The 144,179-nt window shown below is 40.8% G+C and overlaps 1 protein-coding gene and 1 non-coding gene across 2 annotated transcripts; one reads left to right on the top strand and one right to left on the bottom strand.

The window, feature by feature from the left end:
* Window positions 1–67,068: 67,068 nt before the first annotated feature.
* On the top strand, window positions 67,069–67,175 carry LOC130018104 (U6 spliceosomal RNA). The gene has a single exon (XR_008791472.1). It is a non-coding gene; the product is annotated as a U6 spliceosomal RNA (small nuclear RNA).
* An 11,830-nt stretch (window positions 67,176–79,005) lies between these two features.
* LOC130018086 (fibrous sheath-interacting protein 2-like) lies at window positions 79,006–141,218 on the bottom strand. The gene is made up of 22 exons (XM_056108940.1): window positions 141,109–141,218; window positions 140,580–140,705; window positions 134,260–134,421; window positions 133,498–133,587; window positions 132,881–133,020; window positions 131,692–131,833; window positions 130,904–131,014; window positions 129,947–130,070; window positions 127,186–127,260; window positions 126,914–126,988; window positions 126,642–126,716; window positions 126,370–126,444; window positions 125,018–125,088; window positions 121,211–121,271; window positions 116,059–116,095; window positions 112,913–112,949; window positions 93,436–93,894; window positions 91,839–91,939; window positions 90,145–90,188; window positions 83,344–83,387; window positions 80,449–80,518; window positions 79,006–79,377 (listed from the first exon to the last, which is right to left on the bottom strand). Exons 1-22 carry the CDS (start codon window positions 141,205–141,207, stop codon window positions 79,310–79,312), a joined length of 2,286 nt encoding a protein of 761 aa, XP_055964915.1. The 5' UTR covers window positions 141,208–141,218; the 3' UTR covers window positions 79,006–79,309.
* Between the last annotated feature and the right edge of the window lie 2,961 nt (window positions 141,219–144,179).

The raw sequence follows: 144,179 nt of genomic DNA, 5'->3' as shown, positions 1-144,179 counted from the left end.
AGATACAATCGAAAGATCAATGAAACCAAGAGCTGGTTCTTCGAGAAAATAAACAAGATAGATAAACCACTAGCATCACTCACAAAGAAACAGAGAGAACCCTAATAAACCGACTCAGAAATGAGAAGGGGGATAGCACAAAAGAAACCAAAGAAATTCCAAAGATCATCAGAGACTACTTTAAAAGTCTGTATGCCATGAAACAAGAGAACCTAGAAGAAATGGATAAATTTCTGGACTCCTATAATCTCCCAAAGCTGAATCAAGAAGATCTAGAGTATCTGAATAGACCTATTCACATCAAGGAAATTGAAACTCTAATCAAAACTCTTCCCAAAAACAAAAGCCCAGGTCCAGATGAATTCACTAGCGAATATTTACAAATATTTAAAGAGGACCTACTGCCAGTCCTTCTCAAGCTTTTCCAGGAAATTGAAAAAACGAAAACTCACCCAAACAGTTTCTATGAATCTTTCTATATCTCTCTTATACTAAAAGGAAACAAAGACACCAGAAGAAAAGAAAACCACAGACCAATATCCCTGATGAACACAGATGCGAAGATTCTCAACAAAATACTAGCAAATAGAATTCAACAACTCATCAAAAATATCATACACCATGACCAAGTGGGATTCATCCCAGGGATACAAGGATGGTTTAACACTCGGAAAACAATCAACATAATCCATCATATCAACAAAAAAAAGGTAAAATCATATGATCATATCAATAGATGCAGAGATAGCATTTGACAAGATTCAGCACCCCTTTATGATGAAAACCCTTGCCAAAATGGGGATAGAGGGAACTTTCCTCAATGTAGTTAAAACCATCTACCACAAGGCTACAGCAAGCATCATCCTAAATGGGGAAAAACTGACAGCCTTCCTTCTAAGATCAGGGACGAGACAAGGATGTCCACTCTCTACACTGCTGTTCAATATAATACTGGAAGTACTTGCAATAGCGATTAGGCAAGATAAAGATATTAAGGGCATTCAGGTAGGAAAGGAAGAAATTAAGCTAAAATTTTAATGATTATCATATAACAATTTGATCTATCTAAAATATTAGAAGCTTTCATCAAGATTTCTCATAAAGTCCATATGTCATCTTTTCCCATATTTAATACCTTTACTACCAAAGTATATACATTTTTTATTCCAAAAGGCAAGGATAATTACACTAAAGTTTTTATCTGTTGTCCCTTAAGTCTTATTTGTATGATATTATTTCATTGGTAAGCTAGTGTGATAAATCAAGAAATAATTGTTTGATATTTGGAGCCTGTAAATAATGGCATAATAGAAAGTAAGAAAATAACATTGTTGCAGGAGAAGACTGCTATAGTATGTGACTTTCCACCACAATGGAATTACAACTATTGCTGAAGTCTTCTGATTAGAATTAGTAATTAATACATTTGTGAGGTCAATAAATGAGTATCATGTATCTGTATCTGTGACCATACTATTATTCCTACCAAATATAAGAAACATGAGTTCACTGTATCACTGTATCACTGTCATCATGTTGTTCATCAATTTCCTCGAGCAGGCACCAGTAAAGTCTCCTTCTTCCTAGCCCTGAGATTTTGAAAAGTGCCACATTCGAGGCTCTTTCAGGGTCAGGAGAAAGAGACCCATCATTGTTACTGGTTTTTGGCATATTGACTATGCCACGGGGTGTTTGCCAGACTCTGCATATAATAAACACATAATTCAGTATATCACTTGGTGGATTCCATTATTGTATATTATCTCTCAAGATCCATGTTATTTTTACAGTTCAAAATTGCAATGTTTATACACATATAATGAGGACTGTCACTTCTATTTACTTAAGAGTGGAACTTTTACAATACTCTTTTTTTTTGCTTTTTGGGACCCACCCGGTGATGCACAGGGGTTACTCCTGGCTCTGCACTCAGGGATTACTCCTGGCAGTGTTCAGGGGGACCATATGGGATGCTGGGAATCAAACCAGGTTTGGCCATGTGCAAGGGAAACGCCCTATCTGCTGTGCTATCTCTCCAGCCCAGTTTTATCATTTTTACAAGTAGCAATATTGCATTAATTGTACTCAAATGGTTTTGTTGAAGTTGTTTTGAACATTTTACTTATTTCTTCCATTATTATAACTCTCAGACCATAGGTAAAGTAATAAATGCAAATATTGTTCTAACTATAATATTTGCTTATTCCAGTGATCTCACTTGTAGTAATAAAAACTCACTACAAAGTGGGTCTAAAAACTCAGCAGGACGATTTTAAGGCATATCTGAACCAGCATTTAATTTATTTCCTGTCTTCACATTTCTATTTTCTAGCAAGCCTAACAATAAAATTCTGTGATCTTGGACTCTGGGCTCAACGGGACCAGGAGCAAAGACCCTCTGCAGACTTTCCCCAGTCTCTGGGCGAGCAAGGGGTCATGACCATAAACCACCTCCTGCTGGCGCCAGATAATCTTGTCATCGGCCACGGCTGCTTCTCCCGAAAGGGAGCATAAAATGAGGCCCCCATAATCATTCCACCAGACTCCGCACCAGGCTGTCTCACACAGGGAGCCCCTGAGGGGGTTGGGTGAGAGCCCTCCCCACCCCAAGGGGCCCAGCTCCAGCAGCCAAAACTTCCACAACCTAACCATGCCACGCTCAAGGCCACACCTCACGCATGAGTGAAGTCCTCCAGACCACCCTGGAATTGCAGAACTCTGTGACCTTAGACTCTGGGCTCAACAAAACCAGAATCTCCACAGATCCTCTGCCTGCTTTCCCCAGTCTGTAAAGGCAGGGGTCACACCCATAAGACACCTTTTGGCGGTGCTAGATAATCTGATCTTCAGCCACCATCCAGATCACATGGCTGCTTCTCCCGAAAGGGAGCATTACATGAGACCCCCATAACCATGCCACCTGATTCACGCCAGGCTGTTTCACATGGGGTGCCCCAGACCGGGTTGGGAGAGAGCCCTCCCCGCCCCAAGGGACCCAGCTCCGGCAGCCAAAAACCTCCACAGCCCAACCTCCCCAACACTCAAGGCCGCTCCCCATGCGCTCTGGCCAAGCCTCACATATGAATGAACATATTCCTGGACACATCATAAAACACTCCCTACTCATTCTCCATAATTACCATACCATATTTGATGGGGTTCATATAGTAGGCAACAAATTATAGAGGGAAATGATGTATATGCATATATACATATTTTTAGATATATATACCAAAGCTTTATATATATATATATATATATATATATATATATATATACCGAAGTTCTATAAAAAAGACCACACATTCTACAAGATCATTGTCGGTGATTTTAATGCCAAGATACAACCATGAAAATTAGTCAATTAACTCCATATTGGGACCCATGGCCTAGAATGTAATGAACACGGTGACAGACTGTCTGAGTTCATCATGTCAACCAAGACCATCCATGGTTACTCACAGTTCAAAAAGGCTGAATCTAAACGTTGGACATGGGAGACTCCTGGTGGACGGTTCCACAATGAAATAGACCATATCATATTCAAGTGGTGGTTTTGCCTAACCGATGTTGCTGTTGTCCCAAAATTCCAAACGGGATCGGACCACCATCTCCTTCATGCAAAATTCTACCTCACAGAACGGGGAGAAAAGAAAGCAAAGTTTAAGAAGAGAACTCCCAGAACGACAACAAACTGGTAGCTCTTTTGCTCTGTTGCAGCAACATGGGAAGATGCCGTCATTGACAACATTGATGAGGAATACGATCAAATGGTTCAACACCTCCATGATTGTGCAAGGAATGCCAAGACAGATTTAACCACAAAAACCGCCTTTCTTCAAACACTCTTGAACTTATTCGCCAACGTGGCTTGGCATGTGCCTCAGTCAACCACAAGCGAACGTCCGAGCTGGCAAAACAGTGCAGAAAAGCGATCAAGGATGACCTCAAAGACAGGAGAGCAGCAGTGCTGGTAGATGCAGCAGAAGCCCGGAAAAGCATTCGTAATGCCCGCCTGTCCTTAACCAACTACAAGACCAAGATGACTGCCCTCCAACACCCTGATGGATCTATCACGTCTTCCAGAAGGGCAATGGCGAAGATTATTCAAGACTTCTACTCAGATCTCTTTAATAGACATGTCCACTTGCCTACATACCAAATTCCACAGAATCAAATGTCGTTCCCAATGTTTTCTCGTCCGAAATCCAACACACCATCTTGTAGGTAAAGAAACAAAGAGCACCTGGCACAGACAAGGTCAAACCTGAACACCTGAAGAACTTACTGTCAGTACTCATCAATACACTGGCTCCGGTCTTCACACTCTACCTGTCTGAATGCAAGGTTCCATCCCAATGGAAGATCAGCAAGACTGTACTACTATACAAGAAGGGAGACATCCATAACATTGGCAACTATCGCCCAGTCTGCCTATTGTCTGTCATCTACAAACTATTCACTCGAGTCATCCTGAATAGGATTGGCAGAACACTAGAAGAAGGAAAACCATGCGAACAAGCCAGGTTCCGAAAAGGATTCAGCACCATCGACCACATCCACATGATACCAAGATCATTGAGGTTTCTCAGGAGTTCAAGATGCCGCTCTGTCTAACGTTCATTGATTTAAAGAATGCTTTTGATTCTGTTGAGATGGAAGCGGTCATCGAAGCCCTAGCCAATCAGGGTGTACAAACTCAATACATCAGGATCCTCCGTGAGCTCTATTACGGATTCACTACCAGGATCTCACCATTCTAAAAAGAAGTAATCATCCATGCCAAGAGAGGGGTTCGGCAGGGTGATACCATTTCACCAAAACTCTTCAGTGTCACCCTCGAGAACATCATGCGATGACTGGAATGGGAAGGAATGGGAGTGAAGATAGATGGTCGGCAACTACTCCACTTCCGCTTTGCTGATGACATCGTTCTAATAACACCAAACATCAGCCAAGTGGCACAAATGCTAACCGACTTCGACTGTGAGTGTGGAAAGGTCAGATTACAACTGAATCTCACAAAGAGAATCTTCATGAGAAACAGTCTTGTTCCTGATGTTCCATTCACTCTCAACGGAACCACCATCTCCTAATGCAACAGTTATATATACCTAGGTCGAGAAATCAACATGATGAATGACCTGGCACCTGAGTTACGCAGGAGGAAGAGAGCAGCTTGGAATGCCTTTAAGAGGGTTGAAGAAATAACTAAGAGGACAAAGAACCTCCAGCACCGAGCACATCTCTTCGATTCCACTCTTCTTACTGCATTAACATATGCCTCAGAGACCTGGGCCCTGCGAAAACAGGATGAGAACGCTATTCGGGTCTCTCAAAGAGGAATAGAAATGCTTGGAGTATCACGCTTCACTCAAATGAGAGATAAAATCTGGAGTTCCAATCTCCGTCAATGCTTAAGAATCAGGGATGCTGTCTCATTTGCCAAAACATCAAAAATCAGATGGGCTGGACACATAATGAGATTTAAAGACGACCGCTGGACTAGAGCCATTACTCACTGGATTCCACAGGACATCAAAAGCTCGTGTGGACGCCCACCTATAAGATGGTCAGACTTCTTCTTCAAGACACTGAATGATCAGTTTGAGGCTCTTCATGTTCCTTGAACAAGAAGATGCCATTCATCTACGCTAACACACAACAGGGATGAATGGAGACGTTACTGGCACCCGCTCGAGTAAATCTATGAGTAACGGGGTATCAAGTGATCAAGTGATACCAAAGCTCATATCACCCAAACTTTAAAACATGTTAGTGATATCCTATAGAATGTCTTAATGGCTCCTGCCAAAATAGAACAATCTTCACACTGTTTCCTATGTGAACACTTTGTTGTAAGCATGTTTGTAGGATAACATTGGTTTTTCCATTCTCCCTTGCAGAGGGAGGTTAGGTTTAACGGATTATATTCGTCACAGTGCTCCCGAGTCACTCCCATTCCTCTGTGTTTATCTGTAAACTCTTCTCTGTGCTCTCCTCCCCAATGGTTAATCACCTTTTCCCCTAATCAGATTCTGTTAACTTGTACAGTCACATCCTTCTAAGGACGCTGAACTTGTAAGTTAAATATTGCTTTTCCCAAACATTGGCATATTTTTATTAGTGAAACACCATGAGGTACAGTTGTAGATTTACAAATTTTTGTGCTTGGGATTCAATTATACAATGATCAAGTACCCATCCCTCCACCAGTGCCCATTTTCCACCACCATGGATCTCAGTATCCCTCCCAAACCCATCCCCCCATCCCACCCTGCAGCTTTGGCATGGTATTCCCTTTTGTTCTCTCTCTCCTTTTGGGTGTTGTGGTCTGCAAAAGAGGCATTGAGTGGCAATCATGTTCAGTCCATAGTCTACTTTCAACATGTATCTCTCCTCCTGGGAGGATCCTCCAAACACCCTTTATTTGGTGCTTCCTTCTATATCTGAGCTGCCCTTCTCCCCTAGAATGACCGGCTGGCCTCTAAGTCATGGAGTAATCCTCCTGGTACTGATCTCGGCTATTCTTGGGTATTAATCTCCTATTTTGTTACTTTTTGTCCCCCAGACGAATGCAATCTTTTTATGTCTATCCCTCTCTTTCTGACTCATTTCACTTAGCATGATACTTTCCATATGGTACCAATTGTATGTAAAATTCATGATGTCGTCTTTTCTAACAGCTACATAGTACTCCATTGTGTAGATGTACCAAACTTTCTTTACCCAGTCATCTGTTCTCGGGCACTCAGATTTTTTCCAGATTCTGGCTATTGTAAAGAGTGCTGAAATGAACAAACAAGTGCAGATGTCACTTCGACTACACATTTTAGCCTCCCTGGAATATATTCCCAGGAGTGGTCTTGATGGGTTAAATGGGAGCTCAGTTTCAAATTTCTTGAGAATGGTCTATACTGTTTTCCAAAACGGCTGAACCAGTCGGCATTCTCACCAACAGTGAAGGAGTGTCCCTTTCTCGCCACATCCGGGGCAGCACCGGTTGCTTTTGTTCTTTTGGATGTGGGCCAGTCTCTGAGGGGTAAGATGGTATCTCATTGTGGTTTTGATCTGCATCTCCCTGATGATTAATGTTGTAGAGCATTTTCTCATGTGCTTTTTTGCCATTTGGATTTCTTCTTTGAGAAAGTTTCTGTTCATTTCATTGCCCCATTTTTTATGGGGTTGGATGTTTTCTTCTTGTGGAGTTCAACCAGTACTTTATATATCCTTGATATCAACCCCTTGTCAGATGTGTATTCGGTGAATATCCTTTCCCATTCTGTAGACTGTCTTTGTACTTTGGTCACTGTTTTTTGGAGGTGCAGAAGCTTCTTAGTTTAAGATAGTCCCATTTATCTATCTCTGTTTTCACTTGTTCCGTCAGTGGTGAGACATCTTTGAAGATACCATTAGCTTCAAAGTCATGGAGGGTTTTGCCAACTTTGTCTTCAATGTAACTTATGGTTTCTGGTCTAATGTTAAAGCCTTTAATCCATTTTGATCTTACTTTTGTACATGGTGTTAGGCAGACTTCTGAGCCCACTTTTTTGCATGTAGCAGTCAAGTTTTGCCAGCACCATTTGTTAAAGAGGCTTTCCTTACTCCACTTCACATTTCTTGCACCTTTAACAGACTAGATAATTATATGATTGAGGGGAAATGTCAGTGAATTCAACCCTGAACCATTGGTCTGCAACTCTGCCTTTGTTCCAGTACCATGCTGTTTTAATTATTACTGCTTTGTAGTTGAGTTTGAAGTTAGTGAGGGTGATTACTCCCATTTTCATTTTCCCAAGAATTGCTTTAGCTACTCGTGGGGGCTTATTGTTCCATATAAATTTCAGGAGTGTTTGCTCCATTTCTTTGAAGAATATCCTGGCTATCCTTATAGGGATTGGATTGAATTTGTACAATGCTTTGGGAAATATTGCCATTTTCACAATGTTAACTCTCCCGACCCATGAGCAGGGGATATCTTTCCATTTTCTCGTGTCCTCTTTTATTTCCTGAAGTAGCGTTTTGTAGTTTTCTTTGTACAGGTCCTTTACTTCTTTAGTTAAGCTGATTCCTAGGTACTTGATTTTCTGGGGCACAATTGTGAAAGGGATTGTTTTTTTCATGTCATTTTCTTCTCTCTCACTGTTTGCGTATAGGAAAGCCATGGAATTTTGGGTATTGATTTTATAGCCAGCAACTTTACAATACAAGTCTGTTGTTTCTGGGAGTTTCTTGTGGAGGTTATAGGGTTCTCTAAGTATAGTATCTTATTATCTGCGAATATTGAGAGCTTGATTTCTTCCTTAACTACCTGAATGCCCTTAATATCTTTTTCTTGCCTAATTGCTATTCCAAGTACTTCCAGTACTATATTGAACAGCGGTTTAGAGAGTGGGCATCCTTGTCTCGTCCCTGATCTTAGTTGGAAGGCTCTCAGTTTTTCCCCATTGAGGATGATGCTTCCTGTAGGCTTGTGGTAGATGGCTTTAACTATGTTGAGGAAAGTCCCCTCTATACCAATTTTGGCTAGGTTTGTCATCATAAAGGGGTGCTGGATCTTGTCAAATGCTTTCTATACATCTATTGATATGATCAGATGCTTTTTATCTTTTCTTTTTTTTGATATGATGGATTATGTTGATTGATTTCCGAGTGTTAAACCATCCTTGCATCCCTGGGATGAATCCTACTTGGTCATGGTGTATGATCTTTTTGAGGAGCAGTTGGATTCTATTTGCTAGTAGTTTGTTAAGGATCGTTGCTTCTGTGTTCATCAGGGATATCGGCCTGTAATTCTCTTTCTTTGTGGTATCTCTGCTTTTGGTATCAATGTGATATCTGCTTCGTAGAAACTGTTCGGAAGTGTTTTTGATATTTCAATTTCGTGGAAAAGCTTAAAGAGGATTGGGAGTAATTCCTCTTTAAAGATTTGGAAGAATTCACTAGTGAATCCATCTGGGCCAGGACTTTTGTGCTTGGGGAGATATTTTTATTGCCATTTCAATTTCCTTGATGGTGATAGGTCTGTTCAGGTATTCCAGGTCTTCTTGGTTCAGCCTTGGGAGTCTGTAGGCATAAAGCTTCTCAAAGTACTCCCTGAGGATCCTTTGAATTTCTGTAGTTTCTGTTGTAATGACCCCCTTTTCATTTCTGATTCTGTTTATGAGGGTTTTCTCTCTCCCTTTCTTTGTGAGTTTTGCTAGAGGCTTATCGATCTTGTTAATTTTCTCGAAGAACCAGCTCTTGGTTTCATTGATCTTTCGGATTGTTGTTGGGTTTCCATCTCGTTAATCTCTGCTCTGAGTTTTATTATTTCCTTCCTCCTTTTCGGGTTGTGCTCATTTTGTTGGTCTTTCTCCATGCTCTTAAGCTGTGAGGTTAGGTTATTTCTGTGTGCTCCCTCCTGCTTCCTGAGGAATTCTTGTAGAGCTATAAACTTTCCTCTTAACACAGCTTTTGCTGTGTCCCATAAGTTTTGGTAACTCGTGTCCTCATTTTCATTTGTTTTTAGAAATCTTTTTATTTCCTCTTTGATTTCCTTTCTAAGCCACTCATTGTTCAATAGTGCACTGTTTAATTTCCAGGTGCTTGATTTAGTTTTCTGTTTTTGTGTGTGAATTACTTAAATTTCAGCGCATTATGATCTGAGAAGATTGTTGATACAATCTCTATCTTCTTAATTTTATGGAGGTATGTTTTGTGGCTCAGCATGTGGTCTATCTTCGAAAATGTTCCATATACAGTTGAGAAGAATGTGTATTCAGCTTTTTGAGGATGAAGAGTCCTGTATATATCTACTAAGTCCCTTTCTTCCATTGTTTCCCTCAGATGAAGTATGACCTTATTAAGCTTGAGTCTGGTTGATCTATCAAGAGGTGATAAAGCGGTGTTGAAGTCTCCCACTAATATTGTGTTGCTATTGATGTCTTTCTCCATATCTATGAGTAGTTGTTTTAAGTACTTTGCTGGTCCCTCATTAGGTGCATATATATTTAGTACTGTAAGTTCTTCCTGTTGTACAGAACCTTTGATCAGTAAGAAATGGCCTTCACTTTCTCTTGTGACCTTCTTCACTCTGAAATCGATGTGGTCTGATATTAGGATGGCTACCCCAGCTTTTTTATGGGAGCTGTTTGCCTGTAGGATTGTTTTCCAGCCTTTGACTCTGAGTCTGTGTTTGCTTTGACTATTTAGATGTGTTTCTTGCAGGCAGCAGAATGTTGGGTTCAATTTTCTAATCCATCCTGCCACTCTGTGTCTTTTAATTGGTGTGTTTAGCCCATTGACATTGAGAGAGATTATTGTCATGGGGTGTTGTCCCATTGTTTTGTTGAAATTTGGTGTATCTGAGGGGCCTGTCTTGCCTTAAAGTAGCCCATTTAGTTTTTCTTGTAACCATGGTTTTGAGTCTATGAAGTTCCTTAGCTGTTGTTTGTCTGTGAAAATGTGTGTTGTTCCTTCTGTTATGAATGAGAGTCTCGCTGGTAAAGTATTTTTGGAGAGGCATTTATTTAATTGAGTTTTTTCACTATATCCCACCACTGTTTTCGGGCCATGAGGGTTTCATCAGAAAAATCAGCTGTGAATTTTAAGGATGCTCCTTTGTAGGAGATTTCTTTCTTCGATCTTGCTGCTTTCAGAATTTTGTCTTTATCTAAGGTTTTGGTCATTTTGATCAGAAGGTGTCTTGGGGTATTTTTATTCAGATTTCTTCTAGCTGGTACCCTTCGGGCCTCCTGGTCACATGTTTTCTTCAGCTCTGGAAACGTTGTAGCAATTATGTCTTTGACAGTTTCTTCTTCATCAAGGTTTTCTTCCTGTCCCGCTGGGACTCCGATAATTCTTATGTTACCCCTCTTGACTTCATCCTGATCTTCTCTTGCCATCTGTTCCCGAATTGTGAGTCTCTTTTCCATTTTCTTCTCTTTTCTGGAGAGTCTCTGAACTTCATCTTCGAGCTCACTGATTCTGTTCTCAGCAGCTCTTACTCTGCTGCTGAGGCCTTCCACTGAGTTTTTCAATTCGCCTACCAGGTTTTTCAGGTCTGACATTTCCGATTGTATTTTCCTCATTTCTGCCTTCAAATCCTCTTGTATTTTATTGGCATTGCTTTCCATTGTTTCTTTTAGTTCCCTAAGCATCCTAAGTAGCTCCCTTCTGAATTCCTTGTCAGAGAGTTTGTCTAACACTACAGTACTGTTTGTGTCTCCTGGGCTAGCCTCTTCAATAAGAAAGTTTGGTTGGCTTTTGCATTGCTTTACCATTGTGACCAGTGTGGTTTAGTCCTTCACGTTCACTGTTATTATTCTGCTTGATATGTAGAGTGAGTTGAGATAGGCTTCACGAGTTATTGGCTAATGTGTTTCTAGTGGTTGAGCTAACCTAGAGAAGGTTCCATCTAAGAGGGTAACTTATGGTTCCTATGGGATATGTAGCGGGAGAATACTTCCCACGCCGCTAACGTGGCTGCGGCTCCGGAAAGGGTCCCTGGCACTGGGCACCGGGCAGTACCTGTTCGAATGAGGAGAGACCACCCAGAGCCCTTCAGCTTTGTTTCCGCGAGATGTGCCTCAGTTCCCCATACGTCCCGTGCAGATCCAGGGGGAAAACCGGCTGCTCTAGGGGATCAAGCTAGCTGCGCATGCCCAGAAAGGGTCCCTGGCGCTGGGCACCGGCAGTACCTGTTTGAATGAGGAGAGAGTGCCCGAAGCCGTTCAGCTTTGTTTCCACGAGATCCTTTGCATATTTTACTTTTAAGCAATGTCCTTTTTGTATGAACACAAGAAGATATTTAATATTATGTTTTTGTAACTTTGGAGTTAATTGGCTCCAAATAATCTTCACTCCTGGACATCTGCTTTCTCGACTTAAGCCTCAGTTGCCCTTAATTCCTAGCACCCTAAAAGCAGGGTCTGGATGAGGGACTGAATGGACCCAGCGCAAGCTGGGAGTTACCCTGCCGTTAGAGGAGAATTTATCATCTTGCCTTTACTGGCTTTAGAAACGCTGTGCAATTCTTGGCTGATAATCATTTCCTTGCATCTCTTCAACCTCTTGCTTCCACAGACACATCGCATCAAACAACCAAACAACCAACTCTAATCTCCTGTTTCTCTTATAATGATCATTGTAATTACAACATCGAGCCCACCTGGAAAGTCCAGGCACCTCTTCCCACCACAAGAATCTTAATCACATCTGCAAAGTTCCTTTTGCCAACTTAATTACAGGTTCCAGGGATTAGAACATGTATACATTTGTTTTATTGTGTTTTTTGTTTGGATCACACCTGACGGTACGCAGCACTTACTTGTGTATCTGTGCTCACTGGTCACTTGCAGGGATCTTAGAGATGATATGGAGTGCTGGAGAACAAAACCCAGTGGCCATAAGTAAGGTAAGTGCATTTCCACCGTACTATGTCTTCAGCTCCTGGGCATGTGTATGTTTGGGATACTTCCTTTCACCTTATCATCGCCAAGCTTCTGCTATGTTGACAGCAAAAAATTCATTGCACAAAAAGTGACAACGAGATTATTTTCAGGAGGGGTGAATTTTGGCTGCACCCGGTGGTGTTCAGTGCATTCTACTGGCTCTACAATCATGGCTCATTCCTGGTGGTACTCAGGGGACCACAAGATCCATGGATCTAACCTGGGTTAGCCACTTGCAAGGAAAGCACCCTACCCTCTGCACTATCCCCAGGACCAAAAATTGAAATAGAAACCTTTGCCATTCCTTCCTAGTTGGTAAACCTTAGATAACTCCTTTCATCTCTTCAAGAATCAGTTTCTTCACATGGAATATATGGATAACAGAAACACCTAGCTCAGACGGTGTGACTTGAACTTCAAATGTTCTTTTTAAGCACAGTAAACATCACAGAGCAGGAGTAAGGTTTTGATAAGTGTATAGGCTTTTATCCCACTACATACACTGAGCACAGCTTATCCCTTTGGCCTACAAAAGGCTATGTGCTTGATGGCATGTTTGGCAGCCTAAGATGGGAATGAATCCTTTGTTTGAGTCAAAACAGTGGAACCTTAGAAACTGAACCCATGACTGTTTGAATGCTTGTAGGGAAAGAAGCTTTGGAATAGAACCAGATTTCTCTTATTTCTCTACAAAAGAGAATTCCCCCAATAACTGAGGGGGCTAATGACACCAGAATTCCAATCAGTCGTCTGGTTCAAATTCGGACTCAGGCATCATAGCACCTAGCTCGAGCAGGGCCCAGTAACATCTCTATCATGAGACTTGTTACAGTGTTTGGCATATTGAATACGTCATGGGTATCTTGCCAGGCTCTGCTGTGCGGGTGAGATACTCTCAGTAGCTTGCCGGGCTCTCCAAGAGGGGCGGAGGAATCAAACTCGGGTCGACCATGTTGGCCGCTTGTAAGGCAAATGTCCTACCGCTGTACTGTCGCTCCAGCCCCTACCACCTAGCACTAAGAATAATTATAATTCATCAGTGCAAGGCCCATACTCACTTGCCTCACACCCAAATATTTGATCTTACACAAGAGATATGAAGATATGATTAACTTAAAAACATCTTAAGATGGGGGATTTCATGGGTTACACAGGAAGTCCCACTGATATCACAGGGATTCTTGAAAGAGGGAAACAAGAATCAGATTAAGATAATGGCGAGTTTTGAGCGTCTGCCCTGCCCTCTTCACTCCTGACCTGACCGCGGCGCCCATCTCATCTTAATTCTAGGTCAGCACAGCTGCCGGCTCGCGACCCTGGGACCTCCATCTTTCCCTGCAGGACCCCAGGTGTCCCCCAAGATGCCTGAAGAGAAGCAGTTTTGAGCGTCTGCCCTGCCCTCTTCACTCCTGACCTGACCGCGGTGCCCATCTCATCTTAATTCTAGGTCAGCACAGCTGCCGGCTCGCGACCCTGGGACCTCCATCTTTCCCTGCAGGACCCCAGGTGTCCCCCAGATGCCTGAAGAGAAGCAGTTTTGAGCGTCTGCCCTGCCCTCTTCACTCCTGACCTGACCGCGGCGCCCATCTCATCTTAATTCTAGGTCAGCACAGCTGCCGGCTCGTGACCCTGGGACCTCCATCTTTCCCTGCAGGACCCCAGGTGTCCCCCAGATGCCTGAAGAGAAGCAGTTTTGAGCATCTGCCCTGCCCTCTTCACTCCTGACCTGACCGCGGCGCCCATCTCATCCCAAACCCAGGGTTCTGTAGAGGTGTGGCCTCCTCAAAAGTGGGCGTGGCCTCAAAAGTGGGCGTGGCTTAATTTCCGGCGGGCCAACGCTTACGCGGCCGCAGGTTGTTTTCCCATACTAAGGAACATAGTCCCCAAGGAATCTAGTAACCCTACCTACTCAGCAATATGAAGAAACAAAGAAAATCTCCAACACAAGGGGAGAACAACGAAAACAATCTAGACCATTCTGTCAATACAGCTCACCTAAGGGACCTCTCTGACATAGAATTCAGATACGAAGTCATCAAGATGTTCAATCAACTCAATGAAACAGTCAGACAGACAGCCAGTAACACCACAGAAAAAATCGACAAATTACGAGAAGAAATGAGGGAAGAAATGTCACGATTAAAAGATTCCATAGATGAAATGAGAAACTCAGTTTCTTCTCTTAAAAATAGAATGACCACAGCTGAAGAGAGAATCAGTGACCTGGAAGATCAGCTGCAAAAAGCCAACACGCAACAACAAACAGTGGCAAGGGACTTCAAAATGGCTCTACAGAGAATCAGAGTCCTAGCAGATGATTCCAAGAGGAACAATATTAGAATCATGGGACTACCTGAAGCTCAGGGAAACAATCCCAACGAAAAAAACACCGTCAAACAAATCATTGCTGAAAACTTCCCAGAGCTGCACAATGCAGCCATTCAGGTTCAAGGAGCCCGAAGGGTGCCAGCTAAAAGAGACCCCAACAAAAACACTCCAAGACATATCATACTTAGAATGATCGATACTGCCGATAGAGACACAATACTGCAAGCAGCAAGAGCAAAGAAGGAAATCACATACAAAGGAGTATCCCTTAGATTCACAGCAGACCTATCAGAGGAAACCCTACAAGCCCGAAGGCAGTGGCGAGATATAGTCAAAAAACTCACAGAAATGAATGCTTCCCCAAGAATACTCTACCCGGCTAAACTCTCCCTCAAAATCGAAGGAACAGTACACTATTTATAGATAAACAGCAGCTCAGGAACTTCATAGACTCAAAACCAAACCTAAAGCAAGGCCTAAAGGGACTACTATAAGAAAAGACAAACCCTACAACGACAACACACCCGCACAGAAAGATGACACAAAACCCCATAACCATTCTCTCTCTCAATGTCAACGGTCTAAATTCACCAGTAAAGAGACGTAGAGTGGCAAAATGGATACAGAGACAGAACCCAACATTCTACTGCCTACAAGAAACTCACCTCAACAGCCAGAGCAAACACAGACTCAAAGTCAAAGGATGGAAAACAATCCTGCAAGCACACAACTCCCTCAAAAAAGCTGGGGTGGCCATACTAGTATCCGACAACATTAATTTCACCTTGAAAAAGATTAGAAGGGACAGTGAAGGCTATTTTCTCTTCATCAAGGGATACGTACAACAGGAAGTAATCACACTCTTAAATGTATATGCACCTAATGAGGGAACAGCTAAATATTTAAAACAACTGCTAACAGATTTTAAGGAGGACATCACTACCAACACAATAGTACTTGGAGACTTCAACATCGCCTTATCACCTCTGGATAGATCAACAAGAACAAAACCCAGCAAGGAATTATTGGCTTTGAAAGAAGTAATAGAAGAGAAAGGGCTTATGGACTTATACAGGGCTTTACACCCCAAAAAGAAAGAATACACATTCTTCTCCAGGGCGCACGGAACATTTTCCAAAATAGACCATGTGCTAGGACACAAAATATACCTCAACAGAATCAAGAAGATAGAAATAGTATCAGCCATCTTTTCAGACCATGATGCACTGAGGATAGAAGTGAATCACACACAGACACGGAGAAACAAATCAAACACCTGGAAATTAAACAACTCGATGCTGAACAATGAGTGGGTCAGGAACGAAGTCAAGGATGAAATCAAAAGATACCTGGAAACAAATGAGAATGAAGACACAAACTACCAGAACTTATGGGATGCAGCAAAAGTCGTAATAAGGGGAAAATTTATAGCTCTGCAATCCTATCTTAAGTCGATAGAAACGATGCACATAAACAATTTGACCTCACAGCTCAAGACCTTAGAAAAGGATCAACAGAAAGAGCCTAAATCAGGCAGAAGGAAAGAGATCATAAAACTTAGAGCAGAAATCAACGACATGGAAAACAAAGAAACAATCCGAAAGATCAATGAAACCAAGAGCTGGTTTTTCGAGAAAATAAATAAGATATATAAACCACTAGCAACACTCACAAAGAAACAGAGAGAGAGAACCCTAATAAATCGAATCAGAAATAAGAATGGGGATATCACAACAGAAACTAAAGAAATTCAAGAGATCATCAGAGACTGCTTTGAAAGTCTCTATGCCACGAAACACGAGAACCTGGAAGAAATGGATAAATTCCTGGATTCCTACCATCTCCCAAAGCTGAATGAAGAAGATATAGAGTACCTGAATAGACCTATTCACATCAAGGAAATTGAAACTGTAATCAAAAGTCTTCCCAAAAACAAAAGCCCAGGCCCAGACGGATTTACTAGCGAATTTTTCCAAACATTTAAAGAGGACCTATTGCCAAATCTTCTCAAGCTTTTCCAGGAAATTGAAAAAACAGAAACTCTCCCAAACAGCTTCTATGAAGCCCATATCTCTCTAATACCAAAAGGAAACAAAGACACCACAAGAAAAGAAAACTACAGGCCAATATCCCTGATGAACACGGATGCGAAGATTCTCAACAAAATACTAGCCAAATAGAATACAACAACTCATCAAAAAGATCATACATCATGATCAAGTGGGATTCATCCCAGGGATGCAAGGATGGTTCAACATTCGGAAATCAATCAACATAATCCATCATATCAACAAAAGAAAAGATAAAATCATATGATCATATCAATAGACGCAGAGAAAGCTTTTGACAAGATCCAGCACCCATTCATGATGAAAACCCTTGCCAAAATGGGGATAGAGGGGACTTTCCTCAATATAGTTAAAGCCATCTACCACAAACCTACAACAAACATCATCCTCAATGGGGAAAAACTGAGACCCTTCCCCCTAAGGTCAGGGACGAGACAAGGATGCCCACTCTCTCCACTACTGTTCAATATAGTACTGGAAGTACTTGCAAGAGCGATTAGGCAAGAAAAAGATATTAAGGGCATCCAGATAGGGAAAGAAGAAATTAAGCTCTCACTATTCGCAGATGACATGATACTATACTTAGAGAACCCTAAAACCTCTACCAAGAAACTCCTAGAAACAGTAGGCTTGTATAGTAAAGTGGCAGGCTATAAAATCAATACCCAAAAATCCATGGCATTCCTATATGCAAATAGTGAAAGAGAAGCAAGTGACATCAAGAAAACAATCCCATTCAAAATTGTGCCCCAGAAAATCAAGTATCTAGGAATCAGCTTAACAACGAAGTAAAGGACCTGTACAAAGAAAACTACCAAACGCTACTTCAGGAAATAAAAGAGGACACGAGGAAATGGAAAAATATCCCCTGTTCATGGATGGGGAGAATCAACATTATCAAAATGGCAATACTTCCCAAAGCACTGTACAAATTCAATGCAATTCCTATAAGGATACCCATGACATTCTTCAAAGAAATGGAGCAAACACTCCTGAAATTTATATGGAACAATAAGCCCACACGAATAGCTAAAGCAATTATTGGGAAAAAGAAAATGGGAGGAATCAACCTCCCTAACTTCAAACTCTACCACAAGGCAATAATAATTAAAACAGCATGGTACTGGAACAAAAGCAGAGCTGCAGACCAATGGAACAGAGTTGAATATACTGACATTTCCTCCCAAACATATAATCATCTAATTTTTGATAAGGGGGCAAGAAAAGTGAAATGGAGCAGGGAAAGCCTCTTCAACAAACTGTGCTGGCATAATTGGACGGCTACATGCAAAAAAGTGGGCTCAGATCTCTGCCTAACACCATGCACAAAAGTAAGATCAAAATGGATTTATGACCTCAACATCAGACCAGAATCCATAATGTTTATTGAAGACAAAGTCGGCAAAACTCTCCATAATATTGAAGCTAATGGTATCTTCAAAGATGTCACGCCACTGGCCGAGCAAGTGAAAACAGAGATAGACAAATGGGACTATCTTAAACTAAGAAGCTTCTGCACCTCAAAAGAAACATTGACCAAAATACAAAGACAGCCTACAGAATGGGAAAGGATATTCACCAAGTACACATCCGACAAGGGGTTGATATCAAGGATATACAAGGTACTGGTTAAACTCCACAAGAAGAAATCAACCAACCCCATCAAAAAATGGGGTGAGGTATTGAACAGAAACTTTCGCAAAGAAGAAATTCGAATGGCAAAAAGGCACATGAGAAAATGCTCTACATCACTAATCATCAAAGAGATGCAGATCAAAACCACAATGAGATATCATTTCACACCACAGAGACTGGCCCACATCCACAAGAACAAAAGCAACCGGTGCTGGCGCGGATGTGGCGAGAAAGGGACCCTCCTTCACTGCTGGTGGGAATGCCGGCTGGTCCAACCCTTTTGGAAAACAGTATGGACGACTCTCAAAAAATTAGAATTTGATCTGCCATTTGACCCAGCTATAGCACTCCTGGGAATATATCCCAGAGAGGCAAAAAGGTATAGTCGAAGTGACATCTGCAATTGTTTGTTCATTGCAGCACTCTTTACAATAGCCAGAATCTGGAAAAAACCTGAGTGTCCAAGAACAGATGACTGGTTAAAGAAACTTTGGTACATTTACACAATGGAGTACTATGTAGCTGTTAGAAAAAATGAAGTTATGAAATTTACATACAAGTGGTACTACATGGAAAGTATCATGTTAAGCTAAATGAGTCAGAAAGAGCGGGATAGACACAGAAAGATTGCATTCATCTGGGGAACATAAAGCAACAAAAAGGGAGAGTAACACCCAGGAATGGCTGAGATTAGTACCAGGAATTTTGCTCCATGAATGGAAGGCCATCCACACGTCCTGGGTGAAAAGGAAGCTCAGATGGAGAAGAGAGTACCAAATGAAGGGTGTTGTGAGGGCCCTCCCAAGGTGGGAGAAGCATGCTAAAAGTAGTCGATAGACCAAACATGATTGCCACTCAAAGCCTCTCTTGCAAAACACAGTACCCAAAAGAAGAGAGAGAGAACAAGGGAGAATACCCTGCCACAGAGGCAGGATGGGACGGAGGGGGGGGTGAGGGGGGGGATGCTGGGACCCATGGTGATGGATGACGGGCACTGGTGGAGGGATGGGCACTTGATCATTGTATAACTGAAACCCAAGCACAAATTTGTAAGCCTATAACTGTACCTCATGGTTTTTCACTAATAAAAAAAGAAAAAAATATAATAAAAAAGATAATGGCATGAAATATGGAAGCAATAGTTATAGCAATGAGCTAAGGAGTGCACACATTATCTAAAATTAAACAAGCGTGAAAGGGGGCAGGACAATAATACAGGGGTAGGGCATTTGCCCAGCATGTGGCCCACCAGATTTCATCACCAGCACCCCAAATGCCCCCCGAAACACCTGAGTGCAGATACAGTTGTACAACCTGTGTATTTCCAGATTAGGCCCCCAAAGAAACAAAAATCAAACAAATTACTTCCCTTTAGGCTCTGGAGGAAACTCTACCCTACCAACAATTTCATTTTGCCCTCTAAGACTCACTTCAGACATCTGAAATGGAGAAGGCTAAGACAATGCATTTTCACTGTTTTAAGCTACTATATCACAGCAGCAAAATTAAATGAATACAGTCAGATATAGGAGAGTGGGAGAGAGGAAAGGAAAGTTTTAATGTACATACATATTACTTAGATATCTTCTTAAAATAAAGACTGCTTTGACTATAAAATAAATACCCAAAAGTCCATGGATTTCCTATATGCAAATAGTGAAAGAGAAGAAAGTGACATGAAGAAAACAATTGTGTTACAATTGTGTCCCAGAAAAATCAAGTACCTAGGATCACCTTAACTAAGGAAGTAAAGCATCTGTACAAAGAAAACTACAAAACGCTACTTCAGGAAATAAAAGAGGATACGAGGAAATGGAAAAATATGCCCTGCTCATGGATCGGGAGAATTAACATTGTCAAAATGGCAATATTTCCCAAAGCACTGTATAAATTCAACTCAATCCCTATTAGGATACCCATGACATTCTTCAAAGAAGTGGAGCAAACACTCCTGAAAGTTATATGGAACAATAAGCCCCCACGAATAGCTAAAGCAATTCTTGGGAAAAAGGAAATGGGAGGAATCAACCTCCCTAACTTCAAAGTATACTACAAGGTAGTAATAATTCAAACAGCATGGTACTGGAACAAAGGCAGAGCTGTAGACCAATGGAACAGGGTTGAATATACTGACATCTTCCCACAAACATACGTGCATCTAATCTTCGATAAGAGGGCAAGAAAAGTGAAGTGGAGCAGGGAAAGCCTCTTTAACAAATTATGCTAACAAAATTGGACGGCTACATGCAAAAAATGGGCTCAGATCTCTGCCTAACTCCATGTACAAAAGTAAGATCTAAGTGGATTAAAGACCTCAACATCAGACCGGAATCTATCAGGTACATTTAGGAAGAAGTTGGCAAAACCCTCCATAGAAGCTAATGGTGTCTTCAAAGATGTCACACCACTTGCCAAGCAAGTGAAAACAGAGATAGACAAATGGGACTATCTTAAACTAAGAAGCTTCTGCACCTCAAAAGAAACAGTGACCAAAATACAAAGACAGTCTACAGAATGGGAAAGGATATTCGCCAACTACACATCTGATAAGGGGTTAATTTCAAGGATATACAAAGTGCTGGTTGAACTCCACAAAAAGAAAACATTCAACCCCATCAAAAAATGGGGAGATGAAATGAATAGAAGCTTTCACAAAGAAGAAATCCGAATGGCTAAAAGGCACATGAGAAAATGCTCCACATCATTAATCATCAGGGAGATGCAGATCAAAACCACAATGAGATATCTCTTCACATCACAGAGACTGGCCCATATCCACAAGAACAAAAGCAACCGGTGCTGGCGCAGATGTGGTGAGAAAGGGACACTCCTGCACTGTTGGTTGGAATGCCGACTGGTTCAGCCCTTTTGGAAAACAGTATGGACTATTCTCAAAAACTTAGAAATTGAGCTCCCATTTGATCCAGCAATACCACTCCTGGGAATATATCCCAGAGAGGCAAAAAATTATAGTCGAAGTGACATCTGCAATTGTCTGCGGCCCAGTAACGTCTCTATTGTGACACTTGTTACTGTGTTTGGCATATTGAATACGTCACAGGGAGCTTGCCAGGCTTTGCCGTGCGGGTGAGGTACTCTTGGTAGCTTGCCGAGCTCTCTGAGAGGGGCGGAGGAATCGAACTCGGGTTGGCCATATGGGCTGCGTGCAAGGCAAACGCCCTACCGCAGTGCTATCGCTCTAGCCCGTTTATAATGTATTCATCAATTTTTCTTTGTTCTTTTTGTTATTTGGCCCTGTCCAGTGATGCCTTGGAACTTTTCCCAGCTGGGTGCTTGGGGATTACTTCTGGTGGTGCCTCAGGGAGCATTTGGTACCAGGGATTGAGCCTACGTGTCCTACCTGCAAAGCATGTACTGAAACCCAGTGAGTTTCTGTTTGCTATTTTCTTTTTGTGACTCTATTAAAAATATTATTTTTTTATTTTTTTGCCTCACCTAGCAATACTCATGGCTTTGCGCTCAGGAATCATTCCTGGTGGTGCTCGGGAGAATGTATGGGATGCCGAGAATTGAACGTGGTTCAGCCGTGTGCAGGGCAAGCACTTTACCAGGTTTACTGTTGTCCTGGTGACACTGAGCTGTACTCAGGAATTATTCCTGGCTCTTTGATCTGGGATCTCTCCTGGGAGTGATTGGATACATTAATGGGGGGCATGGGTGAATTTTTAGTATAATTATTATCACTATTTTAAAACTTTTTATTATTATTTTTAATTGAGTCACTGTGAGCTAGACCCTTACAAAGCTGTTCAAGATTAGGTTTCAGTCAGTGTTCCAACACCCATATCTCCCCAGTGTACATTTCCCAGCACCAGTGTCCCCAGTTTTCCCTCCTATCACCGCACCCCCACCCCCAGCCTGCCTCTATGGCACGCACTTCTCATCTCTTCACTCACTTTTTAAATGGGACATTTCTTATTATATCCTTGAGTAACTTTTTTGTCTTGTTTAGGGGTGCCACACCAGTGGTGCTCAGGTATCACTCCTGGTCGGGCTCAAGAGACCATATGGGGTGCTAGGGATTGAACCCAGGTGACTGCATGCAAGGCAGGAGCTTTACCCACTGTCCTGCTCTCGTTCCTTCCATATACCTTTTTGTAGTTAATCTTCATTCGTCACCTGGTTCTAGCTTTGTCTTTTATACTCAGTAATCCATTCTGAACATTTCCTTTCTAATAGTGTGTCTTTTTTGTAAATAAATAGATACGGTGAGATTGTTAACATAAATCTGGTACAGGATAAGAAGACTGGGAAATCCAAGTGATTCTGCTTCCTTTGCTATGAAGTCCAGTGGAGCACAAGACTGGCGGTTGACAATTTTAATGGCATCAAAGTGAGTATAAGTATTAAGCAGGATTTGGCTGAATGTTTCTGATGTAATGGTTTGGTTTTATTTTTCCCCTGATTCAGAAAAGCCCAAGGTCCGCCAGGATGAGACATAAAGAATTTCAGGCTGTGGGGATATTGTTCTAGGAAGCAATTACACGGACCTCTGCCCCATCAGCACTTTTTTTCTTTCTAAGTATTAGCTATTCCTCCTGCCCAGGAGAGTGACTCTTGGAGAATTTATCAATGATTGCACCAGTAATAAGTAGTTACGAGAACAGCATGGAATGGGTATAGAGGTTTCCTTTTTATGGAGCCTATATTCAAATTGACTGAAAGAAGGGATGGTTTTCTAAGCAATTTTTTTCTTTTTGGGGTCATACGCAGCAATACTCATGGGTTAGTCCTGGCTCTGAACTAAGGAATTAGCCCTGGTCTTGCTAGGGGGACTATACGGGATGCTGGGGATCAAACCTGGGTCAGCCACGTGCAAGGCAAATGCCCTACCCTCTCTGCTGTCACTCCGGCCCCTCAAAAATGTTTTAAAATGGGAAATGGGATAGATGATAAGAGATAGATTAAACTGAAAGTTAAGAGTTAAATCAGACCTTGTATGGGAACAATAAAAGCTAGACTTTGGGAATGTTGAGTGCCTAATGCCTATAGAATTAAGTATGTATCAGGGACTGAAGTGATCCTACAGTGGGTAAGGCTCATACCTTACCTGTGGCTGACCAGGATTATGATCTAGACACACTATATGATTTTGTGAGCACATTCATTAGTGGCTCAACCCGCCCCCCCACCATCAAAAAAGAATTTTTAAGTCTATGTTTGAAAAATGAAATGGTTTTGTATGATGTGAGTGATTAATACTTTGTTGCTTGTCCTAGTTTGTGTTTCACAGCATAAGTATCAGTGTGAGCTATTCACAAAATTTCCAAGACTTTTTTTTTATGTCATGATATCAAAAGAGCACAAAAATATTTGTATGACACACGGGTAAACTGACCAATGATGCAAATGCACTTGCCTCAGGGTCTCAGTAGCCCTGAGGTCCCATTTGATTGCCCTGAGAGCAGAGAAAATTGCTATCTGGGAAAAAGTGCTCAAACACACCAGTTGGGCAAACAGTGTTGGAGATTTCCCCAGAGATAGAATTAGCAGGAAGTTGGTGTGGATCTTTTAGTTTGGAAGGAGGACTGTCTTTGCTCATGCATTGGTATTCTGTCTTAGATCAAAGGACAAACTATTCGAGTGGATCATGTGTCTAACTACTGGGCTTCTAAGGACTCAGATGAATTGGATGATGTGACCAGATTGCTTCAGGAGAAGGGCTGTGGGGCTCACAAGCCTTCCAACAGTTCAACTGAGGACTCTGAAGATGAGAAAACCACAAAAAAACACAAAAAAGGTAAAGTGTTATGACCAAAAAAGATTCTAGGTGGTCTTAATTGTTTTTTATGAATAAACCTGTTTATTTAACCATAGAAATGTAAGTTTCTTTTTTTTTCTTTTTTTATTAGAGAAACACCATGAGGTACAGTTATAGGCTTATAAATTTTGTGCTTGGGTTTCAGTTATACAATGATCAAGTGCCCATCCCTCCACCAGTGCCCGTCATCCATCACCACGGGTCCCAGCATCCCCCCCACCCTCCATCCCCCCCATCCCATCCTGCCTCTGTGGCAGGGTATTCCCCCTTGTTCTCTCTCTCTTCTTTTGGGTACTGTGTTTTGCAAGAGAGACATTGAGTGGCAATCATGTTTGGTCTATAGACTACTTTTAGCATGCCTCTCCCACCCTGGGAGGGTCCTCACAACACCCTTCATTTGGTGCTCTCTTCTCCATCTGAGCTTCCTTTTCACCCAGGACGTGTGGCTGGCCTTCCATTCATGGAGCAAAATTCCTGGTATTAATCTCAGCCATTCCTGGGTGTTAGTCTCCCTTTTTGTTGCTTTATGTTCCCCAGATGAATGCAATCTTTCTGTGTCTATCCCACTCTTTCTGACTCATTTCGCTTAACATGATACTTTCCATGTAGTACCACTTGTATGTAAATTTCATAACTTCATCTTTTCTAACAGCTACATAGTACTCCATTGTGTAAATATACCAAAGTTTCTTTAACCAGTCATCTGTTCTTGGACACTCAGGTTTTTTCCAGATTCTGGCTATTGTAAAGAGTGCTGCAATGAACAAACAATTGCAGATGTCACTTCGACTACACCTTACACCTTTTTGCCTCTCTGGGATATATTCCCAGGAGTGCTATAGCTGGAAAACAGTATGGACGACTCTCAAAAAATTAGAAGTTTATTTTCTAATAGATAGAAAATGTTCATGTTCAAAACCCTTAAGACATAGTGACTTAGTAAACTTGTTTATGACAAGATACAAATATAGATACTCTTTTTTTTCTTTTTTTGGTCATACCCGGCGATACACAGGGGTTACTCCTAGCTCTGCACTCAGCAATTACACCTGGTGTTGCTCGGGGGACTATATGGGATTATTAGAATCAAACCTGGCTTGGCAGTGTGCAAGGCAAATGCCCTACCTACTGCATTATTGCTCCAGCCCCGATACTCATTTTATTTCATCTTGATTACCCTAGAGAAAAGTAAATTTAAAGAATATACTGATGGGCATACACACTTTCTAGAAAATCTTCCAAGACATTTTCAAAGCTTATCATTTTTAAACTGGAGGATGACAATTGGGATATTTTGACTCTTCATCTTACAAACTTTGCTCTTTTTTGCTGTCTTGCCATGAGTATTAATATACTATTAAAATTAAAATTATTAGATTCATGAAAATAGTACAACAAGTGGGTAGGGTGTTTCATTTATACACAAAACCATAGTTTGATCTCTTGCATACCATATGGTTCTCCAAGCACCACCACTCCAAATTCAAATTATATTTTGGGGGGTGGGGGTCACATCTGATGGTGCTTTAGCTTACTCCTGGTTCTGTATTTGACGTAGTGTATTTAGAAAATAAGAACGTTTGTGGAGAGTTGTTTATTTTTTCATTTCCTATTTGTGACTACCATCCATTTTTTTTAACTCCAGACAAAATGGAAAAAAGAAAATGAAGAAAGAAAAGCGGGAGGTACAGCCAGAACCACCAGTTTCCTGTTCGTCACCCAGAAGCAAGATGCTAAAGGAAAACAGTTCCCCCAACTGTAAAAAGTTCAACAGCAAGAACTCTGAAAAGGTTCTTAAGAGTCCAGGAAGGGGATGAAGCAGTACCACAACTCCCCTGAGTTCAGGACAGCCTACCACTCTGGAACAGAGGCCTGAGATAGAGCCAAAGAAGGAGAAGCCCAAACAGGAACACAGGTCCTTAAGTAGGAGGGAGGAAAGGAAAGAAAAGAACAGGGATAGGGACAGAGATCAAAGGTCAGATACCCACTTTGCCTGGCAGGCACAAGGACCTTTCTGAATGGCATGGTCATAGGAGTAGGAGTAGGAGCAGTGATAAATCCCACAGGTATCAAAGATACTGGCACTCCTAGGATTTGGGATCTACCACTTCCAGAGACTACAGGCATCATTGAGACTGTAGCTGATTGAGTTTCTTGGTAGAATTGTGTGTGTGTGTCTGTGTGTTGGGTCCCACCAGGAGGTACTCATGACTTAACTGCTATCTCTGTGCTCAGGGGTCAGTCCTGGTAGGCTCAGGACCATATGAGGTTATGGGGACTGAACTTAGGACAGCTGTCTGGAAGAGAAACACCCTGTCCACCGAACTGTCTCTCTGGCCCCAGATTTGAACTATTATAAAAAGCAGTTTTTAAAAAGCAAAACCAGTTGTTTCTCTATTTTGATATATAAAATCTTTTTAAGCTCAATTATTTTATTCCCTTGTGTATAAATCCTTGAGGTTGTGATACTTTCTAAAGTCTGATGTCCTTATTTTTTCTGGGCAGATGTGGCAGGTAACACATGGTGATGCTTAGTCTCCTGGCTCTGCACTCAGATATTACTCTTGGCAGTGCTTGGGGTACCATATCTGGTGCCAAGGGGATTGAACGCAGGTTAGCTATATGCAGTTCACACGCCTGATATGCTTTTTTATCTCTCCGTTGCCTGATGTTCTTAATTTTTAAGCACAGTTTGTCGTCCTTGGGAATATATTTGCCATTAATCAGATTACATGTGCTAAATTGGTTCATATATAGATCCAAGAACCTATACCCCCCCCCAAGAAGGATGAGAAATATTTAGAAATGGGAAAATATTAGTTCTTAAATTTTTATCTGTGTTTGATAACTTTCCATTTGGCAGATAAAACCATAGAGATGTGTGACTTAATTCAATTTATGTAGTGTGATATAGATACAGTAATGAAGCTGTTAGTCTGTTCTGTTTATATTGAGACGTACCTTTTCCTGAACTATTTTGTTGTTGATACATTTCCACATATTTTCCTTGCAGATTATTTTTTTTCTTTTTTTATTAGTGAAAAACCATGAGGTACAGTTATAGGCTTACAAATTTTGTGCTTGGGTTTCAGTTATACAATGATCAAGTGCCCATCCCTCCACCAGTGCCCGTCATCCATCCCCATGGGTCCCAGCATCCCCCCCACCCTCATCCCCCCCATCCCATCCTGCCTCTGTGGCAGGGTATTCCCCCTTGTTCTCTCTCTCTTCTTTTGGGTACTGTGTTTTGCGAGAGAGGCTTTGAGTGGCAATCATGTTTGGTCTATCGACTACTTTTAGCATGCTTCTCCCACCCTGGGAGGGCCCTCACAACACCCTTCATTTGGTACTCTCTTCTCTATCTGAGCTTCCTTTTCACCTAGAGCCTGTGGCTGGCCTTCCATTCGTGGAGCAAAATTCCTGGTACTAATCTCAGTCATTCCTGGGTGTCACTCTCCCTTTTTATTTTATTTTGAGAGATTCACACAACAAAATTCACCTCGTACAAAAATGTAGTTTTTCAAAATTGCCTTAAAATTGGTTTGGAATTTTGTGAAGGTTCTGCTGTTAGCTTCAGACCTTTATATGTGTATAATTGTCATAATATCCACCACCAAGCTTTGGGTTCTATTCCACCACCAGAAAGACCCCTGCTGGTTCCTTCCACTATCTACTACTTCTCTCTGAGAGTCACCATTGTATTCCTTCAATCTAGCAAGTTTGTTATTTTCTTTCCTTTTTACTCTTTTTGGTTAAGCAAGAGAGTTAAAATAACTTTTTGGGGGTCAGACCCGGTGAAGCTCAGGGGTTGCTGCTAGCTCTACCGTCAGTAATTACTCATAGCTGTACTCAGGGCACCACATAGGATGCTGGGGGTAGAATGCAGGTTGGCCCTGTGCAAGTCAAATGCGCCACTCACTGTACTACTGTCCCGGCCCTGAAGCAATTAAGTTTTCATTAAAACTTGAAAAGCTGTGAGGATAGAGAAAGGAAGAAATGTGTGTTGAGGAGAGAACGCAGGATTCTCCAGAGTAGAAAAAGGCAAGGAAAGAACACAGAAGCAAGTGACATGCATGTTTAAGTGAGTACACGGGCTTAAAGAGCAAGCCAATATTGTTATTTCTTTGGGGTGCAATTTCTTTAATAATGCACACTCAAAATGAGTAAATAGTGATGATTGTCTTTCACTTCCAGACTTAGCTCATGGTCTATTCCATTTTGTCCAGAATGACATTTAAATGACAGAATAGTATTCCAGAGCCAGTATGCTCTTGCTTCTTTAGCCAGTCATGTGTGGATGGGCAATTAGGCGAGTTCCTATGTTTCACCTATGACGAATCTGCTATGATCAAAAAGGGGTGTAAATGTATCTAGATAAGTGTTTTTTATGTCAGAGGAGTGGTTTTGTTGTGTCACAGAATTTCCTTTTCTTGTTTTGTATTTTAGGCCATATCTGGCTCTGCTTAGGGCTTACTTTTGACTTTGCACTCAAGAATCACTCCTGGCAAGTTTAGGGGAACATATCCTCTTCCGAGGACCAAACTCAGGTCCACTGCACGCAAGGCACACACCTTAATTGAATACTCTTTCCAGTCCTTGATAATTAACCATTTTTTTTGCGTCACACCTGGCAATGCACAGGGGGTATTCCTGGTTTTGCACTAGGGAATTCCCCCTGGTGGTGCTCAGGGGATCATATGGGGTGCTGAGAATTGAACCCGGTTTGACTGATTGCAAGGGAAATGCACTACCCGATGTCCTATTGCTCCAGCCCCAAGAATTAACCATTTTAGTGGTAACATTAGTGGCATTTGGTCAATTCAGAGTGTTGTGAATGCACCACTTCTGTCTAGCTCCAAAACATTTTAATCAGCCCTTAATGAATCCCTGTACCCATTAAGCTATTGCTCCTCATGCCTTCCTTGCTCTTCCAAATTCACCGATCTCTTTTCCATTTCTATGAATTTGTCATCCTATAAACCTTAACCTTTTGCGTAATTTTTGATTTCAGTTAGGAAAATATTTTTTGAGGTATGTGGTGTGAAAGAAAGAACTGGTGTCATTTTCTGTTAAGTAGCGCATAGTTTTCCTAGTGCCATTTGTCGAAGAGCCTTTCTTTGGCCTGATTTCATGAATCCCGCTCCTTTGTCATAGACTCAGTTTCTGAGGGTTGATGTCTGGGCTCAGAATTCAGAATTCCATGGGTCTGAAAGTTCCATCATTCATCTATGTTTGGACCTTTATTTAAACACTGATTTGTAAAGTAGCCTATCCCAACACTGAGAAAGCTTGTAGACTTTAGTCACAAAGACCTACACACTGGAAATTTCAGCAGGTTAATTTCTAGGTAAGACTCTGTTCTGAGATAGTGGAATCTGTCCAGATGCATGACTGTGATTTTGCTGTTGGGGAGTGAGCAGCTGCCGGGGCTCAGTTTGAGCAGGCCCTGGGTTGTCCCCTGAGGTCTCAGCCATTCTTTCATGTTGAATTAGATCTGGCTTCCTTGAGAAAATTTTTCTACGTTGTTATTATTTGTGTTTCTCTACTGAGAGACTCTGTTTTGTGTTATCTATCATCCATGGCTCTACTCCTTGTTTTATTTTTATTTTTTCATGGCTCTACTCTTTGCTTCCACTTGTTGACTGCTTCAGGTGTGATAACAGAATGTCCCAATGATTCCAGGTCTGTAGTTTTCCAGCAAAATGTCACTGAACAGGGTCCTCTGCTCATCAGCTAGGAACTTCCATTCTTTCCATGTGAAGTTCAGAGGCTCCCCCTCAAACAGCACCGTCCCCAGTGGTGATTTCATTGGTATCTCTTAGAAATTAGGTGAGATCTTGAAGTCGAGTTGAGGAATATTGGGAAAACTGGCATGGCTGGCTCTTGCATCTTAAGACTCTTATATTTATTGTTTGGACAGAAGTCTGCATAATTTCATGACCATGCCAAGTTAGGATCTTTCCTTCCTGTCTGTGCTCTTCTGCTGCTTTACAACCTGTGTTTGGTACCAAGATCCTCCTTCACATCACAATGAATTTGAGTGAAGCAGCGACTTTGGCCTGTGATGACCATGGAAGCAGTAAGTTCTGGTGGATAGCATCATTGGAATTTTGATGGGCTCTGCCGGAAATCTGAGGATTGGTTTGGACCGGCCAGAAGAATTGTGCCACCCCTTGAACACCAGGGTGTTCTTCCCTGGTGTCCTCTGATAGGGAAAGTGTATCATTGAGCTCTGCCCCTCATTATGCTTATCCCAAATTGATTCTCTCTGGGGAGAAGTAATCTGTTCTTGGTTCGTTTTAATTTTTTTGGGGGGGGGTGGTGATGGCGATGGATAAACCACCAGTGCTCAGGGCTTATTCTTGATCTAAGGTCAGGGATTGAACCTGGGTGAGCTGTGTGCAGGGAAAGTTTATTAGTCCTAAGGTTCTAATGAACATCATTGAAATTGGTATTAGTATGTCAGGCAATCTTAAATTCTTTGTCTAGGATGGTCAGGATTTTCATTTCATTTCATTTCATCATCCTGTTATTCGTCGATTGCCTCAAGCAGGCCCCAGTAACGTCTCTTTCATCCTAGCCCTGAGATTATATTCAAGGCTCTTTAGGAGAATGAGACCCATCATTATTACTGGTATTTGGCATATTTGGTACGCCATGGGGAGTTTGCCAGACTCTTCCCTGTGGGCAGGCTACATTCGATAGCCTGCAATTTTGTCCAAAGTAGGAATGAGATAATAAGATGTCATAAAAAGATGTTCTGATAAGATGTCGCACGGCCGCAAATGCGTCCACCCGGTTCTGGGAGCTGGATTTTATAGTCTCTGAGTCTTGGCCGTTGATGGGATTACACGGCGCCAGGGGGCCAGGTGATGGGTGTGACACCCACCTACTGGAATTTGGAGGATCTGGTTGGAGGATGCTCGGCCCAAATCCGAGTAGGCTTGGAGATCTCGGCCCCGGAACCCGCATGGCTTTGTCCCTCTGCCAGTACCGTCATGTGTGTGGAGAGTGGTTTCAGCATGGTGGTGGCTGGTCCTGGAGGTCTTCAGCTGCCGGAGCCCTGGTCGGGGCGGGGAGGAAAGCTCAACCCGCTCCCCTCCAAGGGGCCCTGGCGAGGAACAGCCAGGTGCGGGGGCAGAAGACTGCACTGTTCTCGTCCGGGAGCTGGATTTTATAGTCTCTGAGTCTTGGCCATTGATGGGATTACACAGCGCCAGGGGGCCAGGTGGTGGGTGTGACCCCCGCCTACTGGAATTTGGAGGATCTGGGTGGAGGATGCTCGACTCCAATCTGAGTAGGCTTGGAGATCTCGGCCCCAGAACCCACGTGGCTTTGTCCCTCTGCCAGTACCTTCATGTGTGCGGAGAGTGGTTTCAGCATGGTGGTGGCTGGTCCTGGAGGTCTTCAGCTGCCGGAGCCCTGGTCGGGACAGGGAGGAAAGCTCAACCCGCTCCCCTCCAAGGGGCCCCGCTGTTCCTCGCCAGGATGGTCAGGATAATGGGGGTATATTCTTGTGGTTTATTTGCTTTGTTTTGTTTTGGGACCACACCTAGCGGTGCTCATTGGTTATTCCTGGCTTTAAAGTCAGGATTTCCTCCTGGCAGAACTTGAGGAACCATATTAGATGCTGGGAATTGAAGCTGGATTCAGGAAGTAAAAGGCAAATGTCCTACTCACTATTTAGTGTTCTTGCCCAATGTTCTGGAAGTTTTTTTTTTCCTTTGCTTTTTGGGTCACACCTGGTAATACACAGGGGTTACTCCTGGCTCTACACTCAGGAGTTACTCCTGGCGGTGCTCAGGGGACCATATGGGATGCTGGGACTCGAACCCGGGTCGGCCACGTGCAAGGTAAACGCCCTACCCGCTATGCTATCTCTCCAGCTCCTGTTCTGGTAGTTTTTGTTTGTTTGTTTGTTTGTTTTTTGCTTTTTTGGGTCACAGCCAGCGATACACAGGAGTTACTCCTAGTTCATGCACTCAGGAATTACTCCTGGCAGTGCTCAAGGGACCATATGGGTTGCTGGGAATCGACCTAGGTCGGCTGCGTGCAAGGCAAACGCCCTACCCGCTGTGCTATTGCTCCAGCCTCTGTTCTGGAGGTTTTAAGAGAGATCATAAGCCATTAGAATTGTGCACAGTCTGATATCATATTTTGGGTCGTCTTGCCATTCCTGGATGCAAAATGCTTCCTGGCTTCCACAATATTCATGTCCCTTTCACCATGCCAAAATCTTTTTGCTTGCCATCCAACCAGACAGTTTGATGCTGCAGAGGAAAAACTTCTAGTCTTTTTTATTGGGTCCTGCTTTTGCCGTGGACAAGATGCCAGAATTGGTGTGCTTTTAGATGAAATTCTCATTATTCAGCATGTCCTATTTTTATTCCTTTAAAAAAAATTTAATTGTAGCCTTTGAATATCCAGTGGTTTGTAATGCGCCCAGCCTAAGATCTCACCCCTATCCCTGCAATCATGACAGGAGAATGCAGGAGTCTGGCCACCGAGTCAGAGTTCATCATTAACAAACACAGTTGTAGGGGCAGAGCGGCTTGCTCCCGATGAGTGAGACCCGGTGCTTTCCGTCTTTCTGAGGCAGCTTGGACGCTTTTGCAGTGATGTTGATGGCTTTTAAATTATTTTTTTCACATCTGTATGGCAGTGGTAAACAGTGCGTACATTTTTGTGCCTGCCGCCCCCCCAAAAAAGCATAGATAAATAATTTCATAAGAAATATGTATACACCTGGTGTCTTTAAGATATGTTCCAGAAGAGACTAGGCTAGGATTATTTTTTAAAAAAAAAGGCACGAGAGAAAAAAAGATATGAACTGTAGGGCTCTGTCTCAGGAATTACTCCTGGTGCTGCTAGGGCGACCTTATGGGTCAGCATCTCCTATTGATGAGTTTAGTGCTGGTGCTGTTATGGTGAAGAATGTCTCACCTTGGGATTATTCTTGGAAAGCAGGAACTTTTGTTACTAAATCCTTTCTTACTGGTACTTAGCAAAAAAATTCTGCTGTCTTTGAAAGTGATCATTTCCTTCCACAACTATTGGATTTTTCCCCTTCCCTATCCCATTCCAATACCTCCGTAAGGTTTCCTCAGGAGGGTTGATCTTATTTCTGTTGTTTTGGGTACATTTGTGGTCTGTACCTTTTTTTTTCTTTTAACTCTCTGAATTTTCAATTCTTTTGAATTGATCTGAGAGTTTGTTCCTTATTCCAGTCACACGTGATTTTAATTACTACAGTTTTATAGTACAGTTTCAAGTTGGAATGTGAGACTTCCCACGTTTTTCCCCTAGGGTTACTTTGACTAATGCGCGGGGGGCGGGGGGCTTCTAAATGAATTTCAGGGATGTTGCATTTTTTAAGTTATGGGATTGCATTAAATTGTATAATGCCTTCAGGAGTATTGCCATTTTGACAGTATTCATCCTCCTGATTTATGAGCAAGGAATGTGTTTCTTAACCTTCACGTCCTTCTTTCAAGTAGTGTTTTGTAGCTTTCCTTGTATTGGGCTTTCACCTCTTTGGTTAAGCTACGATGTACTTGAATTTTTTTTAGAACTCTTCCTCTTTTATTTCATTATTTATTTATACAAAAGTCATGGGTTTTTGTGTACTTATTTTGTAGCCGGCCATTTTACAAGCACATCCTTAGAATTTCTTCTCAAGTCCTTGTCCTTGTTTATATAGCTGGTTATTACTGGTTGAATCTCTAGGGTTGAATCTCTTTCCATAGAGTGGCAGGACTCTGCTCTGTTTTCCCATTTTGAATTTTGCACTTTGAAAGTGGGTCTTTCAGTTCACTTTTGTGCCATCCCCACTGCCTGTGCCATCCACACTGCCTGTGAGCTCTGACGGAACCAGCTGGTGTTACTCTTTCCTCCCTGTCAAAGCTATCTTGACCAGATTGGTTGTTTCTGACTAGATGTTTACAGTTGAGGGACACACTCTTTTAATTGCTCTGGTTTTTGTCCTGTTCACAGTCAGGAGCTAGAAGTCCTTAAATGTTCTCTTTCCTTAGAACACTTAGTGTGTATTCAGGATTTGTTCTGGTGGTCCCTTAACAGATGCCCTTAAACTTTGTTCTGGGTCTCTGAGGAATGACATGTAATTTTAATGAACACTACAGGACATCTGTTGAACACTTTGGGGAGTATCATTGTGCCTACTCAGGAGAATTGAGCTGCACAGTTAATAGGGATTCTCTATCCTAGTGTCCTTTACAAGAAAAGTGTATCCCTTGGGCCCTTTACCCATTTTGCTCACCCTCCATTTTATCCTCTCTGGTGAGAGGCTGTCTGTTTTTGGTCCATGTTAAATTTTTTAAGGGTTGAAAAAGTAAAGACCAGAACAGTAATCTGGAGATTCCCAAGAGATTGTTTTCCAGAAACTGGTAAAAACATACTGAGGATAAATAGGAGTTCTGCTTCACACCATGCTCTGTTGGTGTGCCTATGGTGTGTACTAATGTCTGGCTTTGGGAAGAACTGTAGCATATTTCACAAGGTATCTTAGGAACCTTGGAGCGATAGCACAGCGGTAGGGCGTTTGCCTTGCACGCAGCCAACATGGCCGACCCGAGTTCTATTCCTCCGCCCCTCTCAGAGAGCCTGGGAAGCTACAGAGAGTATCTCGCCCGCACGGCAGAGCCTGGCAAGCTCCCCATGACGTATTCGATATGCCAAACACAGTAACAACAAAGTCTCCAATGGAGACGTTACTGGGCCCGCTCGAGCAAATTGACGAACAACGGGAGGGCCTTTACCTTACCTTTACCTTATCTTAGGAAATCATGAATATAATTAAATATGAAAACAAGGCATCTTTGGAGCAAAAGTTCAGTGGATAATGTGTGTGCCTTGCACATGGCCGACCTGGGTTGAACACAGGTGAACTGTCAGGCTGCACGGTTACCTGGTGCATGGAGCTGGTAGGCAAAATAGACTATCAACAAATGGTCAAAAGACACAGACTAATGTCTGGTGGTCAATATACAAGTTTATTCACGGTAAGCAGTGATTATATAGTGGCAGAAGGAAATTAGTACATGCAGGATGAGAGGATTTGGTAAGAGGGACACAAAAAGGGGAAGTTGATGTTTTCACGAGCTACAAGCAGTTACAGTTGATACGTACAGTATGGGGTCTCTAAGCTCTCCTAGCAAAAACAAAGCTGTCGTTTCAATTCCATACAGTGACTGTACCCCATGTTTCATGCCCAGCCACTGAAAACCATCAATCTATACTAATCTTTGGGCAACGTCAGCTCCCATGAGATGAGTTATTATCTGGACCAGCATATTGAGACCATTGCCTCAGGATGCCAGAGCATTCTCACAGGCTAATCATTCCAGATGGCTTGGTAAGCTAAGCCAAAAGGAACTCTAACAGCTCCCTCTTTTTTTGTATTTTTTTTAATCGAAGTAGGCCAAAATGGGCTTGTAAATAGGAGTATGCTGAGTGCTATTCATCACTGCTGGAGGCAGAATCCTAAGAATAACAACACAGATCCAACTACTGCACCACTTCAGCACTGCCCATAGCATGAGTTATGTTTTGTCGCCAGGAGTGGGGATCGAGGCCTTGCAAGGCATCAGTTACCCATTTATCCAGGCCCTTGTATCGCACTCCTGGCCTTCTTTTTCCTGGAAGATTCTTAAGGCTTTTTCTGCATGATCTGGGTGTTGAAGTTCCCTTTAAGACCTTGTAAATGAATCTGATGTTCTCCCAGTGTGGGAGCAAGGTACTACTGGGTTCTGTTTGTGAGATCCCTGAGCTGGCCCCCCTATCCTTCAGGTGACCCTGATGTCTCAGGCATGCTTGGGTGTCCGAAGGAGTTTTTGGCTGCTAGTTGTACTCCTTTGAGTTCTATTTATGAGTATGTATCAAGGTTTCGATAGCACAGCGGGTAGGGCATTTGCCTTGCGCACGGCCGACATGGCCGACCAGAGTTCAATTCCTCCGCCCTCTTGGAGAGCCTCTCAAGCTACTGAGAGTATCTCGCCCGTATGGCAAAGCCTGGCAAGCTACCCGTGACATATTTGAGTGCCACAACAAGTCTCACAGTGAAGACGTTACTGGGACTGCTCGAGCAACTTGATGAAAAATGAGAGGATAGTGAGAGTGACAGTATCAATGGTTCGTAAAGTGGAGTGAGTACTGTAAATGTAAATACTGTAAGCTTACATTTGGCAGTGGTGGATCCCAGGCCTGAGTACCAGGGCTCCTGGAAGTACAGGAAAGAACACAGGCAGCCTATCCTGACTCTGAGAAAGCCTTGGGATTTTAGTCACAAAGACAAGTATACCTGAATATTCAGCAGGTTCATTTCCAGGGAGAGGCTTGGTACCAAGGCAGTGTTGCCATGCCCATGGCTTGTTGACGATTTTGTAGGGTTTGGGCAGTCCGTGGGCTGGCCCCCATCCCTCTGAGATTTATATTTTGTATATTTCATTGGAATTTTTTTCCTTTGGGAATACTTTTCTTTTTTTAATTTTTTTAATTTTTTTTCTTTTTTATTTATTTATTTATTGAATCACCGTGGGAAAGGTTACAAAGCTTTCAGGTTTAGGTCTCAGTCATGCAAATATCAAACACATTTCCCTTTACCAATACTTATTTTTTACCATGAAGAACCCCAATAAAACCCCACCCACACCTCTCCCAGTCCCTGTGGGGCAGATGAATTCTAGTTAACACTCTATTTGCTTTGATTAGATTCATTGTTTCAATAAAAGATTCACCACCATTATTTAGAGTTTACCACCCCCCAAATCAGACATGCTGAAAAAGCATTGTGAAGTGATTTGCTTTCTACAGCTGGGTTCAAGAATTAAATGTTGGTTTTGGATTTCTGCTATTTTACTTATTGACCCTGGAAGTATTTCTACTGAAAGTCAGATAGTTAAGAAATTGGTTTCTGTGCTCTGGAGTCGTGGCCGTGCTGGAGAGCCGCTCGTGGGGGGCAACTGGTGGCCTCGGTAGGGCGTGAAGGGCGGACCGAAACGCCCCCCTTCCCATGAGGTTTTAGTCGCCCCCACTCCCCCGGCTCATACCTGCTGTCCACAAGGCTCCCATGCAGCCACCATCTTTCTTTCCAGAGAGGAGAGGGCGACTGGGGCAACACCCTTTCCCCTCCGGACAGACATGATGGCCTGGATTAACGCATAGTCCGTTCACTTTTCTGCTCCAAGCTGCCGGGTTCTGCATTAAGTCCTTGTGCTTCTGGGGCTGTGGCCGTGCTGGAGAGCCGCTCGTGGGGGGAAACTGGTGACCTCGGTAGGGCGTGAAGGATGGACTGGAACGCCCCCCTTCCCATGAGGTTTTAGTCGCCCCCACACCCCCGGCTCATACCTGCTGTCCACAAGGCTCCCATGCAGCCGCCATCCTTCTTTCCAGAGAAGAGAAGGCGAATGGGGCAACACCCTTTCCCCTCTGGCAGACTTGATGGCCTGGATTAACGCATAGTCCTTTCACTTTTCTGCTCCGAGCTGCTGGGTTCTGCATTAAGTCCTTGTGCTTCTGGGGCTGTGGCCGTGCTGGAGAGCCGCTCATGGGGGGCAACTGGTGACCTCAGAAGGGCGTGAAGGACGGACTGGAACGCCCCCTTTCCCATGAGGTTTTAGTCGCCCCCACACCCCCGGCTCATACCTGCTGTCCACAAGGCTCCCATGTGGCCGCCATCTTTCTTTCCAGAGGGAGGAGGGCGGAAGGGACCAACACCCTTTCCCCTCCGGGCAGACATGATGGCCTGGATTAACGCATAGTCCTTTCACTTTTCTGCTCCAAGCTGCTGGGTTCTGCATTAAGTTCTTGTGCTTCTGGGGCTGTGGCCGTGCTGGAGAGCCGCTCATGGGGGGCAACTGGTGACCTCGGTAGGGCGTGAAGGACGGACTGAAACGCCCCCTTCCCATGAGGTTTTAGTTGCCCCCACACCCCCGGCTCATACCTTCTGTGCACAAGGCTCCCATGCGGCCGCTATCCTTCTTTCCAGAGAAGAGAGGGCGAATGGGGCAACACCCTTTCCCCTCTGGCAGACTTGATGGCCTGGATTAACGCATAGTCCTTTCACTTTTCTGCTCAAAGCTGCTGGGTTCTGCATTAAGTCCTTGTGCTTCTGGGGCTGTGGCCGTGCTGGAGAGCCGCTCGTGGGGGCAACTGGTGACCTCGGTAGGGCGTGAAGGACGGACTGGAACGCCCCCCTTCCCATGAGGTTTTAGTCGCCCCCACTCCCCCGGCTCATGCCTGCTGTCCACAAGGCTCCCATGTGGCCGCCATCTTTCTTTCCAGAGAGGAGAGGGCGAATGGGGCAACACCCTTTCCCCTCCAGCAGACTTGATGGCCTGGATTAACGCATAGTCCGTTCACTTTTCTGCTCCAAGCTGCTGGGTTCTGCATTAAATCCTTGTGTTTCTGGGGCTGTGGCCATGCTGGAGAGCCGCTCGTGGGGGCAACTGGTGGCCTCGGTAGGGCGTGAAGGACGGACCGGAACGCCCCCCTTCCCATGAGGTTTTAGTCGCCCCCACACCCCCGGCTCATGCCTGCTGTGCACAAGGCTCCCATGTGGCCGCCATCCTTCTTTCCAGAGAATAGAGGGCGAATGGGCAACACCCTTTCCCCTTCGGACAGACATGATGGCCTGGATTAACGCATAGCCCGTTCACTTTTCTGCTCCAAGCTGCTGGGTTCTGCATTAAGTCCTTGTGCTTCTGGGGCTGTGGCCGTGCTCCAAACTTAACTATGATTTTCAGAGAGAAACGTTGGATGGTTTACTTCCCATGGATCACTTTGTATATAGAGAGATGTTGCGCGGCCGCTTAAGTGGCCGCGCAGTTTTGAGGAAAAGTCCTAGTTCCCGCATAGTCGAGCTGTGCTTGTAGAGGCTTCTGGTCACCGGGGTTCCATCTGGGGGAGGCGGGATGCGGTACCTACCCCATCTGGGACTTCCCGATGATCTCGGCTCTTTTTGGAACCTGTTTTTTTTTTCCTTCGGGATCTGTGGATCCCGCCCTCCATGTAGTCCTTCTCTTCGGCTGAATCGGGAATCCTTTTCATGTCCAGTTTGATTTCATAAAGAATCTTTCTTTACATTCCATGTTCAGAGACTTTGTCAGATCTCTTAACTTTGTCAGATCTCTTCTCCTTTGTCAGATCTCTTAACATTTAGTGAAGTTTAATTTCACAGAAACTCTTCTCCTATGTTCTATTCTCTTTTATTCTCTATTCTATTTTCTCTTCTTTGTGAGACATGTTGTGTATAAGAAGATCTGATTTATTTTTTCTTTTTGGATCATACCCGGCGATGCATAGGGGTTACTCCTGGCTCTGTACTCAGGAATCGCCACTGGCAGTGCTCAGGGAACCATATGGGATACTGGGAACCGATCCCATGTCAGCACCGTGCAAGGCAAATGCCCCAGCAGCTGTAGTATCGCTCCAGCTCTGAAGGTCTGATTTCTTGTAAAAAGTTTTCATCTATATTTTACATTCATAAGGTTTATTTCCTGTATGATATTTATAGTGACTAAGGAGAACTTTTCTGCAGAAGAATTTTTTCCTTCAAAAGATTTCTCTCTTGCATGAATTCTTCGTTTTGAGTGAGATAGAATTTGATTGAGAAAGTCCTACTACGTTTTTTACAATTCATAGGGTTTCTCACCTCTATGAATTCGATATTGCTGAATTCGATATGATTTTACTGAGAATGATTTCCTACATTCCTTCATGGGGTTTCTAACCTGTATGAGTTAAATATTGTTGAATTAGATACGATTTTAGTGAGACTGGGGGTTAACATACAACTTCATTCAGAATGATTATATGTGGGCAGAAGGAACCTTATATATGCGAGGCAAGTCGATATGGTTTCAGAGATTGACACTGGGCCTTCCTCAAAGTATGCCCTCCTAGAGCATTCTGAGTCATCTCCTAGGAATTGAACTCTTTCAACATTTGCTGTTATTTGTTAATAGAGTTGATTACAAATAAGCTCATTGTCGTTTTGATTTGCTTTTTCTGATACATTCCTTGCCTGGGATATACAATTTTTCTGATAAATGTGTCTGTCAGATGAAAGCAATAAAACAACTCTAAAGAAAGGGAGTAAGTTTCCTCTGTAAAGGCTTGATCTTTTTGGGTAAGACCCAACAGATAATTGAAGTAGTAACTTATAGAAGTAAATAATTTGTATTTAAATACTGCTATGTTTGGAGTCATCACACAGAAGTTTAAGATGTTTGCTTGACTTGTATGCGGCCCACCCGGTTAGATCCCTGGCACTTCAATATTCTTGGTAATAGTCCTGGTAACAGTTGCCGAGTGATATATGCTCCTTGTGGTTTTGACCTGCATTTTCCTGATAGATTCCTTACCTGGGAGATACCATTTCCCAATATATGTGTCTGTCATAGCCAGAAAACAACTCAGAAGCCAAGAAGTTAGCTTCTTCTGGAGAGGCTTGATCTGTTTGGGTAAGGCCCACCAAAATTATGAGGTTACTTATACAAGAGTATTTCTAGGGCTAGAGCAATTGTGCAGCTGTAAGATGCTTTCCTTGTATGTGGTTGACCAGGTTTGATCACTGGAATCCGCATAGTTCCCTCAGTGCAGAGCCGAGAGTAAGCCCTGAGCACAGTGCGGGCTGGACCGGGGTGGGATTGGTCCAAATCCAGAGAGAAAATGCTGTAACTTGCATGATATTGGATGGAGTTCTGGTAAGTGAAGAGAATCAGAAAGAAAAACGGGTTCATATGGGAAGTATAACCTATGTGAGGTGTAAGGAAACAAGGTACCACCCAAGGACAGTGGAAATAAGACCAGGAGTAATGGTCCATGGTTGGAAACCTGCCTAAAGGGCTGGGAAATTCCAACGTCTCCATCTTTTTTTATTTTTTAATTGAATTAGATATGATTTTTGTGAGAGCATTATCCTACTTTCTCCTTGAAAATTCATGGGGTTTCTTACCTGTAACAATTTAATGTTGTTGACTTATATGTGACTTTAGCGAGAAAGGTTTCTCACCTGTTCCATTTTGGTATTGTTGAGTTAGATATGATTTCAGTGGGAAAGATTTCCTACATGCTTTACATTCTACATGACTTTTGTGAGAAACTTTTACTACCTGCTTTACATTGATAAGGTTTTTCATCAGAGTGACTTCCATATTGTTGAATTAGATATTCTAGTGTGAGAGATTTCCTACATGCTTTACACGCCTAGGATTTCATACAGTATGGATTTTATATGGCTGAATTCTGCATGACTTCCATGTGAAAGTTTTGCTACCTGCTTTTCATTTGGAAGGTTTATCTTTAGAGTGACTTCGATCGTGTTGAATTTGATGAGATTTCGGTGTGAAAGTTTTCCTACATGCTTGCTTGCCTTGCATGCAGCCCATCGGTTTGATCCCTGGCATCCCAGTACTCTGTCTCAGCATTTGATGTTTGGTATTTTGCTGACAGATACCAAGTGATAAGTGTTTGGTATTTTGTTTATACTCTTGCTGGCAGATACCAATGATAAGCCTCTTGAGGCTTTGATTTGCATTTTCCTGATCTTTCACTTGCCTGGGATATACTATTTTCCTGATATATGTGTCTGTCAGATTCTAGTAAGAAAACAACTTGGAATTCGAGTTAGCTTCTTCTGGAGAGGCTTGATCTGGTTGGGTAAGATCCACAGGTTAGTCACTTATACTTAAAAAATTCTAGGTCTGGAGCAACAGTACAGCAGATTAGAATGAATTAGTTTCATCCGGAAAGACTTAATCTGATTGGTTAAGACCCTCCTAGATTATTGAGGTTATTCACCTATAATTTAATGTTTTAGGGCTGGACCAATAGTACAGGAGATACAATGCTTTCCTTGCCTGGGGCCAACTGGGTTTGATCTCCCGCACCGTAGATAATTTCCTGAGTGCAGAACTGTTGGGTTCAGAACAGGGAGACCTTTATGACAATGATAGCTGGAAGGGACTGTTCTGTATGGAGATGTGTACTGAAGGTTGGTAACGGAACAAACATGATGGCCTCTCCATATCTGTGTTGCAAGCCATAAAGCCCAGAAGGGGGGGGAAGAGAGAGAGAGAGAGAGAGAGAGAGAGAGAAGAGAGAGAAGGGGAAATGTGCCTGTATACAGGCCTGCTTGGTGACCCAGAATGGGTGGAGCTGGTAAAAGGGAAACTCAGGACATTGGTGGTTGGAAATGTATTGGTTGAAGGATGGATGTTGGAACATTGTGTCTGAAACCTGATCACAAAAGGTCTATAAGTATCTCACAGAATCTATTAAATTAAAATGAAATTAGATAATATTGGTACGATAATAAAATATACATACATATTTTAATAAAAGTACAGTGGTGGCAGGTCTTTGTTACTTTGGTGCTTTAAATGCCCAATAACGTTGTACTTGAAAACTGTAAATGTTAATGCTTTTGTAACATGTTACTTTCAGTGCAATAAAAATAAAAGAAAAATTTAAAACCTCTTCTGGTGGAGGTTGGCACTTTCCATTGGGAAACTGTAGTAATGGTGGAGGGAAATGGAGACTTTAGTTTAGACTGTGGTGTTGAATGGTTGTATTCTGAAACCTTATCATTGACAGTATTGTAAAATTGTAAATCCCTCTGAAATTTTAAAAAAGCATTTTAAAAGAAACTGCTCTCCTGGATTACTTGCTGCTACTAAAAATATGCTGTTCTGTGTATAGAAAATAAAAACCAAAAATCTTGACCACTGTATAGGTTAATACTGTTGTAACCGTGTTGCCTAATATGTAGTAAAAATAAATTTAAAAACCCTACTGTTTCTAGGTATTAACTACATCTGCATAAATGCCTTCTTTTAGCTTTTTGGGTCACACCCAGTGATGCTCACGTGTTACTTCTGGCTTTGCACTCAGAAATTACTCCTGGCGGTACATGGGGGACCATATGGGATGCTGGATATCGAACCCGGGTGAGCGACATGCTAGGCAAACGCCCTACTCACTATACTATCTCTCCGGACCCTGCACAAATTCTTTTGCAGTATCACTTACTGTCACTGTCACTGTCACTGTCCTCCCGTTGTTCATCAATTTGCTCGAGCGGGCCCAGTAACGTCTCCATTTTGAGACTTGTTGTTACTGTGTTTGGCATATACATCACGGGTAGCTTTCCAGGTTTTGTCGTGTGGGGGAGATACTCTCGCTAGCTTGCCAGGCTCTCCTAGAGGGGTGGAGGAATCGAACCCGGCTGGGCCGGTTTGGCTGCGTGCAGGGCAAATGCACTACCGCTGGGCTATCGCTTCAGCCCTTGCAATTAACACTAATTGGATACTGGAGCCTCAGTGGTCTTCAACCGCCTATCCCATCCCCAGACTTCAGAAATTTCCTGCTATTGGGTAAAAGTGCTATTAATTTTTTTTTATGTAGGAGTACTTCTATTTATTCAGCCACTGATTAGCTGATTGAATTGGGCATGAACTCCACCTTACTTTTTTTCACTTTTTTCTAATTTTATTTATTGAATCACCATGAGAGCAGTTACAAAGCTCTCAGGTGTAAGTCTCTGTTATACAATGAAACACCCGTACCTTCATCAGTGTCCATTCTCCACCCCCAAAAACCTCAGTATACCCCCATCCCACGCCCTCCCCCTACCTGTGGGGCAGATGATTTCCACATTACTCTCTACTTTGATCACATTCAATATTTTGACACCAGACTCACCATTATTATTTGAGATTTTACCCCAATACTCAGATCTGCTGAAAAGGCAACCATAGACAATTTGTTTTCTATTGCTGGTTATGAATAATATATGATGTTGTGTGGCTGCAGTAGTGGCCGCCCAATTTTGAAATTCCGAAAATTTAACACTTAAATCCGGAGGGATTACTGCCAAAATCTGCTGGGTTCCGAGATTTGCTCCTGGGTCTCTGGGATCTTGGCCATTAAGCAGCTTGATCAGGAGCCAGAAAGGCCGTTCATGGGCGGCAACTCGGGGTCTCGTTTGGGTCAGGAGGAAAGGGTCGGCTCCAGCCCCATCCCCCGAGGCCCAACATGTCTCATCACTGCGGGCCAAAACCTGACCAATGGCCTTTGGAGGATGATGGCCACCGAGCCGACAGGGGGATGCAGGTGGAGGGACAAGACCCTTCCCCCCTGGGGTGGCCTGGCGACAGTAACCTACTGTGGGGTCCAGACACATTCTTCCAAAAGCCGCTGGGTTTTGAGATTTGTTTCTGAGTCTCTGGAATCATGGCCATTAAGCAGCTTGATCAGGAACCAGAGAGGCCATTCGTGGGCGATGACTTGGGGTCTCGTTGGGGTGGGGAGGACAGGATCGGCTCCAACCCCATCCCGTGAGTCCCTGTGTGTCTCATCACACCGGCCCAAACCTGTCTGTCCAGTGGCCTCTGGAGGATGGCGGCCACCCGGTCGCCAGGGGGAACAGGCCAAGGCACGAAACCTATTCCCACCTGGGTTGGCCCAGCACTGGTACCTACTGCAGGGACCGGATGCATTTCTGCCAAAAGCCGATGGGTTTCAAGATTTGTTTCTGAGTCTCTGGGATCATGGCCAATAAGCAGTTCAATTAGGAACCAGAGAGGCCATGCCTCCAATTATATAGCTGAGCCAGAGGTGGTTCGTGGGTGTGTTTCCCACATACCTAACTTTTGGCCGTTTACTTTCTTGGTAAACTTTGCCCCAAGTTTTTGGCCAATGGCCTTTGGAGGATGGCCTCTTTTTCTGGCCAAAGGCACAACAGCAATTTTGGGGTATCTGGAAGTCTGAAGGCGCCATCAGACTTTTGATGCACTCACCTCACGGGTGCTATTAACTCTTAACACATGCTACACTTGGATCATGTAGGTCAGTGTTTTCTTAGGGGTGGTTTCAAAAGTGGGGGATATGGTATACTTCTTGGGATAGAACTGGATTATCGGAGGTAGTACGCTTGCCTTGCTTATTGTCCACTTGGGTTTGATCACGGCTTCCCAGATGGCCCCCTGACCCTCACCAGAAGTAATTCCTGAATACAGAGCCAGGAATAATCCCTTAATATCACCAGGTGTGGGTCCCAAACCAAAACTATACAAAACAGAAACTAGGGGGAACCCCCTGTATGTCATGGTCATAAAATATTTGAGAAACACTGTTGTTGGGTTCCATCATAAATATCAATATGTATCTATTAGAAGCAATATAGTTTTTCTCCCTATAGTCGATAACATGTGAAGTTTTTCTATTTTCACCTGTTTGTAGATATGAAATGACACTGGCCTAGTTCAGGTTGACATAAAAGTTAACCATCACAATTTACTCTTGTTCACGGAGGGGGCAGTTTCAAAGGTTTCCATTTCCCTCAATTTGGTATCACTTAAACTACAGGCCAAGGACCCATTTGGAAGTTAACTCCCAACTGCCGACTGACTCCCATTTGTGTATTGTGGACTTGGATATAGCTGCTGTGTAGGTCTGCGGGCCCATTACAGTCCTCTTTTAGATAGTTACTACTTGGCCCCTGTAAGCATGAGTCTAACAGGAGCTATGAGGATCGATTTCAACCTCTATCTGTACTGATGAAAGCTCAGCACCTCTTATAAGTCCATAAGAGGACTTCCATATGTCTTTTTCCCCAGTATACACACATTCAAGTAAGTGGCTATATGGTTCACTTTGAATAAGCAGCGGGGGAAATCATCCCTTCCACATAGTACCCTTCCTCCTTGAGACCCTGTTACTAATCACAGATCTAAAAAGGCAGAAACTAGAAACTAAGCAAGGAATTACGACTTTTCATTGGGGAGGGGGGGAACACCTTATAAACACCCTGCTTCTGCATTCTTCTCTTTTTCAGCTTGGATATCTTGAGACTGGTTCACATCCAAAAGAAGAAAAGCAACCGGTATTGGTGCAGATATAGGGAGAAAGGACTCTGCTTCACTGCTGGTGGGAATTCCGACTGGTTCAGCCCTTTTGGAAAATAGTATGGATGCTTCTCAAGAAATTAGTAATTGAGCTCCCATTTGACCCAGCAGTACAACTTTGGGAATATATCGCGGAGAGGCAAAAAAGTATAGTAGAAACGACATTTGCTCTTGTATGTTCATTGCTGCATTGTGTACAATAGCCAAAATCTGGAAAAAACCCGAGTGACCAAGAACAGATGACTGATGAAAAAAACTTTGGTACATCTACACAATGGAGTACTATGCAGCTGTTAGAAAAGATGAAGTCATGAAATTTGCATATAAGTGGATATACTTGGAAAATAAAGGTAAAGATAAAGGCCCTCCCGTTGACGTCGGTTTGCTCGAGCGGGCCCAGTAACGTCTCCATTGGAGACTTTGTTGTTACTGTGTCTGGCATATCGAATACGTCACAGGGAGCTTGCCAGGCTCTGCCGTGCGGGCGAGATACTCTCGGTAGCTTGCCGGGCTCTCCGAGAGGGGCGGAGGAATCGAAGTCGGGTCGGCCATGTTGGCCGCGTGTAAGGCGAACGCCGCCCTACCCGCTGTGTATTCGATATGCCAGACACAGTAACAACCAAGTCTCCAATGGAGACGTTACTGGGCCCGCTCGAGCAAATCGACGATCAATGGGAGGGCCTACTTGGAAAATATGTTAAGTGAAATGAGTCAGAAATACGGACAGACATAGAAATATTGCACTCATTTGTGGACTACAAAGTAAGAGAATAGGAGACTAACATCAAGAATAGTAGAGATAAGGACCAGGAGGTTTGCTTTATGGCTGGGAGCCAGACTCACATGCTGTGGGGAAAGACAGCTCAGATAGAGAAGGGAACACCAAGTAAAGGGCGTTGGGAGGACCCGCCTGGGTTGGGAGCTACCAAAAGTAGACTATAGAGGAAGCACGATGGCTACTCCATACTGCTATTGCAAATCACAACACCCTTAAGGAGAGAGAGAACAAAAGGGAATGCCCTGCCATAGAGGTACGGTTCGGAGGGGCATGGGGTGGGGGGTTGGGAGGGATACTGGGATCATTGGTGGTGGAGAATGGGCACTGTTGGAGGAATGTGTACCCAATCAGTGTATGACTGAAATGCAAACACGAAAGTTTGTAGTATATAATGGTACCTTATGGTGATTCACTAATAAATAAATTTATTTTTAAAAACAATAAATCCTTAAATGCAAAATTAAAAAGCCAAAAGTGGTCAATTTGTATCTTTTGTCAAATATGCATTTAATTTACCATGTTTTAAATATATGCTTGCAGTATTTTAATTAAAAAGGTAAAGGTAAAGGCCCTCCCGTTGTTCATCGATTTGCTTGAGCGGGCCCAGTAACGTCTCCATTGGAGACTTTGCTGTTACTGTGTTTGGCATATCGAATATATCATGGGGAGCTTGCCAGGCTCTGCCGTGTGGGCGAGATACTCTCGGTAGCTTGCCGGGCTCTCCAAGAGGGGCGGAGGAATCGAACTCGGGTCGACAATGTTGGCTGCGTGCAAGGCAAACGCCCTACCGCTGTGCTATCGCTCCAGCCATTTGAGACTATTCCAGTATTTTAATTAGTATTTTAATTAGTATTCCAGTATTCCAGTATTAGTATTAGTATTCCAGTATTCCAGTATTTTAATTAGTATTTTAATTAGTATTCCAGTATTTAATACTAATTAGTATTTTAATTAATATTCCAGTATTTTAATGAAAAGTAAGTAAAGTAAAGGCCCTCCCGTTGATCGTTGATTTGCTCGAGCGGGCCCAGTAACGTCTCCATTGGAGACTTTGTTGTTACTGTGTCTGGCATATCAAATACTCTCGGTAGCTTGCCGGGCTCTCCGACAGGGGCGGAGGAATCAAACTCGGGTCGGCCATGTTGGCTGCGTGCAAAGCAGACGCCCTACCCACTGTGCTATCGCTTAGTATATCAAAATTTGCTATATGCAAATAAATGTTACTTAAGCTAAATAATTATAAAATATAACTACAGGACCAGGCACATAGCTCAGTGAGAAGGCACTTGTCTTGCATGTGTGAATCTCTAGGCCCGATTCCTAGTACTCAAAAGCAATAACAAAAAGTGTACACGTTATGTTGCTGTATATGATGAATAAGTTAGGACAATGATGAGTGTCTTCATGAAGGCAACAATTTGGGTCAGAATGACTTACCATTCAGTTTCCTAACTCTACTACTTTTTCTGGAATATAGGTCAAGTATAGAGGAAGGTTTGTTTTGAAATATCTTCTTAGAGAGTCTGATAAGACCTATCTCTTAGATAAACCTGGGGAATAAGAGTAGTTGAGTGAGAATCTTCCTGTGATTTAAGAGAGAGGTGGTCAGCGGGAGAAGGAGGAGGAGGAGATGAGAGAGAGTGAGTGAGGAAGAGAGTAGAACGTTGATTTCAGTGGTAAAGGGGTTCCTGTCACTGAAAGCAGTTTCCTACAAATACTACTTGTAGGAAGGGCTCTCTGGTTTGCTCTGTGGTTTCTTGACTTTGTATTCTAGATGGGGCCTGTGCTTTCCCACCCTTTGAGTTAGCATCAGTGCAGGGCCATAGGAATGACTGGAAAATATGAGGTTGTGCAATGGCCATATAAGAGGTTTGTAAATATTGAAAGAGTCCCTGAGGACACTTGGAGGCTTTCAAACCCCTCTGAGGAATGAGATCTTACACTGCTTTCCGATATATTTGGGGATAGGCTTTGGATACAAGCTAACATGTTTCAATATTGTTTGAATTGGCTGGTGTCTGGGAGGTCTATGAGAAATAGACATGTTGTCTTCAATAAGTCACTAGTCATATGTGGTTAAATTCAAATAAATACTCATCCTGGTGATTCAGTTGCCATGTGGTGTTAGTGACTGCTGTAGGGAAATGAGGTTTTTTGAAAATTTCCACCATCACAAGGCTTATCATGGGCCTGTGTTAACTAGAGTGTTGAGCTAGGACAGAGGACAGAGTGAAAGTCTCCCTGATGTTTACCCTAACTACCTAATCCTACATGTCCTTTTCACATTGCCTCAATTCCACTTCCTCCAGAAATATCTGACCACTCTCACTCGCATCCATGACCCCTTTATGGAACCTCTAAAGCACCGGAATACCTGACCGCACATAACCATAAAGGCAGCATACTTTGCGTTGAAATTAATCCTAGCTTCCGCCTAAGACTAGAGATCCCTCGATTGCAGAACTTTAACCTCACACTGGCCTTCTAGATGTATCAGTATGTGAGACAGAGTGCATGAACCAGAATGCCTATCAAAAGCGTTTTTAAAATCTTCCTTTCTTTCAACTACCTACTTTGTTCTTTTTTGCTGTCAGTTTTGGTTTGGGGGCTATACCTGGCAGTTCTCTGGGACTATGTGATACTGAGGATCAAACTGCAGTCGCTTTTATGCAAAGCATGCACTTATCCTGCTGAGCTATCTCTCTGGTCTTCTTTGCTAATTTTTGTTTGTTTTGGGCTACACCCAGAGATGGTCAGGGGTTATTCCTGGTGGTGCTTGGGGGACCATATGGGATGCCGGGATCAAACCTGGGTCTGGGGTGTGCAAGGCAAGCATACTATCTGCTGCTCTATCATTCCAACCCCTCTTTGTTCTTATTTTTAGTACTTCTAATATCAAGGAAGACAACTATTTTTTGAGGAAGTCCACCAGATTATTGATATCAGGTATGGAAACTTTAATTTTTGTCATTGCTAGGTGGTGAGCGAGATTTGGTGACAGTGGCATTAGCTTATGAAAACACTTTGGAAAAACTTTATGAAACTAAATTTCATCATCTTAGATCCATTTTTCAACGTGTTCTTTCAGCATCTGTGAGCAAAACAAAAGAGAAGTAGGGTCATATATTGGGTTTTCTATTTGAGCTGTCAGGCTTGGAATTGGAAATTTAGAGTTTAAAAAAGTATTGAAGTAATGATGGAGGTTTAAATTTTTTTAATTTTTAAAACTTCGATTAAAGATATAGGATTTACAAAGTTACTGATAGTTGAGTTTTAGTCATACAATAATTTTACACCAACCCTTCCATCAGTGTCACTTTTCTCCACCAGTGTTCCCAGATTCCCTCTCCAGCCCAACCCCCACTCCATCCCTACCTATCAACTTGATAGGCACATTACAAAGGTTCAGTGGTTGTCACTTAGATCTCATGTTTTCAGTTATATTGAATCTGTGTTTTGGATATACAGCTGTATCCCTCACTCATATCACTGGGATAACTGAAGCCCTGATGCCTTTTCACCCATTACTTCTGCCTCCTGGTCTTTATTTCTCTCCTTCTCTGTACTTCTTCTCTATAAAACTTGGGGTAAGGGTCATCTAGGCATCCCCCTTTTTAAAAAACTATTTATTGAAGCACCATGAGAACAGTTACAAAGCTTTCAGGTTTATGTTTCGGTCATTCAATGAGTTTTGGTCATTCAATGATCAAACACCCATCTCTTCACCAGTGCATATTTTCCACCACCAAGAACCCCTATCTACCCTCCCATCCCACCCTTCCCCTTGCCTGTGAGGCAGATGATTTCCACTTAACTCTCTCTCTACTTTGATTACATGCATCATTTCGACAAAAGATGCACCATTATTATTTGGAATTTCTCCCCCAAAATAAGACTTTCTGAAAAGGCATCGTGAAATAATTTGTTTTCTATTGCTGGTTATGAAGAGCATATGACGTCGTGACTGCGCGATTTTGGATTTCTGATATTTTACTATTTAAGTCTGGAGGGATTTCTGCCCAAAGCTGCATAGTTCCGAGATTGGTTTTTGTGCCTCCGGGTCCATGGTTGTGCCGGAGAGCTGCTTGTGTGGGGCAACTCGTGGTCTCTGTGGGGCTGGAAGGACATGCTGGTTCCTCCCCAACTCATGAGGCCGTAGTTGCCCTGTCACCACTGGCTCATACCTGGATGTCCAATAGGCTCTGAAGTGGCAGCCACCGTGCCACAGGGGAGAGGGGGAAGGCGGAAGAAATAGACACCCTTTCTCTCCCAGGGGTGGGGGCATGGCACCATAGCTTAATGCATAGTCCATTCACATTTCTCCCAAAAGCTGCTGGGGTCCAAAGTAGGTCCATGTGCCTCTGGGCCCATGGTCGTGCAGGAGAGCCGCTTGTGTGGGGCAACTCATGGTCTCGGCTGGGTGGAAAGGACATGCTGCTTCCGCCCCCCATCCAGTGAGACCACAGTTAGGCATGCCCCTTTTACAACAATACATTTCCTCATCCAATATTCTATATACCACAGATAAATGAGCTCATTGTGTATTTGTTTTTCTTCTTCTGGCTTACTTCGTTCAGCATGGTGTCTTTCAGCTCCAACCATGTCGCAGCAAATTGCATGATTTCATCGTTCCTTGCAGCTGCAAAGTGTTCCACTGTAGATTAAAGTGTTATTATTAGAGTGTTATTATGCATAGATGATATAAAATTTTGAAAATGAATTAATTACTATGAAATGAGTGACTCCTGTTCCAGAGGGGAAGTTCTGCAATGTGGCAAAATGTTCTAGATGGTTAATACTTAAGGAGAGTTACTAATGAGAAATTTATTGGTTTTTGTTCTGCAGCACTGAGAATAAGGGTAATTATGCTGGTTTTGTAAAGGGGTATCCACGTTGTATTCTAGAATGCACCTATTCTAGCTATCATGGCTATTCTATTCATGCATCCATTTCCAATTGTTGGGTGGATGAATACAGAAATTGATGGATATCACTTAAGGAGTCACTTTGTTTTCCAAGTCTGCCTTCCTTCCTCCCTCTTTTCCTCCCTCCCTCCCTCCCTTCCTCCCTCCCTCCTTCCCTCCCTCCCTCCCTCCCTCCCTTTCTCCCTCCCTTCTTTCCGTCTTTCACCCCCCTCCTTCCCCCTGCCTTCTTCCCTCCCTCCCTCCTATTCTCCTCCCATCCTCCCCTCCCTACTCCTCTCTCCCTCTCTCCCCCTCCCTCCCTCCCTCTCTCCTTCCCCTCCCTCCCTCCTTCCCTCCCTCCCTCCCTCCCTTCCTTCCTTCCTTCCTTCCTTCCTTCCTTCCTTCCTTCCTTTCTTCCTTCCTGCTTTTTGGGTCACGCACAGTGATGCTTAGCAGTTATTCCTATCTCTGCACTGAGAAATTACTCCTGGAATTGCTTGGTGGACCATATGGGATGCCAGGGATCAAACCCTGGTCGGTTGCATGCAAGGCGAATGTCTGCATCACTGTATTATTGCTCCAGCCCTGAGATAATCATCTTTAACATTTTTTCTATTCTTCATTAAAAATTGAAAATCTCTTCAATTTCTAGCCACTTTTATATGTTATCCTTTCTTTCTTATGATAGTGCAATTTTGATTGTCTAAACTAGTGAAATATAAACAATTTAGTGATCCTCAGAAGTCCATGAACATTGAACTAATCATCTATACACACAAAGTAGTTTGTCAGATTCAACATTTGGAAGATATTATATGCTGTCGCTGAAGGAGCTATGAGCCTTTGATTAGTTTTTTTGTATTCAAACATTGAGCTGTTATGTCCACAAACTAACTTTGTGCTTATTCTTTGTAAGTTAGTCATGGCATACCACGTTTTAACAGTTATAAGCTGAGAAGGAAGAACTAGTACAAAAGCACTGTATATCATAAGCAATCTGGTCTAATTGCTCAGATAACATATTCTGTATTTTGGTTATCTGAGTTTATTATCAGATGTTCGACTTACATCTTGAGCAGATAGACTTAATATATGGAGAAAAGTTGTGGAGAAGTGTTATTGTCTTACTGTCAGATATTCCATCACTACTAGGATTCTTAAGTCTACTAAAAGTTGTGGGTGTGTATGTGATTAACTTTTAATGTTTATCTTATAACATTATTGATCTATATAAAATCTTAGAAGCTTTTATCAGGATTTGCCATAAAATACATGTGTCATCATTATCCATATTTAGTACCTTAACTACCAAAGAATATACAGTTTTTTTTATCCCAAAAGGCAAGGCTGATTACACTAAGGTTTATATCTGTTGTCCCTGAAGTCTTATTAGTATGATATTATTTAATTGGTAAGCTAGTGTGATAAATCAAGAGATAATTGTTTGATGTTTGGTCCCTGTAATAATGGCATAATAGAAAGTAAGAAAATAACATAGTTGCAGGACAAGACTGCAAGAGAATGTAACTTTCCACCACAATGGAAGTACAACTATTGCTGATTTCTTCTGACTAGAATTGGTAATGAATACACTTGTCAGGTCAATAAATGAGTACCATATATATTTGGCTATACTATTATTTCATACCAAATATAAGAAACCTGAGTTATCAACTATAATTCAGTATATCACTTAGTTGTCTTCATTATTATATATTATCTCTCAAGCTCCATCTTAGTTTTATACTTCGGACTTTCAATGTATATAAATAAATAATAAGGAGTGTCATTTTTATTTACTTCAGAGTGGAACTTTTGTCATTCTCTTTTTTAAAAAATTTTTGGTCACACCCGGTGATGCAAAGGGGTTACTCCCGACTCTGCACTCAGGAATTACTTCTGGTTGTGCTCAGGGGTACCATATGGGATGCTGGGAATCTAACCAGGTTTGGCCATTTGCAAGGCAAACGCCCTATCTTCTGTGCTATCTCTCCAGCCCAGTTTTATCATTTTTACAAGTGCAATATTGCATTAATTGTACTCAAATGGTTTGGCTGAAGTTGTTTTAAACATTTTACTTGTTTTTCCATTATTATAGCTCTCAAACCATAGGTTAAGTAATAAATGCAAACATTGTTCTAACTATAATATTTGCTCATTCCAGTGATCTCACTTGTAGTAATAAAAACTCACTACAGAGTGGGTCTGAAAACTCAGCAGGACCATTTTAAGTCAGATCTGAACCAGCATTTAATTTATTTCCTGTCTTCACATTTACATTTTCTAGCAAGGCTAATGATAAAACTCTACATGGAACGATAAAACTCTACTCTGTGTATTGATGATCACAAAGACATTATCTACAACAGTTAGCAAATGTTTAGGTACCCACCATTTCTTATTGCATGACTACATGAATATATAGTTAAATAACCAGCCACTGGTCACTCTGGAGAAAGGGTTAGGGGAATTCTCATAAAGACTCATCATCTTTGAAATTCAATGTTTCATTAACAAAAAGAAAAAATATATATGGCCTCGGGTTTGACACCTCAGCAAATGACTCTATTTAGGGGGAAAGGGACACACCCAGCAGTGATCCATAGCCTAGAGAAATTCTGGCTGGCACAGGAAATGGAGAGGGAATGCAGTGGTACAAAGGGTTGGATCCAGGTCTTTCCCTTCGTAAGGCCAGTGCTCTCCCATTTGAACCACATCCTCAGCCGAATCCCCCAATTTGGGGGGTATTCTCTCACAATATCATAGCACTGCGCTGCACTGTACTCCCGTTATTCATCAATTTGCTCAAGCGGGCACCAGTAACGTCTCCATTGTGAGACATGTTATTACTGTTTTGGCATATCAAATACACCACGGGGAGCTTGCCAGGTTTTGCCAGGCGGGCGGGATACTCTCAGAAGGTTGCCAGGCTCTCCAAGAGGGATGGAGGCATTGAACTAGGGTCGGATGCATGCAAGGCAAACGTCCTACCAGCTGTGCTATCGCTCCAGCCCCACAATATCATAATCAACTTTATTTGATTATAAAAAATGAAATATCAAGATTTAAATGTACCCTTGGTGGTACATCTTATTTATTCATAGGGATAAGTTTTCTATCTCCATAACTCCCTTTATGGAGTCTGTCTGGTTGCCACTCTATCCTGTTGTCAAGCACATCCACTTTACTTTCAGTGTTTCAGCACGACTTTCTCTCTCTTTTTCTCATGGGTTTTCTGGCATTCCCATTGTTATGAGTGATTGACAGCAACTGAACACCTAGTGCTGGATCACAGAGTAGCATTTTCAGCGGGCAACTAACTAATGCGGATTCCTCTCTTATTTGTGCCTTTCTTTCGTATAGTCTCAGGAATCTCTTTGTAAATGGTATGGTCTTTTGTAAATGATAAGTCTTAGGAATCTCTTCTATACCATAGCTTATTGATGAGTTTCCAACATTAGTTAGTATAACCAGTCTAGCAAGAATCAATTTTTTATCCTTTGATAAACCTTTTTTTTTTTGGCTCGCACCCAGCGATGCACAGGGGTTACTCCTGACTCTGCACTCAGGAATTACCCCTGGCGGTGCTCAGGGGACCATATTGGATGCTGGGAATCAAACCTGGGTCGGCCGTGTGCAAGGCAAAGGCCCTCCCCGCTGTGCTATTGCTATGAAACTCAATTGAGTTTGTCTTTCATGTCTCTGTCTCTCTGTCTGTCTGCCCCCCCCCCCCATTGTTCATCAGTTTGCTCGAGCGGGCCCAGTAACGTCTCTATGTTGAGACTTGTTGTTACTGTGTTTGGCATATTGAATAGGTCATGGGTAGTTTGTCAGGCTTTGCCATGCGGGCGAGATATTCTCAGTAGCTTGCCGGGATCTCTGAGAGGGGCGGAGGAATCGAACTCAGGTCGGCCATGTTGGCTGCATGCAAGGCAAACTCCCTACCGCTGTGCTATTGCTCCAGCCCTTTCATGTCACATCTTTCATATATACCTTATTATGAGTATTCACTTTTGCCTTGCTTTTTCTTAGAATTATACAATGTATTAGAGTCATTTCCAGAATAGTCAATTCTGTATTAATGCTAAAAGAATTATCCCAAACCAATATATATTTTCTTATAAACATTTTCCTGTACCCTTCCTTTAACAATCTTTGTCAAAAGTTAGCCCCATGTATGCTCTTCTGGTTTATGCTAGTATACATAGACAAACTTTGCAGCTTCAGAATATATTCACTTTTCTTTATTATTTGCTGTAACATTATGCCTGCCAGTTTATTTGCTGGGTTCATGAATGAGTGAATGCTTTTCACTATTATATTTTTGGGTAAATATATGCTTTCTACTTAGGATAAAATACACATTAAAAGTTCTCAGTACAGCCTTCTTTAAATGTCATTTAAAGTCTTCATCTCTTTCAAAATAACTTATTGCTACCTACCGTGATCTAATACTCAATCTTGTTTTGTTTATTCCATGCATAGTTAAACACAAAGATATTAGTTGCTAACATGAAAGATGTTCAGATAATCACGAATAATAATTCACATTTTCTTATGTTCTTCACTCAGTTTACATGATAGAGTAATAAAATAGGTACTTCTTACAGCTCCAATTGCTAGAAAATATTATAATTTTTTTCAACAGCAACAAAACCCCATTCTTATTTATTTACCTAATTTACTTGCTTTGAATTATAACATTTGAATTCACGGATACGGTTTCATCATAAAGTTTATTTTTATAATAGTTTAGATTTGCAGTGCAAATATTATCAATGTCTTATTGTTTATCATAAAGTAATCTGAGTATTTGTTTTAATAATTTGTTTATAAATGTTCAAAATTTAATTCTGTTGTTATTAAAAAGTTGAGTAAAATTTGTGCATGATTTTTGTTTCCTACTACTTTTGTAACACATATTTAAAAACATGTTACATTGTTTTTACTGTGATTGCAATATTTTAAAGGTAGATTTGTGGGAAGAAAGCATATAGAGGTAAGCAGCAAAGTATCAGAATTGGAATCAATTTCAATATTAATGTAATATGAAAGTATTAATCATGAACTTAATATATTTAGAGCATAAGTTTTTAAAAAGCAAAAATATTAGTTGCTAACATGAAAGATGTTCAGATAATCACCAATAGGTAAAGGTAAGGTAAAGGCCCTCCCGTTGATCGTTGATTTGCTCAAGCGGGCCCAGTAACGTCTCCATTGGAGACTTTGTTGTTACTGTGTTTGGCATATCGAATACTCTCGGTAGCTTGCCGGGCTCTCCGAGAGTGGCGGAGGAATCGAATTCGGGTCGGCCATGTTGGGCGCTTGTAAGGCAAACGCCCTACCGCTGTGCTATCGCTCCAGCCCAATAATCACCAATAATAATTCATATTTTCTTATTTTCTCTTTTCTTTTTTTAGATTTCTGAGATATTCTCTTTATTTTTATTTCTTTAATTTTTTTGTTTTTATCATTTTATTTTATTTTTTATTATATTTTTTATTAGGGAAACACCATGAGGTACAGTTATAGACTTACAATTTTTTGTTCTTGGATTTCAGTTATGCAATGATCAAGTACCCATCACTCCACCAGTGCCCATTTTCCACCACCACGGGTCCAAGTATCCCTCCCACCCCCTATCCCCCCATGCTACCCTGCCTCTGTGGCAGGGCATTCCTTTTTGTTCTCTCTCTCTCCTTTTGGGTTCTGTGGTCTGCAAGAGAGGCATTGAGTGGCAATCATGTTTGGTCTATAGTCTACTTTCAGCATGCTTCTCCCATCCTGGGAGTATAATCCTAACACCCTTTATTTGGTGCTCCCTTCTCTCTCTGAGCTTCCCTTTCCCCCAGCACGTGTGGCTGGCCTCCAAGTCATGGAGCAAAATTCCTGGTACTAATCTCAGCCACTCTTGGGTTTTATTCTCCTATCTTGTTACTTTATGTTCCCCAGATGAAAGCAATCTTTCTGTTTCTATCCCGCTCTTTCTGACTCATTTCGCTTAACATGATACTTTCCATGTAGTACCACTTGGAGGTAAATTTCATGACTTCATCTTATCTAACAGCTACATAGTATACTCCATTGTGTAAATGTACCAAAGTTTCTATAACCAGTCATCTGTTCTTGGGCACTCAATTTTTTTTCCAGTTTCTGGCTATTGTAAACAGTGCTGCAATGAACAAACAAGTGCAGATGTCACTTCAACTATACTTTTTTGCCTCTCTGGGATATATTCCCAGGAGTGGTATTGCTGGGTCAAATGGGAGCTCAATTTCTAATTTTTTGAGAATCGTCCATACTGTTTTCCAAAAGGGTTGAACCAGTCGGGATTCCCACCAGCAGTGAAGGAGGGTCCCTTTCTCACCACATCCGCGACAGCACCGGTTGCTTTTGTTCTTTTGGATGTGGGCCAGTCTCTGCGGTGTGAAATGATAACTCATTGTTGCTTTGATCTGCATCTCCCTGATGATTAATGATGTGGAGCATTTTCTCACGTGCCTTTTAGCCATTCGGATTTCTTCTTTGAGAAAGTTTCTGTTCATTTCATCGCCCCATTTTTTGATGGGGTTGGGTGTTTTCTTCTTGTGGAGTTCAACCAGTATTTTGTATATCCTTGATATCAACCCCTTGTTGGATGTGTATTTGGCGAATATCCTTTCCCATTCTGTAGACTGTCTTTGTATTTTGGTCACTGTTTCTTTGGAGGTGCAGAAGCTTCTTAGTTTAATATAGTCCCATTTGTCTATCTCTGTTTTCACTTGCTTGGCCAGTGGCGTGACATCTTTGAAGATACCAATAGCTTCAATATCATGGAGGGTTTTGCGAACTTTGTCTTCTATGAACTTTATTTGTTCCAGTCTGATGTTGATGTCTTTAATCCATTTTGATCTTACTTTTGTACATGGCGTTAGGCAGAGATTTGAGCCCACTTTTTTGCATGTAGCCATCCAGTGTTGCCAGCACAATTTGCTAAAGAGGCTTTCCCTGATCCACTTCAATTTTCTTGCCCCCTTATCGAAGATTAGATTATCATATGTTTGGGGGGAGATGTCAGTATATTCAACCCTGTTCCATTGGTCTACAGCTCTGCCTTTGTTTCAGTACCATGCTGTTTTAATTATTACTGCTTTGTAGTAGAGCTTGAAGTTAGGGAGGTTGATTCCTCCGATTTTCTTTTTCCCAAGAATCGCTTTAGCTATTCGTGGGGGATTATTGTTCCATACAAATTTCAGGAGTGTTTGCTCCATTTCTTTGTAGAATGTCATGGGTATCCTAATAGGGATCACATTGAATTTGTACAGTGCTTTGGGAAGTATTGCCATTTTGACAATGTTAATTCTCCCCATCCATGAGCAGGGGATATTTTTCCATTTCCTCGCGTCCTCTTTTATTTCCTGAAATAGCGTTTTGTAGTTTTCTTTGTACAGGCCTTTTACGTCCTTAGTAAGCTGATTCCTTGATACTTGATTTTCTGGGGCACAATTGTGAACTCAGTTTACATATGTAGAGTAATACAATTCCTACTTCTTACAGCTCCAATTGTTAGAAAAATTATAATTTTTTTCAACTGCAACAAAACCCCATTCTTATTTTTCCACAACCAAGAAACAGTGTCAAGTATCGCAAGTAAGATAACAAGTGTTTGCTCAATTTAGTTAAAAAATTAAATATAATTATAATTTTATGAAAAAATGTCCTTTGGTTTGTCTAAATAAAGGTGTTGTCTCAGAAGTCTGCAAACTGCCCCCAGTTTCAGTGCCTTCCTAGAAGGACTCACAGACTTATTATAGTGATATATTCATGACTGTGATTTATTAAGGAAAAGGAATACACACAAAGTCAACAAAAGACAGGGATCTTGGAAAAGTAGAGCAAATGAGAAGCAAATTTCAAAGTGTTCTTTTCCCATGGGATCTGACCAGATATGCTTAATTTCTTTCAGCAAAGAATTATGAAAACACGTGAAATATATTCAAATATATTCTAGGAAAGCACAGGATCCAAAGATTTTATTGAAACTGGTTAACTATCAGCATCTGTCTACCATATACCAAAATTCCAAATTCTCATAATGTTAATATACCATACACATGCTAATTATACAAATAGTTTAGGCACAGTTATATTCCCTTAATAGGAAGCAGTGAGACCCTCCCACAATCTAAGTACTCTGGGTCCATCTACAGACAAGATTGCAGACTCTTTTTATTATATCAGTTACAAAGCTATTTCAACTATTAATTTTGAAATTAATCTTTTAGATGTAGTTTTATAATCCATTTAATTATTAAATTATGATCTTATATTACTTTACAGATAAAATCACAGTTGAAACAACTTTTACTAAAATGAAGTGACTGCAGGGGCTGGAGCAATAGCTCAGCGGGTAGGGCATTTGCCTTGCTCGCGGCTGACCCGGGTTCGATTCCCAGCATCTCATATCATCACCCGAGTACTGCCAGGAGTGATTTCTGAGTGCAAAGCCAGGAGTAACCCCTGAGAATCGCTGGGTGTGACCCAAAAAGAAAAATACTAACTAACTAACTAAATAAATAAATAAAATGAAGTGACTGCAGACTATCAATTAAAAGAAATCAAAGATGGGGAAAAAAGGACATTTTACTGTTTACATAAGTGAGTACTGTTTGCTTATTATGCGCTCTAATTTTAAAGATATCAAATACTATTTTATTCTGGCACTTTTAAATGTCTAAACTCATATGATGCCCCCTGGAGTCTGAACAATGCATTTCTAAACTCTCATGTTATAGAAATTCTAACACAGTACCTGAGAGATATTTCTTATCTAATGATGCTCAACTGAACAGTTTTTTGTGTTAGAACCTGTTTATCTTATAGCATGAGATCCTCTATATTTTTTCTTACAGTTGAAAATCTTTTTATCATTCATGTGCATACCTTTGAAATAAAAATAATTTATTTATTGGAAATTAACAAAGCATCACTACATATGTATCAGTAACAGCAATTTAATATTTATAAGTATTATACAAAAATTATTACTGCCTCTTAGATGGCTGATACTATTTCTATCTTCTTGATTCAGTTGAGGTATGTTTTGTGTCCTAGCACATGGTCTATTTTGGAAAATGTTCCGTGCGCGCTGGAGAAGAATGTGTATTCTTTCTTTTTGGGGTGTAAAGCTCTGTATAAGTCTATAAGCCCTTTCTCTTCTATTACTTCTTTCAAAGCCAATAATTCCTTGCTGGGTTTTGTTCTTGTTGATCTATCCAGAGGTGATAAGGCGATGTTGAAGTTTCCAAGTACTATTGTGTTGGTAGTGATGTCCTCCTTAAAATCTGTTAGCAGTTGTTTTAAATATTTAGCTGTTCCCTCATTAGGTGCGTATACATTTAAGAGTGTGATTTCTTCCTGTTGTACGTATCCCTTGATGAAGAGAAAATAGCCTTCACTGTCCCTTCTAATCTTTTTCAAGGTGAAATTAATGTTGTCGGATACTAGTATGGCCACCCCAGCTTTTTTGAGGGAGTTGTGTGCTTGCAGGATTGTTTTCCATCCTTTGACTTTGACTCTGTGTTTGCTCTGGCTGTTGAGGTGAGTTTCTTGTAGGCAGCAGAATGTTGGGTTCTGTCTCTGTATCCATTTTGCCACTCTGTGTCTCTTAACTGGTGAATTTAGACCGTTGACATTGAGAGAGAGAATGGTTATGGGGGTTTGTGTCATCTTTCTGTGTGCGTGTGTTGTGGTTGTAGGGTTTGTCTTTTCTTATAGTAGCCCCTTTAGGCCTTGCTTTAGGTTTGGTTTTGTGTCTATGAAGTTCCTGAGCTGCTGTTTATCTATAAAATAGTGTACCGTTCCTTCGATTTTGAAGGAGAGTTTAGCCGGATAGAGTATTCTTGGTGAAGCATTCATTTCCGTGAGTTTTTTGACTATATCTCGCCACTGCCTTCGGGCTTGTAGGGTTTCCTCTGATAGGTCTGCTGTGAATCTAAGGGATGCTCCTTTGTATGTGATTTCCTTCTTTGCTCTTGCTGCTTGCAGTATTGTGTCTCTATCGGCAGTATCGATCATTCTAACTATGATATATCTTGGAGTGTTTTTGTTGGGGTCTCTTTTAGCTGGCACCCTTCGGGCTCCTTGAACCTGAATGGCTGCATTGTGCAGCTCTGGGAAGTTTTCAGCAATGATTTGTTTGACGGTGTTTTTTTGTTGGGATTGTTTCCCTGAGCTTCAGGTAGTCCCATGATTCTAATATTGTTCCTCTTGGAATCATCTGCTAGGACTCTGATTCTCTGTAGAGCCATTTTGAGGTCTATTGCCACTGTTTGTTGTTGCGTGTTGGTTTGTTGCAGCTGATCTTCCAGCTCACTGATTCTCTCTTCAGCTGTGGTCATTCTATTTTTAAGAGAAGAAACTGAATTTCTCATTTCATCTATGGAATCTTTTAATCGTGACATTTCTGCTCTCATATCTTCTCGTAATTTGTCGATTTTTCTGTGGTGTTACTGGCTGTCTGACTGTTTCATTGAGTTGATTGAACATCTTGATGACTTCGTATCTGAATTCTATGTCAGAGAGGTCCCTTAGGTGAGCTGTATTGACAGAATGTTCTAGATTGTTTTTGTTGTTCTCTCCTTGTGGTGGGGATTTTCTTTGTTTCTTCATATTGCTGAGTAGGTTGGGAACTAGATTCCTTGTGGACTAGGTTCCTTAGTATGGGAAAACAACCTGCGGCCGCGTAAGCGTTAAGCCACGCTCACTTTTGAGGCCACGCCCACTTTGAGGAGGCCACGCCTCTACAGAATCCTGGGTTTGGGATTTAAGATGAGATGCGCGCCGCGGTCAGGAGTGAAGAGGGCAGGGCAGACGCTCAAAACTGCTTCTCTTCAGGCATCTCGGGGGACACCTGGGGTCCTGCAGGGAAAGATGGAGGTCCCAGGGTCGCGAGCCGGCAGCTGTGCTGACCTGGATTTAAGATGAGATGGGCGCCGTGGTCAGGAGTGAAGAGGGCAGGGCAGACGCTCAAAACTGCTTCTCTTCAGGCATCTCGGGGGACACCTGGGGTCCTGCAGGGAAAGATGGAGGTCCCAGGGTCGCGAGCCGGCAGCTGTTCTGACCTGGATTTAAGATGAGATGGGCGCCGCGGTCAGGTCAGGAGTGAAGAGGGCAGGGCAGACGTTCAAAACTGCTTCTCTTCAGGCATCTCGGGGGACACCTGGGGTCCTGCAGGGAAAGATGGAGGTCCCAGGGTCGCGAGCCAGCAGCTGTGCTGACCTGGATTTAAGATGAGATGGGCGCCGTGGTCAGGAGTGAAGAGGGCAGGGCAGACGCTTAAAACTGCTTCTCTTCAGGCATCTCGGGGGATACCTGGGGTCCTGTAGGGAAAGATGGAGGTCCCAGGGTCGCGAGCCAGCAGCTGTGCTGACCTGGATTTAAGATGAGATGGGCGCCGCGGTCAGGAGTGAAGAGGGCAGGGCAGACACTCAAAACTGCTTCCTATGACTGTCTCTTAGAATGTGATTTTGCTCCTAACAGATTCGACAGATGATAATTATTCTAAATATGGTAATGGCGTGATTAGTAAAAAAAATATAACTCTACAATTTCAGTTTTATTGAGGCAGTTTTGATGATCATGTGGTGGATTAGGCTAATCATTATTTTAATTACTATCTATTTTGGTAGGTTAGGTTGTATGCAATGTGGATGTGAGTGTATTAAATCTCAGTGTAATTCTTACTGCGAAAAATATAAAATAAGTAATTGAATAGTAGGTTTTATATCTTCTGAGATTTTGGCTCATTTATTTTTGTTCATAGAACAGAAAAATAAGCTGTAGTCTTTCCTCATCAATAGTTTTTAATTCTAAATTTTATTGAATCATCATGAGATACAGTTACAAGCTTTCATCTTTGAGTTACAATCATACAATGATCAAACACCCATCCTTCCACCAGTGCACATTCCCCACCACCAATACCCTCAGTATACCCCTGTTTCCCACCGTCCCCCTGCCTCCATGGCAGAAAATCTCCCCCATACTCTCTACTTTCGGGCATTATGGTTTTCAGTACAGGTACTGAGAGGTTATCATGTTTGGCCCTTTATCTACTTTCAGCACACAACTTCCATCCCCACCGATCACTCCAACCATTATTTTCTTAGTGATCCCTTCTCTAGTCCAGCTGCCTTTCCCCCTCCGTTCATGAGGCAGGCTTCCAACTATGGAACAATCTTCCTGGCCCTTGTGTCTTCTGTCCTTGGGTGTCAGTCTCATGCTATGTTATTCTATACTCCACAAATGAGTGCAGTCCTTCTATCTCTGTCCCTCTCTGACTCATTTCATTTAGCATCATACTCTCCATGTCTATCCACTTATAAGCAAATTTCATGACTTCATCTATCCTAACATCTGCATAGTACTCCATATGTAGATATACCAAAGTTTCTTACATCAGTCGTATGTTTTCGGGCACTTGGGCTGTTTCCAGATTTTGACTATTGTGAACAGTGCTGCAATGAACATATAGGTACAGATGTCATTTCTACTGTGCTTTCTTGCACCCTCGGGATATAGTCCCAGAAGTGGTATTGCGGTGTCATATGGAAGTTCAATTTCTTTTTTTTTGAAGGGATGTCCATATTGTTTTCCAGAAAGGCTAGACCAATCAGTATTCCCACCAACAGTGAAAGAGCGAGGGACCCACTCTTAAGACTTCATTAACTCCTTACCTAATTTAATTATATCTTTAAAGAAATTATTTCCTAAAATAGTGACACTAATAGTTAAGTATGAATCCATAAAAGGAGTTTAACTAGAAAGTGGATTTATGCATTGTACTTACATTCACAAATACAATGAGACTCTAAAACAAATGAGATTAAAAGATATGTTTCTAGGGAAAAAATAGCTATTTGTTAAGTAGATAGCATATGTTAAGTAGATTAAGGATAATAAACAGAACCAAATGCATTTTGTGAATCTAAAATTAACTATTTTATAAACTTATCAATCTCTATGTATTTAAAATAAGAATTTCTCATTTCAGTAATATTAATGCATTGAATTATTTTATTAGTAAATATCTTAGAGTTTGTTCAAATGATTAGTTTCTATTTACCCTGGGTCATCATTCTAAAGTTCTATGGACAGTAATGCAGTCTCTTTTGATAATTTTCCTGTGTGTTTTGCTGACTAAACAATGTCTTAACAATATATCAGATTGCTATATTTGAATTTTGAGTTTTTAGTTAATATATCCATAGTCCAATTGTCCACCTTGTTATTTCCATAGAAATTCTCCCTGTCCTTTACTTTTTCATATGACCAAGACAAGATAAAAAAAAGAGTAGCACCTTTACAATGATTTTTCTTTAACCTCATTAGGAAAATCTATTCTTACTAATTTATATTCTCTTTTTAGATTAAGGGTTTTTTAAATATTTTAATTTGAACAGTGGTTCACACAGATTTTCAAGCATATAATGTTCCAGCATCACTTATTCTATCCTGGTTTGTATCTTCAATCTAATTATTGGATTATCCATTCCTTTAACATTGAGATCACTTGATCAGTTGATAACTTGATATCCCGTTACTCATCGATTTGCTCGAGCAGGTGCCAGTAACATCTCCATTCATCCCTGTTGCGTGCTAGCATAGCCCAATAGCATCTGCTCATTCTAGGAACATGAAGAGTCTCAAACCAATCCTTCAGGGTCTTGAGGAAGAAGTCTGACCATCTCGTAGGTGGGCGGCCACGCCATCTTTTGACGTCCTGTGGAATCCAGTGGATAATGGCTCTAGTCCAGCGGTTATCTTCAAATCTCATTACATGTCCAGCCCATCTGATTTTGGATGCCTTCACAAACAAGACAGCATCCCTGATTCTTGGGCGTTGATGGAGGTTGGAACTCCGAATTCTTTCTCTCCTTTGAGTGAAGCATGATACTCCAAGCATAGCTCTTTCAATTCCTCTTTGGGAGACCCGAATAGTGATCTCATCCTGTTTGCGTAGGGCCCAGGTCTCTGAGGCATATGTGAATGCAGGAAGAACAGTGGAATCAAAGAGATGTGCCCGGAGCCGGAGGTTCTTCGTCCTCTTAGCTATTTCTTCGACGTTCTTGAAGGCATTCCAAGCCGCTCTCTTCCTCCTGCGCAACTCAGGTGCCAGGTCATTCGTCATGTGGACTTCTCGACCTAGGTACACATAACTGTTGCATTTGAAGATGGTCATTCCATTGAGAGTGAATGGAATGTCAGGAACAAGACTGTTTCTCATCAACAATGTCTTTGTGAGATTCAGCTGTAATCTGACCTTTCCACACTCATCGTTGAAGTCGGTCAGCATTTGTGCCGCTTGGCTGATGTTTGAACACTGAGATATGTTCAATATTTCCTATATTAAAAATAAATAACAGGGGCAGGAGCTATAGTACAGCGGGTAGGGCATTTGCCTTGCACGTGACCAACCCGGGTTCGATTCCCAGAATCCCATATAGTCCCCTGAGAACCGCCAGGAGTAATTCCTGAGTGCATCACCGGGTGTAACCCAAAAAGCCTAAAATAAAATAAAATATCAGCAAAGTGCTTGTTTGGAGGTTCTAGCAGGGGAGCGCAGCTACTCGTATACCCTCGACCGAAGACCGGTCCATCTCTATTCGGGGAAGGCCGTCCTCTTCGACCAAGTGCGCAGATTCGGGAGGGACGCACATGGAGCGGTGAGGGAGGAAGGGGACACCCGCCTAGCCAGCCAGATCAGCCGAATCAACCCTGGTGATCAATGGGGTGACAGATGTCGCAGCCAGATTGCCCTCACATAGATCAAATGTTGTTGATGTTTATACAGAATTCCTGGTTTTCTTTTGGGGCTGGAGCGATAGCACAGCGGTAGGGCGTTTGCCTTGCACGCAACCAACATGGCCAACCTGAGTTCGATTCCTCCGCCCCTCTCGGAGAGCCCGGCAAGCTGCCGAGAGTATCTCGCCTGCACGGCAGAGTCTGGCAAACTCCCTGTGACGTATTCGATATGCCAAACACAGTAACAACAAAGTCTCCAAGATGTTACTGGGCCTGCTCGAGCAAATCGATGATCAACGGGAGGGCCTTTACCTTACCTTGCCTTATCAGCAAAGTGACCAACAAAACTGAGTAACTTAAATAAGTGTTACTGGGCCATAGAAAATGTGCAGATTTCTACGTGGAACTCTATTTTAAAAGAATACCTTGTAGTGCTCGCTTCAGAAGCACATATACTAAAATTGGAATGATACAAAGAAGATTAGCATGGCCCCTGCGCAAGGATGACAAGCAAATTCGTGAAGCATTCCATATTTTTAGAAGCTCAGATAGAGAAGAGAGCACCAAATAAAGGGTGTTGGGAGGATCCTCCCAGGATGGGAGAAGCATGCTGAAAGTATAGACCAAACATGATTGCAACTCAATGACTCTCTTTCAAACCACAGGACCCAAAAGGAGAGAGAGAGAACAAAAGGGAATGCCCTGCCACAGAGGCAGGGTGGGATGGGAAATATGGGGTGTTGGAGGAATGCTGGGACCCATGGTGGTGGAGGATGGGCGCTGGTGGAGGTAAGGATACTTGATCATTGTATAACTGTAACCCAAGCACAAAAATTTGTGTCTATAACTCATGGTGTTTCACTAATAAAAAAAATCATAGAAAAATAAAGAATATCTTGTAGAGCACTTCAGTGTCACTTATTCTTGAAAATGTTTTCTTCATTTCTTCATAAAATGATATACTAAAATATCCTTTAATTTCACAACTCTAAATGGTTATATGCACACAAAAGATAGATCCTTTTATTTCGTAAGTGGAATTCAATTGTTGAATATTAACAAATGGGATGCAAAAAAGTGACTATAACACATATTTATGCCTATATTGCTTTTGATATTGATAATATCATATTTAATTTCTAACAATGAGCACACCTGAAGTCTAGCGCTGAATAGAAAATCAATACCAAGAAAGTTCACTTCTCTACTGTTTGATTCAAGTTATTTTCCTTCATTTCAAATTATCTTTTTTCTATGTTGTCATCCTCAGACATACTCAGACTTACTTCAGAAAAAATTCATCCTACTCTATATTCCTATTTGAAATTTTGACACATTAATTCTTATTGAGAAATTAAATCAAACAATATACTGAAGCTACCAGCAAGTAATCTGATAAATTCTAGGCAGTCTGGTAATATGTGCCACCAGTTTCTTCCAAAACACTATTTTAAAATTGAAGATATGAATAATTTTATCAGTACTTTTATCAACTGAATTTATAATTGCCTGCCAGTGAGTCATAATAACAAAATTAATTATATCACTATCTGTAAACAAAATTAGCTCAACTTAATAGAGATTTATGGGAGAGAAAACTGACTTTTTAAAAATTTCACATTAATAACATGCTGAGCATCTATATTTCTTCAAGCTTTAGTGCAAAACCATTCAACTTTTATACTCCACTGAAAAAACAGAATGCTTTTAATGCCACATCTTTATAATCCATTCATCTGTCATTGAGCACCTGGGTTGATTTCATATATTAACTATTGTATTGATTGCAGCAATGAGGAATGGTGAGCATATGTCCTTTGGAGAGTATTTTAATGTGCTGGCGATAGATCCTCAAAAGTGGAATTGCTGGGTCATAAGGCAGTTCAATTATAAATTTACTGAGAACTCTCCATACTGTTTTCCACTGAGTTTGCACCAGACAATTCTCACCAGAAGTGGCTGAGTTTCTTTTTTACCATGTTCCTGCCAACACAGATTGTTCCTAATTCTTTTGATATGAGGTATTTCATTGTTGTCTCGATTTAGATGATAAGTAATTCTGAGCATTTTTTCATGTGTCTATCCACCTGAGAATATTATGTTCAATAGAAGTGTAGAAAGAGGACATCCTTCCCTTATACCTGATCTCAGAGGGAATTCTTTCAGTTTTTTTAAAAAAATATTTTTTAATTTTTAAAAAAGTGAATCACAGTGAGATACAGAGTTACAAAGTTGTTCATGATTGGATTTGCCATATCATGTTACAACAGTGTGCATTTTTTCCCAGTGTACATTTCCCAAGATTAATGTTCCCAGTTTCCCTCCTGGCAGGCAATTTTCTTCTCTCTCTCTCTCTCTCTCTCTCTCTCTCTCTCTCTCTCTCTCTCTCTCTCTCTCTCTCCTTTTTGACATTATGGTTTGCAATACAGATACTGTAAAGTACCATGTATTTCCCTTTACCTACTTTCAACACTCAGTTCCTTTTTTTATAAATTTATTGAATCACTGTGAGAACAGTTACAAAGCTTTTGGGTTTAAGTCTAGGTCATACAATGATGAAACACCTGTCTCTTCACCAGTGTACATTTTTCACCACCCAAAACTCCAGTATCCCCCCATCCCACCCCCTCCCCCTACCTGTGTGGCAGATGATTTCCACATTACTCTCTACTTTGGTTACATTCAATATTTTGACACCAGACCCACTATTATTATTTGTGATTTTCACCCAACACTCCGACCTGCCAAAAAGGCAACGTTAGATAGTTTGTTTTCTATTGCTGATTATGACTAGCACATGATGTTGTGTGGCAACTATAACGGCCACGCAATTTTGGAATTCTGAAATTTTAATAATTAAATTTGGAGGGATTTCTGCCAAAAGCCGCTGGGTTCCAAGACTTGCTTGTGTGTCTCTGAGATCATGGCCATTAAGCAGCTTAATCATTAGCCGAAGGGACCATTTGTGGGCGGTAACTCAGGGTCTTGTTGGGGTGAGGGATGTCAAGGGCCAGCACCACCCCCATCCCGTGAGGCCCTGAGTGTCTCATCACCGCTGGCCCACACCTGACTGTTCAATGGCCTCTGGAAGATAGTGGCACTGAGCCACCAGGGGGGATAGGCTGACGGACAGCACCTTTTCCTACTTGGGGTGGCCCAGTGCCAGTGACCTAATGTGAAGTTTGCATGCAGTTCTGCCAAAAGCCACTGGGCTCCGAGTTTTGCTTGTGTGTCTCTGGGATCATGGCCGTTAAGCAGCTTGATCAGCAGCCGGAGGGACTCTTCGTAGGCAGCAACTTGGGGTCAAATTGGGGCAGGTGAGGTCAAGGGCCAGCACCACCCCCATCCCATCAACACTCAGTTCTTGTCCAGAGTGATCATTTCCAACTATTACTGTCATACTGGTCTCTTCTCTGTTATAACTGCCCTGCAACACCCACACTAGCCTTTCAACCACTGATCAGTCTTCCTGGCCCTTTATCCCTGGTCTTGGATATTAGTCTCATGCCTCGTACAATATTTTATATCCCACAAATAAATACAGTTATTCTATATCTGTCTCTCTCCTTCTTACTCACTTCCCTCAGCATAATACTCTCCATGTCCATCTATTTATAAGCAAATTTCATGACTAAAGCCTCTTCCACACGTGCTGCTGGGAAACCTTGGCAGCTACATATGAAAGAATAAACTCAGACTGCAGGTGCCATGCTCAAAAGTCAGATAAAAATGAATTAAAGACCTCAACATCAGACCTGAATCTATAAGGTGCATGGAAGAAAATGAATGCAAAACTCTCCATGACATTGAAGCTAAAGGCATCTTCGAAGATGAAACACCACTGACCAAGCAAGTAGAAGCAAAGATAAACAATTAGGACTACATTAAACCAAGAAGCTTCTTCATCTCAAAAGAAACAGCAATGAAGGTACATAGACAGCCCATGAAATAGGAAAAATTATTAACCCAATACCCATCTGATAAGGGATTAATAACAAAGATATATAAGGCACTGGTAGAACTTCACAAGAAAAAACATCCAACCCGTCAAAAAAATGGGGAGAAGAAATGAACAGAGACTCCTGTAAAGAAGAAATTCAAATGGCCAAATGCCACACGAAAAAATGCTGTACATTACTAATCATCAGGGAGATGCAAATCAAAACAACAATGAGATATCGTTCACATCATAGAGACTGGCACATGCCATAAAGAACAAGAGCAATGAGTGCTGGCATGGATGTGGGGAGAAAGGGACTCTCCTTAATTGTTGGTGGGGATTCCGACTGGTCCAGCTTTTTGGGAGAACAAGACGGGCATTCCTCAAAAAGCTAGAATTGAGCTTGTATATGCCCCAGCAGCAATACCACTACGAGGAATATAACCCAGGGGCCCAAAAACACAGTGCAGAAATGCCATCTGCACTTCATTGTTTATTGCAGCACTATTCACAATGGGTGAGAGACTGTCTGAGTTCATCATGTCGACCAAGACCATTCATGGTAACTCACAGTTCCAGAAGGCAGAATCTAAACGATGGACATGGGAGTCTCCCGGTGGACGATTCCACAACGAAATAGACCACATCATATTCAACCGACGGTTTTGCCTGACTGATGTCGCTGTTGTCCCAAAATTTCGAACGGGATCGGACCACCGTCTCCTTCGTGCAAAATTCTACTTCACAGAGCGGGGAGAAAGGGCTGCAAAGTTCAAAAAGGGAACTCCCAGAATGACCACCAACTGGGAACTCTTTGGTACTATTGCGGCAACATGGGAAGATGCCATTGTTGACAACATTGACGAGGAATACGATCGACTGGTTCAGCACCTCCATGAATGTGCGAGGAACGCCAAGAGAGAGATAGCCACAAAAAATCGCCTATCTTCGAAAACTCTTGAGCTAATTCGCCAGCGTGGTTTGGCGCATGCCTCAGGCAACCACAAACTAACGTCCGAGCTCGCAAAGCAGTGCAGAGATGCGATCAAGGAAGACCTCAAAGAGAGAAGAGCAGAAGTATTGGTAGATGCGGCAGAAGCCGGGAAAAGTATTCGTAACGCCCGCCTATCCTTCGCCAACTATAAGACCAAGATGACTGCCCTCCGACGTCCTGATGGATCCATCACATCCTCCAGAACGGCAATGGAGAAGATTATCCATGACTTCTACTCAAATCTCTTCGATAGCCATGTCCATTTGCCGACATACCAAATTCCACAGGATGGGTATGTCGTTCCCAACGTTCTCCCTTCCGAAATCCGACACGCCATTTCGTCGGTAAACAAACAAACAGCACCCGGCCCAGACAAGTTCAGACCTGAACACCTGAAGAACCTGCCGTCAGTACTCATCAATACACTGGCTCGGCCCTTCACTCGCTACCTGTCTGAATGCAAGGTTCCGTCCCAATGGAAAACCAGCAGGACCGTACTACTGTTCAAGAAGGGAGACATCCATGACATTGGCAACTATCGCCCGATCTGCCTATTGTCTGTCATCTACAAGTTGTTCACTCGAGTCATCCTGAATAGGATTGGCAGAACACTAGATGAAGGACAACCATGTGAGCAAGCAGGGTTCCGCAAAGGATTCAGCACCATCGACCATATCCACACGATAACCAAGCTCATTGAGGTTTCTCGGGAGTTCAAGATGCCGCTCTGCTTAACGTTCATTGATTTAAAGAAGGCCTTTGATTCTGTTGAGACGGAAGCGGTCATTGAAGCCCTAGCCAATCAGGGCATTCAAGCCTAATACATCAGGATCCTCCGTGAGCTGTATTGCGAATTCACTACCAGGATCTCACCATTCTACAAAGAAGTGATTGTTGATGTCAAGAGAGGGGTGCAGCAGGGTGATACCATTTCACCGAAACTCTTCAGTGCCACCCTCGAGAACATCATGCGACGACTGGAATGGGAAGGAATGGGAGTGAAGATAGATGGTCGGCAATTACACCACCTCCGCTTTGCTGATGACATTGTTTTAATAACACCAAACATCAGCCAAGCGGCACAAATGCTGGCCGACTTTGACCGTGAGTGTGGAAAGGTAGGACTACAGCTGAATCTTACGAAGACAATGTTTATGAGAAACAGCCTCGTTCCTGACGCACCATTCGCTCTCAATGGAACGACCATCTCCGAATGCAACAGCTATGTGTACCTAGGTCGAGAGGTCAACATGACAAATGACCTGGCACCCGAGCTGCGCAGGAGGAAGAGAGTGGCTTGGAACACCTTCAAGAACGTCGAAGAAATAGCTAAGAGGACGAAGAACCTCCGGCTCCGGGCACATCTCTTTGATTCCACTGTTCTTCCTGCATTATCATATGCCTCAGAGACCTGGGCCCTACGCAAACAAGATGAGAACGCTATTCAGGTCTCCCAAAGAATAATAGAAAGAGCTATGCTTGGAATATCACGTTTCACTCAAATGAGAGAACGAATCTGGAGTTCTGACATCCGTCGACGATCAAGGATCAGGGACGCTGTCTCATTTGCCAAGGTGTCAAAAATCAGATGGGCTGGTCACGTAATGAGATTTAAAGACGACCGTTGGACTAGAGCTGTTACTGATTGGATTCCACGGGATGTCAAGAGACCGCGTGGCCGCCCACCTACCAGATGGTCAGACTTCTTCGTCAAGATCATGAAAGATCGGTTTGAGACCCTTCATGTTCCCGGAGCGAACAGATGCCATTGGGCTACACTAGCACGCGACAGGGACAAACGGAGACGTTACTGGCGCCCGCTCGAGCAAATCGACGACTAACGGCAAGTTAAGTGATTAAGTGATTAAGTGATTCACAATAGCCACAATCTGGAAATAACCCATGTGCCCGAGAACAGATGACTGATTAAAGAAACTTTGATACATCTACACAATGGAATACCATGCAGCTGTTAGGAAAGATGAAGTCATGAAATTTGCTTATAAGTGGATGGTCATGGAGAGTATCATGCTAAGTAAAATGAGTAAGAAAGAGAGAGACAGACATAGAATGACTGCACTCATTTGTGGAATATAAAATAACATGAGACTGACACCCAAGGACAGTAGACGCAAGGGCCAGGAGGATTGGTCCACGGTGGGGAGCCTGCTTCAAGTGCTTGGGGAAAAGGCATTTGGGATAGAGAAGTGACAACTGTGACTCTGGGTAAGATCTGCATGCTGAAAGTAGGTAAAGGAACAAACATGATAACCTAAGTACCTGTACTGCAAACCATAATGACAAAAGGAGAGAGAGAGAGAGAGAGAGAGAGAGAGAGAGAGAGAGAGAGAGAGAGAGAGAGAGAGAGAGAGAGAAGTTCCTACCATATAGACAGGCTGGGGGTGGATGGGGGGTGGTGGGAGGGAAACTGGGGTCATTGGTGGTGGGAAATGTACACTTGTGGAGTCATCTGAAACACAATCATGAACAATGTTGTAACTGTGTATCTCACAGTGACTCAGTAAAAAGATAGATTTTCAAAACTAAACTCAAAAAAGTAAATAAAATAGACACACAAATCTCAGAACCAAGCACCTCGCTGCAGAGATGCCTCCGGACTTTGCAGTAGGTCACTTTTGCTGGGCCACTCCAGAGGGAAGCAGGTGCAGTCCTTCTGCCTGCCCCCTAGGAAGCCTGGCAGCCACCATCTTCTAGAACCCAACAAAAAGTCCAGGTAGGCGGGAGCAGAATTGGCAACAGGACAGGGACAGGGGAGGAGCCAGCCCTTCTCCTTCCCCCTGCTCCAATGGGACTCTGAGATGACACCCACAAACGGTCCCTGGCTACTTAATAAGCTCTTACACAGCCATGGTCCAGACACACACACACATGAATCTTGGAACCGTGCAACTCACTGCAGAGATCTTTCCAGACCCCAATTATTAAAATTTTAGAATTCCTAGAGCATGCAGCCACAAGAAAAGCCATGTGACATTATATGCTATTCATAAGAAGCAATATAAAATAAATTATCTAGCGTTGCCTTTTTAGCTCGAGTGGGCCCAGTAACGTCTCCATTGGAGACTTTGTTGTTACTGTGTCTGGCATATCGAATACTCTCGGTAGCTTGCCGGGCTCTCCGAGAGGGGCAGAGGAGGTTTGAGTGGTGTTGGGACTGATGTCAAATACTGAATGTAATCAACAGTAGAGAGTATTATGGAAATTGTCTGCCACACAGGCAGCAGAATTGTTGAAATGGGGAGAGGGGATACCAGGGATTTTGGTGATGGGAAATGTGTACTGGTGAAGGGATGGGTGATTATCATTGTATGACTGAAACTCAAACACAAAAGCTTTGTATCTCACGGTGAATCAATAGAAAAGAAAAAAAAGAAAATATGTGACATAAATAGGACAAAAACAACCAGTGCTGGCACAGATGCAGGGAGAAAGGAACTTTCCCCGCATTGCTGGTGGGAATGCTGACTGATTCAGCCCTTTTTGAAAACAATATGGACATTCCTCAAAAGACTAGAAATTGAGCTCCCTTTTGACCCAGCAATTCTTTCAATGTTTCACCATTAAGTATGATACTGCCTATATGCTTTTTACAGATGGCTATAAACTTTCCTTGAGGAAGGTTTCTTCCACCCTAATTTTGTTGCGGGTTTTTGTCATGAATGGATATTAGATCTTGTTAAAGGCTTTCTCTGCATCAATTGATCATATGATTTTATCTTTCTTTTTATTAATGTGTATTATGTTAACTGCTTTGTATCCATGATCACTGGGATAAATCCCACTTAATCAGGGTGTATGGTATCTGTGAAATGTTGTTGGATTCAGTAGCTACTATTTTTCAAGAATTTTTGCATTGATATTTATCAGGGAGATTGGGCTGAAATTTTCTCTTCTGGAAGTGTCTCTGTCTGCTTTGCATATTAGTGTAATGTTAGCTTCATAGAAGGTGTTTGGAGGAATTCCTCTCTGACATTTTTGAATAGCTTAAGGAGCATACGCATTAAACCTTTGAAGGTTTCATAGAACTCACCAGCGAACACATCTGACCCGGGACTTCTGTTCCTGGGGAGACTCTCAATGAGTGTTTCAATGTCCTTACTTGTAATTAGACTGTTTAGGCTTTCTACTTCCTCCTCATTCATCTTTGGGAGATTATATGACTCTATCCATTTCTTTTAGGTTCTCCTGCTTAAGAGCATAGGGTTGTTCATAGTAACTTATCTTTATTTATTTGTCTTTTGGGGCAACAATTTACGATGCTTAGTGTTACTCCAGGTTCTGCACTCAGGAATTACTCCTGCTGGTGTTCAGGGGACCAAATGGGATGCGGAGGATTGAACCTGGGTCGGCTGCATGCAAGGGATGCAAGATAGTACCTACTGTACTATTGCTCTGCCCCTTTCATTGTATTTTGAATTTCTGAAGGATCTGTTGTAATTTCTCCCATTGAACTGATGATGAAGTTTTCATAAAGGCTCTAGTGACACCTTTTGACACCCCTGGATACAGCAGGAAACAATCAGTGAGGTCAGACACCTCATCTTAAGTTCCCGTGAGTAGAAAGTAGCAGCCTGGCACTGCGACCAAGGCTTTTCTAATGGGCAGGTCAGCTGTGCATGCCCTATAGCCTGATTCTTCTCCGGTCAGCAGAGAAGTGCTTGCCTCCCTTATCTTAGCAGATCATTTCCCATTAAATCTCTGATGAGCTAATTCCACATGAGAAGGTCATTTATGCTTTCAACAGTTGTGGCTATCCATTTTCATAACAACCAAGAGGGAGCAGCTGAGCATAAGAAAAGGCTAACACTTCCCACTTGCCATGGGGCAATTTTTAGTAGATTGGACGCCAGTGATCTTTGTCTTGTGAGAGATAAAGAACGTGTGTGTGTGTGTGTGTGTGTGTGTGTGTGTGTATCCAATCTGATTCTCCATTTGCATCTATTTTCTTTTCTGCACTCCTTTGTTTTGGTCTTGGTCTGAGAACTCCTAAAGTGTGTCATAAATTATGTTAACAAAAGTATCATTATAACTATCTGAACAGACAAGAGCATTATCTACGTTTCTAATCCAGCACAATAGGATGCCATGAAAAGACAATGAAGTGCATACTTTTTTACTTACATAAACAGGGTTTGCCTATACTGCTTGAAGTTACCTAGTTTTTTTTCCCCGGTAATATTTTATCTGAAGAAACTCAGGAATCTATGATTCCAATCAAATTTAATGATTTCACCCCAAATAAAGATGTGGGTGGGCAAAGGGCGAGAAATTGAGTCTTATTATTACTTTTATTTTTGCTTTTTTTTTTTAAAAGGTTTTGAAAATAGTCATGCAGTACTGAAATGTGGTGATTGTTTAAGTAAGAACCATCTAAAAATTAATAAGGAAAATGGCAAAAAATCTGCAGAAGCAAAGATAAAGGTTTGAATAAAAAGATCGACAGTTTGAAAAGGCGAGACAGGCTTTTAGCTATAAGATTAAAGCATGGATTATGAGGTTAGCTGGAAAAATATCCCTAGAGTGTGACAAGTGCTGGAGCGATAGCACAGTGGGTAGGGCATTTGCCTTGCACGCAGCCGACCTGGCCGACCCGGGTTTGATTCCTCCACCCCTCTTGGAGAGCCCAGCAAGCTACCGAGAGTATCTTGCTTGCATGGCAAAGCCTGGCAAGTTACCTGTGATGGATTCGATATGCCAAACACAGTAACAACAAGTCTCACAATGGAGACGTTACTTGGCCCGCTCAAGCAAATCGATGAACAATGGGAGAACAGTGCTACAGTGCTACAGAGTGTGACAAACGAAAGTTTGTTTTTGCAATCTGAGGTGCTTATTGAAAAATGCAGATTCGCTCCACAACTCCTGGAGAATTCTCCAGGCCCCATACTGAGCCGATATCACTCGGAGGTCCCAGATGGGGTAGGTGCTGTCTCCCAGCCTTCTCCAGATGGAATCCCGGTGACCATAAGCTTCTACAAGCATGGCTCCGGTATATGGGTACCAGGACTATTTTCTGAACCACGTGGCCATGTATGCAGCCGCATGACATTTCCTGATATGCAAAGTGACCAATGGAAAGTAAATGATCTAGCGTTTGTCCCTGAAAAACAGGTTTGAATGGTGGTAGGAACATCTGAGCAAAATATAATGCCCAACCAAAATGCATCTGGACTATGCATTTAACTACAGTGCTATGGTGCATTTAACTATGCCCCCCTGGGAGGGGAAGGGTGTCCGTTCCTCCTCCTATACCCCCTTGCAGTGGTGGCACGGTGGCCTGCATCTTTTACAGCCTAATGAACAGCCAGGTATGAGACTGCATTGACGAGGCACATGGGGCCTCGTGGGATGGGGGGTGGAATCAGTCCTGCTCCCTGCCATGACAAAGCTCTGGGTTGCCACCCTCAAACGCCTCCCCTGGCTTCTGAATGTCCATGATCCCAGAGGCACACAAACCAATCTCGGAACCTAGGGGCTTTTGGCAGTAATCCCTCTAGGTTTATTACTAAAATATCAGAAATCCAAATTCGCGTGGCCGCTATTGTGGCCACACGATATCATATGCTCTTCATAATCAGCAATAGAAAACAAATTATCTAATGATGTCTTTTTGGCAGGTCTGAATGTTGGGGAAAATTCCAAATAATAATGTTGGGTCTTTTGTCATAATATTGAATGTGATCAATGTAGAGAGAGAAAGAGTAAAGTGGAAATCTGCCACACGGGCGGAGGGTGGGTGGAAGAGGGGTATACTGGGGTTCTTGGTGGTGGAAAATGTGCACTGGTGAAGGGACAGGTGTTTGATCATTGTATGACTGACCGAGACTTGAACTGAAAGGCTTTGTGACTGTTCTCACGGTGATTCAATAAATTAAAAAAAAAAAGAAAATGCAGATTCCTGGGCATTGTTTCCTAGAGCTGCTTAATTTGCTGGTCTGGGGAGGGGCCAGGATTCTACATTGTTAACAAGCATCTGTGGTGATCCTGACAAGAACAGTCCTTCAACATTTAGCATTTGGAGGCACTGCCCTCAACTTGAATAAGATTCTTTGTCTTTTTCAGAATTGGCATCAACCAGATCAAATGCATACACTATATGCCCTGCTCATCCCTAGGGGCACAATGAAACCTTTGGCTAAAAATGTGAACTCCTTTCAAGGCAAAAGTGCTAAAAAGGGATCTCTGGAAGTATGTGCAGTATGCACTGGAATTAAAAGTTAAGGCTGTGGGTATTTCAAGATACTCTGATGTTGCTCTCTGATTAACTTGTGGACAGAACAGTGAGGTCAACCTGTTGCCCCTGGTCATTGTGAAGAAAGAGATGTATCTGAGTTGCTCCTGGTCAAAGTGAGTGGGTAATGATATACACCAAGTGCTACAGAATATCATATCACACATGGCATTCTATTAGAACTGAAAGTATAAATTTATTTGTGAAAAATACACCGTCATGGCATAATCCCAGAATTTGTCTCTTTTCCTTAGGGGCTTTTAAAAACAGCTAAGATTCTTTAATAACTTCAAATCCATTTTCTGTGGGCTGTAATTGTTTTGAGCATCTCAAAATAAGGTTGGCCACTTCCTCCAAAAGTCCTCTTTTCAGGGCCGTGGATTTGGCTTCATGGTAATATACAGGTCTTGCATTCATGAGGCCTGGTTTTAACCCCTGGGACACCCTCTTCACCCCCCAAAAAAAGTATTTTCCAAGGGAAAGGGGTTATTTTGGTTTATTGTGATGATCAGTGAGTCCTTGTAGCATGCAGTTGCAGGATTCAGGTGGTGTTCCTGTCAAATTACAAGAGGATAAGGTTATACTAATGGGTTGGAAATGCAGTGGGAAATGGTTATTCTAACGAGTGGGAAATACAATGGGAAACGTAGGCAGGACTCTTTCCACTTGCCCCTGAAATCTCACTGGGCTGTCCCTAGTCATTTCCCAACTCTGACATACAGCAGCAACTAGATGTAGCTCCTGGGTTACAGGAATGAAGAATGTGTGGTAGAAGGTATAAGACATGTGAGGTTTGAGTCCTGGCTCTGTCACTTAGGCAGGCCATTTGCCTCTATTTTTTGGTTTGGCAAAACACAACTTCGAGACTTGCATGGGCGGCTGCTCTTGTAGACGCAAAACATTTCATAATATTTATAACAAGCAATACGAAATAAATTATTTAGCATCTGCCTGTGGGGCAGGCTTGGATGGTAGTGGAAAAATTCAAAATAATGGCTGTGGGAAGGTATAATGGTGGTGGGTTGGTGTAGAGATAATGAACGTAATTAATTTTGTGAACAACTTTATGAAAATAAAATTGAAAAATTAAAAAATATATGAAGTTGGTTTCACAAATACAAAAATCTTGCACAGAGGGGGCTAGGGATATGACTCAAAGAAAAAGTCCATACCACACATGTATGAGGCCCTGGTTTCTAACCTCTGCTGGGGGTGCGCACTATGGTAAGCTCCTTCACTTTACATGTCCCCTAACGTGCAAACTCCACCCTGGCCTCATGGCCTTGGAACTTGCTTTTCTTGTGTCAAGATTATCTTCAGATATTGGGGATACTGTGTCCTCATCAGCAAACTAGAGATTCTTCTTCCCAGGGTGGATATAAGAAAATCATTTAGCAGAATGTCTGGTATATAACAAGTTAGAAACACCTTTGCTGTGAAGTTCAAGTTAGAACTGCAAAATAACCTGCAAATAGCAACCTATGTCCATTGGAAGTTACATTACACTTCAGCTTCATATTGGTAGGGGTAGTGATACTAAAAGGCAGGGATCATTTACTGCAGAAGGATGGCCACAAAAACCCAAATATTTAAAATGACACTGAGAGTTACATTATGAAATGTACCTGAGATGTTATCTTGTGAAGCATGCACATGGGTCCGATTGTCTTCATGTTGAGAAAAATTGGCTGCCTCCTAAAACAAAGGAGAAATGCTACCTTGAGTATCTACCATTGGTTGCACAATGAACTCTACAGGTACATGCATGGGGCCACAGGAGTAAGGAGATGGCAGCACTTCAAATCTAGTATTCACTTAGTTGACCCCTAGCATTGCCTAAAATGCAGAAGCAGCATCCTGCAAGAGGACGTAAAATTGCTGTGGGAGGTAGTGCTGGTGGTACTGGGTGATACAGGAAATGTAAGATCAATGAAGTAAGGCCTCAGTGCATGGATAATAGAAGTGAATTACATAGTGACACATTGTCCACGAGGTGGGTAGGTATGGGAGAGCAAACCATATAATATCTATATCTATAATCGTGGCACCCAGGTAGGTGTCTCACCTGGGGTCCCATATTGGAATCCAGGAGGGGTGGGGGTAAGGAGAGCCCCCTCATGTCCTCCAAGCAGAGGTCCCCTCTTGGGGTCCTCTGCTGGCATTCAGGAGAGGAGGGGATGTGGGAGAGACCCTGCTGGTGTCTACTACAAGTGGGGGAGAAGTGAGAGAGCCCCTTTGTCAACCAGGGCAGAGTTTTTCAATAATAGTTTCACTCTAGCTCTTCCAAGAGTATTTGAGACCACTTACAGATTGACACTGAGAAGTAGAATAGCTAAGGGGATAAATGGGGACAAGACCAGTGTAAAACACTGGTTCTTTACCCTGGAAGCACAGTAGAATCATCTATTATATATTTTTATCTAGACACATTTTTAAAAGACATGCTTGGTTTCTTTCCCCTGTTTCACAGGATTACCCAAGATGGGAAAAATACTAGCATGTTTCCTAAATTCCACCAGGTAGCTCTAACAAAGTATTTGTCAACCAGCAGCCATATGGCCTTCTATGGATCTGCCAACATATTATAGAGGTGAGTGACAAGTGAAAAATTGTGTCAGTGAGAGGCTATGGAACAAGACTGGGGGGAAGGGTGGGCAACCGACAGGACAGGAGGAGAATGCACACAGAAAGAAAACAATGTCAGAAGGAGACCATGGTTGGAGAAAGATTGAGAGAAACAGTTTAATGTACAGTCAGGATGAGAATCCCTCATCTAAAGAAAGGAGGGGAAGATGTGACAAGTGTCTTCTGAGTATATTAAGTCAGTGATTCTCACTGTGGGCTAAACATTAAAACCACTTGGGCATCCTTTAGACAGCCTCAAGGCTGTCTAAAGAACAATCCAAGCAGTTGTATCAAAATCTCTGGGAGGGGCCAGACTCAATGCCAGTAGCTTGAAAAGTCTATCAGATGATTCTGAGGGGCAGTCAGGGTGAAGAACCTCTGCTCTCTTGTAGCAGTCTCCATATATGGCTGAACAGCAGGATCTCAGAGACGGGAGTTAGAGTACTCCTCACACGTAGACAAAGTCTGGTTCAGACAGCAAGGGCTGTTCTTTCTACAGGCATTTATTGGCCATCAACCATATTTCCATCCTATTAGATGCTAGGCAAAAACTTAAGGTGACGAACAAGACAAAGTTTTTGTTTTTCTGAGGCTTATATTTGAGTACTTAGTTGTTCTTGTGTAAGCACAGAGGAAGCCAGAGTGCCCCTTAGCACCTAGGGACAAGTAGTTCTACTAGTTCCATTCACATCCACTCCGTCCTGTAGCCTCTGAACTATAGAGAGCCACAGTGCACTCGCAAGCAGGTGCAAACATGTGACTTGGGGATAAGAACTAAGAGAAAACAGATGTTTTTGTTTTGTGGGGCTATACCCAGCAGTGCATTTGTCTATTTTGTTTACTGTTGTCATCGCCTGTGCTTGGCAGAGTGGGCACCTGATCAATAACCATTGCATGAATGGCTGACTGGTGACTTGAGTGCTATGAAGTAAATGAAGAGGGATAAACTGGGGAGAGCATTAGCTTTCATGTGTGTGCATGCGCATACTTGTGTATGTGTGTACAAGCTAGCTGAGAGGGGGTTGAAGGAACCTCAGAGTAGTAATGGGTCCTTATAAATCACCCTTAGCCTAAACTCTCACTTTACAGACCCGCAGCAAAGAGGCTCAAGAATCTGAGTGGTTGGTTGTGCAAGGATGTGATTGCAGTGGGAAGCAAAGGTGACACAAAACAGACTGCCTGAAGGTGCAGATGCACGGGAGACTCCCAAAGGAGGCTTAATTGAGAAGGGTTTCTGGGGTCACAGTGAGATTGGGGCTGCCTATACAGGGATAGTCTCCAGGGACATTGAGAAGTAGTTGGACTCAGAACTCTGATCCTGGAAGAACCACTGCCTCTTCAAAGCACCTGTTCACATGGGGCCAGAGAGTAGCAGGCATGCAGGGCGCTTGCCTTGCATGTGGCTGACCCGGGTTCAATCCCTGGTATCCTATATGGTCCTCTGAACATGGCCAGGAGTGATTCCTGAGTGCAGAGTCAGGAGTAATCCCTGAGCACTGCTGGGTGTAGCCCCACAAAACAAAAACATCTGTTTTCTCTTAGTTCTTATCCCCAAGTCACATGTTTGCACCTGCTTACGAGTGCACTGTGGGTCTCTATAGTTCAGAGGCTACAGGACGGAGTGGATATGAATGGAACTAATGGAACTACTTGTCCCTAGGTGCTAAGGGGCACTCTGGCTTCCTCTGTGCTTACACAAGAACAATGACTTCAAAAATGAGGGTTTGAGTAAAGGCATTTTCAGCACCCCCCCTTCCGCCCAGCTGGGAGAAATTTTGGTGTGGGAAGGTGTGAACAAGGAAGTCCTTCCTGCTACCCTTTTTTTCCATGACAATTGGGACATTTTGATTGGGGATCACTCCCTTCTCAACGAGAGGCTAGTGAAAAATATTCACCTGTTTTTTACATGGATCCTCCATATCTGGATCTTCAAGGTCATCTGTAAACAAAACACAATATTGGAAAACCATTAATTCTGAAACAGAGTTTGACACGAAAACAATCTTAATCATTTAATTAAAGAATCTTGAAAAGAAAAAAAAGCTGAAAGTGGTGAGATCCAAGAACTTTAGGCACAGCTCTCAAATTTTTTTTTTCATTCTGAAACTGAGGAGATGTACTGTGATGTGAGAGGACCATTGGCTAGATGGTCTAGAGGGGATCTAGATCTGATCTGCAATCAGCATCCATGCACAACCAACCACTCAGATTCTTGGGCTTCTTTGCTGTGGGTCTGTAAAGTGAGAGTTTAGGCTAAGGGTGATTTCTAAGGACCCATTACTACTCTGGTTGGAGATAATTTTTAAAAATGCAAGGAGGCGTTGGAGTGATAGTACAGTGGGGAGGGTGTTTGCCTTGCACGCGGCCAACCCAGGTTTAATTCTGAGCATACTATATGATCCCCAGAGTGCAGAGCCAGGAGTAAGGCCTGAGCATTGCAATGGTCCAAAAGGCCAAAAAAGAAAGAAAGAAAGAAAGAAAGAAAGAAAGAAAGAAAGAAAGAAAAGGAAAAAAATGCTATGAGACTGTCAAAGGAAACCTAGAAACTAAGGTACTGGTCTTAAGAAATAGCTACTTCCTGCGAAAATCAGGTGAGTGCTGAACCACTATGCTGAGTTTCACGTGACATCTGTGATTAAAATTTAGCCCAAAGAGGCTAAAAGGACTCACAGCTAAGGAGGCAGCTAGTAATAAAAAGAGCACTGGACTTGTTTTGAATTAGAATTCCTGTAAGTCTTTGCTTCATGATTTAGAGCTCAATAAAAATTGTTAAGTTACTGTTCACATCTTGGACTCTTTAAGCCTCATGTGTAAAATAGGAGTGTCCCTTCTCATATGAGGCCCAGAAATCATGTGTATGGCTTTGATAAGTATTATATACGTAAGTCATCATAAAGGATCAGGATGAGTGGACTCTATCTTGATTACCCTTTGAGTAAATATACATTAAAAAGATTACAACCTTAGGAAGTCCTATTGGTTAACTCATCTATGCTATATCTCACTGTATGACCTTGGACACTTTCCATTCCCTCATTATTCCAGAAGGAAGTTATTCCTGATGATTTTTCCTGGCTCTACCAGTCATAAAGCAGGAAGCATTCCTATGATGGGCATTTCCAACTAAGACCTGTGCATTGAATTCTGGCAAATTTACAGCTATTCTATGGCTTATTTCACAGTGAATGTTATTTCCGTGCCTAAGTGAAAATGATATTTTAAAACCATACTTTAAATTAAAGTTACAAAATATGGCTATAATAATGTTTAAATTTATAATGCTGATGTACAAAGATTCCGCATACCATCATCACCAAAGTGCCCATAACCTTCCACCACTGTCCTTATATCATTTCTTTTTTTTTTTTTGCTTTTGGGTCACACCTGGCTGTGCCCAGGGCTTACTCCTAGCTCTGTGCTCAAGGATCACTCCTAGTGGTCTTGGAAGACCATATGGAGTGCCAGGGATTGAAATCAAGTCAGCTGTATGCAAAACAAGCTCCTTCCCCTCTAATATTTTTTCAACCCCAGTCCTTATATCACTTCTGGTCCAATCTTCATTTCTTCTTATTGCTCCCATAATTATCAGTTGACTGATAATTATGGATTTGGTACATCCAGTTACCCCACCTTTCTGCCACTACAGGGCCCAAGACCCACCACCAATGACATTATATCAATTCTGGCCCACATCATCCTTGATCTCCACCCCTCTCCTCCAGTCTGCTATTCTCACATCTGTAATCCAGTATCCAGGGTTTATTATCAATGGATATTGTTTTGGTTTTTCTTCTCTATATAACATAGATGACTAGTTCATCGAGTACTTGTCCTTCTCCCTCTGGCTTATTTTGCTCAACATGATACCCTTCAGTTCCATCCAAGTTGCAGGAAGCTGCAGCATTTCACTTGCTCTGTGGCTGTCTAATATTCCATTGTGTATTTATACCAAAGCTTGAATGGATAGTTTCCTCGAGCAACCTTTTGAATGGGAAATAACCCATTTCATAGAAAGGTCAGCTCTAGTTCTAAGGTTTGAGTTTCAAGGTCATTTTAATAGTAAAGATGATGCTGTACTAACAACTGTTGATCTTTTAAGGGTTCAGAGAATTGAATTGAGAACCAAAAACTCAATGTGAAAATACTTTAGTCATTTTTAACAAAGACAAAAAAATGCAGAATCTAGCCTCATCATATGTTAATAAAAATAAATTATTTAAGTTTCCTATTTAGCATTCAAAACTTTAAAACTAAACTTTACTAGGGTTACAGAGGGCTAAGAGATATATACAGGACTTTATATCCCCCCCCAAAAAAAAGAACACACATTCTTTTCCAGTGCACATGGAACATTTTCCAGAATAGACCATGTGCTGGGCCACAAAGCATACTTCAACAGAATCAGGAAGATAGACATTATATCAACTATCTTCTCAGACCACTATTCACTGAAGATAGAAGTTAATCATGTACAGATACAGAAAACCAAATCAAACACCTGGAAATTAAACAACTCAATGTTGAACAACAAGTACATCAGGAAAGAAATCAAGGAAGAAATCAAAAGATATCTGGAAACAAATGAGAATGAAGACACGAGCTACCAGAACCTATGGGACGCAGCTAAAGCCGTGTTAAGGAGAATATTTATAGCTCTCCAAGAATTTTTCAGGAAGGAAGAAAGGGCCCACATGAACAATTTGACTTCACAGCTCACAATCTTATAAAAGGACCAAGAAAAGGAGCCCAAATCAGGCAGAGGAAAAGAGATCATAAAACTTAAAGCAGAAATCAATGACATGGCAACCCAAGAAACAATCTGAAAGATCAATGAAACCAAGTGCGGGTTCTTCGAGAAAATAAACAAGATAGATAAACCACTAGCAAGACTCACAAAGAAAGAGAGAGAACCTTAATAAACTGAATCAGAAATGAGGAGGGTGATATCACAACAGAAACCAAAGTAATCCAAAACTTCATCAGAGACTACTTTGAAAGTCTGTATGCCACAAAACAATAAAACCTAGAAGTAATGGACAAATTCCTGGGTTCCTATAATCTACCAAGGCTGAATCAAGAAGATCTAGAATACCTGAATAGTCCTATTAATATCAAGGAAATTAAAACTGTAATCAAAAGTCTTCCCAAAAACAAAAGCTCAGGTCCAGATGGATTTACTAGCGAATTTTTCCAAACATTTAAAGAGGACCTGTAGACAGTTCTTCCAAAGTTTTCCAGTAAACTGAAGAAAAGGAAACTATCCCAAACAGATTCTATGAAGCCCATATCTCTCTAATAGCAAAATGAAACAAAGACACCACAAGAAAAGAAAACTACAGGCTGATATCCCCGATGAACATAGATGTGAAGATTCTTAACAAAATACGGTTACTGTCACTGTCCTCCCATTGTTCATCAATTTTCTCGAGCGGGCCCAGTAACGTTTCCATTGAGACTTTGTTTTTACTGTGTTTGGCATACCAAATATGTCATGAGTAGCTTGCCAGGATTTGCCATGAGGGCGAGATACTCTTGGTAGCTGGCCAGGCTCTCTGAGAGGGGTGGAGGAATCGAACTCGGGTTGGCCATGTTGGCTGCATGCAAGGCAAATGCCCTACCTGCTGTGCTATCGCTCCAGCCCAACAAAACACTAGCAAATAGAATTCAACAACTCATCAAAAAGATCATACACCATGACCAAGTGGGATTCATCCCAGGGATGCAAAAATGGTTTAACATTCGGAAATCAATCAACATAATCCATAATAACAACAAAAGAAAAGATAAAAACCATATAATCATATCAATGTATGCAGAGAAAGCATTTGACAAGATCCAGCACCCATTTATGCTGAAAACCCTCGCCAAAATGGGTATAGAACGGACTTTCCTCAATATACTTAAAGCTATCTACCACAAGCCTATGGCAAGTATCATCCTCAATGGGAAAAAACTGAGAGCCTTCCCTCTAAGATCAGGGACGAGACAAGAATGCCCACTCTGTTCACTGCTGTTCATTATAGTACTATAAGTACTTGCAATAATGGTTAGGCAAGAAAAAGATATTAAGAGCATTCAGGTAGGAAAGGAAGAAATCAAGCTCTAACTATTCACAGATGATATGATACTATATTTAGAGAACCCTATAACCTCTACCAAGAAACTCCTAGAAACAATAGACTCGTATAGTAAAGTTGCAGGCTATAAAATCAATACCCAAAAGTCCATGGCTTTCCTATATGCAAATAATGAGAGAGAAGAAATTGACATGAAAAAAACAATCCTGTTCACAATTGTTCCACAGAAAATCAAGTACCTAGGAATCAGCTTAACTAAGGACGTAAAAAACCTGTACAAAGAAAACTAAAAAATGATATTTCAGGAAATAAAAGGACATGAGGAAACGGAAAGACATCACCTGCTCATGGATCAGGAGAATTAACACTGTCAAAATGGCAATAATCTCCAAAGCACTGTACAAATTCAATGCGATCCCTATTACAATACCCATGACATTCTTCAAAGAATTGGAGCGAACACTCCTGAAATTCATATGGAACAATAAGCCCTCACGAATAGCTAAAGCAATTCTTGGGAAAAAGAAAATGGGAGGAATCAACCTCCCTAACTTCAAACTCTACTACAAAGCAGTAAACAGCATGGTACTAGAACAAAGGCAGAGCTGTAGACCAATCGTACAGGGTTGAATATACTGACATCCCCCCCCCCCCAAACATATGATCACCTAATCTTTCATAAGGGAGCAAGAAATGTGAAGTGGAGCAAGGAAAAGCTCTAACAAATTGTGCTTGCAAAATTGGACAGATCCATGCAAAAAATGGGCTCAGATCTCTGCCTAACACCACAAAAGTAAGATCAAAATGGATTAAAGACCTCAACATCAGACCGGAATCCACAAGGTACAATGAAGACAAGGTTGGCAAAACCCTCCACGACATTGAAGCTAACGGTATCTTCAAAGATGACATGCCACTGGCCAAGCAAGTGAAAATAGAGATAGACAAATGGGACTATCTTAAACTAAGAAGCTTCTGCACCTTAAAAGAAACAGTAACCAAAATACAAAGACAGTCTACAGAATGGGAAAGTATATTCGCCAAATACACATCCTACAAGGGGTTGATATCAAGGATATACAAAGTACTGGTTGAACTCCACAAGAAGAAAACATCCAACCCCATAAAAAATATGGCAACGAAATGAACAGAAACTTTCTCAAAGAAGAAATCTGAATGGCTAAAAGGCATATGAGAAAATGCCCTACATCACTAATTATCAGGTAGATGCAGATCAAAACAACAATGAGAAATCATCTCACACCACAGAGACTGGCCCACATCCAAAAGAACAAAAGCAACTAGTGTTGGTGAGGATGTGGCGAGAAATGGACCCTCCTTCACTGCTGGTAGGAATGCCTACTGGTTCAGCACTTTTGGAAAACAGTATGGACGATTCTCAAAAAATTAAAAATTGAGCTCCTATTTGACCCAGCAATACCACTCCTGGGAATATATCCTGGAGAGGAAAAAAAGTAGTCGAAACAACATCTGTACTTCTATGTTCATTGCTGCACTGCTCACAATAGCGAAAATTGAGAAAAAACCTGAGTGCCCGAGAACAGATGACTGGTTAAAGAAACTTTGGTACATCTACACAATGAAATACTATGCAGCTGTTAGAAAATATGAAGTCATGAAATTTACATACAAGTGGTTCTACATGGAAAATATCATGCTAAGTGAATTGAGCCAGAAAGAGTGGGACAGAAATAGAAAGACTGCTCTCATCTGGGGAATTTAAAGTAACAAAATGGGAGTTGAATACCCAGGAATAGTTGAGATAAGTACCAGGAGGTGTGCTCCACAGCTTGGAAGCCGGCAGCACATGCTGGGGAGAAAGGCAGCTTAGATAGAGAAGGGAACACCAAGTAAAGGATTTTGGAGGACTCGCTCAGGATCCTAGATGCGTGCTCTAAGTAGACTATAAACTGAACATGATGGCCACTCAATACCTCTATTACAAATTACAGCACCCTAAAGGTAAAAGTGAGCAAAAGGGAGTACCCTTCCACAGAGGTTGGGTGGGGTGGGGGGTGGGAGGGCTACTGGGATCATTGGTGGTGTAGAATGGGCATCGGTGGAGGGATGGGTACTTGATCATTGTATAACTTAAACCCAAGCACGAAAGTTTGGAAGTCTACAACTGTACTTCATGGTGTTTCACTAATTAAAAAAAACTTTTTAATTTCTTTTTTTAAGTTTTTCTTTAATTAGTCAAACACCATCAGGTACAGTTGTAGACTTACAAATTTCCGTGCTTGGGTTTCCATCATACAATGATCGAGTACCCTTCCTTACCTCCACCAGTGCCCATGGTGTCTGATCCATACTTAGAAGCAAAAAACCCAATCCCCTGGATTTTTCTCACCTGATAATTATGAATTCATAACACCACACTACATACATACAAAATTATTAATGAAATCTTCACAGTGATTCAGAAAAGGCAAGTAAGTTGACTCATGCTAACTAGTTTACCCTATACACAACCACCCAAAATAGATCAGACTACTGAAAAATTCAGTATTAGCTTTCAGTTTTGGCAACAGAAAAGTTCACCCATATAGTATCCTTTTAATACTATCTAATTTAAATTAAGAAAAAACTTAATCCAACCTGTTTTTTTGGCAGTGGTATCTGAAGGTTGATTATCACCGTCCCTAAAAAAATGATAAAAAAAAACAATTAATTTTCCACATATTTAATATAAAGGGGAAAAAGTAAAAAAAGTTAACGTTATCATTTATATTCAAGGGATCCTGGAATGCTATGTCTGAGTTTTCACATAAAATTTAAATTTTTATATTTGTGTTTTGGCTTTTATTTGGTTTGAAATGTGCCACTTTCAGAAGCAAATTAGTTTTGGGTTTTTTTTTTTTGGGTCATACCTGGTGGTACTCAAGGGTCACTGCTGGTGGTGCTTGGGGGACTAAGTGGGGGGGCGTGGATCAAATCAGGGTGAGACATGTGCAAGGTAAACAACTCTATCTGCTTAAAAGTAATATCATTCCAGCTCCTGACATGATATTTTCAAAAGTAAAGTAAAGTAAAGTAAAGGCCCTCCCGTTGATCATCGATTTGCTCGAGCGGGTCCAGTAACGTCTCCATTGGAGACTTTGTTGTTACTGTGTTTGGCATATCGAATACATCACGGGGAGCTTGCCAGGCTCTGCCGTGCAGGCGAGATACTCTCGGTAGCTTGCTGGGCTCTCCGAGAGGGGCGGAGGAATCGAACTCAGGTCGGCCACGTTGGCTGCGTGCAAGGCAAACGCCCTACTGCTGTGCTATCGCTGAATTACTAATTTTGTACGATAAAACAACTGTGAAGGGAGACAGGTTGATAGCACAACGGAAATAGATGCTCTAAAATGGCATCAATTAAAAACCAAAATCTTCGATTAGAAGTAGATGGCTTAGTGGCTAAAGCACCTGCCTATCAATTATGAAGCTGTGATTTCAATTCCTGTGGTCATATATACATCATGATGCTCACAGTTCTGCTGTCTGACATCCCTGGCACTCTGATTTTCGACTGCATTACAGTTAGGTATGTGTGAGCACCACAACTAAAGGGTGGTGCAACTCGAGGGAGCATTGCAGCTACAAAGATATACAAGCATTGAATGGTCTTATCTAAATCTTGTGCTCTAAAGTCCAACTAAAAGTCCAACTTAAAGCAACTCTGTTGTGCTTTTGAGAATTCTTCCCTGAATCCCCCAATTTACATGCCCAGCCCTGACATTCAGGGCCACACAGTGCTGAGAATTTATATACTTAAGGGAGCTAAGGAGGGAAACTCTTTTAGGTTGTGCATCAGTGCAGGGACCACTGCTGACTCAGGACCTTTCTGCCAACTCAAAAATCTAATACATTAAAGATTTAATCTAACTATACTAACTAGAAAACAGGTCCAAGGAGAAAGTAGAGAAATGGGAAAGAAGATGGGAAGGAGCAGTACAGGAAATAACCGGAGGGAAGCTGGAGGCCAGGAGACTGAAGGGCTCTCAAGGAGCTAAATACTAGTTTCCTGAGGGAGCTATTCTTCCCACCAATATAATTTCACTTAAAATTTCTATTTTCTGGGGCTAGAGTTTTGCCCATACAGTACGTCAAACACTTGTTTTGCACTAGGTTGATCTGAGTTTGAGTCCACACATGATCCTTCAAAGTGTTCCAACAGTGATACCTCAGCACAGAGCCAGGAGTAATCCTTGAGCAATTGAGCAATGCTGGGTGTGGCCCCTCCCCTCACATTAAAAAATAAAATTTCTATATTCTTAGTCCAGGTGTATTATCTCAATTGGTCCTACCTAGGAAATGAAGGCAGATCCTTTTCTTGGGAGGAGGACAGTTTCGCCCTTCTATGTCCTACCCAATAAGTTCTTCCAGTATTAGATTTCATGAACTTATCCTGCAAAAAAGTATAAGGCAGATATTACACAAGGAAAAGTTTGTAATAAATCAAGTACCATTGACTGAAACATTTCGTACGTTATTTCTGTACTAGCATTTCTGACCAGGCACATTGTATTTGGTCGCAAACTATCTCAAGTGGCTTCCCAATAAAAAAAGGCCTACCTGGTGAGTCCATGAACTGACCAGAGTTGTAAAAAACATAGAGTGGAACAAATCTGGATGTGTGTGGGGTGGAAATCAACCTAAATAGTCAGTGGGATCCAGATCATCAGTAATATGCAGAATCAGGAAGAAGAAATAGTAGGGTACAAAGACTGACTTCAAGATGAATATCCAATATATTTTGACAAACTTGATAGCTTTCAACAAGCTCAGCAATTTTTAAGTTGCTTAATTGAAGATGGTTCAAAGGCTGAGTGCTCATGTTTTGCATACTGGAGGTCTGGGTACAATACCTGGCACCTGGTGCCCTTAGCTCCGCCAAAAATGTTCTATGAGCACAGTTTGATATGGGGATTCCCCTCCCCGCCGGTGCCCCCCTATAAAGATTTGGTTAGATTATTTTTCCAAAAGTGGAGCGGTAGCACAGCGGTAGGGCATTTGCCTTGCACGCAGCCAACATGGCCGACCTGAGTTCGATTCCTCTGCCCCTCTCGGAGAGCCTGGCAAGCTACCGAGAGTATCTCGCCCACACAGCAGAGCCTGGCAAGCTCCCCGTGATGTATTCGATATGCCAAACACAGTAACAACAAAGTCTCCAATGGAGACGTTACTGGACCCGCTCGAGCAAATCGACGAACAACGGGAGGGCCTTTAATTTAATTAATTTAATTTTTCCAAAGGTCACATGACTACTAAGTGCCAGATTAGAAATACAAATAGTCTGAGTTTGCAAAGATTTTTCTCTCTTCCAACCCAGCTTCTGGTCTTGCCAACTGGTATGTGGTTTCTATGTACAAAACTTTGTGCAAAAACTCCAACAAAAACCAAAAAACTTTATGCACTTGGGGCTGTAGATACAGTACAGCAAGTAGGGAGCTTGCCTTGCATGTGACTGACCTGGATTTGATCTCTGGCATCCCACATGGTCCCCAAGTACTGCCTGAATAGAGTCAGGAGTAACCTTGCTGGGTGTGATCTTCAAAGGAAACACCCAAATTTTTGTGCAACATGTGTATTTATCCGAAGAGTGGGGGGAAGGATAAAATGTATCATTTAAAATAATTAACCTGCATGTCTCCTAACTGGTGTAGATTTTCTAATGTTCTTGACCCTCTAATTAACCTATAATTATTTTAATGATCTGTTTTCATTCAAATGAGTATACTGGCTTCACTTTTGGTGTAAATATCATCAAGTTTGAGAGACACAGTTTGGATCCAAGTTTTTTTACCCTCCTCTTCTCACCCAGTCTACTTGACTTGAACCAAGTATGTGCAACTCTATGTTTCTATAGAAACTGAATCACTGATGATCACATTTCTAACTTACATTTTGTTGTGATCTTTTCCAAATGGAAAAGTCACGGTCAGTCGAGGTATCCAAATCAGCTGCAGAAAAAACTTTGATTGTTTGTTCTTCCTGCGAGTCTTTCCATGGGACTGATAACGGTGTTGACTCTTTTCCAATAATGTTGGAATTGGGGTGGCCAGATTTTCTAAGGAACCATCGTGTTTTCTTGCCCGTCTGTGGTGTGGTCACTGTTGTTTCCAATGAGTTGCTACTTATCTGATCTTCAGACCGGACTTTTGGAAGTTCTTTTACCACCTCCTTTAACACTATCTCTTCATCAGAAGAGCTGTTCTCTCTCCAATATCCGAAAATGTCCCGATTGATGTCGTGCATGCTAGGTTTAATGATGTGATGTTTGCTGCCCCAGACATCTTTTAAAAAATCTGCCTTACAGATGTCATGCTCTATGATGTCCTGAAATGAGTTCTGATTTGCAACCTGTAATTGAAGACAATGAATATTTAAAAACTGGCCTGTCATTTTTCCTGTGATTCTATTGTAACAAAGTAGTTTTTACTTTCAATTTGGTGCATTATCGTTAAATACCATTTATTCAACATATTACTTATATATTTAAAAGAAAAAATAAATTAAAATAACAAGCAGTATTTGTTCATTTCTGTAATCTTCATGTATTCATAAATATCACTTCATCCAAAGAAGAGACCCTAATTAATGTTCTTTATTTTGTTTCAAATTTTACCTTTCACTTGTCAAGAAATACAGTGTGTGTGGGGTTTGTGGAGCTGCCAGCAGGTCAACCTGTACGTGTGTGACGAGTGCATCAGTAGCCTGATGGTGCTTTCTGGCTTCTTGATATCCAAAAATTGCTGCTGTACCTCTGGCTGGACCCCAACAACTTGGGATCAAGTTTCCCGAGAAATTAAATAGCCAAAAGTTAGGTATATGGGAGCCAGGACCACACACTACTTCCAGTTCAGCTACAGAAGCTCATTTATTGGCCATGCTCCAGAGACCCATAAATAAATCTCGAAAGAGATCAAAAGCCACAGTTAATCTAGAACCTGCGAAAGGCTGAACATACCAGGGTAAACAGAAGGGGATGAGTTAGCCTGGTGCCTGCCCAAGCTGGACCCCCGGCAAATGCTTGCTCCCACAATTTAAAATCAGCACCATGCTCCCCAGCAAAACTCCATCATCTCAGGACTGACCTCACTGAGATATTAACCTGTTGAAAATTTGAATATGCAGGTTTTGTGACTGAAAGCTCCAGGCTTTCTCGGGGTTGGGACTGACTAATTCCCCTCACTTCCTTATACTCTTGGAAGAACTGGCAGTCACCCTCACAAACCATCTCCAGCCCTACCATATAAGCTCTTCTCCTGGCCTTGCTTCAGAGATCCATAAATAAATCTCAAAAGAGATGAAAAGCTGCAGTTAATCTTGGACACACAAAAGGCTGAACAGATAAAGGTAAACTGAAGTGGGGGGAGGGCAACTGGCAGGTCAGCCTGGTGTCTATCCAAGCAGAGACCCCAGCATCTGCTTGCATCTGCAATACAAAATCACTGCCATGATCCCAGCCAGACTATACCCTCACAGGATGAACCTCACAGAGATATAATCTGCTGAAAATTTGGGTATATGGATTTTGTGGAGTGAAATCCCCAGGCTTTCTCGGGGGTCAGGATGGGCTACCTCCCCCCACCTCTCTGTACTTCTGGAAGCCTTGGCAATGACATCGACACCCCAAATCTGTCACCCAGTTAAAAATCTACTCCAGCCGTACCTTCCTGATAAAATTATTGAATGACATGAACAAACATGATGGCCTCTTAGTACCTGTATTGCAAACTATAGTACACAAAAGGAAAAGGAGAGAGAAATAAAGAAGAAAAGAAAGAAAAGGGGTAGAAGGTGGGGTGTTGGGGGACGTTGAGAGGGAAACGGGATATTGGTGGTGGGAAATGTACACTGGTGGAGGGATGGGTTCTTAATCATTGTATTACTGAACCACAATCATGAACAGCTTTGTAACTGTCTATCACGGATATTTAATATAATTTTTTTTTTAAAAAGTAATGTGACTTTGGGGATATGGTGCTGTCAGCAGGTCAATCTGTACCTGTGAGGCGAGTGCATCAGCAGCCTGATGGTGCCTTCAGACTTCCAGATAGCCCAAAATTGCTGCTGTGCCTTTGGCCAGACCCCAAAAACTTGGGGCAAAGTTTACCAAGAAAGTAAATGGCCAAAAGTTAGGTATGTGGGAGACACACCCAAAAACCACCTCTGGCCCAGCTATATAATTTGAGGCATGGCCTCTCTGGTTACTGATCAGACTGCTTAATGGCCATGATCCCAGGGACTCAGAAACAAATCTCGAAACCCAATGGCTTTTGGCAGAAATGCATCCGGTCCCTGCAGTAGGTTACTGGTGCAGGGCCACCCCAGGGGGAAAGGGTGCTGCCCCTCTTCCTGCTCCCCCTTGGAGGCCTGGTAGCCACCATCTTCCAGAGGCCATTGGGCAGTGAGGTTTGGGCTCACAGTGACAACACACACGGGGCCTAACGGGATGGGGTGGAGCCGGCCCTTTCCTCCCTGTCCCAACGAGACCCTGAGTCGCCGCCCACAAACGGTCTCTCTGGCTCCTGATTAATCTGCTTAATAGCCATGATCCCAGAGACTCAGGAGCAAATCTCGGAACCCAGCAGCTTTTGGGATAAATGCATCCAGTTCCTGCAGTAGGTTACCGGTAATGGGCAATCCCAGGTGGGGATAGGTTTCGTGCCTTGGCCTGTTCCCACTGGCAGCCCGGTGGCCGCCACCCTCCAGAGGCCACTGGACAGTCAGGTTTGGGCCCACAGTGCGTGACACATGGGGCCTTACAGGATGAGGGTGGAGCCGGCCATTTCCTCCCAGTCCCAACAAGACCCAAAGTCACCTCCCACGAACTGCCTCTCTGGCTCCTGATCAAGCTGCTTAACGGCCATGATCCAAGAGACTCAGGAACAAATCTCGAAACCCAGTGGCTTTTGGCAGAAATACATCTGGACCCCACAGTAGGTTACTGTTGCCGGGCCACTCCAGGGGGAAAAGGGTGCTGTCCCTCCGCCAGCTCCCCTTTGGCAGTTCGGTGGCTGCCATCCTCCAGAGGCCATTGGACAGTCAGGTTTGGGCCCGCAGTGACGAGACACGCAGGGCCTAATGGGATGGGGGTACAGCCGGCCCTTTCCTCCCCGTCCCAACAAGACCCCAAGTCGCAACCCACGAATGGCCTCTCTGGCTTCCAATCAAGCTGCTTAATGGCCATGATCCCAGAGACTCAGGAGCAAATCTCGGAACCCAGCAGGTTTTGGTAGAAATCCCTCCAGATTTAATTGATAAAATTTTGAATTTCAAAATTGCGTGGCCACTACTGCAGCCTCGTGACATCATGTTATTCATAACCATAATTCAAAACTAATTGTCTACTCTTGCCTTTTCAGTAGATCTAAGTGTTGGGGTAAAATCCCAAATATTATGGTTGGTCTGGTGTCAACATGTTGAATGTAATCAAAATTGAGAGAGAGTAATGTGGAAATCATCTGCCCAACAGGTAGGGGGAGGGTGTGGGATGGGGGTATACTTGGGTTTTTGGTGGCAGAGAATGGGCACTGGTGAAGTTATGGGTGTTTCATTGTATGACCTAGACTGAAACCCAAAAGCCTTGTAACTGCTTGCATGGTGATTCATAAATTATAAAAAAATGAAAAAAAAGTAATGTGAAGTTTATGCCCACTTCAGTCAGCTTAGTCAGTGGCTGAATAAATAGAAGCACTCCTACATTTAAATAATATAAAATAAAGACATACAGTGTGCACATTAAGTTTAAATACAACATTTTCTTCATTTACATTTAATATTTTGAAATACAATAAGACATAATAATATGCCGTTTTCTAAACTTCTCATTAGGGAACTAATTATAGAGCAATTTAAATACAGATATTTTCCTGGAAAAATACAAGGTATTAAGCTTGCATTTGAAAAAGTGGCCAACAGCCAACACTGTGAAGGACTTTGAAATATTCAACTCCCTGTACTACTTAACCTAATCTTTAAACATATTTTCTGAAGGGAGCTTCAGAGAATCTTCATTTTTCTTCACCTCCCCAGTCAAATGTCACTTTCTATTTGCAATGTTAAGGACAGATCTTAAAAACACAGTTAAAATTAAATAAATAACTTTTCCCATTTCTATAAACTTTGGTGATGCCAGAGAACTTTTATTTTGAGTTATCAATCTTAGATCGTTCTAGAACACTGCACACCAGATTTTCAGATAAATGCTGCCTTAATGGAAAAAATGTTGTGCAAAACAAAATGAAGGAACTTCTGTAAGAAATAGAAACAATTTTGATTATGTGTACTGGAGGGAAACTGACTTAAAGGGAAAAATCACTCTATACAGCTTTGGAATGTGTCCCTGTATGAGCTTTTAAATAGGCATGCATCTGTTGTGCTGAAAATTTTGGTTGCTCAGATAGTAAATTAAGCCCTTGATTGTGGTTTTCTGGCTGAGGAATAAGCCCAGTTGTGGGGGTTCCTAAATACATCTGTTTCTGGACAGCACTGCTATCAATATGGCTACAAAACCCCTGTTCGAGCTGTGCTGTCTGTTTTTTATTTTCCCAAGACAGGTTTTGATCCCCAAAAGAGTAGTTGGGGTGAGACTGGGTAGAAGAAAAGGGCTGGGTTGTAGCTCAGTGGTACAGGTTTCAAGCCCTGGATTTCACACACACACATACACACACACACACACACACACACACACACACACACACGGGAGTCATTGATTTGGATTAGTCCTTCTCTTCAAACTTCCTTGGGATATGAAAAGAAGTACTGATAAAAGAGATAAGCGGGAAGAGGTAACCAAGAACCACGACCATATTCCTGAAGATAAGCAGGAAGTAATTATTATACTTAATATTCTAACTTAGACAAACAGATTTAGTGCCCAGTGAATTAAAAATAAATGAAGACTTCCAAATAAGCACAAAATCTTGAGAAATCATAGAGAAAATGCCATTGTAGAGGTAAAAAGGACCTTCATCCTGTCCAAGAAACTAAGGATTAAGAAAACTCTATCCTGCCTGCTGTCTGTAACAGTCTCAGTATCTGACTCTAAAAAACTACCCATCAATGTATCCATCAGCTTTGAGAGTTCAATGGATTAGAAAATAATGATATTGATAATGTTCTCCTAAGCTTAGGTTCCAGGGAATTGTTTAAAGGAAACTTTGCTCAGTTTGTAGGCCACAACAGAAGTGCAAAAGTATTATTTATACCAAGGGGTACTGGTACTAAATGAGAATGAGGCGTGGGATTAATGGAACTGGCATTACCATCCCTAGGTGCTATCTCACGCCCTAGTAGTTAACATAACTACTTTTTTGATAGTTGTATTGTGTCTTGGCTTTTAAATTCTCATTATTTAAGTATATTTGGATTCCAAATATGAAACCTTCAGAGAGAAATTATTGCATAATAATAGTATGGAGATAACTGGGACTAGGTCAAGGATAGAATAGGAAAGAAACTAGGTATGTCCTGAAGATCAAACAGTATGAGAAACTTGGAAAATTGTAAGTGATGAGATTTAAAAAAAAATAAACACTAAAGAGCACATGAACTCTGTTAATATATGCTGCTTAATAAAAACAGCACTACTGTAGTTTCTTTTAAATTGGAGGATTTAAGGCTCTGTTAGAGGGTGGTTTAGCTGCCATTCTAATTGGTCCTTTTGGATCCACATATAATACTATGACAATATTTATCTGTTAGCAAACCATGAATTTTGGGGATTTCTTCTGAGTTGCGAGATAAGTATACTTCCAACCAGTCTGGTTTGCTGTGAAGGGGGTTTCCTCTATATTCTTATTCTTTAAGAAATGGCTGTTCAGCCTCATTGGCTAGTGGAAATTAGGCTACTCCCTTTGCACTGAGACACTACTGATGAGGTAAATCCCAGGAAAGCAGAGGATGGATGTATCAGAATGTCTAATTCTTCTGGTCTGACAAGAGAAAACTGTTCATTTTTCACAATACACTTCCAATACATTTGAGAAAGGAAATCACAGAAAACCAACCAGAACTCACTAACTACTCATTTCTTTTCACTACTGCCATTTGCACTTACATCTAATTATCTAATATTAAGCCACCTTACCTTATCTATAGTTACAAGATACACAGTTACAAGTTTTTTCATAACTGGGTTTCAATTATACAATGTTACAATACACATCTCTTCACCAATGTCCATTTCCTACCCCCAGTGTCCCCAGTTTCCCTCCTGCCACCCTCCCCACTTGCCCTCCAACTCCCTGCTCCAGCCTCTATGGCAGGGAGGTATTATTTTAATTGAAAGATCCCCTTTACTTAAATCTTGATATAACTCTACTCTAGCTTGGTCTCTATATTAACAACACACTCATGAAATTTTTCAACAATTCTACCAGTTCCCAGATCACCAAAATGGTGAGCACATGGATCTTTTAGGCCAATCATTTCTAATAGACAATTTGAAACTTTATCAATAATTAAAGAAACCACTTAAAGGGGCTTCTTTATAAAGTTCGTGTGTTCCAGATTGTTATAGTTCATGATTATAAACAGACTCTTCTGAGAAATAATTTCCATATTTTGTGGATTTCAAATGTTTACTTTAGGATTAACAGCTATAACACAAATGTTGTTTCTGGAAATTTCAGCTGTCTTTGATATTGTCAGCTGAGATGTAATTATATATTAAACTCGAACTTGTTTTTGGAATCTTTTAGATTTAGTTTTTTTTTTTGAGTCACACCTGGCAATGCACAGGGATTACTCCTGGCTTTGCACTCAGGAATTACTCCTGGCAGTGCTCATGGGACCATATGGGATGCTGGGAATCGAACCTAGGCCAGCCACATGCAAGGCAAATGCCCTACCCGCTGTACTATGGCTCCAGTCCCTGTTTTTGGAATCTTTTAGATATGTTTTTGGAATGTTTGATAGAGGCTCTTAGCAATTTCTACTAGTTTAGGCAGGAACAAGGTCAGTGTTTGCTCTAAAAACTGTGCATATCAGTAGAAATGACATCTGTACCTATATGTTCATTGCAGCACTGTTCACAATAGCCCAAATCTGGGAACAACCCAAGAGCCCTAGAACAGATGACTGGTTAAAGAAACTTGGTATATCTACACAATGGAATACTATACAGTTGCTAGGAGAGATAAAGTCATGAAATTTGCTTACAAATGGATAGACATGGAGAGTATCATGCTACGTGAAATGAGTCAGAAAGAGATGGACGGACATAGAAGGACTACACTCATTTATGGAGAATAGAGTAACAACATGAGGCTGAAACCCAAGGATAGTAGATACAAGGGCCAGGAGAACTGCCCCATAGCTGGAAGCCTGCATTATGAGGGGAGGGGAGAAGGCAGCTGGAATAGTGAAGGGATCACTAAGAAAATGATGACTGGAGGAATCAGTCAGGATGGGAGGTGTGCGCTGAAAGTAAATGGAAAAAACATTTTGACCTCTCAGTGTCTGTATTACAAACCATGATGCCCAAAAGCAGAGAGAGTATGGGGAATATCCTCTGTCATGGAGGCAGGGGGAGGGTGGGGAAGGGGGGGTATACTGATATATTGGTAGTGGGGAGTGTGCACTGGTGGAGGGATGGGTGTTTGATTATTGTGTGATTGTAATCCAAACATGAAGGCTTGTAACTATCTCCTAGTGATTCAATAATTATTTTTAAAAAAATTGCATATGAGAAAATGCTCTGCATCATTAATCATCAGGGAGATGCAGATCAAAACAACAATGAGATATCATTTCATACCACAGAGACTGGCCCACATCCAAAAGAACAAAAGCAACTGGTGTTGGCACAAATGTGACAAGAAAGGGACCCTTCTTCACTGCTGGTGGGAATGCCGACTGGTTCAGCACTTTTGGAAAACAGTATGGACTATTCTCAAAAAATTAGAAATTGAGCTCCCACTTGACCCAGCAATACCACTCCTGGGAATATACCCCGGAGAGGCAAAAAAAGTATAGTCGAAGTGACATCTACATTTGTTTGTTCATTGCAGCACTGTTTACAATAGCTAGAATCTGAAAAAAACCTGAGTGGCCAAGAACAGATGACTGGTTAAAGAAACTTTGGTACATCTACACAATGGAGTACTATGTAGCTGTTAGAAAAGATGAAGTCATGAAATTTACATACGAGTGGTACTACATGGAAAGTATCATGCTAAGCGAAATGAGTCAGAAAGAGAGGGACAGATATAGAAAGATTGCATTCATCTGGGGAACATAAAGTAACAAAATCGGAGACTAACACCCAAGAATAGCCGAGATAAGTACCAGGAGATTTACTCCATGGCTTGGAGGCCAGCTGCACACTCTAGGGGAAAAGGGAGCTCAGATAGAGAAGGGAGCACCAAATAAAGGGTGTTAGGAGGATCCTCCCAGGATGGGAGATAGATGCTGAAAGTAGACTATAGACCGAATATGATTGCCACTCAATGTCTCTTTTGGAAACCACAGCACCCAAAAGGGGAGAGAGAACAAAAGGGAATGCCCTGCCACAGAGGCAGGATGGGATGGGGGGGATAGGAGGTGGGAGGGATACTGGAATCAGTGGTGGTGGAGAATGGGCACTGGCAGAGGGATGGGTACTCACTTATTGTATAACTGAAACCCAAGCACAAAAATTTATAAGTCTACAACTGTACCTCAGGGTGTTTCACTAATAAAAATTTTAAAAAACTGCTTATAACACAACCTGTTTTCAGGTGAAGGCTACTCTTCAGTTTCAGGTCATCAATAATCTTAATCACCTTTAATATAATATCTGTTAACAATATGTATATGCATAAACAAACATCTCTCCATACAGAAAGGAATGGAGATGTGGTTGACATACATTTTTATTATTTTTTAAAATTTTATTTATTTTTTGTATTTTTTTAAATTAGTGAGACACCATGAGGTACAGTTGTAGACTTATAAATTTTGTGCTTGGGTTTCAATTATACAATGATCAAATACCCATCCCTCCACCAGTGTGTTTTGGTCACACTGAGAGATGCACAGGGCTTACTCCTGGTGGTGCATGGGGGACCATCGGAGATGCCGGGGATTGAACCTGGGTCGGCCACATGCAAGGCAAACATCTTCCCTGCTGTACTATCGCTCCAGCCCCGGTTGACATATATATATATTTTAATGACAACAATAAGAAGATCATTACTGCTTATGATATCATGATCAACAGCTTATTGAGATCCAGTTTTAGAGAATGTTTCTGAATGAGGCATTAACGAGATGTTGAGTATCCTCCTCTGAATAAACAGACTGGGTTTCTTCATCTTTTGAAAATCTAATCTCCTGTTGGGAATTTTTCATCTTAATATCACCTATTATCTTTGAAGAGATTTCATAGCAATTACTGATCTATCTTTTGTGTTTTCACTGTATGGGACCATGTTAGCTGTAGAAGAAAATAGTCTAGCTAATAGTACTCCGAATATGTCTCCCAAAATGAATACAACAGCAAGATATTATCTGGAGATAAATGGTGGCTTAGTTTGGTAGATTTGTAGATTGACTAATATCACCAAAGATGCTCTCGTGTTAAAGTAGCATGAGAAGAGGTTGATAAATCCCCAGAAAACAGTGGATGAAACTGAGAATCAGAAATAGCTGATACAATTAATAGAGCAACATTTTATGCAAAAAAGTTTTTAAGTTCTTTAATATCATCCTTAGGAGTCAGCCCATGCTAGTTCAGTACACTCTCATAAACTGAACTGACAAGTTGATCTCCCATGCCTGCATCTAAAGTGGGGAAAAACTGTTCTTGATACTCATGAAAAACGCAGATTTGGGCTTAGCTAAAATGGGTATTATTGAGTTTACAATTTGGGGGGTTATTTTATCAAAATCCCACACAGAGTTATATTTTTGCTTGCTGCCTCACCATTTCAGATGAGGCTTGCACCTGTCTGACATCACTAGGCCTATTACAAGTGGGAGGCAGAGTATCAATGGGAGGCAGAGTCTCTCCCTACCAGGTGGGTCCCAACAGCCTCTACACCTGACCCGAGACATATTGTAGGGCCTCCACCATAGCTCCTTCCTGACCTTCTGCTTGCTGCTCCACGATCCCAGATGAGGTTTGCCTCAGACTGATATCACTGGGCCTATTTTGGAACAGTAGGCAGGGCCCCTCCTATTGGATGTGCCCTTCCACACCTGACCTGAGCCATATTAAGGGCTTACAATACAGCTCCTGAAGCCATGTACTCGACAAATCCCATGCTGCTCACAGCTACTCTTCTTGTCATTCTGTGAGAATGGGTCCAAAGACAGAGAGCAACCTCTAGTTTAATCAATCCCTCAGCCTCCTTCAGGGGTGTTAACTACAAAAACTCAGCCCCAGCACAGTCAGAACTCTAGTAAACCAATGCAGGAAACATGTAGAAGCCCATCAAGCTGAAGACATAGTGAACACTAGCAAATCTTCTGACAGTGACTACAGTGACACTATAATGAGGATGTTCAATGAATTCAAAGAAATAATAGCATAGGTAGTCAGCAAAGCACAAGGAAGTATGAAAGTCTAAATGAAAAAAAAACTACTACTACTTCAGTCAGAAATGAAATGAAAAACATGGTAGGTGAGATGCAAAAGTCAACAGATATGAGCAAAATATCAAGGCGCTCCAAGATAGGAGGAAACCACTAGGAAACAGGCGGAAGTGGGAAATAGTCTGATAAGAAATAAAGAGCATACCAGAGAACTATGGGATGAATTTTAAAAAATGTAAGAATCATTGGAGTCCCTAAAGAATAATAAAGAAAATGTGACATGGAATGGGGGTGTTTGCCCTGCACACAGTCAACCAGAGGTCAATCCCTGGAACCCCATATAGTTCTATGGACCCACCAGGAGTGATCCCTGGGTACACAGCCAGGAAGGAATAAGCCTGATCACCCCTGGTTATGGCCCCAAGGTTAAAAAATTAATAATAAACAAATTTTATTGAGATAGCATTGATTTTTAACATTGTACTAATTTCAACTATACAGTATTATAATTCCATAGGGCTGGAGTGATAGCACAGCGGTAGGGCATTTGCCTTGCATGCAGCCAGCTCGGCCGAGCCGAGTTCGATTTCTCCGCCCCTCTCGGAGAGCCTGGCAAGCTACCGAGAGTATTCAATATGCCAAACACAGTAAAAAGAAGTCTCACGATGGAGACGTTACTAGGCCTGCTCAAGTAAATCGATGAACAACGAGAGGACAGTGTTTTTTATTTTTGTTTGTGATATGAAAACAATAGTTAAAGAAATCATTAAGAACTTCCCAGAATTGAGGATTACAGACACTGGGATCCAAGAGGCTTGAAGGGTCCCAGTGAACATAGATCCAATTAGGAAAACTCCAGGGTACATGACAAAATGACAAAAATGACAAAATCCATAGATAGAGACATAATATTAAAAGCAACAAGATCAAAAAAGCAACCTACAAGAAAAGTCCATAAGATGTACAAATGAGACTATTATTAAAAGCCACACAGGCTCCAAAGGCTCATATTAATGAGAAAATGAGCTCATACTCATCAAATTCATCAACTAGTATAGAAAAACAAAGATTTCTGTCATTCAAGAAATTACACTGGCTGATAACCTTAAATCTCATGAATCAAAAAAAATTAATCGGTAAATTTTTCAATATTGCTTTAGATTTATTTTTGCCAGATAACCATTCAAATTTGGATAACGTGTCATATAAAATAGCAAATAGGTCTCCATGATCAAATAATTCAACAAAGTCCTAGAATACCTAGAAATAATCCAGGGCTCTCCCCTAAATCGTTTTGTCTTATGGAAGTTGTGTGTGAAAAAGTGATTAGAATACTTTTGGAAGACATTTTCTTTACAAGTGATCTTCTTTCTGATAAAATTTCAGAACATCAGCTGTCAAACATATTTTGAAATGTAGATGATTATTACAGGGAAACATTGGACTCACCATTTGAAAGATACAACACATTAGACCTTTTGGGGAATTGGACAGGAATGGATCAAGAATTTATGCGTATTATCTCTCATTGCTTGGCAGAATCATTAATGTAAAAATACGATACAGTAATTTACCTAATGGGTTGTCTTCTCAACCCCATTCTCACTAAGCTTAATTCCTGAAATTTCACATTAAAGGACATGTCTTCCCTCTATTCAATGTATTATCATCAGAATTCAATTGAGGTTTTTTTTTTTTATTTTTGGGTCACACCTGGCGATGCTCAGTGATTACTCCTAGCTCTGCAAGCAGTAATTATTCCTGGCTGTGCTTGGAGGATCATATGGGATGCTGGGGATTGAACCCGGGTCGGCTGCATGCAAGGCAAATGCCCTACCGGCTCTACTATTACTCTGGTCCCGTGTACAGCTTCTTTTGAGTTGCACCTAGCATGTTACTCACAGGTTTAGCAGTATATATAAGCATATACGTATTCTGAAGGAAAAGAGTGGAGCTGATGGTGGGTATTTTGTGTTTTCCTGGGTAATTATACTAGATTTTGATTTACCAGAAAACTTACTAAGTGGTTACAATTTGAGTAATGCTGTGTTTATTAATGGTTTCTGTTGGTCAGCAAAGTTATTGACAGGAATTTCCACAATTTCAGCCAAAGAAAATGTACAGACATGTCTAAAATGTTTGCAAATGATTCTAAAGTGTTTAGAACACATTTCATGCTTGAGCTATTTGATGGGTAGACTCCCTCTTGAATATCATCTTTAAACTGTGTGTTACAAAAGCTCAAACTCTAACAACATGTTAGTGATCTCTTATACAAGGCTTAATGGCTCCAAGATGAGATAAAATAGTTATCACACACTTTCCTCTGTAGAAACCTTTTTGGATCATTTTTAGTCAATTATACGTAACAAGCAATACAAAATAAATTATTTAGCAACTGCCTTTGGGGCAGGCTTGGATGGTGGTGGAAAAATTAGAAATAATGGTGGTGGAAAGGTGTAATGGTGGTGTGATTGGTGTTGAAATATTGAACGTAATCAATTATTGTGAACAACTTCATGAAAATAAAATTTTAAAAAAGACAAGCATTTTTTAAAAATTAAAAAAAAACTGTTACAGATTGACACATGGTTGATGCTGTTTGATTTTAAGGAGCTACATTTACTCATATTATCAGTTACTTACTTGCTTTCTAGAGTTTTTTTGCTCTGTTATGATTGAATCAAGAAGCACAACTTAAATTTTTCAAATAGCTTTTCACAATTTCTTGCCCAATATGTTACTTCTGGCAAGGTAATCCTTAGGTCTAGAAACAGCTCTTTTATAATTGTGGTGCCTGCTTTCACAAGCCTCAAAAGGTGACAATATTTTTTTGCTTTTTGGGTCACACCTGGCGATATACAGGGGTTACTCCTGGCTCTTCACTCAGGAATTACCCATGGCGGTGCTCAGGGGACCATATAGGATGCTGGGAATCGATCCCGGGTTGGCCACATGCAAGACAAACGCCCTACCCGCCGTGCTATTGCTCCAGTCCCAAAAGGTAACAATTTTAAATGAGAAACAAATCATTCTAATTCTATGCTTTCAAAGAAAATTTACTCAGAACAGCCATTGCTACCTTCAGTAGCTTATATTTTTCACTTTCCAGGTGACCTGATTCCGTTGGCCATTCATCAAGCATTTGTTTACAAACATCTTTATGAAAGATTTTTCTCTTGCTGTGAATAAACATTCTCTAGCAGAACATGGGCTTTTGAGTTTACCAAAAGAGCTTGTACTAAAATTCCTCTGGGAAAGTCTGAGATAATCTGAGTATGCAACTTTTATTCGGTCAGCCAAACTGTTCCTTTGTAGCATACAATCTTGCAAAACTGCATTAACTATTTCATTTGCTTTCCCAATCTGATCAGAAGGTTAAAGAGTTTACTTTTTCCATTGCAATATTTTGCCTCACCTTTTGAAATTAATCTGCAGTTGTTTCTAGGATATTATTCACTATGTCCTGTGCATACCTTTTTAGCACCATAGTGAGGAATTTTTTTGCCAAGAGCTGCCCTATGTAGATATCGGGCATGGCAGCCCAGTGGCAGTCTTGGACTGGCAACCTCTTAAAATCTCTCCAGGACCTAACAGTTCTGTCTTTGGCCTTGGTATAACTAGGGCCTAGCTGTGGCTTTCTTTCTAATTAGGTAAAGAAGGAACTGTAGTTTTATTTTGAAACCTGTTTTTAAACATGTCTCAGGGTTGGGACTAGCTTTAGAACTGCAAGGCCCAGGAGACTGGATTTCAACAGACTGACCAACAGGGAGCAAACTCTCATAGATTTAGCAGAGCAAAGTTTGTGATCATTTTGAGAACCATTTCTTCAACTAATTGCAATGGAGAAAATTTTATGATGTTTTCCAATGCAGTGCTACTTTTAATGCTTGTGGAAGGATAAATGTTTGCTATTCCATGGTCAGAGGGGTCACTTCTTTTTTCTGCTTCAGTACCCCAACGCATGATGGATTCATCAGTAATTAATCACTTGCAGATATTTCTAATTCTCCTGTGGTTTCATTGTTTTCATATAAAGATGTTATAACTATTATTGGTCACATTTCTCTGGAAACACTTTCAATGATGTAATTTGCAGTACTACTTATATACCCCAAAGAATTTTTTAGTTCTGCTTCTATTTCACTTTTATAATCAAATATATAGTGGGGGATTTCATTAAATGGACAGGATCATCTAAACATGATTATGGGTCAGCTTCTTCAGGAAGAAAATTTCCTTAGCTTGCCCTAAATCTGTAATAGTCAACATTTCTTCTCTTCTGCTTCAGTTTCATGAAACATACCTAAAGGAATTACATCTAAAATTGTCTAGATATCTGAGCATTTGCTTCTCTCACAGTGACTTGCTTATACATGTTCCTAAAGTTGCCAAATTCACATTTGATTCAGTTTAAATAGACTTCAAAATGGTGCTTAATACTTTTTTGCAGGCATGCGTAACTCAAACTGCAATATTTTTCACAAGTATTCATATTTCTATTTTTCATTATAGTTCGTTGTTTTCTTGATTAATTATTTTAGTTTCACTGACTAGTATTGAGGGTTTCTGAATTTCTACTAGCAAACTCTTCCAATGTAGCAAAAACCATTTCAGGGATATTTGAGCCTGACAGGGTCACAATGGATATCATATTGGAGATTATGTTAGAGCATCCACTCATTTAATCAACAAGCAAAGCAAATAAAAAGCTGTTAGTGTCTATATGCTCTGAGAAAACCTTAAATTCTGAATTTGTAATCCATCTTAATACTACACAATATTGTACTAATATCTTCTAGAATTGTATAAGAAATAAACAGCATCTGACTGAGATGCAGAGCTTGTCCTTAAAGTCATTCACACGCTCTCACTTCATCTCATTATATGGGAGAGAGTGCTCAGGGGATCATATGGGATGCCAGGGATTGAACCTGGGCTGGCTGCATGCAAGGCTAGTACCCTACCTGCTGTAGTATATCCCTCTGGCCCCTGCTGCTCTAATTTTTGTCTCTAATTAAAACCTCACAAATACAAACTGCTAATGAGCTTCTCAAAGTGTCATTCATTAGTGCTACAACAACAGAATCTAATTCATTTTTGGAGTCATTCAGAGCTCTTCTATCTATAAACTTGCAAGATTTTCTCTTCCTGAGATTTACATTTTTCTTATTGCATTTCATTATTTTTCTTAATAGCATCCAGAACAATTTTTATCACTTCAATTATTGTACCCTCTAAGGTGTGACTGAATATTAATAGATGGAAATCGACATATAAATCTAAAACAACTAGCTACTTGAGGGCAGCCGAGCTGACTGCTCAGTCTGGACTATCTGCTCTTTTGAACTTCTGTTTTCATTGGTCTCTTATGTAGCTGAATCTAGATATCATCATTACCTGATAGTTATCATTTCTTCAGTTTCATCTAGCCATTCCCTGTTAAGTCCAACCTATTTATAACCCAGCATAATGCTGCTATTTCTATATAATCAACCAGAGAGAACTAGAAAAAAATATTTGACATTACATTTAGTATTCTTCTTCATCAATGAAATTGATCTAGTCAGTTTCAGAACTGGATTTCTTTTTACTGGCTCTCTGATGACATGTATATCTAGGATCTTTCTTGTGTTGCTCATCTTGCTTAGAAAATGCTAGACCAGGCAGGTGTTCTAAAATAATATGAACCATGTCTTCTGAAACATCATTCAGGTTCTCCAAACTAAAAGACAATGAGGTGTTTTAAGTGTTTTATATTGTAGAAATGGTATGTTCTTCACTGAATGTTAAGTCTAGTTTAAAAGAAATGGACAAAATTTCCTCGATTATACCACAATACCATGTTTCTCAATTGCAGAATACAGGTTCTCAATCAGTTTCCACATTTTCAGAGCAGCTAAGGTGATGTCATTATGGGGGGAGCCAATTTTTTTGAACTTGTCATTTTGGTTTGCTAGCATGTCATCTGCATCTGAGTAGAGATGGTCTGAGTTAACTCAAACATCATTTCATGATAAATGTTTCTTAAAATCAACTCCGTTTCTTCTTTCAGATGATATTTAAAGTTTACAAAATTATTCTGCAATTGCTGAGTCTCATTTATGGTTTTTTCTTTTACATTGAAAGACAGTACGTGTCTTACATTTGTTTCTGTGACCGTCAAATGTGGCTGTCAAATCTGCAGGTTTTACCTTGGGAAATTCAGAGACTCTATATTTAGGGTCAGATATTTTAAGTTTTGCTATGTTAGGATATCCCCCACCCCCCACCCCCGCCAATCACTGTACTGTTTAAAGGTGATTTTAAAGGTCTTTCATCTGCCTTTGCATGGGACTCTGCCTGAAAATCCTGACTTGTCTCACATAGACATATTTCACTGCATACACTGTAGCAACATGGACTATCTGGAGGGGAGTAGGTTGAATCAGGTACTATATAACTTTTATTTATATATATATATATTTTATATTTTACAATGACTTTTTGAAATAAATATTTTATTTGGAGGATTTTTAAGGTGTGGAGGGGGAGAGAATGAGAAAGTAATGTACTCAAGAGAGAACACAGGCTTCTCCAAGGGCGGAGAGAGAGACCCTACACACATCCTAACATTAGACACGAAAGCATGAAAGTACACATCTCAAGAGGGGAGATGTGGGCGACACATGTGCTTGGGCACCACATGTGCTCCTCCACATGGGTGTAAGCAGCACATGGGCTCAGGCAGCATATGCACTACAGTGACTTTTTAAATAATGTATTTGTATAATGTTCTGGTCACTGCATCCATGACACAGCTCATTACATTATTAATTATACTGTTTAGTTCTTTAGAGGTGAGCAGGGATATAAGGGAAATCAAGAATGAATTTACTCTATTTTAGGGACAGGGATTAAACTTTAATTCTTTTTTTTTTTTGTTTATGGGCCATACCCAGAGGTTCTCAGGGATTACTCTTAGTTCTGTGCTCAGGGATCACTCCTGGCGGGGCTTGGGGGACCATATGGGGTACTGGGGATTGAACACAGGTCAGCTGTATGCAAATCAAATACTCCACTCACTGCACTATTACTCTACACTTTAATTCTTTATATAAAACAGTACATAGCTGGAATACAGCCACGGTTTCCACGACAATATCTATTTAGAACATTAGATTTATTCCAAGTTTGTTTTTTATGTGTGGTTGTGATTTTTTTAACCATACTGGGGATAGAACCCAGATCTTCACACATGCAAGGTATACACTCTACCACTGAGCCCTGTGATCTTTAAGATTCCCTTTGGAAACTTTATTTTTAGCATATATTATGAGGATGACTGTTTTTCTCATAAAAATACCCTGGGAAACGTCCTTTTGCTATAAGAGTTTTGTTGAACTTCAGATATAGAAAGACTGTGCATCTTCCATAGGAACTCTACTTCTCAAGGCTATAGAAACAAACCAGTGGCAGCAAAGGCCGAATACCCAGTACTTTATCTATGCATCATTAGTTATTTGGGTGGCCAGGCACCAGATTCCTTACAGTATGGACACTGCCTCTCAATTATCTTAAACACCTCATTTTATGTAGCATACACTTACCTGAGAAAAACTATTTTATTTTATTTTGATTCCCCAAAAACTTTTTATCACAATACACATAACATAAAATTTACCATTTTGTATACTCCTGTTGTTGTGGAAGAACCACTCCTGGTGGTGTTAGGAGCCTGAGATACTTCTGGCAATTCAGGCCCAGTGGCAAAGGGATCAAACTCATAGTTTACCGTGTGTATGGCACGAGCCATGATAAGTTATTCAACTCCTTGTTTTAATTAGTCTAAATCCATTCAAATACTTATGAATTAAGAATTTTAGTATATATTATTCTCTCCTTACCAGATATTATGTACAGCAGACAAACATTATTACTGTTTTGGTTTCTGGATCACACCATCAGGTAGCCAAAGGCTACTCCCTACTCAGTGCTTCAGGCACCAGAGATTACTGGGGCATGAACCCAGGGCTGCAGCATATAAAGTATGCACTCCAATCCTTGTAGCTATCTCCCTATTCCCCATTACTACTCAGGAGGAAAAAGCATTTACAACTTTGATATATGAGGAATTACAAAGTTTTTTTAAATAAATTGTGATCAACAGAATATGAAATATGACTTCTCTGATTTATACAAAAGTATTAAATAAATACCTTTTTATTGATAGTTATGTATAGGTCTTTGCACTTGTTGCATGTTCCGTGAATGAGCTGAGTAAGTGTATGTATGAAAGTATGTGTAAGAGTGTGCTACTCCTCAGAACCCCTTGTCCTGAATCATGAGTCTTCTGTATAATCCCAGAATTGTGCTCATCATTTTCACCTCTTATGTTTGCCTGGTCCAAGTTGCAAAAATCTCAAGTAATCAAATCCCTTCCTTCGATGAAGTAGCCATCCTACGATTCTTACCCACCCAGAAAATAATGAGATAGATCCAGTATCCTGGCTCGCTTGCCCAAGGGAGAATCCTGAGTCAGAAGCTGCAAAGGTCTGCAAAAGTACTCCCCATAGTGGACCCTCATCATAAAGGGGGCTTATGGTATTTGATGATGATTAGATCTCTCAAAGCTCCCCTTATCCACCCTCCTGAGAACTCCTGTCCAAAGTGCCAATAATAATAGCAATAGACTCTTATAACAATGACTTTGGATCCAAGTACTACTTTCAGGTTAACTGAAAATGGACGTTAAAAAAGAGGAAAATATAAAGAGGGAGACTTTAATGTCAATAGATAATTGCTGGTTGTCTGAGTGATAATAAGAAAATGTCCTAAAATATATAGTTTTATAAATGAACTTCATCATACGTACTTTTCCTCGAGAGAGATTTTGATTGAAATGATGATGTCTGAAAGATAATAAGAGTGATTTTGTTACTTATGGCTAGTAATTTATAAACATTTCCTATGAGTTCAAAATCATTGATTCAGACTAACCCTTTTGCGTTTGGGGGCTTTTTCCTTCCCCAGCAATTCAGTAAGAATAAGAAGCTTAAAAAAAAGAATCTCCCAATATTTAGGCTCCTACTTCTATTCTGATCCCTGAACACGCTTTACTACTCAGTGGAACAGCTGCATAGACAGTAAAATAATAGCTGCAGAATACACTAACATCTAATATTACTACTTTTTAAATTTAATTTTAACTTCCAGCTATTAACTTTTGGGGGAATGGTTCAATTCACAGTTGGCGGTACTCATGGGCCAGTGCTTAGGGTCACCCTTGGTTATGCTTGGAGGACCATCCGATGCAGGGGATTAAGTCCAAGCCTCCTGCATACCAAGTATGTGTTTATGTCACTGCAATCTCTCTACAGCTCTAATGTTACTACTCTTTCTTGATGCACCTTAACCATGTTTGCTTTGTAGTGATCTGGGAAGAGTATGATGAGGGAGGAGAGAGGGAATGGACTAGTTAATGTCTGTTTTGCTTGATCAGTGATTTCTATAATCCATTATTCTACCAATCTTCTCAAAACTTATGCTTTCTTCCCTTTGCCCCACATTAAGGAAAGATCTATGGAAAATCAGTGATAGTGAGGGATTAAAATAACTGGTTTACATAATGCCCAAAAGTAGAGAAAAAGTACTCCTGACCTTCTGATCCCCAGAAGATAACATGAAAAAAACCGCCACAGGGCTAGTCAACCACTGCTTAAAAATTAATGTGACAAGATTAAATTTTAGTCTAGGTCTTTGGAATACATAATTTTTAATATAAATTGCAGTCTACCTCTATCTCATGCCGATAGTGTTGAGATCTGTTATTCAAACTATGTATGCATTCTAGTGGTTGAACTGAATTAAAACCCAGTGCCTCTAAAATAAAAAAATCAAAACAAGACAGTACCTTTGGATCCAGAGATAAAGTATAGGGGTTAAGGTGTTTGCCTTCTATGGGACTCACTCAGTTCCTGGAATCACATGGCACCACCAGGAGTGATCCCTGAGCACAGAGCCAAAAGTAATCCCTGAGCACTGCTGACTGTTGCCCAACTTTCCCCCCTGCCCCCAGTTAAAAAGTCCCTCTCTTTCTAACAACAGCATTCTAACATCAAAGTTGAAAACTAGGTAGTTCCATGGGTGGTTCTCTTTTTGACATTTTATCAACTGTCCTTGTCTTCAAGTCACTCTCTGGAATTACTCATGTCCCCTTCTTTCCTCCAGATGCTTTTCAAAGCACAACTGTGGTCAGGGGCAGTGCTTTATTCATCTGAATAGATTCAGATTTAATATGATTTAAGTCTATCTACATTTCGCATTTCAAAAGAAAAGTCTTTAATAAACTTCTGTGACCAGCACCTAGTTGTTTTACATGATACTGCTTTCCTCAAAACCGCCAGTCACCCAGTGTTGAACATACAAACTTGCAAACAGTCTTTAGGGCTACAGTCACTGCCTTCTTTACTGTTTTACCTCTTGCACCATTATCTCAGATCATTTGATTTTTTTCATGTCTTAGTTCCCAATTCTGTTTTATAAAGCTTCCTGTGTATTTTTGTGTGTGTATGCATTAGAAAAAAACTAAGGGGGGAAGAGAGAGGTAAGACAAATAGTGAAGCAGATATGATTTATCTACAGTTGAGTCTTGTCAGCTGCATCTGACAAGAGGCCCAAGATAAAGATCCTACCTGTGAAGAACTGTAACCCTAGTTGCAATAGGTGGAGCCAGCTCAATAGGTGTTAATATATGTTTTGTTGGTTAGCCTAGCATTGCCTGCGCATATTGCCTAAGCTATAGGCCTTTAACTCTGTAATTATGAGGAACTGGGCAAAGCTCTAGGACACCCAAGTAGTTCTTAGAACATTTTCTATTCAAAAGGCAAATGATTCTGTAACTCTATAGCCAACGGTGAGGGTATGTGTGTCAGGTAAGAATTAACACTTCATAAGACTACATTTAATCATTACTCTCTCACCTTTTTCCTAAATTGTCCTAATATTAGTGTACTAATCAGTTTTCTTTGTATAGCACCTTTGTATTTTATGAGCAATCAGTAAGTCAGACAAACTGTTTTCTATCACTACTATACTCAAAATTCTTCTCTAGCTGACTTGGTGTATGTCAACACCATTTACTGCCACATGCTACTTCACTTTACCCAATCATTTTTATGAGAGTTGTCATTTACAAAACACATCCTGGATTTCTGTTGTTTTATTCAATGCTTGAAAAACATTCTTCTGAGTTTGTGTATTCCATTAGGATTTATATATATATATATATTTATGTAATATCAAAGAATGAGCAGTTACCAAAGTATGAGGAATGAAAGACCACTACACAAGAATCAGGCAAAACCTCAATTTCACCAGTGGCCTTTACTATTTTAGATGGATTATTTTGGATTACAGTGTAAATATCCTTAGGGTAGGATAAAAGACTAAGTCATTAATACTAAATGGCAAACTATTATTATTAGGAAACAACCTCAAAAAGCACAAATAATACATGATTCAATTGACTGAGATCCCAGAAAGCTACCTGATGAGACAAGTAGTGTTGACTGAAAGGAGTAAATGTTGCTGATTAGCCCAGCACTGTATGGATATATTGCTACAATTAAGAAGAATGGAAGGTGGAAGGAAGGATGTGAAAAACCTTTGTTACTTATTTTACCTTTTTTTTTTGCTTTTTGGGCTACACTGAGCAATGCTCAGGGCTTATTCCTGGTTCTACACTTAGGAATTATACCTTGCAGTGCTCAGGGGTCCATAGGAATGCTGGGGATCAAACCCAAGCCAGCCGTGTGTAAGGCAAACGCCACCCCCCGCTGTACTATCACTCCAGCCCACCACTTTTATCTTAGTGCTGAGAGGTTATGAACTATGAGGTTCAGTAGAACTTTAAGAACAGAGGGTTCCATGAGAAAATCTATTCTCAAGCAATATTCTGTTTATGAAAAATGTGAATTTTAAAACAACGCATTAATTTATTCACTTTTCTTGGATACTTACTTAACCAATGGATGCTGAGAGGTCTGAGGTATATAATCTGTAAGTAGATTTTCAGAGGGCAAAAGAAAATTACTATTTGTTCGTATTCTTCACACATTATTTACAAAAAGGTAAAACTAAATAGGTCTTCATTCTCTGTGGTCACTGCTACTTGAACCCTCTAGGAACTCCATGGAAACAAAATTCACTGGAAGATATGGGACCACTGTCTACCTCACCAGACGTACTTCTATATAACAGCATGCAATTCCCTTTGCCTTTCCCCTATTTCCTTTGTATAACTTTAGTGTTTCTTATTTGTTTGGTTTTTGTTGCAGTGCTATACCATGCCCAGCACTACAGTGTAAAGATCCCTCCATTATTCACTCCTTTTTAAAAAAATTTAGTTATAGTTCAGTTTTTATGTTTATACAAGTATTGGAATTTATGATTTTGGTGTATGTTACCTCATTTTACCACAACCAAAGTGCCCAAGACTAATATGCCAATGCCCCTGTATTCCATATAGTCCACCTCGTCATTCCCTCTTAGCACTCCCCTGTAACCTCATATTCTCAATTTTTGTAATCTAATGTCTATATCCTTGATTTGTTTCTCTGTAAGCCATAGGTGAGTGATATTATCCAGTACCTGTCCTTCTCCCACTGGGATTATTTTGCTTAACATAATATTCTCTGGCCTCACCCAAGTTGCTGCAAACTGCAGGGTTTTATTTTCTTGTGAATGTCTAGTATTCTATTTATTGCCCCTCTCAAGTTTCTTAGACTGTAGGACTTATGTACCTCATGAACCTCATGTGATCTCCTACAGAAAACTTTCCTAGAAATCTGCCTACATAGTATGGTCCAGTAGCACCTACTTACAAGCTTCTTTTATAGGATTAACTATATTTCTATAGGCTTGTGATTATTAGTTTATAGTACCTAGCATATAATAACATGTGTTGGCTCACTTTGTTCACTAGTCTACCTATCATTAGTCTTTTCTCATTAAAATCCATTTTTTCTCTTTCCTATCTATTGAATACCACCACTGTTCACTATCTACTTAGTTGCTCAGTCTAGATATTAGATATTAGGGCATTGTCTTCAACTCTATCTTCTATATTTAAACTGCAACCAAATTTCACCAATTGATTCCTATAGTTTAAGTCAAATATGTTCCCAATTCTCCATTCTTAGTGCAATTAATTGATCAGAACTTATTTTTAAGAGGCAAGCATGGTGTTCTAGGTAGGACTGGTTGAGAGATGTGAGCTAAAACCCTGGCATTGCCACATATTGTGGGGGAAATTTGGGTGATACCTTACCATTCTGAAAGTTAGTATACTTGTATGTATGGGGCTGAAGTGATAATGCAGTGGGCAAGGCACTTGTATTGCACACACTGATCAGGTTCAATCCCCGGCATCCCAAATGGTCTCAGAGCACAGCCAGGAATAATCCCTGGAGCACTGTTGGGTCTGACCATCCAAACAAAACAAAATAATTTATTTGTGTGTAGAGTGATAGATGAAAATAGTTCTGACCACATTATTGGAAGGATTAAATGAGAAAACATAGAGATTAGCAGATTAAGTGCTTATTAATTTATTTTTGGGCCCTGGGCTAGAGGTTTGATGCTAGACCTTAGAATGTGATGTAGTTTGGACTCTTCAGTACCAGAGATCTCCAAGATCACACCAAGAAGTGGGGGGTATGGGGGTGGGAGGGATACTGGGATCCATGGTGGTGGAAAATGGGCACTGGTGGAGGGATGGGTATTTGATCATTGTATAATTGAAACCCAAGCACAAAATTTGCAAGTCTACAACTGTATCTCATGGTGTCTCACTAATAAAAATTTTAAAAAAAGAAGTGTTTGGGGGATCAGGTGGTGCTAGCAGATGAATCCTGTTCCTTTACTAACTAACCCTGAACCAATAAATGAGTTTTTAAATGTTCTCTTTGTGATGTATCATCTATTGAATGAATGACACACACCCAATGTTGGTGGGACTGTAGTGAAAAGGGAACCTTCAACCACTGTTGGTAGGAATGTCATCTGTTTGAGCCTCTATGGGAAGCAATATGGAAATCTATGCAAAAAATAAGAATAGAACTCCTAAGCAATACTATTTGTTGGCATCTATCCCCAAAACAAAACAAAAAAACATTTATTCAAACGGATATATGTACATCTATGTTCATGTTCATCACTGCACTTAGTACAATAGCCAAGATATTGAAACAACACAAACATACAATTATGGATAATTGGATCAAGAAGTTGCGATATACATACATACATTAATAAGTAATGGAATAATGAGCCGGAGTGACAGTATAGCGGGGACAGCATTTCCCTTGTAACCGGCTGAAACGGGTTCAATCCCCGGCATCCCATATGGTCACCAGGAGTAATTCCTGAGTGCAGAGCCAGGAGTAGTAACCCCTGAGCATCCCTGGGTGTGACTCAAAAAGAAGAAAAAAAGAAAGAAAATATGTAATGGAATATTGCCACTCCAAGAGAGAACAAAATCATGCGAGTTGCAGTAAAACAGAAAGAAAGGGATAGATATAAAATGATATCTATCATATGTGGGACTTAAAAAAAAACTAACAAAAGGCCAAAAGGCAACACAAGAGAAATGATCCACACAATTGAGTTTGGGGGATGTTGAAAGGGAGGGCTGGGAATTGGGTGCATTAGTGATGGGTTGTAGTGATAGAATTATGTGCTGGAGAAACAATTATTTACAGTATTTAAAACCACAGAATCTTGGGGGTGTGGTGCTGCTAGCAGGTCAACCTTTATCTATGTGGATAGTGCATCCAACAACTCGAACCCAAGTTTCCTGAGAAATTAAATGGCCAAAAGTTAGGTACGTGGAAGCCACGCCCACAAACCACCTCCAGGTAAGCTATACTAGTTCATTTATCAGCCTCTCAAAAGAGATCAAAAGCTACAAGTTAATCTCAGACCAGGTAAATCAGAGTAGAAAAGCCCCCAGCAGCTGCTTGTTCCCACAATCCAAAATCATCGCCATGTCCCAAGACGTAGTCTTCTCTCTCTGGACGGACCTCACTGAGATATAATCTGCTGAAAATTCAGATATGCAGCTTTTGTGACTGAAATGTCCAGGCTTTCTCGGGGTCGGGACGGGTGACCTCCCCTCACTTCCCTACACTCCTGGAAGCAGATCTGAGGTCATCCCCATGAACCAACTCCAGCAACAGCATGTAAGCTCTTCTACTGGCCTTGCTTTAGAGACCCATAAATAAATCTTAGACAGATCAAAAGCTGCAGTTAATCTTAGACCCTCAAATGCCTGAGCAGACCAGGATAAATTAGAGAGGGGGCAGGTCAAGTGATCCAGCCGGACTCCACCCTCTCAGGACCTCTGAGGTCCTCACCAAGATATAATCTGTTGAAAATTCAGGTATGTGGGTTTTATTGACTGGAATCTCCAGGCTTTCTTGGGGTCTTGTTGGCTACCTCCCACATATCCCTGTAATTCTGGAAGCCTTGGCAGTCAAATCCACACCCCAAACCTGCCACCTAATTAAAAATCTACTTCAGCCTTACCTTCCAGATAAAAATACTGAACACCATGAAAAAACAAGATGATCTCTTAGTATCTGTATTGCAAACCATAATGCACAAAAGGAGAAAGAAAGTGCCCCTATGGGGGTGTGGGTATTGGGGGATGATGGGAGGAAAACGGGGACACTGGTGGTGGGAATGTGTGCTGAATCATTGTTATGACTGAAACCCAACCATGAACAGTTTTGTAATTGTCTATCTCATGGATTTTCAGTTAAAAAAACACAAAATCTCAATCAATAAAAATAAATAAATTGTTGTATTGCCTCTAGTCTTTTTTCCTTTAATTGCAAACTCTGATCACTTTTATTTTATCCTTAGTTTTTGTTTTATTTTTATTTTTTTATTAGTGAAACACCATGAGGTACAGTTGTAGACTTACAAGTTGTTGTGCTTGGGTTTTAATTATACAATGATCGACTACCCATCCCACCACCAGTGCCCATTCTCCACCCCCATCAATCCCAGTATCCCTCCCACTCCTCCCATCCCCCATCCCACCCTCCCTCTGTGGCAGGGCACTCCTTTTTGTTCTATCTCTCCTTTTGGGTGCTTTGGTCTGCAGAAGAGACACTGGGTGGCAATCATGTTCTGTCTATAGACTACTTTCAGCATGCATCTCCCATCCTGGGCGGATCTTCCCAGCACCCTTTATTTGGTGCTCCCTTCTCTATCTGAGCTGCCTTTGCCCCTACAGTGTGTGGCTGGCTTCTAAGCCATGGAGTGAACAACCTGGTATTTATCACAGCTGCTCTTGGGTGTTAGCCTCTTAGTTTGTTACTTTATGTTACCCAGATTAATGCAATCTTTCTATGTCTGTCCCTCTCTTTCTGACTCATTTCACTTAGCATGATATTTTCCATGTAGTACCACTTGCAAAACTGGATGACTACATGCAAAAAACTGGGCTTAGATCTCTGCCTAACACCATGTACAAAAGTAAGATCAAAATGGATCAAAGACCTCAACATCAGACCGGAATCCATAAGGTACGTTGAAGACAAAGTTGGCAAAACTCTGATCATTTTATGCTCCTTCTAATATTATTATTCAGTTGTTTACCTTTAATAACAAGATAAAAGGTAGATTTCTTGCTATAACCTCCCAGAATATTCCAGTCAAGCTTCATCTTCTACACTTCTCTAATGAGCTTTTAGCTAAACTAACAAAAACAATTTGCATTGGAGCATATTACTGATAAATGTATTTAGCAATATCTTCATAAATATGTTCCCCTTTCTTTATCTTTTATATTCAGCTCAATTGTGGCTTCTTCTGTAAAAACTTCCCGGTTTCTCTATACCCTTTTGAAGTTTGCACATACCTCTTATTGTCCTTATCATATTGTATTATTATTATTATTAAAATGCTTTTCCCCCCACTGAGCTGGAAAAATTCATGGTAGAAACCATGCTTTTTCTACTTACTATGTTCAATATTTAGCATAGTGCTGTGCATGAAGCATAAGCTCAATAAAACATTAGCAAATTAATAGATTTGAAGGATTGACTTAACATTAGTATTAACTTAGTATTGAAGGATTCACTTAACAATTTATTATGTTTACCTGGATCAAGGTTGAAGCTTAATTTCTTGCTCCCCTTTCCAGATAAACATTCAGATGGTACCTACAAGTGCCACAAGAAAAATAGGATCAAAGATTATGGGCATTTGAAAAAAAATTGAACACCAGCTACCTACTTAACAATGCACTATTGAAAATCCATTTATAATAAATCTACTTCATTTGGCTTAAAAATTCATTGGTATTCTAAAATTAACCAGATAAGCATGGAAAGTACTAACTGAATAGCTAAAGACAGTATGTGTAGTATTTGTTTCTTTACTTATTTATTGGGCCTCTTGGATGGGGAGCTATATAACATCAGGAATATGCTCAGCTATGTGCTATCTCTGCAACTCCTAAGTGTGTTTTTTAAACAAGATTTCTGTCACTATTCTCCGTTGTTCATCGATTTTCTCGAGTGGGCCCAGTAACATCTCCATCATGAGACTTGTTGTTACTGTTTGGCATATCTAATACATCACGGGTAGCTTGCCAGGCTCTGCCGTGCGGGCAAGATACTCTGGGTAGCTTGCCGGGCTCTCTGAGAGGGGCGGCGGAATCGAACTCGGGTCGGCCATGTTGGCTGCGTGCAAGGCAAACGCCCTACCCGCTGTGCTATCGCTCCAGCCCTAAACAAGGTTAACAATAACGAAATGTTTTTAGAGAACTAGAAGGCAAAGAGAAGATTATCTATACACATGGACTGTGATTCTAATTTGGCCAAAACAATTATCTGCTTATATAGTAATCCAGTAAGATTTAATCCAGTAAGATTTAATAAAATACAGTAAGATTTAATATTTTCTCTCCAACTCTGAGAATGGAATGCAAACAATACAAGAAAGAAGTACATTTCTTCTTTCTGAAGTGCATGAAGTAAGTTGTCTATTGTAACAAAAGTTTTCATGTTAGTTCTATTATCTGTGGTCATTTGTGTGATATATTTTTAAAGTCTTATTTAAAAAAGGACTGTATGAACATTTTTTGCAGAGATGGAGTAAAGAAGATAATTGTTAAGTTTTTCATGCCTGTTACATGGAGATAACACTTTTTTCAGACTATAGTGAGGCAAGTAAAAAAAGTAATTCCTGATTTGCAGCTATCAAACTATCTGAAAATAGCATATCTGAATATCCGATCATTAGTCAGTCCCACTGAGGCTGCATAGCTGTCTCTACATAACTCATTAGCACTAGCTGAGAAATGATTCGCAAAAGCCCAGTTTGCTACACATCTTAAAGCTCTTGAAGCTCATTCAGGAAGCCTGTAATCACTCAAGTTGCTCTAGATAAATAACTATTAAGAACTGAGACAATTTCAGAGGCAGTCTTGTTGTGAATAAAACATTGCCCACAGTTTCCATTAAAAAAAGAATTGAGACAAAATACAATGTTAAAATTTTACATTTAAAACATTAGGCTGACCATTTTTCTTTTGCTAGATTACAGCCTGTAATTGATAATTATCTTCATTTAGAATATGATAACATGATGCTATGAGAATAGGTAGTCTGAAGTGGCACTGAGTCCACATATCAATGAAACTATTCTGAACTGTCATTTAATTAATGGAATTGTGTTATATCGACCTTGATCATAATTTTATACTTCATTTGTTATGTCTGTATCTGGTAGAAATGTAATGTTACTTGCCTGATGTTTAATGGTATCATCTGACTTTTCAATGTGAGAAGGAAAACGTCTATTTCCTAGGGGAAAGAAGAATTACTTTTAAATACGAAAAAAAGATTGTTCTCTTGCTGAGTTGCAATATTATAATTACAGTTAATAACATAATTATTTTTTCAAATTAAAGCAGTAACTATAAATACAAGATGCACTTCTGCAAGTTCATTACCTAAAACTTAGGTCCACTGATCTCAGGAGATGGTCTGAACTCCCAACTTCTGATCCTAAGTTTCAGATCCTAAGTTACTTTACCAGTTTTTCTCCTCACCATTCCTCCTACTCCAGAATTACTCTGAACTTTATCTAGCAATCAAGGGGCAACCACCAAAGACTTCTGAGTATAGGAATTATATATCTAGGAAGATTACATTTTCAGAATATAGGGTAGGTTAACAGGAGGAAAAAAGATTGAAGGCAAATCATTGCAGTAGTTCATGGCACAAATGGTGTGAATAGAGAGGTGAAGGCAATGAGGGAATTTAAGGAAGTACATTGGAAGGAATATGGCAAATTTGGGATATAGAATATGAACATAAAAGTCCATATTAAGAGATGACTCAGGTTTTGTGCCTGGCTAAAAACGGGAAAACCGAGACTAGATTGGAGGGGGTTCTAGAAAAATTATGAATTTAGTTTTTCATATATTGAATTTGAGGTGCTCATGGCCACTCATATACAAATATTCTAGCATCCTAGGAGCATGTCAAATATCTTTTTACAGAGACTAGCAGAAATGAATATGGAAAACAGGGTGCATTTTTATGTCTTGAGAGGAAGACAGGCAGTAAAAGATGGAGGGCATCTTGGGGAGAATTTACTGGGACCACTAAATTGCTAATACTCACAAAATATTCACAAACATGGGATTCTAAATTTTATAAACGAATAGTTTTTTATCTTATAACCTGGAAAGGTGGTGGAACATTACTTTGGGGGAAAGAGCCAACATGACAAAATCATAACTGAAAGAAAATGGAATGGTTCTGAGTATTTTCTTACCTTCATCACTTAAAGATACAATTTGACTTTTTGTTCCATACCTCTGTTTCAATATGCAGAGAAATATATTAGTAATTAAGCTTCTAAGAAAGACTTTTGTTAATCAAAAGTAATCAAATTAATATATAGTGTCCATCACTCCCTTTCACACCATCATTCATCCTTAAGATCTGGTCTCTATTTTCAACCTCTTTTTGTTCCTCCTTATTGAAGATCTCAAAAAGACTCTCATGATAGCATTGGAGCATGCAGTGGCACTGGGGTTTGAGTTTGTGACCCAGTGCTTTGACTGCCAAGTGCCTTAAGCTACTGAGTCATCTTCCAAACCCTTAACTTCTTCCTGGATATCTCACAGGTACCTATATTGATGCTTTGTACCCTTGCATGTCCATCTTTCCAAACTGGTTAAAGAAATGGTATTTACTCCAGATGGTTATTCATTTATTTAAAACAAGGTTATTTATGCCAATGTAATATTAAATCTATTCTCTCTATATATCTCACACAGTTGGGCTATCTCTTAAAAACTTAGGCATTTCTAGGGAAGACTAGAATCTATATTCTCTGTGTCCTCAATGCATTTGTTTTTGGGGCCATATACAGTGGTGCTCATGGATCATGCCTGGTGGTGCTCAGTGAACTATATGCAGTGCTGCAAATCAATCCCAGCCAGTCAAGTGCAAGGCAAGCACTTTAAGCCCTATAATTCTCTCTGGTATGTCTCCATGCACTTTATATTGATTAAAACTCTCCTCCTGTTTTGATTGATATGTGTCTGGTCCCTGTAGCCTGTGCCACTCACATACTTTACCCTCTTTTCATTTCCTTCTAGCTTAGCACAGATCCTGGCTCTCCCTCTTTTCCATCTCCTACTGTTCCTCCTCCATATCTCAAATATTCAAGTTATTTCTCTAAGCTGCATAACAATTTATCATGAAGTTTATTCTTTATTCAGATTTTCTCCGCCAGGGAGAGGCTTTGGATCTGTGTAGAATCTCATTGTTTTGTTTCAATTAGAATTATGCAATTACACCAGTTATTTCAATAAAAATCAGTTACTGGTTAACACAAAGCATCTGATATGCAAGTCCTTCATTTGTTCTATTGTGTTGTTACGTACATCTGGAAGAGAAAAGGAAGTTGATTTTTTTTCAAGCTTCTTTGTACAGCTTTCAGATAGGTGAACCGATGCTAAAAGTAAAAGGAATAGACATGATTTAAATAACCATTTTGAAGTATAATGGAAGAATAATAAAATTTACTCATTTAAAATAGATGTATAAACCTATGAAACCATTGTCACAATCATCATTTCCATATATAAATTTCCTCATGACCCTTTATAGTTCATGCTTCTGTCTACATGTCTCCCAAGCAACCACTGATCTGCTATAAGTTAGTTAACAGGCTCTTCCTAGTTCTAGTTTCCTTGGATCGTGGAGAGAGCTAATTCACGGATGGGGTCGAGGGCTCCCAAGTCATGCTCAGACCATGCAGTCTCCACTCCAAGCAGCTGATTGTTAAGTGCTAGTGTTTAAGGATATGGTAAGAAGTTCTAAGGTGATGATGGTAAGAATCTGCATCATGCTGATGTCAGAGGCGATAGAACAGAAACTCTATGGGCCACACTCAACTGCGCTCAGGGACATATCAGGTGCCAGGGATTAAACCCAGGTTGGCCGTGTATAAGGCAAGTACATATGGGGAGTCCTTGAAAGTCTGAGTTTTAGGAGCACCCTGGATGCCACAAAATCAGACTCTAGAAGAGCAGGTTAGAAAAATCCATGAGGTTAAGAAAGAATCTAAATCAGGAGGCATACTGAAATGTTACAAAGTTGTGCTTTTCTAAAAGGAACAGGGGAACAAGAGTAGGCAACACTGGATAAAGTGTGCTGGTGAAAAACACATGTATGTGGCAAAACAAAATACTTCACTGCCAGTGATGTGCCACATTTCTCTGGGCCTGCAAAGTCCAAAGTCTAACGAAGGCAAGGTTTGGATGAAGAACATCAGCAGGGATCACTCGGTCTCAGTGACACTCAGAAAGTTCCAGGGAAGTTTATTGTGGATAGTGAGCTCAGAAAAGGACAGGGCTCTGAATTGAACCTGTGGAGCGGTGAGCAACAAAACGTTAGCTATTCATAAGGCAGTGATGCCATGCACTGAATAGGGAATTTAATCTGGGGCCAGGAGAAGCTGTGGAATTGCTGGTAAACATTATTGAAAAGCCATCAGCACTGGATGCCAATGAGGCCACTAACAAGTCCAGTGCTTTCATAAACTACTCTTTTTTAGAATTTCCCAATTGTAACATTTCACTTATGGATGGTTTGTTATGAGCAGCAATATATGCATTTTCATGTTTTTGACATAACTATATCAACACAAGCCCTACTAGATACACAGGCCTGAAAAAAAGATGATGTGTCTTCCCTGTCTGGAGAGATGGACTAGAAGAACAGAGTCACTTACTTTTTGATTCTTTCTCTGGTGGATGTTCACTCTCGCTTTCAGTTATGCTTACGTTCTCCATGACTGGTAGAGAAACTTAAAGAAACACAGACAAATGTTTCTTTTTAAAATAGTAAACATGACAAAATTACCCAAGATAGGATCTTATTCAGAAAGCAACTGATTAGAAAATCTAGGTAGTGGTTTTCAATGAAGGTGCCATTTTCAGTTATTACAAAAAGAGCAGGTCTTATTACTAGTATCTAGAGGGTAGAGGTCCATTGCTCACTTACTTTTAGATTCTTTCTTTGGTGGATGTTCGCTCTCGCTTTCAGTTATACTTACATTCTCCATCATTGGTAGAGAAACTTAAAGGAACACAGACAAATGTTTCTTTTTAAAATAGTAAACATGACAAAATTACCCAAGATAGGATCTTATTCAGAAAGCAACTGATTAGAAAATCTAGGTAGTGGTTTTCAACAAAGGTGCCATTTTCAGTTATTACAAATAGAGCAGGTCTTATTACTGGTATCTAGAGGGTAGAAGTCCATTGCTCACTTACTTTTTGATTCTTTCCTTGGTGGATGTTCGCTCTCGCTTTCAGTTACGCTTACATTCTCCATCATTGGTAGATAAACTTAAAGAAACACAGTCAAATATTTCTTTTTAAAATAGTAAACATGACAAAATTACCCAAGATAGGATCTTATTCAGAAAACAACTGATTAGAAAATCTAAGTAGTGGTTTTCAACAAAGGTTCTATTTTCAGTTATTACAAAAAGAGCATGTCTTGTTACTGGTATCTAGAGTGTAGAGCTCCATTGCTCACTTACTTTTAGATTCTTTCTTTGGTGGATGTTCGGTCTCGCTTTCAGTAACGCTTACATTCTCCATCACTGGTAGAGAAACTTAAAGAAAAACAGTCAAATGTTTCTTTTTAAAATAGTAAACATGACAAAGTTACCCAAGATAGGCTCTTATTCAGAAAGCAACTGACTAGAAAGTCTAGGTAGTGGTTTTCAACGAAGGTGCCATTTTCAGTTATTACAAAAAGAGCAGGTCTTATTACTGGTATCTAGAGGGTAGAGCTCCATTGCTAAATATTCTACAATGCACAGGACATCACCTGCCCCCTCAACTATCCCAGCTCAAAATATTAATGCTATAAGCTTGAGAAATACAGGAATAGGTGATGGGAGGCAGGTGATCCACTTTTATCTTGCCTAGATAATGCGGGTTGCAGGGCTATCTTCTGGGAGAAGGGTAAAGCTTTCTTCCTGCTCAGTAAATACATGGCCTTTTTTTCTCTGTAAAGGGCTGGAAACTCTCTAAATCCCAGTGGTCAGGAAAACCTTGGCTTGACTCAGACCTGACATATGCAAATTTATCTATGAAGGAAAGACTTACTGTTTGCAGTGATTCAGATAGACAAAAGGATCCCAAATGGTCTCTATGCAAATTAGGTATTTATTAGAGCTGCTCTTTATAGTGGTATGAAATATGTTTTCTGGTCACCTTTGAGTATGACTAATATAATTCCTGAAGCTGCTTGAGGGACAATATGGAGTGCCTGGATCGGTGATGCCTTGCCCATTGAATTCTGTCTAGCCGCTACCTTTCATATTATTCATTTTTTTCTGTCTCTTTCTTCTCTCATCGTCCTTTGTTTCTCTCTATCCTTAGATCTTCATTACTTTTATAATTATTGGCTCCTCTTCATCATCATTTTCTCATTTTGTATCTTTCATTATCATCTTTCTCTTTCTGTTATGTTCCCTTTGTCCCTCATTACTTTTATTTGTACTGGTCTTTCTGTGTCACAACTCCCTCTCTGTCTCTTTCCATTAGTCCTTCATTATCTGTGTATGTGTTCTATCTGTCTTCTTTGTCCCTCATTACATTTTCACTTTGGATTTCTCTGTACACCCACTGTACTATTGCTTTAGCCCTAAACTACTACTTTGCAATGACTTCTCCCTACCCCCAACTCCCTGCCCTGACTTATTCTCTCTATCCCCTATATAATCACTTATCAAATTATCATGTTTATTTTGTCTTTCAAGCTTCTTTTCAAACTTTTTTTTGCTTTTTGGGTCACACCCAGTGATGCCCAGGGGTTATTCCTGGCTCTGCACTCAGGAATTATTCCTGGCGGTGCTTGGGGGACCATACGGGATGCTGGGAATCAAACCCAGGTTGGCCATATGCAAGGCAAATGCCCTACCCGCTATGCTATCACTCCGGCCCCTTTTCAAACTTTTGAATCCTGTTTCAAACCTCTCTACAGCGCCCACAGAGATAGAACAATTGCAAATAGTGATCAGTCAAGTGTAAACCTGAGCACTGCTGGGTGTGGCCCCAAATCCCAATTGTTTTTATCATATTTTAAGTTATATGTTTACACTGGTGTAAATTACTCCACCAATGCCCTTCTACTGCTTCCAGTCCACTGCAACCATTCCTCACACCCACCCCACCTTAACCTGTTAAACAAAGCTTTATCTTACATAGTCATGTTCTGTCTTATTTTACATTTTTCCTCTTTTAAAAATTTTTCCTTCCTTAGTTTTCAATTTCCCTTGCTATCCTTCTCCTCTCTCCTTTCCTCCTCCCAGAACCACCTGTTACCCTTCATGTTCGCAGTGCTCAGGTATTTACACTGGGCTCTGCCTTTTGACTGCATGCATTTATAAGTGTCTTAGCCTCTGCTCCAGCCCTTTTAAAACGTACCTTCAATTGGATTTTATTCTTAAACATTTTTCTTGTGATATCCTGTTTGTATTCTCTCAGATATTCCTGGATTGTTTGCACCGTGACAAATTCCAACACCACATTTACCATTGATGTCAGCGTCTTTTCACAAAAACTCTCCTATCACCTTATACCCTATATACATTTATTCATTTTTTGAACACGACATACATTTATTCATTTTGAACCCAGTTCTGCTAATTATTTTGCATAATATTTTGCTAGACATCACAGCAATTGCCTCTGAATACAAAGCATACACTCACACCTTTGAGCCATCTCCCTAGATCTCTTTTCTCTCTCATTAGCTCATTTGTGTAATCTTTTCTGACTCAGTAAAATTTTTCTTATATCCTTGGCTTTTTGTGCTGTCTCCTTTACAAGTTCATTTGAAATCTGTGATATAGGGGGCTGGAGCAATGGTATAGCAGGGAAGATGCTTGCCGTGCATTACTGGGGATCCAACACAGAGACTTGTGAATGGAAAGGATGTAAGCCTTAACTGTGGCCCCCAAACCAAAAATAAATAAACAGATCTGTGATATAGACAGTCTTGTGAAATCTGAACTTTATAGACATTTCATTTAATAATATAATCATATATGCATATGTGTCTGCACACTTTTACAACTTGAGTTGTAACTGAGAAGTGCCTGTCTCAGGGAGCCACTACAGTCAAATCTGAAGGTGATCTGGCGGCCATACATTATTGGGGATAAAGCTCAGGGACTTGTGGACTTCCCACTACTTGTGAACTTGTGACTATATGAGCACACAGAGGGATTTTACAAAGTCACAGATACTTAAAATACATGCATCTTTTTCTTTGATTGTCATGCTCACCTTCCACTCCAGTCAATGATTGTTTCTGAAGTGTACTTTTAGGCATAGATTCTTCCTTTTTAAAAGGGTTCTTTTGCATTTTTTGTAAATGATAAGCAAGTTTCTTCTCTAGAAGCAGTTGTTTCTAAAATAGTAAACATATATTTAATGTACTAACTTGTCACTGACAATGCAAGCAGATATTTCAAATATGATGATATATTTGAAGGGAGCCCTCATTCTTGTCTTGAAGTTCTAGAGTCACAATGAGTACAAAGTTTAGAAGGTAGTAATGGTAAGTTTTTGTTTTCCAGCAAGATAAAGAAGATATTTTAAATTCTATAGGGGTCTACCAAGCACTGCTTGTGGGGTCAGAGACTTGTGAATGGAAAGTATGCCTTCCAACTCTTGGAGCTATCTCCTTGGCCCAACTGATCTCATTGCCTACTTTTCTGGAGACAGCTTCCATTCAGATCACTTTTCAAGTCCAGTTTCAGACCTGTCTGTGTCTAACAATACCCTTGTGAGTTTAGGTCATTCGTATTATCAAACTTGACAAATATAACTTGAAGAAAATATGAATTTAATATATACATTTCAAGTAAATCACTGTATCACTGTCATCCTGTTGTTCATCGATTTCCTGGAGCAGGCACCAGTAATGTCTCCATTCTCATTCTGATATTTTAGCAAGTGCCACATTGGAGGCTCTTTCAGGGTCAGGGGAATGAGATCCATCATTGTTATTAGGTTTTGGCATATTGAATACGCCACAGGGAGCTTGCCAGACTCTGCCGTGCGGGCAGAGTACTCTCGGTAGCCTACCGGGTTCTCTAAGAGCGAGAACTAGACAATAAGAGGTTGCATGGTCATGAATGTAAATAAAAACACATTTTATATTTTAAATGCAAAATATCAAACTTGGAAAAAACTTTCTCCTCAAACTGTCCTAAGTTTACAAGTAAAACCTTACCCTACCTTTAAATCAGCTTGTTCTCTAGTTTTCTGACGTTGTTTCTCAAGTCTCTCTTCTCTTTGTACTTCTTTTCCGATCTTTGAGAGAAGCAACATTTCTTTCACCTTCCAATCCTAAAAAGAGAACAAAGTCACAGTAGTCAAAAGTACTTTCAAAACATTTTTGGGTTATTTTGACAATATACAAAATTGATCTAAATAAGGGCTATTTTTCCCAATCCTAAGGAGAGCACAAAGTTACAGTAGTCTTTTGTAATCATTTTTGGGTTATTCTGACAACCTGACAATATATAAAATTGATCTAATTAAAGGCCTAACAGAAAATGGGTCAAATATCTTGCCTTGACATTTGGATGTGCTAGTGTTCTTTTTGTGGGGGGGAGGGAAAATGTGGACGGAAAAAGAAAGAAAATCATTATGATGCTGTTGGAAGCATAAAACTGGTTTCTCTTATGGAGTCTGACTATGTATCATATGTAATCTGCACTAAACAAAAGCCTTTTCTGGACTTCAAAGAGAATGCAGGTCTGATTATTTTTCACTGGAGTGAAATTTTGAAATTTTAAGATCACCTGAACTGTGACGCTAATTCAATAGATAATTTGTGGTATCAGTACCACACTATGTTAATTAAGTTAAATCTTGTCTATTATAGTGACTATAAAATAATGATAAAATATTAACAGTAGTAACTTTTTAAACTTGTAAATTAAGGTAATGTTGCTAAGAATGTTTATAATTGAAACTGCACTGCACAATTTCCCCCTTAATATTTAAAATGTGTTTCTTGCCTCTTCAATTTGTTTGTGTAGATAAAGTTGTTTTTTGATGTTTTGCTGATACTGGTTTTCCTCTTCCTTGATGTAACTTGTGGGTGGTTTTTCTTTCTTCTCATTCTTCTTGTGTAGTTCCGTATTAATCATGTCTATATACCTAGTAAAGATGCAAATACAGATGACAGCAAATGAGGGTTTTCCTAATCACTTTCTGGATTGCTAATTTATTTCTTGAACTACAGGAAGTGAGAGTTTTTTTCAGGGACTCTTTCTCTATGCTATACTCATTTTAACAGACTTATTTATTGTGGATGGGACAAAGGTGAAATGTGGAACAGTTCATAAACGTTTTATAGAGATTAATTTTAACTGAGAAGTTCAGGAATATATTTTTAAAAAATTGATCCTTATGGATGTTAAAAAAATATTTGTAGGGCTGGAGTGATAATACAGTGGGTAGGGTGCTTGCCTGGCACATGGCTGAACTGGGTTCGATCCCAGACATCCCTAAACACCGTCAGGAGTAATTGCTGAGCAGAGAGCTAGGAGTAACCCCTAAACACCGCTGGATGTGGCCCAAGCCCCCAAATTTAACAAAAAATTCCTTAAAAGAAGTGGGTACTACTCTGCAACTCTCGATTCTTTGGACTGTCGTAGATAATTGAGTATTCTGATATATCAGACATGGATTCATGGAATATAAGATCCAGGTGATGGGAACTAGTGCCAGGGAGAAAAAAAATCCTAAAACTCATGTTTGTAATATAACATAAAATGTATGTATACACTGAATGAACATACACAATTTGGTATACCAAGAATACACATGGTTGGGTGATTGAGGAATATATTCATAGCTACTGTTCTTCTTTGATCTTGAAATGATAATTTACTTAAATTTGAAAGGAGTTAATGACACCTCTCCCTCTGTTACTATGGACTGGAGTTTCCTATTTGCACTTTCAATTTCTTCAGATGTCAAGTGTACTTACCTTTTGTTATCCTAAACTCTCCTCCCTAGCCCTGGTAGCCAAGGTTCTCATCTCTTACTGTTTAATAACCTTTTCTTTTTTCCACACTGAAGGTGTGTCTAATTTTTTAAAAACTGTTTTCAATGGTTTCTAGTGTTTTTATAACCTTTTTGGGGTAAACAGACTGTATATTAATAGAATGTATATTAATAATGTAAATTAATTGATGATACCTCTGTCTTAAGAAAGCTTCCTTTCCTGAGCTTACTTGTGATTTTTCTTCCAACAACCAGTCTTGAAATTGGTTCTTTTCTTCAAGCTGGTAAGGTTTCTTAAGTTTGTAACAATTGCTTATTTGCTTCTGAAGCATTTTCTGAAAAAAAAAAAAAGAAGAATCTCATTGTACCTATCTTTTGAAATGCTTTCTTTTATGTTTAGTAAACTTGCTGTATTTTTCAAATTTTGTTGACCTACGTTTAAGTCTAGCATAGGTCTATTCTAGACAAGTGAAAAAATTATTTAACTGAAATTATGGCAAAAGTATAATTTTTACCTTATGTAATTCTAGATAACTTATTTGATATCTTAATACTTCCAGGTCAGAAACAGAAGAGCAACACTTTCCTCAAAATTCTGTACAATTTTTCTTACAAACCTCATTTTTGCTTTTTGGGTCACAGCCAGCATTGCACAGGAGTTACCCCTGGCTCATGCACTCAGGAATTACTCCTGGCAGTGCTCGGGGGACCATATGGGATGCTGGGAATAGAACCCGGGTAGGCCGAGTCCAAGGCAAACGCCCTACCCACTGTACTATCGCTCCAGCCCACCTCATTTGTTTTTAACTTACCTGTTCTCGTATATAGTTTCTTTCAAAGTCTAATTTCAAACTGGTCAGATAATCCTTGTATTTATTTAATTCTTTCAAACTACAGGTAACCTAAAAAAGGAAGTCAAACACCAAATAAAACTTTCCAGCATCACAATTATATTCATTTTAGTAACAACTTTGGAATCAAGAATAATTATAATATATTTTGGCAACAATTTAGAAAGCAATGTCTTTCTAATATTGTCTGTACCACCAGGAAATTTTGATATGAATAAAATCATTTCAGTAGTATGGCTCATATCATGCGGCGTTTACTATCTCAAATGAATGCTATTAAAATACTACTAGAATAACATTGTTTAATCCCTGAAAGAATTTATTCTATCAAGCTGTACTTTGCTCAGTTTCATTTTGCCTCTAGTCTTCGTAAAGAATATGGGGAATATTTCTTTGGTAGTGCATACAGAATTATTATTACTTTTAGAGGAAAGGCAGTAACATAAACAGGGCTAGGAGAAAAATACAAATACCTTGTGTGTTTTTATGTACTCAAATCTTTTTATGTTTATCATTTACTCTAAATGTTGTAGGAACAACTAGTTTTATTTATAAATAATAGTCCCTTGTTTCTCTTTTCACAAATACTAACTCACTGAGTTTTCTATTAGGTGTTTATCCTTTACTGCTCAGCTAAAAGTTGATATAAAGGTTCAAATACAGAGGCAAGTGTCAATAGTCCCTGAGTTTATGCTGATTAACAATAAATAAGCTCCAACTCACTTTATTGTTGCTGGTGATATAGCCATCTTTCTTTAGTTTCTTCAGCATATGTTTTCGATTATAGTATGATTTTAAATGTGGATCATGTAGGCTTTTATAGCTAGTGTCCATATGCCGGCAATATGGATCACTCAAATTAAAACCATAAGATGGTTGATAAAGCTGAAAACAGATTCAAAATCATTAAAAAAAGAATAAAAGTAAAATAATAAAAATATACAACAATTGTGTTTAAAATAAATAAAGCAATTAATTTAATATAAAATGATCAAGATTTTAAAATGTTAAAAATAATACAATTTTTAAAATTTAATTTTGGTATTTAAGTCACATCCAGTAGTGCTCAGGGTTTATTCCTAGTTTTTTGCTCAGGAAGTACTCTGATAGTTGTCAGGGGACTATATGTGGTACCAGTGGTCAGCTGCTTGCAAGGCAAATACTATCTCTCCAACCTGAAACTGCATTTTTTAAAATTTTTATTTATTTATTTTGCTTTTTGGGTCACACCTGGCGATGCACAGGGGTTACTCCTGGCTCTGCACTCAGAAGTTACTCCTGACAGTGCTCAGGAGATCATATGGGATGCTGGGAATCGAACCCGGGTCAGCCGCGTGCAAGGTAAATGCCCTACCCGCCGTGCTATCTCTCCAGCCCCCGAAACTGCACTTTTAAACTTCAATATGTTGACATTTATTAGGCTTTTGTTTGAAAAGAAATGTGAGCAGAATTTAAAGTGAGGGAAAACCTAACTGCCTTTCTCTTCCCCTCTTCTCCACTAGACCTATCTTTATGATGGAAGTGGTCTGTGGAATCCCAACTGCTGAACGTAAGAGTTTCTGCAAGGTAGGTAGGATGTTTGATACTTAGGCAAAGCAGCAAGACAGCAGGGGTACAAGAGGGTCCTAGCTTTCTATTCCCACTTTAGAGTTTTATTTGTAGATTTCTGGATCAGATGTCAAATTCTTTTTGTTATCCTAGAGACCTATGTTCCTGACTATCAATATTTCTTTAAAGAGACAGAGCCATCTTCTGGACAATGACTTAATTTACAGATAGAAATCTATACCTTAGAAAAGGAAAACCCAATAATTGCTGAAATTAGTAGATTGACTATTACTAGTACTTTTTTAAATTAATTTATTTTTTTAATTTTACTATTACTTTTAGATGTTGAATTTTGTTGGTCACAATTTTGTTGGAGCAAACTTCATGGGCTACTGAATTGTCAAGAAAGAACGTATCTATTTATTAAGGCCAATGTAAGTCTTCTGTTATTAATTAAAAGAACTGTTTTGCCCATAGACTTTGCTCTATATTGTCACTAACTGCCAGTGGAAGAAAATAGGGAAAGCTTTAAAATGTGCAAAGTGTTTGTATCGCTTAACGAATCACGAATCATGACCATCTTGTTATTTGTCGATTGCCTCGAGCAGGCCCCAGTAACGTCTCCTTCATCCTAGCCCTGAGATTTTTAAGAAAGTGCTATATTCAAGGCTCCTTAGGAGAATGAGACTCATCATTGTTACTGGTATTTGGCGTATTGGGTACGCCACGGGGAGTTTGCCAGACTCTGCCGTGTGGGAAGGTTACATTCGGTATCGCTTAACATGTTATTTTAACTTGAAAGCTAAGTGTGTAACTGACAAAGTAGTTGCTATTAACTTTACAATAAAACCTATGTCTTAAATACAATAACAAGCATATTAATTTATAGATAAACTTACGGGAAGATATACTTAGTATGATGTTGAAATATTGGATAGCTTGTCAAGTTTTTGTTAATGCATAGTTAAATATAGGAAGGTTACAATGTTACACTTTAATTCTGTTGAAAACTTGGACAGAATACTGTCATTTTACTTCTACTTATGGTTCAAACAATATGAAGTATCTAAATTTCTTTTTTTCTTTTCAGCTTTTTTTGGAGTCACCCCCAGCCATGCTCAGAGATTACTCCAGGTATTTGGAGGACTATATGGGGTACCTGGGATTGAACCCTGGTCACCAGTGTGCAAGGCAAAAGCCCTATTATCAACTGTATTATCACTATAGCCCTAAATTTCTTATTTCCTTAATGCTTTGCTAAAAAGGTATTGAGGAAGCAGGAAAGTCCGGTGAAAGAGTGTGGCCTACGAGTCATGAAACAGTGGTACTGATCTAAACTTTGCCTAGATCTACCTGTGACTTAAATGAATCATAGTTCTATCTCATGAGTTTCAAAAAAATGCTAAAAATGGGGTCAGAAGTACAACAGGTAGGGTGCTTGACTTGCACACCGCCAACCTGGAGTCTTATCTGGGAATCACATTGGTCTACCAAGTGATCCCTGAGAAAAAAGCTAGGAGAAAGACCTGAGAAGCACTGGATGTGGCTCCCAAACCACAAAAAGTTACCATGGAGAGGGTAGGAGGGTGAGCTTTAGAGGGGGATGCTCTGGTAGAAGGTGTGGTGTTGGAACATCGAAAGCATAAAACCTAATCATTAACAGTATTATAAATCATGATGCCTCAAATAAAAAATCATTTTAAAATTCATAATTATGAAAATTATAATTACTAAAAATTTAAATTTAAAAGAATTTGAGAAAAAGTCTTTTAAATTTAAAACAAAATATTTACAACTATTTTAAATTTTATTTTAAAATATTTTAAAATGATAAAATTATTAAAATTTAAATTTGAATAATTTAAATAAAAATATTTTAAGTTTAAAATAAAAAACTTAAAATTAAAAATTATTTTAAGGGGCGGAAGCAATAGAACAGCGGGTAGGGCGTTTGCCTTCCACGTGTCTGACCTGGATTGACTCCCAGCATCCCATATGGTCCCCTGAGCACTGCCAGGAGTAATTCCTGAGTGCAGAGCCAGGAGTAAGCCCTGTGCATCGCCGGGTGTGAGCCAAAAAGAAAAAAATATTCTTTTAAAAGGCTGAAATACAGCAGATAGGGCATTAGCCTTGCATGTAGCCATCCAGAGTTTGATACAGGGCATCCCATATGTCCCCAAGCACCACCAGGTGTAATACCATTTTTTCATTTCATTATTTTTTTATTGAATCACTATGAGATATAATTACAAAGCTTTCATTATTGAGTTTTACTCATATAATGATCAAACACCATTGGTGGGACATTTTCCACCAACAATATCCCCAGTATCTCAATAGCAGCTCCACCCCATTCAACCTTTGTCTCTGTGTCAGCCACCTTCTTTTTTAAAGAGTAATTTTTGAGAGAAGTCAGGCATAAACCCTGAGTATCACCAGGTGCGTACCAAAAAGACTAAAAAAAAAAATTTTTTTTGCTATTTTTTGGGCCATACCCAGCAACGCACAGGGGTGACTCCTGGCTCATACACTCAGGAATCACTCCTGGCAGTGCTTGGGGGACCATATGGGATGCAGGGAATCGAACCTGGTTCAACCAAGTGCAAGACAAATGCCCTAAACTGCTCTGCTATAACTCCAGCCCCGTAAAAAAAATTTTTAGATTTATTTTTAAATTATTTTAAAATAAAAAATATTTTAATTTAATTTTAAAAATGATTTTGAATTTAAAATGAATTTTATAATTCAAACTTTTAGTTTAAAATATTTAAATTAAAATAATTTTAAATTTAAAGTAAAATATCTGAAACTCTTTTGAATATTATTTTAAACTTATTTAAATGAATTATTTTACATTTCAAATTATGAAAAATACAATTATTAAAAAATTTAAATTTTAAATAATTTTATATTTAAAACAAAAGTGAAATTTTTAAATTTTAGGGCCGGAGCGATAGCACAGAGGGTAGGGCGTTTGCCTTGCACCTGTCAGTCTAGGTTTGATCCCCAGCACCCCATATGTTTCCCCAGGCACTGTCAGGAGTGATTCCTGGGTGCAGAGCCAGGAGTAACTTCTGAGCATTGCTGGGTGTGACCCAAAAAGCAAAAAAAATAATAATAATAAATTTTATTTTAAAAATATTTTGAAATAATTTTTAATTTAAATAGTTTAAATGAAAATTATTTTAAATTTAAAGTAAAATATATAAAATTATTCAAAATTTTATTTTTAAATGAATTTGATGTAAAATTTAAATTTTTAAATTATAAAATTATGATTACTATTTTATTTAAAATAATTTAAATAGTATTGTTTAAAATTTAAAATAAAATATTTTAAATTATTCTAAATTTTATACTAAAATTATTTAAAATGAAAATTATCTAAAGTTTCAAATTATAAAAATTATAATTATTATAAAATTTAAATTTTAAATTAAAACTAACATTTAAAAAAATTTTTTTTGCTTTTTAGATCACACGCAGCAATAATGAGGGGTTACTCCTGGCTCTGCACTCAGGAATTACTGGTGGAGGTACTCAGGGAAACATATGAGATGTCGGGGATCAAACCTGTTGTGTGTAAGGCAAACACCTTAACTGCTGTGCTATCTATCCGGCCCCTAAAACTAAAATTGTTTTAAATTTTATTTTAAAATGAGTTTGAAACAGAAATTATTTTAAAATTTAAATTATGAAATCATGATTATTAATATTTTAGTTAAAATAATTTAGATAGAAATTATTTTAAATTTAAAATAAAATATTTAATATTATTCTAAATTTTATTTTCAAATTATTTAAAATAAATTAATTAAAGATACAAATTTAAAATAAACTAATATTATTTTAAATTAAAATAAAACATTAATATTATTTAATTTTATCTTAAAATTTTTAAATAGAAATTATTTGAAATTTAAAATTATAAAATTTATAATTAAAATAATTTAATATTATTCTAAATGTTATTTTAAAATTATTTTCAAGGGGCTGGAGCAATAGCATAGCAGGTAGGGCATTTGCCTTGCACGCCGTGAACCAGGGTTCGATTCCCAGCATCCCATATGGTCCCCTGAGCACCACCAGGGGTGATTCCTGAGTGCAGAGCCAGGAGTAACCCCGGCATCGCCAGGTATGACCCAATATTAAATATTAGAATAAGAACAATATTAAAGTATTTTTAATCATAAATTTTATAATTTGAAATTTGAAATAATTTCTATATTAAAATTTTAAGATAAAATTAAATATTAAATATTTTATTTTAAATTTAAAATAATTTTAGTTTTATTTTAAATTTGCAACTTTAAATAATTTGATTTTAAATAATTCAAAAATAAAATTTAGAATATTAATTTTTAATTTAAAATAATTCAAATACAAATTATTTTTTAAATTTAATATAAAATATTTAGTATCATTTTACATTTATTTTAAAACTATTTTAAAATAAAATTATTAAATAGTTATAATTATAAGATTATTGTTATTAAAATATTTGACATATAATTTAAATAAAATTGTTTTAAATTTAAAATAATTTAAAATTGTTTAAATTTTAAAAAAATATTAAAATTCATAATCATAATTATGTTGAATTAAAAAGAATTTAAATTTATATTTAAGATAAAATATTTAAAAAATAGAATTATTAAAACTTTTAAAATTCACGTGCAATAACCCTACCCTCTGTATAATCGCTTCGGCCCTTAACATTATTTTTAAAACGAAAAGAACAAATACCGGAGGTTTAAAATTAGAATCTTATTTCCCTGAGACCAGCTAAAACACAAAGAAACATCCCAGTCTTCTGACTTTGTTATGGGGGGAAAGCAATATAATAAAGTCTAGGAGGACTTACAATAATTAGCTAAGACCGGAAATAAGCAATAGCTAACAAGCGAACGACAGAGGAAGGGTATAGAAATGACATATAGATGGCTGCGATTACTATATAATATATGCAATTACTACAATAGCTATCATATTACTAATAGTGAAAAAAAGTTTTGAGCATCTTTTAGCAAGCTAAGCTTTGGCAAACGGAACTCGGATGAAATACATTTAGCAGAACAGACTGCTTTCAAAAGCAAAGTACTGCTTCCAGAAACGAAACTTAAAATATCATGTGTATTAGACACACATCAATAATGCCAAGGGGCCTCTAAGTCATCATCATGGCGCCCGAGCTTCCGGAAGAGGAAGGCCTACGGAAACCGCCAGGGAACTTCTTTTACATTGTGATCAAAGCAAGTTCTAAGCCACAGTCCGGCACTTCCGCTACGCTGGGCCCCAAAGCGGAAGCGAGGGAGGGGGAGGGCGTGCCACCATGAATCAGTCCCTTAACTGACGTCTTACAGAACACGGCCAAAGAAAATTCTAATACAGAACGCACAACTGGGGTGATACTAAGTCTAGGACTCATCCACAAACACAGTTTCACATTTAACAGCAAGCTTTAAGACGATTTCAGTCCTACCAAGACACTTTACCTTTTCACATAAATTGGTTGTATAGAATACATTGCGGGTCCCGGGAAAAACGGGCAATTTAACCCCCAAAGGAAGGTCCAGCAGGTGGGTGGGTCCAATCTCTGGAACCGCTTTCTTTTTCGATTTCTGTCGGGCATAATTGGGAAGTCTATTTCGTTTCTCAAACGACTTCGTTTGGACCAATCCCCTAACACTGCCGCGGGCTAATACAGCGCCCAAAGAGACCCAAAGGGAACGATTCAAAAGAAGCCGCCGGGCCGCTACCCCGGAAGGTGTTCCCTCTTGCTCTGGCGCGCCTGCGCGCCCGCCCTTCCGCCCGGGCCTCCGGGGCCCACCCCAAGGGGCCGGCCTAGCGGCAGCCCGGGCCACGGTAGCCTCCAGACCTGCGACCCGGAAGTTAACCCCCAAGGCCCGCCCCTTCCCCTCCCTGGGGCCGAGCCGGGCCTCGCTAGCTTCCTCCGCCCCTCCACCTGATCCTGCCGGGGACCAGGGACGAGCGGGGGCTACAGGGCCCGCCGCGGCTACTCACGGCGCTGTCTTCGCCTTTCTTTTTCACCTTCGGCTTCCTACCGGCGAGCTCCTTGGCCGAGGCTTCCACCTTTTTACTGTGGCCAGGAGGCGGCTCCATCGGGCCGCCGTCAGCCCCCCGGGGACCGGGGGCTGAGGCTTAAAGCCCTTTGCCGCGTCCGCCCTCCACTCAGCAACTTTCTGCCGCTACCGCCAGCCAAGGTCTGAGCGACTCTGACCCTGTCACTCAGGGAGACTGGCTCGATGGGGCCGCACCCCTCACTATGTCGTACCCCACATTCCGGACTGGAATTCTAATATTTTCCGCTGACGTTGTTCCCAGCCAAATTCACCTGACCAGCCCCGCTGCGTCCCCCCACCCCGCCCCTGCCCCTCAGTCTCGTGACTTAGACCTCTCTTGTGCTCAGAGCTGAGGAAGGGATGCAGAGGGGATGCAAGGCGGGGGCACAATTGGGATTGCATTTTTCTCTGAAACCAACACCTCTCATTGAACTAAACCAGGACCTTTCAGGCATTGCCGGTTACTGGCTGTCTCTAACTCCTCTCATTCTTGCTGGGTCCACAAGCGCTGTTAATCTGTGCAGCACACATTCACAAATAGTCGTTTACACTGCTGTTTAAAAAAACTCCCTTTGCACATATACCCCCTTAATGGACACTAAAACTTCATCCCACTTCCGTTTCTAAAATCACACCAGTTTCTCTACTTTCCCCTCTCCCTTCCTCTACTCTCCTCTCCCCTCCCCTCCACTCCACTCACCTCTCCTCTCCCCAACACTCCAATCTCCATCTCCCTTTTTTCTCCCTCTCCTCTGCATCACCCTGTGAACACCCTCCTATTCTCTCCTCTCCTCACAACACCCCTCCACTCTCTCCTCTCCTCTCCCCTCCACTACACTCCTCTCCTCTCCCCAACTCTCCTATCTCCATCCCCTTTTTCTCTTCCACTCTTCTCCATCTCCCTATCACCTCCCTCCTCTTCTCTGCTCTCCGCTTTTCATCTCTATACTCCTCTCCTCTCCCCTCGTCTGCTCTCACCTCCCGTCCCATTTCATCTCTTCCTAACTCATCCATCTCCATTTCCATTTTCTCTCCCACTTTCCTCCATCTACCTCAAAACTGCCTCCTCTTTTCTCCTCTCCCCTCCCTTTCCTTTTCTCTCTCCTCTCCTCTCCCCTCCCCTCCACTCTCCTCTCCTCACCTCTCCCTAACTCTCCCATCTCCATCCAGCTTTTCTCTCCTCTCCATCTCTCTATCACCCCCCTCCTCTACTCTGTTCTCCGATTTTAAATCCATTCTCCTCTCCTCTCTTCTCTCCTCGCCTCTTCTCTCCCTTCTTCTCTTCTCCTGAACTCTCCTCTCCTCTCCTTTCCTCTACACTCCCCTCCACTCGCAACTCATCTCTTTTCCTGACTCTCCCACCACCATCTCTCTATTTTCTCACCTATTTTCTCACCCTATTCTCACACACTCCCTCTCAACTCCCTCATCTCCTAGGTTCTCCTCACTTTTCATCTCTGTTCTCCTCTCTTCTCTCTGCTCTCCTCCCTTCTCATCTCTATTCTCTTCTCCTCTTCTCTCCTCACCTCAGATGTCCTCCCTACTCATATCTATTCCCCTCTCCTCTCCTCTCCTCTCCCCTCCTCTCCCCTCCCCTCTTTTCCTTTCCCTGGCCGTCCCCTCCGCTCCCCTCTCAACTCTCCTTTCTGACTCTCCCATCTCCATCTCCCTTTTCTCTCCCTCTCCTCTCCATCTCCCTCTCAACTCCCTCCTCTCCTATTCTCCCCCCTCCCCTCCACTCTGATATCCTCTCCTCTCCCTAATTCTCCCATCTCCATCCCCCTTTTCACTCCTCATCTCTCCATCTCCCTATCACCTCACTCCTCTTCTCTGCTATACTCACTTTTATCTCTATTCTCCTCTCCTCTTGCCTCTTCGTCTCTCCTCTCCTCTCTTCTGCCCTACTCTCTTCTCAACTCCCCTCCCATTTCATCTCCTGTTCCTGACTCTCACAACTCAACCACAGATTTCTATTCCCTCTCTTCTCTCCTCTACCCTTACCTCTAATCTCTACTCTCCTCTCCCCTTCCCTCCACTCCCACATACGTTCCTACCCCTAAATCTCCCATATCCATCCGGCTCTTCTCTCCCTCTCCTATCCATCTCTATTACCTCCATTCTATTCTCTGTTGTCCTTTTTCATCTATATTCTCCTCCCCGCCTCTCCTCTCCCCTCCTCTCCTCTCCTCTCCTCCCCTCTCCTCTCCTCTTCTCTCCACTCCCTTCGCCTCTCATCACCTCTTCTTGACTCTCACATCACCATCTCCCTTTACTCTGCCTCTAGTCTCCACCACCTTTTCAACTACCTAAGCTCATCTTCTCTCCTCCATTCTCATCTCTATTCTCCTTTCCAATTTTCTCCTCTGGTCTGCTCTCCTCCCTTCTCATATCTATTATCTTCACCTTTTTGCTCCAATCCTCTGCTGTCCTCCCTTCACATCTCCATTTTCCTCGCCTTTCCTTTCCTCTCCTCTGGTCTCCTCTCCTCTCCCTTTGCCCCCTCTCCTCACCTCTCCCATCCTCTCCTTTCCTCTACTGTGCCCTCCACTCCACTCCACTAGCCTCTCATCTCCTCTTCCTGACTCTCCCATCACCATCTCCTTTTTCTCACCCTCTGCTCAGGCACTCCCTGTCAAACCCCTCATCTCCTATGTTCTCACTTCTCATCTCTATTCTCTTCTCCTTGTCTCTCCTCTCCTCTGCTCTACTCCCTTCTCATACTATTCTCTTCTCCTCTACTCTACTCTCCTAGGCTCTCCTTTCTTCTCATCTCTATTCTCTTCTCTCCTCTCTTCTCTTCTCCTCTCCTCTCCTTTCCTCTCCTCTCCTCTCCTCCCCCTTCCCCTCCCCTCCTCTCCTGAACTCTTCTATCCTCTTCTTTCCTCTACTGTGCCCTCCCCTCAACTCCACTCACCTCTCATCTCCTCTTCCTTACTCTCTCAATACCATCTCCCTTTTCTTGCCCTCTCCTCACGCAATCCCTCTCAACCCACTCATCTCCTAGGTTCTCCT

Source organism: Sorex fumeus, unplaced genomic scaffold (assembly GCF_029834395.1).
Source record: "Sorex fumeus unplaced genomic scaffold, SorFum_2.1 ptg000236l, whole genome shotgun sequence".
Taxonomy (NCBI): domain Eukaryota; kingdom Metazoa; phylum Chordata; class Mammalia; order Eulipotyphla; family Soricidae; genus Sorex; species Sorex fumeus.
Note: the sequence above shows the minus strand (reverse complement) of the source record. Positions and strands in the feature narration are given on the sequence as shown.

Bases quoted from the DNA above. Each gene is read 5' to 3' on its own strand.
- LOC130018086 (XM_056108940.1), bottom strand. From the start codon at position 141,207: ATGGAGCCGCCTCCTGGCCACAGTAAAAAGGTGGAAGCCTCGGCCAAG. The intron at 140,706-141,108 runs GTGAGTAGCCGC...TATGCCCGACAG, and splicing joins AGAAAGGCGAAGACAGCGCC to AAATCGAAAAAGAAAGCGGT. The intron at 134,422-140,579 runs GTAAAGTGTCTT...ATCTGTTTTCAG, and splicing joins CAACCAATTTATGTGAAAAG to CTTTATCAACCATCTTATGG.